The sequence below is a fragment of the Cucumis melo genome, chromosome 9, assembly GCF_025177605.1.
Source record: "Cucumis melo cultivar AY chromosome 9, USDA_Cmelo_AY_1.0, whole genome shotgun sequence".
In the NCBI taxonomy this organism is placed as follows: Eukaryota; Viridiplantae; Streptophyta; class Magnoliopsida; order Cucurbitales; family Cucurbitaceae; genus Cucumis; species Cucumis melo.
Genome location: NC_066865.1, coordinates 20,032,048 through 20,157,411, shown reverse-complemented (window position 1 = coordinate 20,157,411; position 125,364 = coordinate 20,032,048). Strand labels below are relative to the sequence as shown.

Below are 125,364 nucleotides of genomic sequence, written 5' to 3'. Positions count from 1 at the left end.
GAGGGTGAAGTGGGCCAGATAGATGGGGGCGAGAAGACTCGAATAGGGGCCATAAAATACATGTCGTCTCTCCAGAAGAAGTCATGGGAGAGACACGTACCAACAAAAGGGGGCTTATTGTATGTTGATACCTGGATTAACCAAAAACGAACTAAGAGTACTATGGTTGATTCCGGTGCGACTCATAACTTTATAACAGAGGCAGAGGTCCGACGTCTAAAACTTCGTTGGGAGAAGGATTCAGGAAGAATGAAGGCCGTGAATTCCATTGCCCTACCTATCATCGGACTAGTGAAACAAACGATGATAAAGTTGGGAAAATGGAAAGGCCCGGTGGACTTTGTGGTTGTAAAGATTGACGACTTTGATGTAGAGTTGGGAATGGAGTTCCTCCTCCAGTCATACCAATGCCCTCAGCCAAATGCCTAGTGATTACTGGATCTTTTCCCACAGTAGTGCAAGCAGATATTCATCAGCCTAACAGATTTAAAATGATATCGACCATGCAACTAGATAAGAATCGCGCCTAAGAGGAACTACCATCTGTGGAGATCCCGCTTGGGGCGTCGGGAAAAATGAAGGAAACAGTCCCCAAAGACACTCTGTGTGTTCCAGAGAAGTGCCATGGTGTGATGCCAAATAGTTGGCTCAAGTCCTTGTCGATGCAAAGGAGGATCGACCATGGGATAGAGTCACTGTCAGAGGCAAAAGCGCATGCGAAGAAGGCTTATCGCATGATGCCATCGAAGTTAGCTGTACTTCGGAAACAGTCGAAGAAATTATCGAGTTCAGGAGTTAGTAGACCCATACAAGCTCCATGGGAAGCCCCAGTCCTTTCCTTGAAGAAAAAGGACAGAAACCCACAACAATGTATTGACCGTCATATCCAGAGTAAGCTCATAGTTCGTCGTAAATATCCACTCCCCGCACTCACTAGGCTGTTTGACCGCCCATGTGGGGTGGAGTATTTCCCGAAGTCAGACATCCGATCAAGGTACTATCGAGTAAGAACAACGAAGGCAAAGGGACTCGAGACAACTTGTGTCACTGGACATGGAGCATACGAGTTCCCCGTGGTGCCATTTAGTCATACCGATGTCAAGGGAGGAAAGTGTTGTTCTGTACAGAGCCAGATAAACGTGTAGGATCATGTGGTGAAGTGTCACCAAAGTGGGTTGTTGAGAGAAGAAGACACTCAGTGGAGTGGGAACCTCGAGTGTCAGGCCGCCTTCAATGATTTGAAGCAAGCCATGATTGAGGGACCAAGTCTTGGGGTCGTCGATGCGACCAAGCCTCCCAAAGTTGAACCTGAGAAATTCAACTGTATGTTCGAAGAATATCTGCATCATTTTATTGATGGCAGACAAGGGAATTGGGCTCAACTGCTGAATGTAGCCCAGTTCGGTCACAACACCCAGACAGATTCGTTAATCAGAAGAATTCAATTTGAGATTAAGGGTAATAGGCATTTTGTATTGCCGCTGCTCGCTAATGACCCTTATATAGAAGACAGCCCTCAAGCTCATAGAGTTGAAGAGGAATGGGAACAGATGGCCAACATCGCTCGAGTGTGCCTAGAAGAAGCTTCAAGGCCGATGGAGGAGAGAGTAGATTAAAAGCGATGCCCTCTTGAGTTCGAGTGGATGATCAAGCTTCCAATCAACAGTGCAACAACGTCGTACAATTATCTGTCAACCTGGAACTGGAGGAAGACAGAGAAGTCAAGGAAGTCCTTGCTGACAGAGTAAGGACTGGTAGAAGGCCCATGAGAGAGATACATAAATTCCTGGTGAAGTGGAAGAAGCCCTCGTGGAGGTAACAAGCGGAGAACATGTCGAAGACCTTGAAGCGTGGACGCAGAAGATCGAAGAGCTCCAGCTTCGCCAGTTAACGAGGATGTCAACCGTTTAAGTGGGGGAGAATGTCAAGGGCATACTTGTCCAAGGTATTATTTACCTATGGTCGTATGTCCGAATACCCCTAAATCGCTTTATCTTTATGTCTTGAAAGTAGTCTAGGTTAATTCTTTCGTTTTCGTGTCGCCGAGCCACAGTGTGACATTTCGACTTTTCATATGCAAGCCTGCCAATGCCAAAAATCTCAATATGTACTATAGGGGGTACATGAGTAGTCCGACCCCGCCCAAGCCTTGTCGCACTCTTTGAAAGCTAAGCTATTTTCTTTGCAATTGACAGTCTTCAATGCTTCCTTTTATCATGTTTTCAATTATTTACTTTCTCTATCCTGTTTTATAAAAATATTTTCCCGAGAACGTGTAGGGAGGCTACATCATACCGCGAGTTTGTCCGCGGGTTTCGAATATTGAACGGCTGACTTGTTGACCGAGCAGAACAAGTGCCGCACAATCGTGTTTGAAAGTTACGATTGTGACATTGAGCGCACTGTTTTACTCCCCTCTAACTCCACGATATACTTTGATTTTCTACATGAATTTTTAATTATTATTTCTTTTTTTAATATAAGAATCTAAGTTTTGCATGACTTTGAGTTTTAAATTTTTATCTTTACTTGAAGTTGAAAAGTTCGGTTGTCATAGGAAATCCAAAGTTGAACATGCTTAGCTTGGAACAATTCTATGTTGAGTAATCTCTTGGGAATTACCCTAGGATGCATGTAAGTGAGAACGAACCATTTTGGAAGGACACATATTTGTTTTATGAAGACAACTTTCTCTCTAATAAGCATTTAAGATAAGTAAGGATAACATTGTCAGGTTACAGGAGACGCAAGGAAATGCCTAGGCCATCAGTTGCCGAATTCGAATTCTGAACCATGGTCCAAAATCCTAGATCTGAGATGTTATATATGGTAACAAGATCCCCATATTGGATTGTTAGTAGCGTCACATACCGAATTTAAGACATTCCAACACTAACTTATTTCCACAACCTCAAAAGAAATTCTTTAGAGAATTATTTCTTATACGTTGTTGATCAACTTGTTTCTTTTAACAAGAGATTTGCACAATGCCAAGAGTATGAAAAATTTTGTGTTTTGTTTATTCTCACAAGTGCAAGTTTGTTTTCTCATTATGCTTATTTTGAGTATGCTCTTAAAATAATAGAAAATTAGGCATTGGTAAAAGTAAGGGATAGTTACAAATGTAGCAATTATATTCAAAATAATTAAGTATATGGCAACATTTTAAAAAAAATTGCAAATATAGCAAAATCTATCAAAATCTATTAATGATAGCACTGATAGACCATATAACAAATGTTGGTTTATCACTGATAAACCATAAAAATCTATCAACGATAGACTCTATCACTGATAGACTTTACTATATTTGCAATTTTTTTAAAATATTACTACATACTTAATAATTATTCTAAAAATTGCTACCTATTATAGTTACCCTAAAAATAAATTGTATGTGAAGTTGAAGTGGCATTGATAGCTATTGAGTATTATGTAGTGTTGACTATAATAAAAGTTGATGGACGATTTTACTCCAAAGAAAGTTCGGAAAATGATACTTTTCAAAACATATCATTATTATAGAGTTGCATAGTCGGGAGGGAGAAGAAACAGTCGTATAACACCCTAAATTTCGACACCATAAACTTTAATGTTTTCCAATTTTGTCTTTGTTATAAAATACTTTTAAGGTTTCATTTTTGAAAAGAATTAGAAGACCCATCTTGAGATGAGCCTGTTAAGTACCTATATTTTTCTATATAATAGCACTATCACTCAACATTTTAGTAAATATTTCAAAATTACATACAAAAATATTTCAAAATTACATACAAAACGAGTCCGACCATGAACTAGAATAATGTCATAGTGTTCCAATTTTTGTTTCAAGTCACCAAAACTACCCCAGAAACTATTTTAAACTTTGAATGAAAATTGCAACATAAAATGAATATAGCAATAAGCTAGAGAAGCATTATAGTGTTCAAATTCCAACATTTGTTTCGAGTCAACAACTCTGTTTCACTTCTTGATTTTCTTCCAAACATTTAGAATAATTTTGAAACACTTATGACTTATAAAAGGTTAAAAGTACATTAATTTGTATAAAAATATTATTAGGTAGCGGAAAAATGTACAACTCGAAACAACTAAATATTCTCACAAAATTTGTCAACGAAAAAAGAAAAAACATCTATTGAAAACTGATCTCATTGAGAAAAGAAATGGCAAGTTATTGAGATTAAACAGTTATGACATATAAAACCACCGAAGATTGAAGATCACGATCTACCTTGAAGTGAGCATGGAAGAACCTTTTATCCTTCATTTGACAAAACACAAGTATGGCACAATTAGCTTAGGAGTTGTGATTTATTGATTAATGAATAGCAAATACAATAATACAACAAATCTAACCTCCTTGAAAGAATGCGATATCAGAAAGTCCTTCAGTAGTCTCTCCTCTGAATCAAACAATACAATGTGACTTGGGACTGTCCAATTTTTAGCAAATTCTATTGAAAAATCAAGTGGATTCATCAAGAAACGCTCCGACTCAACTAGGCTTCCTTTCTCTACGCTGCAAGATACATGGGCACATATCAAGCATCACAAATGAACAACAATAACTAAAAGTTAGTTGTCGAGTATCACAAGCTTTCTTGGTGGTTCGGGTCATTCTTGTATCAACCAACAACACCTTTGATTATAATATTTCTACTAGAATTAGTGGGCTTGACCCTTAGAGTATTTTTGGAAAGAATATGGAAGATTTTTCCTTTTTCCTAAATCTTTTCCTTTTTTACTTCTTATTGTATTCTATTTATTCTCCCTGTTTGTACCTATTGTATTCATTCATTAGAAAAACAATAAAACTAAAAACATCGTAGTTTTTCACCTAGTTCTCGAGTTTTCATGTAAACTTTGGTTTCGTGTTTATTGCTTTCAATATGGTATCAAAGTAAAGCAACAACAAAACCCTAGAAAAAAATTAACAAGAACCTAGACCAACCCGGCCGCCATCATGGAAATTATTCGAAATGCTTCAAAAACTACCAATCTACACAGTGGGACCACCCTCCCCGTCGTCTACGCAACCCTTCAACCGAAATCTTTCTCACGTGCCGCCTCTACACGTGGGCCCATGCGCCTCCGCCATTTTGTCTCACCGCCCATCCCAATCTCTTCTACTCGTTGTCAGCTATCCAACGGTCATGCCCTTTTGGTCATCCGCAACCCTACGCGCCGCTCATGCCCTCTGATTATGGACAACCACCACAGAAATTGTCAAATATATCCGTTGGCGTGTCGTTGTCTATCGATCTTTTGGAGCAACCCCTTTAACGGGACTGATGGTATTCATAACAGATCGGGGGTTGAAGTGGGCGAGTCTTCGACGCACTCCAAACCATTTGAGTTGCCGATGTATTCCAAGAACCTGATAATTTCGCTTTCTAACGTGCCTTCAAATTATATAACTAACTCTCCTGCCTTTAGTGCTCGATCCTTAACCCATGATAATGATAAGAATAGTGGGAAACCAATTCTCATTTGTGAGCACTACAAGAAACAATGGTATCCCAAGGATTAGTGTTGGAAACTCCACGGTCAGTCTCTAAGAGGTAACAAACATTCCTCCAACGAGCAACAAAACTTAGGGCGTACCGATGTTAGAGAGACTGCCAGCACCTCTCAGCCAATTAGCCCTACTGCTAGCCAGATCAGCTCTCCAACTCTTGACGTCATTGCTCAGTCAAGTTAGCCTCAGTCCCTTGGGCCTTATTAGTGTTGATGGGAAGAATCCTTTGATCTTGGACTTGGGAGCCACAAATTACTTGACAGGTTTTTCGAAGCACTTTGTCTCTAATACCCCCTGTGCCGGTAATGAGAAAATCCGAATAGTCGATGGTTCTTTAGCCTTGATTGCTGGCAAAGTACAAATAGTTCTCTTTTATGGTTTTTCTCTCCAGAATGTTTTGCATGTGTCTAAGCTTTTTTAGACTTTGTTATCGATCAGTAGAAACACCGATGAGCTGCACTGTAAAGCTACTTTCTTACCTGAATCTGTTTGCTTTCAGAAGTTGAGTTCAGGGAGGACGATTAGCACTGCCCGACATAGCAAGAACATTACATCTTTGATGATGATACCTTTGGTAGTAGTATATCTAGGACTAGTTTATTGTCTTCCTATTTTAGCACTTCTGAACATGACTTTATGTTGTGGCCATTTCGGCTAGGTCACCCGAATACTTGTATGAAATATTTGTTTCCCTATCTTCTTTCTAAAATTGATGTCTCCTCGTTATCTTGTGATGCGTGCATTCGGGCAAAACAACATCGAGTTTCTTTTCCCTCACAACCATATAAACCCACACAACTGTTTACCCTTATCCATAGTGACTTTTGGGGTCCCTCCAAGGTCATCACCTTACTTGGGAATTGGTGGTTTGTAACTTTCATTGATGATCATACTCGTCTTACCTGGGTCTACCTTATCACCGATAAATTTGAGGTTTCCTCTATTTTCCAAAACTTCTATCACACTAATGAAACACTATTCCATAAAAAAAAAATTGTTATTCATCAAAGTGATAATGGTCAGGAATTCAAAAACCATAACCTTAGTGAATTTCTAGCCTTCAAGGGCATTGTTCACCAAAACTCATGGGCCTACACTCCCCAACAAAATGGAGAGGCCGAGCAAAAAAACTATCACCTTCTGGGAGTAGCCCGTTCCCTTATGCTATCAAATTCCTTTCCTTCATACCTGTGGGGAGATGTTATTCTTACAATAACTCATTTAATCAATAAAATGTCTTCTTGTATCCTCCACCTTCAAACTCCCTTAGATTGTCTTAAGGAGTCCTACCCCTCTACTCGTTTTGTTTCTGAAGTTCTTCTATCCTAATCAGACCAAATTTACCCCTCGGACTTAAGCTTGTGTGTTTGTTGGGTATCCTCCTTCACCAATGCAGTTATAAATGTTTTCACTTGCCATCTAGGAAATACTTCGTCCCTATGGATGTTACTTTCTGTGAAGACCGAGCCTACTTTTCCATTAGCCATCTTCAAGGGAGAGTGTGAGTGAAGAGTTCTAATAGCACCTTTGAATTTATCGAACCTACTCCTAGTACAGTGTTTGACATTGATCTTCATCCCATAGTCCTACCTACAAACCAAGTTTCCTGGAAAACGTATTACATGAGGAATCTCAGAAAGGAAGTCGGGTTCCTTACTAATCAGCCACCGGCTCCAGTTAGAGACTCTGAAACCTACTCGAGATCAAGGTATGGAAAATCCTATTGAACCTTGTAATAATAATACGATAAGTGAGAATGACAGGTCTAATGTTGTTGTTCGTAAAAACGTGGAAGAAAAGAACAGTGGTGATAAGACTAATGTCAGAACAAAAACCAATAATAATGAAGCTAAACAGGGTCATATAGGGAAACTTGATGAATATGATCCCTCTCTTGACATTCTCATTACTCTGAGAAAAGGTACTAGGTCTTGTACTAAACATCCCATTTGCAACTATGTTTCCTATGATAATCTCTCTCCATGGTTTAGGGTTTTTACAGCAAACCTTAACTCTACCATAATACCGAAAAATATCCACACTGCTTTAGAGTATTCTGAATGGAAGAATGCTATCATGGAAGAGATGAAGGCTCTAGAAAAGAATAGAATTTGGTAGATTTGTGCTCTACCCAAGGTGTACAAAACTGAAGGGATGCAAATGGGTGTTCACTCTCAAATACAAAGCAGATGGTACTCTTGACAGACACAAGGCAAAGTTAATTGCAAAGGAATTTACTCAAACCTATGGTATTGACTATTTAGAAACTTTTTCTCCAGTTGCTAAATTGAATACTATTAGACTCTTGCTATCTGTTGTCGTGAACAAAGATTGGCCTCTATACCAGCTGAATTTTAAGACTTCTTTCCTAGATGGAGACCTTGTGGAGGAAGTCTACATGAGCCCCCTGCCTGGATTTGAAGCTCAGTTTGGTCAGCAGGTGTGTGAACTTCAGACATCCCTATATGGTCTGAAACAATCTCCCAGAGCATGGTTTGACAGATTCACTACCTTTGTTAAGTCCCGATGGTATAGTCAGGGGCACTCTGATCACACTTTATTTACAAAGGTTTCTAAGATAGAGAAGATTGTTGTTCTAATAGTTTGTGTGGATGACATTGTTTTGACTGGAGATGATCAGGCAGAAATCAATCAACTGAGGCAAAGAATGAGTGATGAATTTGAAATCAAGGATTTGGGAAATTTGAAGTATCTTCGTGTCACAGAGAAAATACACCCTTGATTTGCTAACCGAGATAGGCATGTTGGGATTTCGTCCTGCTGACACTCATTGAATTCAACTGTAAACTAGGAAACTTTGATAATCAAGTTCCAGTTGATAAAGAACAATATCAACACCTCGTGGGTAAATTGATTTACTTTTCCCATACCCGTCCTGATATTTCCTTTGCTGTAAGTGTTGTCAGTCAGTTTATGCAGACTCCCTATGAGGTACACATGGAAGTTGTCAACAGAATTCTAAGATACTTGAAAACAAAAACATCTGGTAAAGGACTGATGATTAGAAAGATAGACAAAAAGACCATTGAGGCATATATTGACTCAGATTGGATGGAATTTGTTGTTGAATGAGAAAGTTTACCTCTGATTATTTTACCTTTGTTTGGGGCAATCTTGTAACTTGGAGGAGTAAGAAGCAAAGTGTTGTGGTCAGGAGTAGCGCTGAGGTTGAATACAAAGCTATGAGTTTGGGAATATGTGAGGAAATTTGGCTCCAGAAATTCCGATCAAATTTTCATCAGAAATGTGAGACACCATTGAAGCTTTTTTGTGATAATAAAGCCGCTATAAGTATTTCTAATAATTGATCGGAAGTTCATCAAAGAAAGATTTGATAGTGGGAACATATGCATTCCGTACATTGCTTTGAACCAACAGGTTGATGATATTCTCACCAAAGGGCTTCTCAGACAAAACTTCAACTTTTGCTTTAGCAAGTTAGGCCTCATTGATATTTACGTCCCAACTTGAGAGAGAGTGTTAGAATTAGTGGGTTTGGCCCTTAGAGTATTTTTGGAAAGAATGTGGAAGATTTTCCCTTTTTACTTCTTATTGTATTCTAGTTATTCTCTCTCTTTGTACCTACTGTATTCATACATTAGAAAAACAAAAAAATTAAAATATCGTGGTTTTTCTCCTAGTTCTTAGGCTTCTACGTAAGCCTTGGTTTCGTGTTTATTTTTTTCAATAATCTCATGTGCTTAAACAGTGAAGAATCACAAATCCACCTTTTCAGTAGTTGTGCTTATGTCTCAAGATTTTTTTATACAAAGACACCACCTTTGGATGGAAATTTTCAAGACCCGGTGACATCTTTACTCTTTAATCTCTCTGCTACCTTTAGGTCACACTAGAAAAAGATAAAAGGATACTTTGGACATAATCAAATCATGGATAAGAATTTTGTTGAAACCTTTGATCGAAAAGCAATGCATGCATATAAGAGTTAAAGAGAACCTATATCACGAAAATGCAGTTCTCTTATTGTAATTAGTTTATCTACCTCATAACCAATGGATGTGTGTAATTATTATTATTCGATATGAACTTCTTTCGTATTTCATTTCATCATATCATGAATGATTTCAGTTTCCTATCAGAAAAAGCAAAGAAAAAGAAAACGAAAAAAATGGTTTTATCGACCTCGGTGTGCAGTCTAGAAACTGCATTGGTAAGTTTTGGTGCAGAGTGGAATAGTAAGGGGTCGAATGACATGGCATCAAAAAAAGGATCCTTTTAACTTTCCCATTCGCAGCTTCTCTTGCCAGATGATTCATTACGTCCTCCGTTCCTCTCTGTGCAATAGGCCTTCTGTTTAAATAAGAGAGCAGAAAAACCAAAAAAGACAACCAGCTTTATATATTTCTTTATACTCGTTGGTCAATATAGATAAATACCTGATGAACCAAACTCATGTATAAACCCATTGGGATATTTGTAGCTAGCAAAAATATTGTGGCCAAACTCATTTTCATAGGGCGTTTAGTGTGCAAGTTTCTTGACTTTTCCCTTTTACTATTTGGAGAAGTTTGATATCTAAGAGCGGCCAATGAATAGCCAGAGAACATCAATGCTATCGGAAGAATGGGCAGGACGAATCTGTGACAAAGTAAACAAACAAACACATACTTCAAACCAATGCAACATTATTTAGGTAAGGTGTTTTCAAATTTCAATAGTGAAACAAAAATAAGTACCTGAACTCTTTGTGACCAAGTAGACTGTGAATCCCTAGAACCCAAACGAGAAGACCAGAGAGTTTCCATTTTCTTGAAGCGACGATGCCAGAAATGGAAAATGGAATGAAACTGAAGAGCATGGCACTAAACCCCTGAGTGAAGTACCAGTGCCATTTGTGAGTTCCATAAAAGTCTCCTCCAGAGGAAAAAACGTTGAATCTCAGAAAATTAAGGGGGACTAATGTCCAAGAGCCGTACATTACTCTATCTAACAAAAACGTAATCCCAAGCACCAAAGACCTGATATGAAAAATTATAGGGATAAGAAGAGATGTAATTACTCTAAAATATTAAGAAAGTTTAAGTCAACAAGTGCAAGAAACTCTTAAATAGTTGACGGAGTGGCACGCAAATTATTTGACCAAGAAAATAAATGAGGAGAGCAATCATTTTATCATTTCAGGAAAGCGACAAACAAAGGTTGCAACCGATAAGAACCTACATCATCCATCATTCGCACCAACATCATTCACAATAAATTAGAAACTGACACTTAAAAAGCTTGTGAACTAAATATCTCCCAATAACTACAATGAACCACAATCGAGAGTTTACATGGATTTAGAATTTTGTTTCCTTTGGAGAAGAAACGTAAGCAAAAAATGGCAGAAATAGCAGTAGTAATAGTTGAACTGAGAATCTGAATATTAAGAAACCCACTTTCATTAAAAGAAAAACGTACCTAAACGTAGGCCAAACCCAATAGAAGGGGGGCTGACAAGAATTAAAACAGAGCTTCAACTGTTGTCAATTTTAAAAGGAAAATCACAAAATCTGCATCAATAAATACTCGAAGGGAAAATGATAACATCAACAAAAATGTTGTTGGAGACGGGGTGAAGGTGAGAACTGCTTTACAACCAGGGCCGCCGTGCCCGAAAACAGAATGACCATGGATATTCGGAGACAAGATATTAGAAAGAGACACAATTGTGCATGGTTCAAACTGTGGTTTGACTTGCATTATTGAATTTGTGTTTGTTTTTACTTTTTCCATGATGTTTTCCGAGAGGTGGGAAAAAATGAGGTAAACAATTAGTTTGTCTAAATTTTGTTCATCAGTTCAATAACAAAAAAGCTATCCAGTTTGTGTTTTAAAAAAAATAAATACTCGAAGGGAGCCAATGAACTATGCAACACTCAACCTTCTCCCAATGAACTTTTCTTAATCGTCGTTAGTATTAGATCCATAGATGGGAGAAGGTCAAAAGAAAACTGCATGAGTAAATAAAATGGCAAAAGTATAAGATTGGTCCTAGATTGGTTATAACTTATTACTACCATTCCCAGCTAACTTTGTAGATTTTTAATTTACTCCAGTTTTCAAATTATTCAAGAGCTGAAAGTGATAAACAGGATTCAGTTTCTTCTAAGTTATGAGATTATCAAACTTCAAAGATAATAATTTCGATAAACTGAGCTATGGAAATTACCCTTGATGAATAATAAATAGACACCATAAAGAAAAAGACTTCGTAAAACTTCCATAAAGTGGAATGTGCATCCTTCAAAATTGAAAGTGTAAGAAGAAGCAGAAAGAAATAACTCTCTTTTCCTTTCTAACTTCCAATGATAAGCCATAGAAGGAAAACAAAAGTTTGGCTTTTATCCACATATATCCTAACTTGGTCACCTTTCCTACACGTCCACAGGTTTTTCCTTGATTAATTTCACATCCTCCCCCACACCCACAAAAAAATAAAAAATAAAAAATAAAAAAAATAAATAAAGAAAGAAAGAAAAGATAACACCCAAACGGCTGATAACAACTTTGTCCACAACGACCAACGATAAACTTCTCAACTTGGTTTTTACCTCGCTAATTTTAAAACTGAAGTTCAAAGAAAACTATCATAAAGGAGGGGAAAATGTAAAACCTATTTATGAACCAAAAACAAGAAGTTAAATATGTTATATAGTACATACCCAATAGGAGCAGCCTCTAGAAAAATAAATCTTAGTCGGTCATTTGCTGAAAACAGCTCAAGCAGACCAACATACAGCCACGTAATCGCACTCGTTGGTCGAATACCGCATGATAAAGCTGCCATAAACAAAGCCAACTTCCTTGAAACCTTGGAAATTCTGGTGGGAACAACACTTATACATGGCCAATAATACAAGCTGGCAAGTGTTAGAACGGTCTCTAAGCTGTTTGATAGTGTTCGGTTGAAGCAGAAGAACATAAACCAGTTTGTAAGTTGGGAAAATAGCTGAAGTAGAGTTAAGTATATTAAGACTAAATTAATATGATAGGAATCGAGAGAAGACTTCCTCTTATTGAAATCAAGGAAACCCCTAAGGCAATTACAGACTTTTCTTCCTCCAATCCTCAAGGGAAGAAGCAAAGTCCAACATGAAAAACAAGATAAAACCTCATTACACTACCCTCCTGCTTCATATTAACCTCCCCTTCTCTAACTAACTGTGGGCCTACCTCTCTTGGACATTTCTTCCTTCCTAGTAACCATCTCCTTTTCCGTTTTACACCTATGTTCATATTGAAATATAATTAGTGATCTAACAGAATAATACATTTCTCCTTTTTCATTCAAAAAAAATATGGTTGGATGAGAGTTCAAATATACTGAACATTGAATATATCATATATGTCAATCATCAACTCAAGGATACAGCCCATTTTGCAACATATTCACCAAAGAGGGCACGGGAGAGTCTGTACAAGTAAAAATCACCAACAGCTGAGAATATAGATTGCAACAGCCTCGGAGCTTTTATCTATAAAGCATGGCCAGCAGAATTTCACAATTCAATTTGCCACAGCCAATCAAACAGTTCCACTAGGTTATAGAATATTTTACCATAAGCAATGGAGTATCAACGCCGAGTAAAGCAAGAACTTTGTAAAGAAAAGCAAACAACAGAGGATGCAAGTAGCTACGGATTCCCCTCTTCCACTCCCATGTCAGATGACCATACCTGCTAAACGAAACCCATCACTAAATTACCTGAAGCATTCTGAAGCTTCTTAAAGATAACTCATCAAGAAATTAAATCCCAGAAATCAGAAAAATTAGAAGTGGAAGGGTCATTATAAATGTTACCCGAAGGTGATGTAGTGGGCAACTTCAAGAGCTTGCCAGTGTTCATCTGGGTTAAAATAAGTCTGCAACAAAAATGCATTTGCGAATCGAAATGCCAAGCAAAACAGAAGGACCTTGTTCATCGAAAAGAAAAGGTCATATCTTTTAGATTTGGGTTTCTCAGATCGAAGAAGTTCTGGTGAGTCCTCATTTCTGACTAATTTTGATGTTGTGACCAAAGTCTTGGGTCTCTTCTGAACCATTCTCCAATTCAAGATTTTCAGACTTTAATATTTTTTACAAAATCTAATTGCTCTAACATTTTGTAACTAAAGACGAAGGAACTTGAAGGCCGGCGGATCTTCAAGGCGGAAGACGAAGGATCTTCACGGCGAGGATGAGACCGGCGGTGAGAATGAGAAGATGAAATTGAACAGGGGCGTGTGGGCTGTAGATAGAAATCGAACTACAGAGAGACGAAGAGAGACGAAGAGAGACGAAGGAAGGCTGAAACTTGAAAGTGAAAAACGACGAAGGAAGACGGCATCGCGTGGGTGGGGCGGCTGGGCATGTCTTTTTCTCTTTAGTTTAATCTAGGATTTTATGTTTTTAACTTTATATTTTATTCAAAAAAATAATATAATATATAATATTTATATATATAAAAATTCAATTTTTTCAACCCAATTCAATCCATATTTTAAATCAATCCAATCCATATTTTAAAACCAAAGGCATATTTTAAACCAACCTAACCCCCACCCATATAATATGGTTGGATAGTGTGGGTTTTCTAGTTACCCAGGTTGTTCTTGCATCCCTAGTACTCATTATCTATACATATATATATATATATATAAGCTCGTTATTAATAAAAGATCAAGTTAGATTTATTTACTTAAAGAGAGACATGGTATCATTGTAATATAATTTTCACTTTTTAGAGTTTCTCGCTTCCCTCATTTACTAATGTCCAAAAACGAAAACTCAAACCCTAATGATTTAATCCCACCAGAAACTTCAAACGACTCGTCGACGATCAATCCTCTAAATCTCTCTACGAATATTCTGATTCTTGAATAATATGTGAATCCCTATTATCTTTATCTGTGTATTACTTGGTTCTAATAGAATGAACACAATCAAATTTTATTAACTAGTTATAACCATCGTCATTCATTTTCATAAATTTTTTTGAAATTTTCATAAACATTGATATTTCCATCTATATCGATTATTTCAAGTCTTAATTATAGTTAGATTTACTATTAATGCATGAAAAACTAAATTAAAGTTAGTACTAATCCAACTCTAAAATAAAAAAGATTATCACCTAATACAAGAATGAAGTTAAAAGAAAATTAAAATAAAAAAATTACAATTTTTGTGAAGCTCAAAACCTTCGAGAATGACAAAAGCATTAATATTAAATCAAACTTTAACATTACGAAATATTTGGTTGAGAAAAAACATAACAAATAATGAGAAAAAAAAACGATTTAACGTGAAGAGAAAAAACATTAAGTTTAAAAAAAAACATACAAAGTCAAACTTTTAACCGATTATAGGTCAAATCTTAAAAGGAAAAGTAAAAAAATTATAAACGAAAAAGAAAATGGAGTGTGTACGTTGAAGTGATGCACTCCAATAAAGATTGTTTTTTTACCCATTTTGTGTCACACCTTACTTCGCATGCATCCAAACTCGTCATACGAGATGGTGTGATTTTAAGTATCTTTGACGCGTTAAATGCAAAATAAACTCAACTTGAGGTCCTTAAATTTTGCTTAATCGCCTAGTATTTTACCCTTCAACTTAAAACACAAACTTAAAACGATAAACAACTTAACACAAGAAAGTAACCAAACTCAAACTTTTATTACTCAAGTCCAACGTTTACAATACTTTACAACACTTAGCAAAAATTCATAACACGTTAACTTAAGTTAAAATGCCTTGGCATCCTCTTCTTGCCTAGCAAGCCCCTCACCCTTTTCTTACTTTGGCCTTGTAACCTGAAGAGAAAACTAAAAAAAAAAAAAAAGGTCATGTGTTTGGTAACCACATAAAATATTGAAAAAATGAATTTATAAAATAATGTGGTTTAGGATAAATACCTAAAACCAACTTTAAAAAAAATAAATTTTGTGTGTTTAATGGTTAATCTCCTTGATTTGTATGAAACAATTTGACCAACACCTTCAACTATCCTCGCCAACCGACATTCGACAACCATCTCTGTCATCTGTCAACTTTCTTTCATCGTTTTTCGTGGTGGTTGCCTATCAATTTTTGTTGGTCATTTTTCTGTGACCCTTGTTAGCTTATTTTTGTCAACTTTTATTGGTTAACTTTATTTTTGTCTCTCTCTCTATATATATTTATTTATTTATTACTCTATTACAAATCAAACAATTTTTTACCTAAAACACTTTTAAAGAGCTTCATACCATTTCAGACGAATGCATCTCTGAACAAGATAAAGTTTAATCTGACAATCATTCTGAACGAGCTTCAGCAATTCCATAACCTTACCATGGGTAAGGGAAAGCAAGTGGAAGCAAATATGCTACCACAAAAAGAAAGTTTTCAAGAGGATCGTCCTCTAAAATCAAAGTTAGACCCAACTCAAAACCTAATGCTTAAATAAAACAAAAGGAAAAGGGGAAGACTTCCAAACAGAACAAGGAAAGAAATTTGGGTTTTACCGCCACTACTAATCAAAACATTGTAACGTTAAAAATAAAAATGCTGAATTTTTCGTGACACAAATTGGGTTTTCTTGACACAATTTTCACGTCCTTGATTAACAACATATTTTTTGTGTCGCTAAAAAATTATCCTAATAAAAAATCAATATTTTTCTTAATTCGTAAGCTTTTTGATTTTTTTTTAAATTAATGAGACTCTTTCATCCCTCTCGCTAACGACGATCGAAAAATCCCTTACTTCATCCCACACCATAGCAGTCTTTCTCTCTTACAAACGCTCTTCGATGACGTTTCCCTCTTTCTTGCAAATGCTCATTACAAGTTTCCCCTCTCTCAAAAGCTCTCCGGCCGTCATTTGAAGGAGCTCACCAAACGCCACAGATATTTCTCACGTCGTCGTTGTCAACCTCCAGCCGTCACCGTCTCTTTGCAGGGCACGTCATCTCCGTTCGCCGTCTCTTCCTCTTCACCAAATATCTTCGTTCGTTGTCTAGAGTTTATTTGCAAGCCGTCCGGTGCGCCAACTAGATTTCAGTCTTCAAGAAGAAAAAGAGCTCACCAAATTTCGATCTTAAGAGGAAGATTTGTAAGCTGTCCGATGCTTCTCCTCCTTTGTTCGTCCGGTTCGTTTTGCCTTCATTCCTCTGTTTCTTAGATTGTTGGGTCTTTCTATGTGCAGGAATATTTAGATTTGTGATATTTAAAATAACTCTTATGCATATCTTAAATCAAAATCATCTCATACCATAAAAATCTTTAGAAGCCCTGAAACGCTTAGAGATCCCCGAGGTTTTGTTGTTAAGTTCTACACCATAGGGAAGTAATTAAATTGTTATTGCTTTATGCTTCATTGGTTCTACATTACCTTATAATTACAACACTTAATTACATTTATATATTAAAAAGAAGCATAAGATTGCAATGACAAATATGATTTTGGTAATGAAGTTTTTATCAGTTTATTAGATTATATGCTATCACATTCCATCAGTAGGATTACATAATATTTATATTTGTTTGTGCTTGAAAATTAAATATGGGATTTGATTCTATTATCTTTAGCTCATGAGGTGATTTTGTTGGAATTTGAAGATATCGAGGAGTGTAGAGATTTATCCACAAGAGTTTGAATTTGAGTTTTCTTGGTTTATATTTTGGCTAGAGATTAAGTAGTACTTACGTTGTGATTGCTATTTGATTTTTGGTATTATATACTTATATATCAATGTGAATTATATAACAAAATATTTGAATGTTGTTTGATTTCCAACTTTGGACAGGCTTGGCACAGGTATTATATCAAGCACAAAATTATTGTTTGATTTTCATTAACTATGGAAATATTTGAATATTGCAATCTTCATTCTTTAGGATGAGGAAAAACTTTTACTTATAAACAGCTAGACTACTTGGATCCCTTCTCTTTGACTCTCTTACTAAAGTAGTTCATTTATTAGTTTACCCTTAATCTCTTGCTACACAGACTGGTATATATACCTACGAGTAACAGGAATGGGTGATGGATTAAACATCAAGGAGAGAATTTGTTTTGTAAGTTGACTCTCTTACTAAAGGAGAGAATTTGTTATGTTGTTTGAATCATTAGCTAACATCATTTGCAATATGGGCAATGAAAGAGCAAAAAGAAGGGCGATTTGAGAACTTATACATCAGTATTGCTCTGAAGGAAACTAAACCAATAATATTTCTTATTGCAGGTTTTCTGTATTTGGCATGATGGATAAGGTTTGAATGTATTGATTTATTTTATAATTTGAAGCACATATACATGAGTTATTGATACAATTTTTTCATTCCAGTGTGTGACACCTATTGGTAGACGACTCTTGAGGTATGCATTTTCTGCTAGGAACTTACAAACCCACCATTCCTCTATATATTTCTAATTTACCAAAAACTTAGATAATTGTTGTTTTCATTTAGAAAATGGTTCCTGAGGGCATTACTGGATCTTGTAAATTGTTGGTGTATTGCATATATGTATTCAACTTCGATCTAGCTAGAATACACATCTGTTTCTAATAATTTTTTAGTTCATATCTTTTCAGGAAGAGTTAATATCATTATTGGCCCAAATTATTCTGGTAAAAGTATCTATGTAAAACAGGTAAATAAATGTCATTTTCCTTTTTAGAATGGTGTGCTATCATACAGTGTTTCCCACGTTATTGCATATTTAGTAAATCCATTACATATTTTATGCTCTAGGGAGCAAGCATATGACTACAGAACAATCAACTTTTATGCTTGACTTACTTTTAAGTGTGGATGGTTCTGAGGTACATTATTTGATAAATAAATTCTAGCTACATGACCAGAAAAGCAACAGAGGTTGCAATATATTTGTAGAATAAATCTTGATTGCTGCATATCTAGTGTCAAGTGTGGAAACTTACATTCGAGGGCCTGAGCAATGGCATGACCTTAACAGTTTAACTTAATTTTATAAATTTGGTATCAGTTAGTTTTAGTTCCTGAATTTTTTTTGGAATTAACAATTTAGTCTTGAACTTTAGCTTGTAACTTTTAATTTTGTAACAATTAAGTTTCTAAATGTTAGTTTGTAATAATTTAGTCTGTTTAATTACTTCAGAATTTGGACTTATCATAAAATATTATTTAGATTTAATGAGTTTTTACTTATAATAAACCAATTGGAAACAAATGTGTACGACAAAATTGTTACAAAATTTAAAGTACATTGAATGGTTACATACTAAAGTTTAGAAACTAAATTGTTATATATCTTAAAGTTTAGGGACTTCTACTTGTTTTAATTTTTCTTTTTCATTTAGTGACGTTTTTTGTTCACTTAACTTGAAACTTAAGTGTGTTTCCATCTGTGAGCCATTTGTTTTATTAAAAAAAAAAGAAACTTTTCATTGATAATATGAGAAGTACATATATAGAATAGTTAGCCTAGATGATGTTAGTGTGCTCTAGATGAACTATCAATAGAACGTAAGTAACTTTATTTATATATACATATAGGAAAGAAACCTGCACCAACTGGTTTTAATGAAAGCAAGCTATGATTATTGAAGAGTTGAGACTTAACAGAGGGTACACCAATTGGAAGCTAAGAGAAGCCTAAACTTACTCCCAGTCTTATTGTTAGTGAGCTTGAGCGCCCTTGGATGAGAAAGTCATTGTTTCTTGAAGTTGAGTTTTGTAGTTTTGTAGTTTTATAGTTTATTCAACATGTACACAAACACACATAAGTTGTCTTCTGGTTGATGTTGTGCATTCCTCTGTCTTTTGAGTTTACTGCCTGTCAAAGATGGGTTGTGTTGGTTATCTAGAGTTATTAACATCCTTTACATATTAAGTCTTCATATTAACATATGCACAAAGGATTGCTTTTGCTTCCCTTTTTCAGCATATTAAAGAGCCTTTTATTCAATTTCATTGGTAAATTATAATTAACGTTAAATGTTATCAGGTTAGCATGAATACTGTTCTTGGTTCAGTTGCACCTCCTTAACTGTGAAGATAGTACAAGCTTTTCTATCTGGTTCAAAAGATACTTTCATTATCGGCAGCTAGGTCTGATAGTTAATATTAGGGGTGAGCATCGGGCGGTCGGGGTCGGTTTTCCGACCAAACCGCCCTGAACGGACTACAAGTCGGCACGGAAGTTGGAAAATCGGCCTCGACCGCCGGTTCTAACAAAACCGGCCTGTCCAACCAACGGTCGGGTCGGTCGGTTTTCCTACTCTTCTTTTTTTTTTTTCTCCCTCTCCTTCTTTCTTTCCTGTTTCTTCTCCTCCTCCTTCCTTTTTTATGTTTCTTGCTTTCTTTTTTATAAACAAACGATTTTAAAAACTAAGAATGACGTTATTTTATTTCACTTTTTAATTTCAATGGAAAAGTCTACGATATATATTCTATATTGTCTTAAAATCATATAATTGTGATTAAAAAATAAAATCAAGTTCTATTAATTTTAATGCTTAGTTCATAGGTATTACACAAATTAATAAAATAAACAACATAAAAATAAGAATATAAACATACTACCAAAATGAAATATATATCAAATATTATAGGGTTAGAAACATCCAAGTTCAATTTACTTCACCACATTACTATTAAGAGTCATAAATACAACTAAAGTATGAAACAAAAACACTATGATAATCTAGTCAATAGAAATATTACAAGTCTTGGATCAAAATTAGTTAATAATCGCTTAATCGGTAATTGACAACTTATCAAAATCTGGAAGGTCTTCAAGCTCCTTTTCATTCTCCATAACCACCAGGAATCCTACATATCAATATGAAGAATTTACTAAATAATTTAAGATTTCACTAAAGTTACACATTACAACTACAAAATATATCATGTAAAGATTTGAAAATACCTTCTTCAAATTTTGAAGCCTCTTCCAATTCATGCTGAAATTGAAGATGTATTGGATCAGAATTTAACCAATTTTGAGTACATATGAGAGCCTCCGCTGTTTTAGGAGCCAATGAGCAGCGTGATGAGTCAACAACACGTCTTCTAGTACTAAAAGTCGACTCAGACGCTACAGTAGAAACTGGAATAGCCAAAATAGCTCTAGCCATATGACCAAGAACCTCAAATCGATCACTGTTCATCTTCCACCACTCTAGTATGTCAAAATCACCTTCGGTCCTAACATTGGCCTCCAACAAATAGATATCAATCTCCGATGATCCCTGTTCGAAAGGTGTAGTAGAATCATCTTCAAATTCCTCAACAATCGTGTCGTAGACAAAATCTTCACCCACATTTTCATTTGAATCAAAATCAATATTAACATCCAAGCCTGAAACAGTTTGTGTACTAGTTGTACTAATACTACTACATCCTTGTCTACTCCCACTTCGAGTAGTACTATACTCATGAAAGAGACGTCTACAACATTGTTCCACTACATTTCCCAAGGATTCAACAACCTCAGGACCAAAAACATTTTTCAAACAAAAAGATACAAATCTTAATTTCTTTCGAGGATCCAACACAATAACAACATACAACAACAAATTATTCTTTTCATTGTTTCCCCAGTATTTCTCAAAATTTGCCTTCATGTTATTAGCCATTCCAACTAACAATGCATTTGCACTACTCGCATTCAAACGTATACAATTCTAAACCACTGTAATCTGATGGAAAACCAAGTTCGAAGTAGTATACAAAGAACCCGAAGTCTTTAATATGACATCATAAAATACTTTTAAAAATCGTATTAACATCCTAGCATTTGTCCAATCTTCCTTATTCGGTGACATATCATGTCTATACGAGGTATCTTCATCTTCTAATCTATCAAAAGCTTTTTCAAACTTAACAGCAGCTTCAAGCATCATATATGTGGAGTTCCATCTTGTAGGAACATCAAGACGCGCATAACTCTTACAAGCAATTTTTTCAAGTTCAATGCACTTTTTAAATTTCAAAAAACGAGCAGGAGAAGACCTTATAAATCGCACCGCATATCGAATCCTATCAATACAATCATTATGTTCCTTAAAAGCATCAGTTACTATAAGATTCAATATATGGGCACAACAACGAACATGCAGAAATTCCCCACCAAACAATAATCCTTTATTGAATCTCGTTAAAAGATAAGCAACAGTAGTGTCATTCGAACTTGCATTATCAACCGTCAAAGTCATTACCCTCTCAATGCCCCAATCCTTCAAATTCTTTTCAATGGTTTTACTGATACGATCGTTTAGATTTATGGTTCCAAATCTAAACGATTTTTTTTCAAAATTTAGTATATGATTGTTTAGATTTGGCTACACGACCGTTTAGATTTGGGGTAGCCAAAAACGATTTTTTTTTTCAAAATTTGGAATAAACGATTTTTTTTTCAAAATTTAGGGGGCGCGCATGGTGCATACTGGTGGGCATGAGGGCGTGCATGGTAGGGGCACGAGAGAGTATTAATAACCTTTATAGAGGTTTTTCCCATCCATGGTAGACGTTGGGTAATGGAATGTGCATCGTCAAATGGCAAGCCAAGCACGTGTGTCCCTCAAATGGATGCCCACACTCACACAAGCATGGCACATGCAACATCTTGTGTGCACGCCCCACGATGACGTATAGGTATGGGGCGCGTGGCCCTCACACGTTCGCAGACGCATGGCGCGCGCGCCCCAAACATGCCTGCAAACATATGGGCGCGTGAAACCCTATGCGCACACCCCTTGTAGATGCATGGGTATACGACTCGCACGCCCTATGCAGACATATGGTCGTGCTGCATTGTTGTGCATGCGGCGCGCATGGTGCATGCTAAGTGGGCATAGGGGCATGCATGATGGTGGGCACGAGAGAGTGTCAATAACCTCTAAGTTATTTTTCCATGCTCTATAGGCGTTCGTGTGTAAGCCACGGCCATGGGCCTTATCTTACACACGAGCACCGTATCATGTACTTGAGCATTTGAAGATGGTTTGCTTCAACTTGTTTTCTAGTCTTAGGCTAACCCCTAACTAACACTTATGTTTTCGTACTTTTACATAAGACATAACCTCCATGGCCATTAGAAGAAATAAATGAGTTGTGTGTGGAGAGGGTTGAATCAGAGTGACGAAGGGGTGAATCTCAATGGATCGTGGCAGTAAGGCCACAATGCCACTTACAATACCCTGTCGTAAATTATGTTACAAGACAGCCCCCGCGACTCATTCGTCACGACACGTGCCTTTGGGGTCGGAAGGCCCCTACTATTGGTCAGCAATCGAGCGATAGGCGATGCATCGCTTCTAGCCCAAATTCTGACTTAGAGGCATTCAGTCATAATCCAGCGTATTGTAGCTTTGCACCACGGCTTTTCAACCAAGCACAATGACCAATTGTACTGTTCCTCTCGTACTAGGTTGAAAATTACTATTGCGACACTTTCATCAGTAAAGTAAAACTAGCCTGTCTCACAATGATCTAAACCTAGCTCACGTTCCCTATTGGTGGGTGAACAATCCAACACTCAAACAATGTCCAGGACAAGCATGCTCGTGACATTTTCTCTCACTTAAATACTTGACGTCCCTATTGACTGGCGAAGCTTGAACTCTTTGATCTTTTGCATCTAGGCTTTTAAGTCTTCGACTTGTTCTCAACTGGTTTCTTCCACGAGAAGGTTCTTCCACTTTAATAGGTACTTATGGATCCTTCTTGTGGGTCTTCAGCCATTTTTTACTCCTTCGGTCAGAATTTCTTCAACATCTTTGTCTTCTTTCTGACTGAGGTCGATGGTTGGTCGAACTATGACATTGCGCTGCATGTCTTTGGGATCTTAAAGGCAGGGCTTTTAGGTTATTGGAGCGTTTTGGTATTTATTCACTGCAGAGAGAAACAACTTGCTGGGAAGAAAGCTATGCAAATTGGCCTCTAAACTGCAATTACATAGGCAACTTGAGTGCCAATTTGAGTGTCGACACCTTTTGCTCTCCAAAAGCTGAAAATGCTTCCAATTCTTTTGATTTTGGAATATTCAAAGACGCTCTTTGTATTGTGGGATCAAGAAATATTGTGAAGTAACCGTCTCTCTGTTTTGGTGGGGTCTGCAGAAATTGAGGTTTGTCTTAAAAGATTCTTTACCCTCTGATTCATTTTTTTGTATTCACTTTTACCAGTTTAGCTCATTGTCTATTATAAAATTGTACTTGTGCTTCTTTGGCATTCTTGTTATGTGAGAAACAAGAAAGTACTTACCCTAGTAATGCATATTTTTTTAGCAAGATAAAGACGTTGTTTGACTGAGTTAAGTTATCATTTCACATTTATCCCTTTTTCTCACTTGACATCAATTCTAGAGCTTATAGGAGAACTCCATGACATTTTTCTTTAAGAGTAGTTTTTGTGCTTCTAAAAGAAAAGACAGATGAAGTTTATTGATTTATCATGGATAAAAGATTCTTGTCCGAAAATGAAAGAACTTTACAAGTTAGAACTTGGAAACTCACCTAATGAATATGGATGATTGCATTTCATAAGTACTTTTCGAGTTCTTCACATTTGGATGGATTACACTACACTCTAAGATTGATGGGTTAAATTAGGGAAAGTACGGTTGCACGATCGATCTTAAACAATGCAAAATTTTATTGCTTTCTTTTAAATTATGTAGATTTTTTTTATAAAAAAAATTAGATTAACCTCTAATAAAATTTGATAGAAATTCTTGTTTTCTTTCCGTAGGAATAAAAGGAAGTGAAGTATAATCGAATTTGGAACCTTTGCAAGCAATGGGAGGTTTTCTGTTCACCCTTCTTCTTCTTTTTTTTTTATCCTTAGAATCTTGCTTAAAATTCTTTAAGGACAAAGCAAAATTTTAAGTGGGTGATGGGGTTGTAGCCTTGCATGTTCCCTGTCCTTTGGGAAATTTTCATTTTGCAAAAAATGCCTAAATTTAAAAAAATTTTAAATTCTTTATTCATAGAATAAATACCATGTCTACTTTTCTTTTTAGCTTCGAAAATCATGTCTGTCTAACCTTTGAGCATAGAGCTCGGGTTTGTGATTGTGTTTGTTATTTGAATATTTTAAATATGTTGAAAATGCATACTTTGATAGCTTAGAAATGTTGTAGTGTTATAGTGTTGTAGGCTATAAAAGCCCCATTTCTTGTAGTGTTGCTTAAAAGATTTAGATCAATTGATTTCAATGTTCTTCAAATTTGTTAGATTTAGGTCATTTGAGTTTATTATGCTATTCTTTAAATATTTTTAAGCCAATTGATATAAATTTGTTAGATTTAGGGTTTAATTTGATTGTTATTATTATTATTATTATTATTATTATTATTATTATTATTATTTTTTATTGTTTATTAAATATATTGCATGTTTGAAATTAATTGATTAGAGTTATGAAAGATAGGATAGTTTGTTAGGTCTGATATTTATTTCACAACCTGTATATTACATTTTGTATTTATTTTCCAAATCTGTATTATTTTCTCAACAGGTATATTATTTCCAATATATTATTTTATATTATTTTCGGGATAGTTGCAAATGTAGCAATTATATTCAAAATAATTAAGTATATAACAACATTTTAAGAAAATTGCGAATATAGAAAAATCTGTCAAAATCTATCAATGATAGAAGTCTATCAGTGATAGACCATGTAGCAAATGTTGGTTTATCATTGATAAACCATAAGAGTCTATCAACGATAGAAGTCTATCACTGATAGATTTTGCTATATTTGCAATTTTTTTAAAATATTGCTACATACTTAATAATTATTCTAAAAATTGCTACCTATTATAATTACCCTTTCAACATTTTATTTCCAATATATTATTTTATATTATTTCCAATATATTATTTTATATTATTTTCAATTTATTTTCTTATATAATTTCAAATATATTATTGTATATTATTTCCAATATATTATTCTATATTATTTCCAATATATTATTCTATATTATTTTCAATATATTATTTTATATTATTTCCAATATATTATTTTATATTATTTCCAATATATTATTTTATATTATTTACAATATATTATTTTATATTGTTTTCAATATATTTATTCTCAACCTATATATATTATTTCCAATATATTATTTTAAAAAATATATTATTTTCCAACCATTTACATTATTTCCAATCTGTATTATTTGTCAAATGTATTGTTTAATATATTATTTGCCAAATCATTTACCAACTGTTTTATATGTCAACTTGTATTATTTTTTAACCTGTATTTGTCATATTTCACATTGTTTTGCTAATATTATTATTATTAATATTTATTTTTAATTTTTATAATTATAAAATATATGAAAAATTCATTTGTTTTTTTTTGTCATATGGATATAAAAATTTGAGATGAAAAAGAAGTGACGTTTATTTATGGATTTTATAACATTTAAATTCCATAAATACATGAAATTTCTCATTTTGAAAAATTAATTAATAAATTGTTTAAAAACAAAATATATCAACAATTTTATATTTTAAAATGAGACTGAATAGTGTTTTTTTTAATTTATTAATTCTTTAGATATATGAAATGTCTCACTAAACGTCTATGATGGAGATCATAATATCAAAGTTTGATAATTTAGTATTCTTGAGGTGAGTAAAAAAAATAATCTTTTGAAACAAAAAAATAAATTCCATTATTCTAAGGGCTCTCATGCCACCCATCTAATTATCAATTCATGTTCATCTTTTTTCTTAGATGTGAATTGATAATCATGAGACATTTAAAAAAATCAAATAAAAAATCTTGTTTTGTGAATATCTGTAATTTAGTTTAAAAGATAAATTTTGGTAACCATTTTTATGGGTGTGGTAGGGTGCTAACACCTTCCTTACACACAACTGACATCCGAACTGTAAATCTGAATTTGACCAATATTTTTTTTGTGACCAACCACACCTTAATATGGTTGGTGGTGACTCAGAATCTACTATTTATTAAGATTAAATAATCGAGGATGTTGGTCGTGACGTGGTCACTCCACGTCATGACAGAGGTAATAAGGCAATGAGTATTCAATTTGTTTAAGAGTTTCTTTCATTTATTTATACTTTTTGTTTGGAATTAAATTCGCATATAAAAAACAACTTGTTTTGATTCTTGTTACAAATTCTCTTGATATTCCCTACTTATTATTTTATGTTTTCTTTTTTCTACTAACCACTTTCCTTTTAAAATTATCAATCCAACTCCAATTTTCACCAAAATTCTCTCTAAATTTCATTTTGTCAGAACTCTTCCCTCTCCATTTTACCATTTTCTCCCAAAAATTCTAGTAATCTTCTTTACTCCTGTCTCTCCATTCTGCCATTTTCTCCCAAAAACTCCAGCAATCTTTTTTTATCCAATGGAAAGGTAATCTTCTAAGAGGTAAGAGGGCAATGAATACTAGTATTCAATTTGTTTGAGAGATTCTTCCCTTTTTTTTCTACTTTTTGTTTGCGAATTAAATTTGCATCTAAAAAACAACTTGTTTTGATTCTTGTTACAAATTCTCTTGATATTCTCTACATATTCTTTTATTTTTTCCTTTTTCTACTAACCACTTTCCTCTCAAGCTTTGGTTTCAAGAATTTTTATTATCAATCATTCCCTTGGGCCTGACATCCTAACTTACCACCACTTACCACCAAGCTTTGCTTATGTGTTGTATGTCAATTATGATGTTTTCTTGGGCTATGGTTCCCAGGGAAAAACAATGATTATTTGGATCAATTTATTGTCTACTCAATTTTTTGGGTTGAATTTGATAGAAGAGGAACTACAAGAGATCTTTGATAACAACACTTCTCAATCCTCATGGTAAGAAAGTTTTGAAACATACTTATTTTGTAACTGCATTTTATATATTATTTGGATTTTTTGAGTCACTTTCTGATGTAAATTTTTAGAGTGTTTGTTATTTGTTACATTGTTTGTTTTTTTCTCATAACATTGGTTGCAACTTTTGTTCTTGGAATAACTTTGATAATGATATTAACTTAATTTATCAGAAGCCTTTGTGGAGGGTAATCAAGATATGGAGTGGGGATTTAGTAAGCGTGCTTTATGTTTTACAACCATAACTTAACTATTTTGTTTTAGGAATCATGTTGACGTATACTTAGGAATGTTGCTTTGATTATCTTACAATGGTAGCCATTGAAAAGCTATTTTGTGCAATCCACTTAGACATATGTTTTAGGAATCGTGTTGACATGTACTTAGGAACTTGGTACTTTGTTACGTTGACTATCGTGCAGTTATTGTAGTCATTGAAAAGTTATTTAGTTCGATCCGCTTAAACATATGTTATAGGAATCATGTTGTTTTGTAATGGCTTTGGAGGAAGGGGGCCTAAGGGTAAATTTATGCTGAGTTTCAACTTGATGCAAACTAGAACATTGCTTGGAATCTAAAAATTGAATTGAAACTTACATTTGCAACATTTATATATTATGCCTATGCTTATGTAGTCGATGGTTTTTTTTTTTAATCTTTTGTGTTTCTTATAGGTCTTTTATTAAAAACCTTGGTTGTATGAACTTTGAGTGCTTATTTTGAAAAGTTTATTAGTCTGCTTATTAAGAAGGTGATTTCTGTTTAGCATGTACTCAATGTTTATGCTTATGCTTATGCATTTTCCGTAATGATTTTTGGCTAAGGTTCATTTTTTTTAATTTGCAGATAGTTGAAGAATCCATGGACTATGGTATCAATCAAGTTCATTTATGCGTCAATTTGATTAGATTAGGTCACACATACATGTAACATTACAGTTAATTTATCTTTTGGATTATTGTAAAACCTTTACCGACAATGTAATTTATATTTTTTATTATCAATATAAATATCTTTTCAAACATATGTGAGTAATATTGAAATTTAGTATTTAATTCTTTTGAAAGAAGAAATATATGACAGAAAAATATGTATTGCAAAAATGAAGAATAACGACATCAAACACGTGTCAACATATAAGCCTTTATTAAATAGAAATAGTGTCGTCAAAGCACATTTCTTGACAACAATTGTGTAACGGAACATTTACAATGATAAGATATTAGTGTCGAGTTATATTGAAACATGACACACTTAAAGCGTCGTTATAAGAGTATTAATGACAATATATTTGTGTCGAGTGATAGATAGCGATGACACGTTTAAATTGTCTATGTAACTGTATTAGTGACAATATATTCGGGTCGAGTGATAAGTTACAGTGACACATTTAAAGTGTCAATGTAAGGGTATTAATGACAATATATCCGTGTCAAGATATAAATAACAATTACATATTTAAAGCGTCAATATAAGATTATTAATGACAATAAATTCGTGTCGAGTAATAGATAACGGTGACACATTTAAAGCTTCAATCTAAGAGTATTAATGACAATATATTAGTGTCAAGATATAGATAACGGTAAAACGTGAATTGCGTCAATATAAGGGTATTGATGACAATATATTGGTGTCGAGTTATAGATAACAATGACATATTTATTGCGTCAAGGTAAAGGTATTAATGACACAATTTTGGTGTCATCTAAGCATATTTAATGACACGTTTTCCAAAGTGTCGTTAAATAACCTTTCTTGACAGTTGCTTCAATGACGCAAAAATTGTGTCGTTGAAAGTCTTTATGACGCAAAACTTGTGTCGTTAAAACCTAAATTTGTAGTAGTGATTCTAGCTATGTGTTCGTATTTGCTTATTGAATGTTTGTTTTCTATGTCCATAAACACTATATCATTCCCACGCACTAATTTCCTCGAGACGAATGCTATGTTTCTCAAGTTTGCAGACGATTTAGATAAACTTGCGAGAGGGTCATCCTCCGTGGGCGACAATTTGGGTGAGTCTAATAATAGTATTTTAACTTAGGATTATTTCAAGGTTTTTTCTAACATTATATGTTCTTATAATTTATTAAGCAGGGTCGTCTTCTTAACCATCTGCGACTCCGACTCCTAGGAGACGTGCGTAGTCTCAACTCTTAGAGTTGGAGCGCTACGTTGCAGCCAATGGGTGGATTCCGATGATGATCGTGTTTGTGGCGCGGAGAAGCCTATTTCCCTACACGTCGTTTGCTTCAGCCAGACGATAGGCTTGTGTGTGTGAAAGATAATTCTCATCCGCTACCTTAAGTGAACGGACGTAGGCAGAGAATTCATTGAGGTTGTCAAGGGCAACCTCCAAGTAAGTCCACTACACATTTAAGTTAACCAAACTAATGTGTTATTTTTGTAATGTGTGGCGATTTTTTGTGCTTGATTTCAATGATCAAGCAATGAATAAATTCGTTGAGTATCAGATGCTCACCACCTTTAAAGAGTTTCGGGATGACTGTCATAGACACTTCAAAAAGTATAGCGATCCCGAGGAGGCTCGTGCCAACCCATCAAACCTATTAGTGGGACGTGATGAAGATTGACACTTCCTCTATTGCCACTACATGAGCCGTGCATTCCAGGTGAGCAACTGAACTTTTTGTCATGGTTAATTATGATTTCAACTTTTAATATGTATAAGAAATAAACAATATAATTGTTTTCTGCAGGAGCAATCACGGACGAACAAGGTTGCTAGACAGAAACAACCTTATAATCATAGTAGTGGGTCAAAGTCGTTTCTACAACGATAGCACGAGCTCTCTGAGCAAACATAGGAGTCGGTTGATCGTGTGGAGTTATTTCGACAAACATATGTTCGAGACGAGACGTTCGTGTCCCAAGCTGAAGAGGATGCACATGTAAGTTATCCAACCAACACTTCTGCTTTCATTTGTCCTCTTTTAATATATAATATATTTTTTTACTTACTAAGATAGTTTCTAAATTTGTTGCAGCATCAAATGCTAGAACTCCCGTTCCAGCCTACCCTAGAGGATAGTCAGCTACTTTCTGAGATGAGATATGCGAGACGGTGTTGGGTAGATGACCGGACTACTCAAAAGACCTTGGTTGGGGACCCAAGTCAAAGGCTTGCAAGACGACGAGTGTGAGCAGTTCTACGACGTCATGTCCGCAATCCACAATATAGCTTCAATTACAGGCTAAGTTTGATCAAGTTATGCAACGGATTGAAGAGCATACAAGAAATCATGAAGCGTTGGTTTCAGAAGTGGAACGAATGTAGAAGCTGATAGAAGACATGACTTGAGCACAACAAGGACCACTACATGATAATCCCTACCTTTTGCAGTACATATATATGTTTTCATTATTCTTAAGTTTTTGAAATTACAGTATACAGTGATGATATGCATATATATGTACTAAACTTAGCCACTTTTGTATCATTGTAGGACTCGCAGTATAGAATGGTGTAAGAGGCTCGTTAGGAGACGTACAGTTTTCTTTGTGTTTTTTTGTATTATGAACATTAAAGTTCTTTATTATGAACACTAACTTCTTTGTATTGTGAATTTTTTTTTGTTGAATTTGTGTTTGTATTTCGTAATTTACTAATTTATTTTGAATTTTCTTTAATTTAATCGAAAACGAATGTGATTATTTTAGGAAATAGAGACTCGATTGAAAAACATTACAATAAAATATTAGAAAAAAATAAAAATTACATATTTAATATATATAAAATACATATTAAAAATATTTCCCAATGCACTACAAACGTCAGGAATATGTTGAAAAACGTCGCGTCGGGGATAGTTTTTACTGATGCATGGACGATGTCGGATATATACACGTCGGGAGTAGTTATTCCTGACGCACCAATGACGTCGAAAATGTTGACGTTGGGGATTACTTACTCCCAACGCATCAAGAATGTCGGTGAAGAAAACGTCGGGAAAAGGTTATTCCCGACTCCTTGTTGGTGACACGTCGAGAAAAAGTCTCCCAACGCGTTTCTTCTAACGGTCTTTTCGATGTTCCTTTCCGTGTCGGGAATTTGTCCCGACGTCTTTTCCATTTCTGCCGACGTTTTTGTGCGTTGAGAATCTCTCCACTTCTTGTAGTGAAATATAACATTAAAGTTTTTGGAATCGACTTCTACTTGATAGCTCCTCTATTTTGAATAAACTTTGATTACTTTTGCAAATAAAACTATTTTTTCTTGTGATTGCAACGAGTCTCTTCCATCTTGCCCTCTTTCTTTTCAATTTCCAACTTTTTGGTACTTGGAAAGAGACCAATATTCATTAACAGAACCAAAATTCTATGTCTTCCATTCCAATTACCTTCTTATTTGGAAACTTGTGGCCTAAGTTTAATTCTTTACTTCCTCTACACTTTTGCTTTCTTTAATTACCAAATTAAAAACCCAATTAACAACATATTTCACTATCATTCATTTAAAACTTTTAAGTTTAGGGTTGCTTTTTATAGTTAGCCATTATTCTTAGATTGACAAAAGAAAAAAATTGTGTTTTTAAAACTCATTTTTGTGATTTTTTTAAATAGAAATTGTTTAAAATAAAAATAATTATAAATATTTGGTTACACCGGTGGAAAAGGCAAACACTTATAAAGTTAAACCAAACACACCTTTAGCGATCTACCTAAGATCGTTTAAGGCTTATCGGTAAGTAAATGATATGAGTTTAATAAAAGGCTAAGAGGAAACAAGTTTAGTCAATGATTGTTACTTATATAGGATTTAATATTATTAGAGATTCCTTGATATTCAAATGTTATAAGGTCAGACAAGTTGTTTTAGTTATCTCCACATTTGTGGGACATTGCAAGGTTTGAACACAAAATTTCTCTAGGCCACCTACTTTGGTAACATCTTAAATTATCGATTAACCCAAAAGTTAAGGTAATGGGTAAAGGTAAATTTAATGTCTTATATCATTCAACATAGCTCGGCATTGGCACTCTACAAGTTTGAGGGAACCACCTTGACATTGTCGACGTTACACGTGACCTCAAGCGTGTGTCAGAATAGAGACATTATAAATAGCTCACTAGATGGCCCACAACAATATTTCTTTTTCATGCTTAACTGAAATATTATGATAGGTATCAAAATGTGTTTGACTCACCACCACAACAATATAGGTAAGCTTGAACAAGGAAGTTGGACTAGGGGAGTCGTCCAACAGCGCACCCCAAGGGCTAAGTGCGAGTTTCCCGTGCCAACAACTTGTATGATTTCATCTTAAATTTTCAATTCAATCAAATTCAACAACATTCTGAGTTAAATTTTCCTTTCTTTTCTTTTTACTCTCTTTCCAATTCCCAATAATTCGTCCATTATTTTTTCTTAAAAAAGAGTATGGTAAAAATCTTAATAAAATCATCTAATTTCAATAATATCAAAATGTTAAAAACTAAATAAATGCAATTACGTTCGTATGCAAATTAATGATTTCAATTTTTTTATTTAATAAAAAAAACTAATTAGTCTCTATGCGTAGATGTAGTTATTTTAAGTTTATATTATATGCAATAAATTCTAATTAAACTACAAATATAATTATTAAAGCGTGTATATATACTTCAATTGGACTAGTTTTATAGTATGAATCCTTCTATAGATCTACTATTGTACTAGAAAATGTAACTATAAATTTAGTTATGAAGTATAGTTTAGATATAATATCCATTTAATTCCATAACTTTAAAGAAATTCAATTTCGTTCCAACAATTACACTATATATGCTCATTGTCACTAGAATGTAAAAGTTGATGTTTAGCTAAATATAAAATAACAAATAATATATAATATAAAACATGTAAATTGAATAACATTCTGAACTTTTCAATTAAGAAAAGAAAAACAAAATTATAAAGCATATATAAGTTTTGTTAAATTTTATATGATTTGAAGTAAGAGAAATGAAAGAAGAAAGAACAATCGAAACGGTCCATACAATAGAAAACAATTGGTCATGACATTTTGCAATCGAAAATAATTAAAAGAGAAAGAAAAAGAGTATAGGATCGGAGCAGTATATTATATTGATTGTAGAAGTTAATTTTGTGTAAGTTTCCAATCACATTCCTATGTAATGTGGTGAAAATATTAAACGAAACTAAGTGTACCACTTTCTTCCATCTTAAACGTGTGGAGCCCCCTCTCTATCTCTCTATTTGGGACCCATTTAGAAAAAAGTTTGGAGAGAAAATACAACTAATCAAGGATTCAAGTGTTCAATAATTTCTATGGAAAAGTTAAATTAAAGCTAAATACGAAAGAATAATAATTTTATTAAAAATATCAAAAAAAAAATTAGTTATAATAAGATTAAAGTAAGCTTAGCTCAACGACTATTAATATAGTCTTCATTTTTCAAGGTTAAAAATCCAATCTTTCACCTTGTAATTAAGACCCTAGTTATATAATAATAATACAAGTTTGATTTAAGAGTTAAAAAATTGGAAATTAGAATTTTAATATTATAAAAGTGAGTTGTTGAATTATGTAATAAGAAAAAAAAGAAAAAATAGATTAACATATTATTTGTAATGAAAGTGAGATTAGTGAGGAGAGAGAAGGGCATAAAATAAACTTGGTTTAGAAGTTGGATGACCTAAGTGACTCTTGAGGACTTTGACTAAAAAGTATAGTCTCCTCTTTCTTTAATTATTCTCTATAAATTCCATATTTTTGGACTCATATTTTCCCAAACAGCTTTCAGTGATTAATTTGCTTTTGTTTCACAGTGCTTCCAATATTCTTCAGGTTCGATCGTTCTCTCTCTCTCTCTTAACCTAAACTTTCTCTCTTTCTATTTGCATTGTTGTATTGTTTTGATTTTGTACAAAAAGATTTGTCATCCAACATTCAACACACATTTGAAAACATGTCGTAATTAATTAGTTTTTTCTTTTCTTTTATTTTCTTTTGATATGTGAGAGATAGGCCGAGAAATATTAAATATCTTTTTAACTCGATTAATGTTGATAATGTAAATTTTATATAAATTGAATTATGCTTATTTTAACTATCATCCTAATCTATTGAAAGAGCTATTTTGAAATTGACAATAACAACATATACATTAAAATTGTATTGCAAGGATTAAAATGTTCAATATAATTATTTTTCATCGGCATATCATATGTATACATAACTCCCTCCCCCATTTTTTTTTTTGACGCCATACACATCAATAGTACGTATGAACGGTGATAAGTGTGTCGATCAATATTTTAAGACATATCATACTATATTTTAGCTGGTTAATTTTTTTTAATATTTTTTAGATTTATTTACTTTATTGTCCGGTTATAGTTTTGTCTCATTAGTGAACTTTTTTCTTAAATATTTTTTAAATAGTTTTGTTGTATAGTTACGTTAGATCAGTAGACGAGAAGGGTGGAGCAATTTTTTTAATGTTTATTAAATGGATAGATGAAATGACAATTTTATTCCCGAGTTACTCTAGTGAATATGAGCTCTCGAGATAGTTTTGATGAACGTAACATTACTCAATTTCTTGCATCCGTATGCTCTTAAAAAACAATGCAGTTGAAAAGCAAATTGCTACAATAAACGACATGGGAAGGACGATCGAAATTTACGGATTCCGACCAGAGGTGACCGTCGACGAGGTGAAGGAATTTCTCGAGAATCACACAGGAGATGGAACCGTATCGACGGTGAGGATTTCAAAACCCAAAGACGAGAAAGCCCAGTTCACATCTGTGACGGTCCGGTTCAAGAGCAAACTAGCAGCTGAGTACATAGTGGCGAAGGCGACAACGGAGGAGAAGAAACTGTGGTTCGAAAGTTCATATCTGAAAGCCAGAGAAGTGGAGAAGAAGGCAACGAGTGGTGGCCCCGAAATGGAGAGAATGGAAGACGTGAAGGGGCAGTTGGGAAGCATGATTTCAAAGGACAAAATGAGGGTAATTTGGGAAGGAGAGAAATGGAATGTGGAATTTGGAAATGGAGTTAGGAAATTATGGTTTTATTTGAGTTATGAAGTTGATGACTACAAAATGGAGCTTTGCTTTGAGAATATTTTGAGTGTTGAGTTTCGCTGCCCTCTCAATCAACCTTCCAAGTTTTTTCTCATTCAGGTTTCTTCTTTCTTTCTTTCTTTCTTTCTTTCTTTCTTTCTTTTCTTTCTTTCTTTCTTTTTTTTCATTACTCAAATTACAATGTCGTAAATGAACATATATATTACTTGTTTAGGAATATCAATATTTAATTAGTTTGAAAAAAGAATTGAAATTAACCAGTGAAAAATATTTAATTTATAATAACTTATTCAACTAAAAAATAAAATATATATATATACATATATGCATGATCTCCATGCATGTTAATGCGAGTATTATTAGGTTTGTTATATTATATTGAATTTTGTTTGAATTGTGTGCAGATGCAAGGTGCTCCACGAATTTTCAGGAAAACTCCATCATCTTCCTCCTCCCCATTATATTCCAACAAATCCAACAGTTTTCGTTGGATTAGGGATGTGGATTTCACTCCATCTTCCTGCATTGGACAATCTTTTACTCTATGTTTGCAATTTTCTCCTTCACATCACCTTCCTCCTTTCTTCCAAACATTGGTCGGCTACAAAGTGACCTATGCTCCGTTCATTCTCCGTAAAGGTTCTTCTTTCGTCTCAAATTCAAATTTGGTTCCTATCATTACTCCACCCCAAGCCTTTGATATCTCTTATAAAATTTTGTTCAAAATCAATGCCCTACTTCAACGTGGTTATCTTTCTGGACCGACGCTAGATGATGAATTCTTTCGACTTGTTGATTCGAGTAGATTTCATCCTGACTACATAGAGCATGCCTTAGAAAAACTCTTTAATTTGAAGGAATGTTGTTATAAACCACAAAAGTGGCTCAAAGACCAATATCTTTCATTCTACGTCTCTAATCAGCTTCCATGGAAACCTAATATTTCTCTAGATGATGGCCTAGTGTATGTGCATAGAGTTCAAATTACACCTTTGAAAGTGTACTTCTGTGGTCCGGAGGCCAATCTTTCCAATAGAGTAGTTCGTCGTTTTATTGGTGATATAGATAATTTTCTTCGTGTGTCTTTTGTTGATGAGGAATTGGATAAACTTCATTCTATTGATTTAGCTCCACGTTCATCATCTCCTGAAAATAGTACTAAAAGAACTAGAGTATATGATAGAGTAGTATCTGTGTTAAAAAATGGTATAGTCATTGGTGATAAAAAGTTTGAGTTTTTGGCTTTCTCGGCTAGTCAACTAAGGGAAAATTCTTTTTGGATGTTTGCTTCGAGGGAGGGGCTAAGTGCAGCAGATATCAGAGAGTGGATGGGTGACTTTCGTCAGATAAGGAATGTGGCAAAATATGCTGCTCGACTTGGTCAATCTTTTGGTTCATCTAGAAAAACTTTGTGCGTTGAAGAACATGAAATTGAAGTTATTCCTGATGTAGAAGTTGAAAGGAAGAACGTTATGTATTGTTTCTCTGATGGGATTGGAAAAATATCTAAAACATTAGCTAAGAAAGTAGCTGAAAAATGTGGTTTGATCAGTCATACACCATCTGCCTTCCAGATTCGATATGCTGGATACAAAGGTGTTGTAGCTATTGACCCTACATCAGAAAAGAAATTGTCATTACGAAAGAGTATGTTGAAGTATATGTCGCTCGATACACAACTTGATGTTTTGTTGTGGAGCAAGTATCAACCTTGTTTTCTTAATCGTCAAGTGATAAGCCTTCTATCAACTATTGGAATTGGGGACAACGTTTTTGTGAGAAAACAAAAGGAGGCTATAGACCAACTAGATTCTATTCTAGAAGATCAATCAAGGGCATTAGAGGTGTTGGAGTTGATGTCCCCAGGAGAAATGACTAGTATTTTGAAGGACTTGCTTTCGTTTTACATGCCAAATGAAGAACCTTTTCTAAATATGATGCTACGAACATTTCGAGCAAATAAATTGTTAGATTTGAAGACCAAGTCAAGGATATTTGTTCCAAAGGGAAGGACAATGATGGGTTGCCTGGATGAAACTCGAACACTAGAATATGGACAGGTATTTGTTCATTGCTCTGTCCCAGGAAGATCAAGCGAGGGTAATTTTGTAGTTAAGGGTAAAGTAGTTGTTGCTAAAAATCCATGTTTACATCCGGGGGACGTGCGTTTGTTGGATGCTATTGATGTGAAAGCTCTACATCACATGGTGGATTGTGTTGTTTTTCCACAGAACGGAAAAAGGTAGGAAAGCTTATTGTGTATGAATTACTTATCTATTGAGCGTTTATCACATATTCATATTTGTTGCAAATTCATTTATTTCATGCTTGTATGTAGCTCATTTCCTAAAGATTTGTATTAAGATACATGCATATATTTATTAACTAGTTTATTTTTTGTAGCAATATTTTTTTTTATAATTGTCCTTAAATAATATTTTACTATGTTAATATTAGGCCTCACCCAAACGAGTGTTCTGGGAGTGATTTGGATGGTGACTTATACTTTGTTTGTTGGGATTCAGAGCTAACTTGTATTAAACAAGTTAAACCTATGAGCTACAAGCCTGCACCAACTATACAATTGGATCATGATGTCACAATTGAGGTCTGGTTTTTAGGACGTATTTATTCCTATTTCAAATGTGTGCATCTTTTTTTTTTCTTTTTATATAAGTAATAAATGCCATTTGTTTCAAATTTAAAAGTTTACAAGAAAGTTTTTATCCTACAATAAGTTGAATTAAATACGATTATTTTGATACAGGAAGTTCAGAAATATTTTGCCAATTACATGGTGAATGATGGTCTTGGAGCCATTGCAAATGCTCACACTGTCTTTGCAGATAAGAACCCTAAGAAGGCAATGAGTGCTGAATGTATTAAACTTGCAAAATTGTTTTCCATTGCTGTTGACTTTCCGAAGACCGGTGTGCCAGCAAACTTGCCACGTAACCTTCGTGTCCATGAGTATCCTGATTTCATGGACAAGCCCGATAAACCAACTTATGTATCAAATGGAGTTCTCGGAAAGCTTTTTAGAGGAGTGAAAGATGTTTCATCGGATGTCAACTCCTTTGAAATTTTTACTAGGGAAGTTGCTACCAGGTGCTACGATCCAGACATGGAAGTAGATGGTTTTGAGAAGTATTTGAGAGAAGCTTTTCATTACAAAACTAAGTATGACTTCAAATTGGGGAACCTTATGGATTATTATGGTATTAAAACAGAACCTGAATTAGTTAGTGGCAACATCTTGAAAATGGCAAAGTCTTTTGACAAAAGGAATGACTTGGAACAAATTACATTTGCTATGAAGTCTCTAAGAAAGGAGGTTAGGTCTTGGTTCAATGAGAATGAAAATAAGTCTAGATACGATGACATCAAAGACGAATATGCAAGAGCATCTGCGTGGTACTGTGTCACATATCACCCAGATTATTGGGGTTGTTACAATGAAGGTAAGCATTTTTTGAGTTTTCCATGGTGTGTTGCTGACAAACTTATTGAAATCAAAAGAGAGAAGATGTCGTTGAGGAATTCATCCCCAATGTCATCACTATTACACAATTTTGGAGTGAATTTGTAATAACTTCAATTTTGGAGGCCAAGTTATATTTTGCATTATGATCATCTCTATCGTTTTAGGTTGTGAGATATAATATGTGTTAATATTGTATTTTATGAAGCTTTTTTAATAAGTTTTATGTGCTTACAAGAGATTATGATGAGATGATCAAAACGTTTGATGTGTTTGTATCCTTGAGTTCTATGATGTTGGTAAAGGAGGTTGTAATTTAACTATCCTAATTGATGTGATAAATTTTAGAGTTTTGACTTTGACTTAGTTTCTATCATATGTTCAAACACCAAAAAGGACCCCTAAATTGAATCAAACAAGGTCCCACAAAAACTATCTCTCCTATAAAAGATCACATGATTGCTCAATTTCTAAATGAGCCGCAACACCAAAAGAAAAAACCACCAATTCATCTAGCTTTTTATGCTCATACATCAACTCAAAGCGATTCAACACACTACGTACTCATTTGTTCTCATCACATAAAAATGACACAACATCAACCGAGAAGAAATGATATCAAATAACTTTTAGTTACACAATTGCAAAAATTCCAAATGTGTCACAACAACCCACAAGAAAACCCACCAAATCATCCGGTCTATCATGTTTCTGTATCCACCCAAATTACGTATTCCAATGTTGTCCACATGTTCTCATAAACGACAAAACATTAACCTATAAGAAATTAAGTTAAAAATACTTTAGTCACACAACATTTCCAAAATAGATAGGTTGTCATCTCCTGCTCGCTTTAATAAAGAAATATTGTACACTTTTGAAACAAATTAAAATATTTATTAATTAATGAAATGGAAATTTAATAGCATGATAGGCAGAATATATAATGATCGTGTATTACTTTTGTTATAGCTTTAATGTAACAGCAAAAATTGTATGTTGTACTTGTGGATTTCTTTCCCCCATAACTATAACTAAAAATAAAGTTGTAATATTACATTTAGAATTCATATGAATAAACTTTTAATTAACTATATAATAACAAAATATAAGTAATTAATTCTATTAAAATTGAAATTATCAAGAGTACGACTTATTTAACAACACTAAAATAATAATCTTTCTCCTCAGAACTCAAAGTTTAAAATATTTCTCATAAAATAACAATAAACTAACACATCACTTAAAGTTTATCTATAGTAAAATGGAAAATAAAATACAAACTAATATAAATTATCTCATTGATTTTTTTTTCAGAATTGTTTTAATTTTTGGATTTTAAAAGAGCCATAGTCATACTTTAAAACCTATTATTATCCCATCGTACATGCTGAGCTAAAATTTGATAATCTTAGAGATGATTGGACAAAATTCAACTTTTTTTTTCATTATACCAACGTTTATACACGTATTGGTGAAGATTAAAAAAAATTAATAAACATATACTAAAAAAAGTTTAGATGTTTCAATTTAATATTAAATATCGACGTTAGATATATTCTAAAAGGATTATAAAAATAAAACGTATTAGAAAGTATGTTATGTTTCGATAACTTTCCTGAAAGAAGGGTCTTTGAAAGTGTGTTTTGTATAGATTTAAAATGAAATGTTTTAAATGTTTTGCTTTTAGAAAGCACATGTTCAATTTTGTGTAGTTTGAGTATGATTTGAAGTTTTTTGTATTATTCTTTTATTTCGTTGAATAAAGGTATGTAGTTATTTCTCAATGATAGTTGTACATGGTTGTTTTATGAATAGAATATTTAGAAATCAAGGATGATTATATTTTGCTGTGCTTAACAAAATGGTATCATAATCTTATAAACACAGATTATGTTTGTATTTAATTTATGAAATTAAGTATATTGATTAACTTATTAAACAATAAATATCATCCAAATATACGGATAAAGATTAATTAATTAGGAACCATTAATGTTTTTAATTATAAACATTTTTAAATGGAATAATTTATAAATAAAATTAACCAATTAATACATTTTAACCAAAAGAAATTCTTATCCATAAAAAGAAAAAATTGAAACTATCAATAAAATATAACATAGCTACGAAGAATTTGATGGACTTTTTTATATATTTTATAAATAGTTTTATTATATTTTTTATTATATTTGAAAATATCTCTTTAATAAGGAATATCATATTAATTATAGTCTAATACTTAATTATTAAGTTCTTTTCAAAAACATCAAATTACATTGTATAAAATAATTCTAAAAATGGAAAAAATCCATAGACCTGCCATACAAAATATAAAAAATGCTTCGTCAACGATGTACGTAATATATTTGGTAGACGATCGTTTAATTTGGTTAGACGACGATCGTTTAATTTGACTACCCTCATTCTTTTATGATCGTTTAGATTTGACTATACGTTTAAATTTGACTAGATTTGACTATTAAATCTAAACATACTTTTTTTTTTCCAAAATTTGGTACATGATTTGGCTAAATAATTATTTTAGATACTTTATATACAATCTTTTAGATTTGGTTACCCTAATCTAGCATATTTGGTTATTCAAATCTACCAAATCTAAACCACATAAAAAAGAGAGAAAAACAAAGAAAGATGGAAAGAAATCGCACTGAAAGTAAAGAAAGAAGACAATAAAAAAAAATGGGAGAGAGGCAATAAAGATGGAAGGACAATAGTAAAATATTTTAAAAAAAATGGCTAACAAGTTTTATTGCATCGACTAATATTTTAGTAATTTATTATATTTATGAAAGTTTCTTAAATTGTTATTATATGAATATTTTTTTAAAAAAACAAAAAAGTTTTAAATTTGGAAAAGTAAAAGTGATTCTAGCTTGATCGATAGTTCTAAGAAAATTCAAGAAAAAACCATGTAATTGTTTTATAGATTTCATACTGATTTTAAATTTGAAAAAGAAAAATATTTCTTATTCAAATCACATAATACATCTCTAGTAATCATCAGCCAATCAACTAAAGAGGTAAAAAAAGGAAAATTATTTATTAGTTTCTTGCTTCTGTTTTAGATGGTATAGTTTATTGTGATCCACTCTTTATAAGTTTTCTTTTCTTTTGAAAATTTATTTTGTTTTACCTCCTTTTTAACTTAAATGATTTTGCTATGTAAAAAAGTAAAATTTTATTTTGGCCTGAATCGTAGGTAATATGAAATATTTTTTTCTTTTTATAAATTTCAAAAGTTTTTCCCATTACTAATGTAGATCGATAGGTATAAAATTTTCAAATCTATTTTATTTCAACGTAAATGCTAAAAAGAAATAGGAGATTTTTTTTTAGATTCTATGAATTTTTTATAAAAAAATCCATTATTTATCTTTTAGATAAAATGAGTTTTTTTTTTTTAATTTATCTTTAATATGAATATTATTTTCTGATGGAAAACAATGAGAAAATTGTACTTAATAATTTGATAAAAAACTTAAGTTTATCCATGTGATCGTCAAAGATTCTTCCTCTCTATTTCAGCTTAATTTTTATCCAAATACGTTTCTAAAATATTTTTAAATAATAATAATAATAAATAAATAAAAATAAAAAATGAATTTAAGACGAGAGGTAAAAAATTTTAAAAAAAAGAAAGAAACGTGAGCGGCAGGATTCGAACCTGCGCGGGCAAAGCCCACATGATTTCTAGTCATGCCCGATAACCACTCCGGCACGCCCACATCTTGACTTCTAAAGGTAATTTTTAATTTTCATTAAATATTGGTTTTAGATCAAAACTAAAGATAATGATTTTCGGTGATTTGTGCGTATAGGTAGTAAACATTATTCGTTATCAGTTAGAAAACGTGAAACAATGGAATAAATTTTACTAATAAAATAAGATGTCACCTACCTATTATAAATTTCGGAATATAATACAAAAATAGTTTGAGCCTTTTACTACAAAACCAAAAACAAGACTAATATAAATTAGGTTGGCTATCATAATTTCTATTTAAATGATTTTAAATATTATTAAATTAATCAAAATATTTATAAATATAAATAAAAAAAATGTTATAATCTACTCTACAGTGATAGATGGGAGTAGGTTGTAAATATCTATCGCTATTTTGTTATATTTGAAAATATTTTTCAATAATCTTGTAATTTAGAACAATTATCCATTTTTATTTATTGAAAATTAACAATATACAATTTAGGTTTTAAGTAACATGATTAAAACATTTTGATTGTTGTTACGTACAGAAACACTATGATTATCTTTATTTTCCACTATGTAAGCGATTTAAACTTAGAATATCTTTAATCGAGATATACTCAACTAATTAAACTATGGTTACATTTTAATATATACACTTTATTTATTTATAGCATTAATTTTTAAAAAAAATTGTTTCTTCAAGATTAACATCTAACGAGTCTTAATCATGAACATTTATCTTTTAACCATTTAGTTCTTGTAATTTTAAATTTATGATAATTTAATTTTGGATATTTTTTCGTATATAATAAAATTTAAATCATATTTTGGTCCTTAAACTTTTATAAATGTATATTTTAGTCTATAAACTTTTAAAAAGAACTTACTTTGATCATTGTCGTTGGGATTTCGATAACTGACTTCTATATATAGATGACTAAATATTCTAGGTTTATCATATTAATTAAATTGATTTATTATAAGAATGTTTATATGCCATTTTCTAGAATTTATTTAATAAATGGGTTGTTCTTATTTTACTTTTTTTAGTTTATTTACACGTTGTCATGTGTGTTAACCCTTCAATTCTTTTTTTTTTTTCTACTCAACGTTTTTCTTCAAACTCCAATTTTAAAAAGTAAAAATAAAGGGTGGGGGAGTCGGAGGGATCGTGAGAGAGTTGAGTTTTAAATTAACGTAACATTTAGAGACATTTTTAAATATAGTAAAATAAATTAAAATATTTATAAAACATAATAAAGTTTTAGATTCTATCAATGATAGATACTAATAAAATTCTATTATTGCATATCAATATCTATTGATGTTTATCATGATAGAATTCGAAATTTTGTTATATTTTGTAAATATCTGGTCAAATTTGTCATTTTTAACAATTAATTGATATAATAAATTTAGAGCTTATTCATTCAAATATAGAAGTCACCTCATCATTACGATTAAAAAGTTAATGAAAAGCTAACATTTAGGGACCAAAATAGAATACAATAATCTAGTCCTATAATTTTAAATTTGTAACAATTTATTTCCTCCTTTTGTAAAAAAATCTTATCAAACTTAATTGCCATTTTTATTTTATTGTGTAACAAATTAAAATTTGTAATTCATAAACAATATCAACCTTTAGTTAATTTATCAACCTATACATTGGTACAAATTTTCATTAAATGATCTTAATTTTTCTACACTAGAAACTAGAAACTAAGTCGGTACAAATTCCAAATTACAATTAGCGAATGGATACTTATTAAAGCTGAGAACCTAATTGTTTTATAAAATTTAAAAAAAAAAACTAAAAATTATCCTTTTAGGCAAAATATATTTTAACAAAGTTAATCAAGCTAAAATTAAGAGTTCAAGGATATCTTAACAAAGGTACTAATTAGTAATTTAATTAGAAGTTGCTAATTTAACGAACACGAAAGGTGATGAACTTCATATTCACCATCTTTTCTAAAGCTCCAAAAATTCGAATCTCTTCTCCACTTTTGAATCCTCTTTTTTCAACCATCGAATCCTATTGTATCATCAAGGAGTAAATATCTCTACTCCCAATTTTCCACTAATTCTTTATCCAAGAACACCATCTTGTTATTTGCTCAGAAATTTACTCTCTTCCTCTTGCAAAATCAAAATCAAACAACAGTTGATTTGTGGTAATGGACAAACGGCCATGATTTTTGTTTAAATTTGTGTCCGTAAGTTATTTTTGAATCATTAGTTTAATTTCTTACTCACACATCTCTTAAATTTGATCTCTCAAAGCCTCGACGTTGGTAGGTACTCGCTCTATTTTACCTTCTTCTTCCTTGGTTTCTTAATCCTACTCTCGATGACCCTATCGGCGTCGTTTGAGGGTCTTTTCTTGTGTGGTGTTTGCTTAATTTTTTGGGTTCAAAATCAAGAACAAAGCTATTAGAGTATCCTCCACCACCGACATTATTGGTTGGAGTTCGATTTCGGTTTTGGGTCGTTGTTTTTTCTAACTAGCGCCCAAAGATCCCCCTCTTCTTCAAGGTATGTATGTTTTATTTAAATCGGGGAGATCAAGACCCATTTTGAAGCCACCACGAACTTCTATTTCAATTTTCCTTATTATTTATTAAACAATGAAAGTTAAGTTCGAAATCGAAATATAGTGTAGAATGAATTGAATGGAAGTGAGGTTAAAGATGATTTGTGAGTGTTTATTCATGTGAGTAAGAAAAGTAAAACCTAATAGAAATTTAATTTTATTAAACAGTTACATTCTGTTTTTATCTTGTTAATCAGTTTGATAACTACCCCTATTCTAACTAATTATTTCTCTTTCTCATATGTGTATAAATATCATTGAATACACCATAAATAAAATGAGAAAGTCATTTATACCTTTTTACTCTTCCAATATGGTATCACATGAGATTTAACCCCTCCCTTCTTTTTCCTTTTTTTCCCGCCTTCAAATAATTCTCCCATTAATTTCCTCTTCTTCTTCCCCAACCCATTCCATCTCCCAACCACTTTCCCCTACTACACATTCATGGCCAACCAAAACTCCCAAACTCCCAATTCGAATCCATCCACCGCATCTTAGACCCAAGAAAACCCTTCTCCAACTTCTGATGACCATCAAAACCCAAATCAAGGATACATCAATCCTTATTACCTACACCATAACAAAAACACTAGTTTAATACTAGTTACCGAGCCATTAACAGAAGAAAATTACGTTTCTTGGAGCCGCGCGATGATCATCAGATTATCAGTAAAAACTAAACTCGGCTTTATTGATGGTACCCTTCCCCGACCAAATGAAAATCTCCTCCCTTCGTGGATCAAAAACAACATTTTCATCTCTTGGATCTTGAACTCAGTATCCAAACCAATATCAGACAATATTTTCTTTGCAGATTCAGCAAAAAGTATTTGGCTTGACCTCAAGGAACGTTTCCAACGGAAGAATGCCCCTCAAATTTTTCACCTAAAGAGATCACTTGCAACCCTTTCTCAGAATCAAGAATCGGTAAGCATGTATTTCACCAAGTTTAAAACCTTGATTGATGAATTAAACTCATACGAACCTGTTTGCACCTGTGGAAATTGTCGTTGTGGAGGAAATCAAGAAGTAGCAAATTTTCTTCAAATCGAATATCTCATAGGTATCCTCATGGACTAAATGATTCTTATGCTCAAACCCGCACCCAACCACTCCTTATGAAACTCATTCCATCTATCTCTCAAGCCTTTTCCCTTCTACTTCAAGAAGAACAACAACGAGCTATCGGTTTTTTCTCCCCTACTATCAATACTCTAGCCATTACCCTTGTTGTATCCTCAAATAACCCCAGAAATAATTCTGCACACAAGCAGCGCAAGGACAAACCTATTTGTACTCACTGTAATATCCCAGGGCACACTGTTGACAGATGCTATAAAGTACATGGATATCCCCTTGGATATAAAACAAAACAACAGAGAACCAGCAATAGTAACTTCGGATCTGTATTGAGCAATAACACAAGTTCAGTCACATCGCATACCAATAACGCTTCTACAAACTTGAACAGCATCACAAATCTAACAGAAGCCTTATTACAGTGCCAAAATCTTCTCAACCAACTTCACTCTCAACTTACAGCTCCATCAAATAATCCACCAATCACATAGCAGGTACCCTCTTTAATTCATACTAGATTATTGATTTTGAAGCATCCACTCACATATGTTGTTCTAAAGAATTTCTCACTGACATTCAACCATGCTCTACTTCTATTAGCCTGCCAAATAAAAATACTTATCAAGTCAAGAATATTGGTACTGCAAAGCTGCCTGATACACTTATTTTAAAAAGATGTTCTTTATATGTCTGACTTCACCTTCAACTTACTTTCTATAAGTGCAATTACAAAGGAACCTTCACTCTCTGTTCAATTCTTCACTGACATTTGTATCATTCAGGACAAGTACACTTCGAAGAAGATTGGCAGTGCTAAACTCTTTCAAGGACTATATATCCTTGACCAACCTACATGTTTTCCATCCATCTGTGCTGTCACTGCAAATAAAGCATCCTTATGGCACCAACGAATGGGTCACCCTTCTACTAAGACCTTAAACTCTTTACAAATTCCTTTATTTTTAAAACCATCTACAGTAGATAAAATGTCTCATTGTACTATTTGTCCTCTGGCAAAACAAAGAAAGTTTTCTTTTACTTCTAATAATCATTTTTCTTCAAATGCTTTTGATCTAATTCATGTAGATATTTGAGGACCTTTCTCAATAGAAACATATTCTGAATATTCTTATTTTCTCACCATTGTTGATGATGCCACTCGTTAGACTTGGGTCTTCATGCTCAAACTCAAATCCGATGTCATCTCCATCATACCACAATTCTTCAAACTCATAGAGACCCAATATGTAAAAACAATCGAGCAAGTGAGATCTGACAATGCTCCTGAACTCAAATTCACCACCTTTTTTGAACAAAAAGGAGTGATACATCAATACTCATGTGTTCAATGCCCACAACAAAACTCTGTTGTTGAAAGAAAACATCAACATATTTTAAATATAGCCCGTGCTCTCTACTTTCAGTCTCAAGTTCCCCTGATTTTTGGGGAGACTGCATCCTCACTACTATTTACTTGATTAACAGAACTCCATCCAGGTTACTATAATGGAAATCCCTATTCCAGAAATTAAACAACACCACCCTTGACTACAACTCATTGAAAGTTTTTGGCTCCCTATGATATGCATCATCACTACCCCACAATCGTTCTAAATTCCAACCCAGAGCTATTCCTTTTATCTTCATTGGCTATCCCCAAGGCATGAAAGCCTACAAATTATATGACATCGAACACAAAAAGGTCTTCATCTCTAGAGATGTAATCTTCCATGAAACCACTTTTCCCTTTCATAACATCCCCAAAAACCAAATATCTGTTGATCCCCTACCAGGCTTCTCACTACCCAAACCTTTCCATGAATGTAACTTACATTCACATACCACATTAATCCCAACCTCAACCCTACAAACCAATACCACACCTGCAAAAGATGAAAACCCTAGTAATAGTAATACTTAATCTAATGATTCTGAAAATCAACAGTCGATGAACGATGAAAATATGGCTGGAAACAGTAACATCAATGAAACTACTATATCTCAACAAGATAGACAACCCAATGCCAATGAAGAAACCATCATCAGAAAATCTACACGAATAACCAAACCCCCTTCTACTTACTAGCATATCGTTGCAGTCTACTTACCACACAATCCCCACCTACCCAAAAATCCACCAAATATCCCATAAACCAATATTTGTCATACCAAGCCTTATCCCCCACATATATCTATCCTTCAAGCCTCCACCCAAAAAGAACCAAGTTTTTACCATGAAGCAGTAATATCCCAAGAATGGCGTGAGACCATGAAAGCAGAATTGGAAGCTATGGAATCAAACTAAACATGGAGCATTGTTCCCTTACCTAAAGACAAAAACTCCATTGGTTGTCGTTGGGTCTACAAGATCAAACATAAAGTTGATGGATCCATTAAAAGATATAAAGCACGTCTTGTGGCAAAAGGATATACTCAACAAGAAGGTCTTGATTACTTTGAAACCTTCTCACTTGTTGCCAAGATGATCACTGTTAAAACCTTGCTAACCATAGCTGTCTCAAAAGAATGGTCATTATTCCAACTTGATGTAAACAACGCCTTCTTACATGGAGAACTGTTTGAAGAGGTCTATATGGACCTACCATTAGGCTATAAGCCACAATATGAAATTCAGGGGGAGAAACTAATATGCAAACTCCACCAATCCATCTATGGATTAAAACAAGCCTCAAGGCAATGGTTTACAAAGTTATCAACTTTTCTAGTTTCTCTGGGGTTTCAACAGTCAAAAGTTGACTACTCTCTATTCATCAAAGGTGAAAATGACTCATTCATAGATCTTCTTATTTATGTAGATGATATCATCGTCGGTGCAAATGCACTTCACATACAAGAATTAAAAAGAGCACTTAACCAAAAGTTCATCTTGAAAGACCTAGGGCCCTTAAAAAAATTTTTTGGCCTTGAATTGGCAAGAAACTCATCCGGTCCTTTTCAGCTCTCACAGAGACATTATACTCTACAACTTATTGAAGATGCAGGCCTTCTTGGTGCAAAACCAACGTCCGTCCTTATGGATCCAACAACAAAATTGAATGCTTCTAATAAAGACATTCTCTATGATGCCACTCCATACAAACGTCTTATTGGTCGACTGCTTTACTTAACTATATCACGACTTGACATAACATTTTCAATACACAAACAAAGCCAATTTATGGCTAAACCAACCATAAATCACATGAATGCAACTAACCACCTGATCAAATATCTCAAAGGGTCCCCGGGAAAAGGCATCATGCTACCTAAAGTTCAAGATTTCTCAATAAATGCTTTCGCTGATGTAGATTGGGGCTTCTGCCTAAACACCCGTTGCTCAGTCACAGGATTTTGTGTTTTCCTTGGAAACTCTCTTGTTTCTTGGAAATCAAAGAAGCAACAAACAGTAGCAAGATCATCTACAGAAGCTGAATATCGGGCTCTAGCTGTCACTACTTGTAAAGTCATATGGCTTCACAGCCTTTTCAATGAACTACAAATTAAAGCTCTATCTTCAGCTCTCCTTTTTTGTGACAATCAAGCTACTATCTACATTGTAAATAATCCCATGTTTCATGAAAGAACCAAACATATCGAGCTAGATTGTCATTTTGTTCGAGACAGAATAATAGATGGATCCATCAAACTGTTACCAATTCGGTCTTCCAATCAGCTTGCAGACATGTTTACATAGCCTCTTTCAGTAAGCATCTTGTTTCGATTGATAGGCAAGATGGCGTTCAAGACATATTTGCCCCACCTTGAGGGGGAGTATTAAACTGTTTCTGTTTTTATCTTGTTAATCAGTTTGATAACTGCCCCTATTGTAACTAATTATTTCTCTTTTTCATATGTATATAAATACCATTGAATACACCATAAATAAAATAAGAAAGTCATTTATACCTTTTTACTCCTCCAATAAATTTCTCTTTCGATTCTATTTGTCACTGTTAGGATGAGATGTAATTTAGAAAATATTACAAAATTTATTTAAACATACACATTTGTAGCTAAGGTTTGAACACATCTAAGTTCTAACTTCCTAGTTGACGTTTTATGTAAAAATAAACATTTATGACCTCATTTGAGAACACAACTGAACTATATATATGAATCTTGAGAACATAACCTCAATGGAACAGAATAAATAAATGGAAAATTCATAAAACTATTTGATTTAATAAATAAAACTCCAAACTTTGGCTTTGGCTTAAACAAATTTCAATATATAATTAATCATTAATTAGAAGGGAACAAATGTGCAAAGGTGTTGAGAAATTTTACAAAGTAATTACTCCGCCAGTCGGATTTGTGGAATATCAAATAAATGCAATTATGGCACTAACACACTTTGACTAAGTTTGACCCAATTTGAAGAACGTAAGATTTGAGATTTCCATCCACATTTTCCAAATATTTTCCTTTACTGTTCCAAATTTTCCATTTAATTTTCCTACCCCAACGGTCACCAACAGATTCATAAAAGGAATTAAATTCCTATTGACATCTTCTTTTCACTCCCATAAACAAATTACTCACAAATCATCACTTCATTCAATTCTCTATACTCCGTTTCAATTTCCAATTTCACATTCACTTTCTGTGTTTAGCAAATAATGGTGATGGAGACAACAGTTCATGGGCGCTTAAGAATCTGTCATCATCTTCCTGATTTAAACAATATTTACATACCTCGGAAAAGACGTCGATCTTCCTCCGGCACCGGCAAGAAAGAGCAATCCATTACTGAAACCGAACTCCCCTTGTCTATGGCGGAGGCTGCGTCTATGCTAATACAACTGGCAAACTCTGTTCCTGATGTTCAACGACAAAAATTAAACAAAACCCACAAGAGAAAAAACCCTCCGATTCCGACGGAGGCATCAACGAGTAAGACTGAGAAACAGAGGAAGAAGAATGTAGACCAGAGTGAGATTCCGTCGATGCCGGTGACTATGAGAGATCGGATTCTAGAGATGGGTGGGTATGAAATAAGACTTGTAATTCAAAAACAACTTACTGATACGGATTTAAACAAAATCCATGGCCGTCTGTCGATGAACAAGAAACAACTGTCGTTCGATTTTGCAACAGAGGAAGAGGGTAAGTTACTGAGCGAACAAGAAAATAAGAACAAGAAGGGGATAAACGTAATGATATTGGACGATGTTCTTGAAGAAAGAATGCTTTGTTTGAAGAAGTGGAAAATTGGAAGTGGAGAAGTTTACTGTTTGATGACAAAATGGAATTTGATGGTTGAAAAAAGGGGATTCAAAAGTGGAGAAGAGATTCAATTATGGAGCTTCAGAAAAGATGATGAATATGAAGCTCATCGTCTTTGCTTCGCGTTGGTTAAATTAGGAACTTGCTAATCAAACTTAGTACCTTTATGTGATCTAACAACATAAAAGTGACTAATTTTGGATTGAGGGATGGAATTGGCTAAAGAAATAGGGCTTCTGAGTTGAGGTACGAGGAAGGAAGAAGATGGAAAATTGTGTTTCTTTCTTTTTTTTTTTTATTGTTAAAAATGCAAACTTAGTAAGAAAATGACACGTGGGGTTTTAGAGATTTTGGAGAATGAAATTTAAAGACCCATTGGGCCCTTTTGATGTAAAGAAATGGATTAATGGATTTAGATTTCACATTGGCAAATGTGAAAATTTTCCAAAAGTGCACCAAAATTGTGTCCTTTGAAAACGTGATTTCTAGTCATGCCCGATAACCACTCCGGCACGCCCACTCATTGAGATTTATATAAGTTGTTAATATTTGTTTCAAGTGGTTTTAATATATTCATCTTTCCAATTACCTAATTTTTCCAAAAGTCAAATTTCCCATTTGTATATATTCAAATTTACTTTTCTCCTCATTTTAAAATTGTTGTATCAAACTTTTTTTTAAAAAAAATACTCAAAAGTCAAAGATTGAAATGGAAACATAAAAGATTTTGTAGAAAGAGTAGACAAAGATGAAGAAATTTTTAATGTATTTTTATTAGTTTGTTGGGTCAGAATAACATTCCTTACATAATAACAAAAGGCAAAAAAAAAGAAACACTACAATGTCAGCGAGTTGCTAATTGAGGCATAATGAATTAGGTTAGCTTTACCATTGCAAAACAGAGTCGATGATCACCCTCAGCTTCATCATCTTTTCTGAAGCTCCATATTTGAATATGATCTCCACTTTTCAATCTCCGTTCTTCCACATATGAATTCCAATGTGTCATCAAACAGTACACATCCCCGCTCCCAATCTTCCACTTCTTCAAACATATCGTTCTTTTTTCAACATCATCTATCATCATTACGTTCATCCCTCTTTTGCTCTTGTTTTCTTGTTAGCTAAGCAACCTCCTTTCCTCCTCCGTTGTAAAATCGTACAACAGTTTCTTTGCTGGGAGTGACAAACGCCCTTCATTCTTGTTCAGATCAGTATCTTGAAGCTGTTTCTGAATCACCAGATTAATTTCGTACCCGCCCATCTCCACTATTCGCTCTCTCATAGCCGTCGGTATCTCAGAAACCAACGAAAGATCCATCTGTTTTGCCCTTTTCTTCCTCCGTCGTTTGTTGTTAACGGCGGTAGTTGGAGGGTTCTCTCTCTTGTGGGCTTTGCGATACTTTTGGAGTTCGTGATTGCAGAAACTTTAAATGTCGGAAACAGAGTGTGCAATAGCCATAAGAACAGCGGCAACCTCGATCATGGATATTTGGGTTTTGGAAGTTTCAGTTAAAGAAGATTTTTGTTTCATTTCGGCACCGGAAGAAACCCTTCTTCTCCGAGGAATGTAAATTTGGTTTAAGTCAGGAAAACCAAACTCCATTTCCATTGTTTCGTAATACAGAGATTTGGTTTCACTTTCAGTGCGTAGAGAAATTTGGACAGAGACACGAGAGATAGAACGATGGGGTTTTATTTAATAAGGTTTAACTCCTATTTTGACTTTCAATCTTCAGATGATCTCCCAAATCAAGTTTTAATCTCACTTTGTTGTCCATTTTAGCTGTATTTAAAATATTTTAAAAAAATTACAAATATAGTAAAATTTGTCAAAATCTATCAATGAAAAAAGCGGTGATAGACTTTGCTATATTTGCAACTTTTTAAAAATATTGACACATACTTAATAATTATTCTAAAAATTGCTACCCATTATAATTACTTTAAATTTTAATTTAGGAAAATATTGATCGGAACAATGTTGTTTGAAGTTTTGTTTGTTTGCCATAAATGCTCTGTTTTTAATTCCTTTTTTGTTTAATTTTATTTTCTTTTTTAAAGATTAATGTGTTAATTTATTCGAATTATTATTTATTTAAAATTGTGAGTCTCCCAGGTTAGTTAATCGAAACAAAACAAAATACAGAATCCAAATTGAAAGACTCGTAAAAATTTAAGGTTTGAATTGAAACTACTCTCATTACCGTTTTTTAATTGAAATTTTTTAAAAACACTCCGATAATTTTCGGTATGCATCAATTGCATCAGTAAGCCATTCCTTATGGCAATTGCAAAGAGTCCCGCAATATTCCATTCCTTGAAGATAATGAACAACATCAACAGCATTTCATCTAGTCTTCACTGATTATAAAATGGGTTTCAAACCTTTTTCCTAATAAAGATAATAATATTTAAAGCTACACCTCCAGCTCCAACTTTTTTTTTTTATAGATATCTAACTAAAGATACAGAATATTATCATGATAATTCAATACTAAAAATGCTTTGTCCACTACCCATAAAACGGTATTAAAAGTGTTAAAGCTCTTCATTGTGCAATTGCTTTTCACCTCTAAGAAAAAATAGATTACAATGAAGGCAACTGAACAAGGGTGTAAATGGGGACTTCTTACTGAAACAATCACATCAACCCAGAACAGCAAAAACATCAAAATGTACATTCACCCATTGTATCAAATATATTTAAACTTGTGTAGGAGGAGCCACGGCTGAACCACTTACAAGTGGTTCGATTATCTCGAGCAATTCGTTACGCAAACCTGTGAAGACAACTGAATCTGTTTCAATTGGTCTAAACTTGACCAGAGCTGAGGGGACTAACTCCTCATCATCTAGTGTTTTAGATTTATCTTCTTCTGCGGGAAAATGAGCGATTGTACGTCTTTTAACACCGACAGGATGTATCAACTCAAATTCCAAACAGGGTTCTTTCAGTGCTGTGCTCACAAACTGCCAAAAACAGACATTCCTTCAGTATGCAGCAAGGGAGTTTTAAGACAAATACGTCAAATTTTAAATAAGATTAATTGGTATTATATCTATAACACAGAACAAACAATCGAGACAAAAACGGTTGCTGCCACTTGGCAAGCGAGGGAGAAGGTACATCACATTTCGTTGTTTCACACAGAGTCCATGTCAGGGAGTAATTCTAAAGTTGCTAGAATACTTCCTAATTGCTCTGAAACCGACTTTAAACCACTCAAAATTAACTTAATGTAATATTTATATCATCAAAACTGATATTGAATGATTCAAAACATGTTTTAGAGTATTTTGGAAATGACACTAAAGATTTTAACCATTTCAGAATCACTCCCAAACATGACCAAAGTTCAAGGGTCTAAGTTAAGAATAAAGCTAACCTCATATAGAGCACTTGTTGGTTCCCAAGGAGAAAAAACACCTTGAAGAACCACGCCATCCGGAAATTGAATTCTGATAACCGTTCTTGTGTACTTCCTCCTAGCAGCTTTTGCTTGTTTTTCCTTGTATGATTTCGGAACCAAAAGCTGAGACTCAGCAATCTTTTTCTTCCTCATTATAGCTTCTCTTTTGACCTCTTCAACAGAGAGTGTGTAAAAGGAGTCTGGTAGTTCAATATTGGCTGCAATGTTTTCAGGGACAGCAAAGAATACCCGAATCTGGAAATAATAAATTATCCAAAACATCAGCTATGGGAGTTGTGAACAACAAAAACTAAGTACAGTATATTTCAGAAGTGTTCATTCAGTTCACCACAGTATTCTAACAGATCATCTTAGTACAAATTGATTTCCAGAACATTTTTTGAGAAATCACAAATTGTGACTTCAGCCAGTTAACATGATTGAGGCATATTAAATAGACAACTCAGCCATGCCACTTCCCCAATAAATAGAGATCAAACTTCTCATCAACAGAAGGTGCCCTTTTCTAAGATTCAAATCGTTGTCCATGGATCATGGAGCTACAATTTTAAAATTCCTATTCTGTCTTTTGCATTAGCAAAAAGGAAAAGTTTATCTAATTATTGGCATTTATGGATTTTGAAGTTCAAAATAATCTTGGTTTTAAAAAAGAAAATAAAAAAAGAATACTCCTTTCTAAATAAAATGAAAATCAGTTCCTTATAAATACTTCAAATCAAACACAAGCAACGATGCATCCCTACTGGACCCTTACCCAGGCCTCCTCCCCAATAAAAACAACACAACAAAAGCAAGTGTAGATCGATGTTAACCCAAGCAACTAAACAACCCAGCTTTCAAATATCAAAAGAAGAGATTCATTGTTCTCTTTGGAATGAGAGCAACAACCCTACATTCAATAACAACACCCTGTTAGGACTCCTTTCTTCCTACAACAATATTAACCAAACAGCACACACAGTACACTAATACTCCAGCAGAATTCACAGAGAAATTTATATAACAGGAGAGTAAGCTGTAGTTATATTGATATATGGATAATAGTTCACCAGCCACAAAAGAGTAACAAAAAACCAACAAGATACTCAGCCAAATAAGAGGGCTGTACTCTCCACCATGAACTATGTTCACTCCAAAATGCCTAATGATCAAGATACCTCAACCCTAATACAAAAGCTCCTATATATAGTCCTAATATTCTTGTGCTCCTGCTGCCATGTGTCATGAGGACCACTGGCCATCCTAACTACCAAGCTGTCTGGGTGGAATTCCCCTTTTTACCCCTTCTCTTGTAAACTTGAATGATCGGAGGCCTAGCAATACCCCCACGGAGAAGAGCCACCTTGTCCTCAAGGTGGAAATTAGGAAATTGATGTCGAAGCATCGCGTATGACTCCCACGTTGCCTCATGGCTCGGTTGGTCTTTCCATTGCACCAAATATTCCCAATCACGTTCAGCCTCGTTCCAGCGGCGTTGGAGCAAGTTTTCTGGTTCCAACACTAACTCCATTTGGTCATTTATCATTGTGACGTCCGGATAAACTGGATGTTTGTCTCCTATTGCTTTCTTAAGTTGCGATACATGGAAGACGGGATGTATTTTAGCAGTTTCCGGAAGGTCCAGCAGATAGGCGACCTCTCCTACTCGACCCAACACAGTATAAGGTCCAAAATACCTTGGTGATAGTTTCTCACAGCGTTTTTTCGCTACTGACTGCTGTCTATAAGGCTGTAATTTTAAGTATACCCTGTCCCCAATGTCAAACACCACATCCCGACGATGGATATTGGCAAATTTCTTCATTCGTTCTTGGGCGTGCTGCAAATGTCGCTTCAACACTTTCAACATCTCATCTCGAGATTGCAACTGTTGCTCCACTGAATCATTCAGCGTTGTCCCGGTTTGACCATACGAAATGATGGGAGGAGGAGGCTGACCATAAACTACCGCATAAGGAGTATTTTTGATGGACGATTGGTAATTTGTATTGTACCAATATTCAGCCCATGCCACCTTATCACTCCATGACTTTTGCTTTTCTTGGCACAAACATCTTAAATAGAGTTCCAAGCATTTGTTCACTACTTCCGTTTGTCCATCGGTTTGGGGATGGTATGCCGTGCTCCGCTTAAGTTGAGTCCCTTGTAGGCGGAATAACTCTTGCCAAAAGTGGCTTAAAAAGACTCGGTCACGGTCGGATACTATCGAGCGAGGATATCCATGGAGGCGCACTACCTCTTTGATGAACACCAAAGCCACTACTTTAGCCGAAAATGGGTGACCCAAGGTGATAAAGTGGGCGTATTTGCTTAGGCGATCAACTACCACCAATATCGTGTCAAATCCCTTGGAACGTGGGAGGCCCTCCACAAAGTCCATGGAAATATCTTCCCAAATACGGTTAGGAATAGGGAGAGGTTGTAACAGTCCGGCCGGAGATAACGCTTGGATCTTGTTTTGCTGGCAAACATGGCAGTGATCCACATACTGTTTGATGTCCTTTTTCATCCCGTCCCAAAACAATTCTGCTGCTATCCTTTTGTAAGTGCGTAGCTCTCCGGAATGTCCCCCAAGGACCGAATCATGGAAAGTGTGTAATATGGTCGGGATGAAGCTCGAAGTTCTCGAAATAACTAATCTGCCCTTATAAAACAGCTTACCTTGGCGAATCGTATATCGGGGAACACAGTCCGGATCCGCCACAATTCTATCAAAGATGGCCTTCAATTTTTCATCCGCTTGTACCTCTTTTTCGATCACTGTAATGTCCAGCAAGGAAGGGACAGTAATGGCATTTAACTCAGCCTCAAATGGCATACGGGACAAGGCGTCCGCAGCTTTGTTTTCGGGTCCAGCTCTATAGCGTATTTCAAAGTCAAATCCGATCAGCTTCATCAGCCACTTTTGCACACCGGGTACTATTTCCCTTTGCTCCAGAATAGGTCTCAATGCTTTCTGATCAGTATATACCACGAATCGATGCCCCAAAAGGTAATGCCGCCATTTTTCCACAGCCAATACTATGGCCATCAACTCCCTCTCGTAAACAGATTTTTCTCGGGCCGTTTCTGATAGTTTTTGGCTGAAATAAGCGATGGGCCTTTTGTTCTGCGTTAACACAGCCCCTAACCCGATACCTGATGCGTCGGTTTCCACTTCAAAGGGCAGCGAAAGTCAGGTAATGCTAGCACGGGGAGTGTGACCATGGCTCTTTTAAGTTGTTCAAATGCTTTCGTTGCCTCTTCCGACCAACGAAAATTATTCTTCTTGGTTAGTTTCGTGAGTGGTGTAGCAATGGCGCCATAATTTGCCACAAACCGACGGTAATACCCGGTCAGCCCTAAGAACCCTCGAAGCTCCCGTATATTCTTCGGTATTGGCCACTCTATCATGGCCTTAATCTTCTCCTGATCAGCTTCCACTCCCTTGGCCGACACCCAATGGCCTAAGTACTCGATTCGGTCATTCGCAAAATGACATTTCTGCCGGTTAGCAAAGAGGCAATGCTGTCTCAATAGCTGAAACACCATAGTCAGATGTTCTAGATGTGTTTCCACGTCCCTGCTGTACACAAGAATGTCGTCAAAGAATACCAGCAAAAACTTGCGTAAATAAGGCCGAAAAACCTGATTCATCAATGCTTGGAATGTTGCAGGCGCATTGGTGAGTCCGAAGGGCATGACTAAGAACTCGTAATGACCTTCGTGCGTTCTGAAAGCTGTCTTGCTTATATCTTCATCCCGTACCCGGATTTGATGGTACCCGGATTTCAAGTCTATTTTAGAGAAAATACTCGCTCCACTTAACTCGTCCAACAGCTCATCAATCATGGGAATAGGGAACTTATCCGGTACCGTTGCTCGGTTTAAAGCGCGATAGTCGACGCAGAACCGCCATCCCCCATCCTTCTTTTTTACCAAGATAACCGGGCTGGAAAACGGGCTGGTGCTCAGTCGTATGATTCCTGAAGCCAGCATATCATTCACCAATCTTTCAATCTCGTTTTTCTGGGCATGTGGGTAGCGGTATGGTCTCACGTTAATGGGATCCGTACCTTCTTTCAACTGGATCCTATGGTCGATTCGTCGTATCGGGGGCAGTCCGTCGGGCATTTCAAATACATCGCTGAATTCCTGCTGTAGCTGTGCAAATTCTGATTGATAGTCCTCCACAGCATCTGTCACTACTAATTCCCGATCTGCCTTGGGAATCCCCATGGCTCTGAAGTTAACTAGAAATCCCTGATCATCCGGTTGCCACGTTTTAACTAACACTTTCAAGGATATCTCCATTCGGGTCAGCGAAGGATCCCCTTTTAGGATTACCTTAGTATCTCCGACCACAAAGGTCATGGTGAGGGCTTTCCAATCCACTGTCATTGCTCCCTGTTTCTGCAGCCACTGCATCCCCAGCACCATATCGATGTTACCCAGTTCCAGCGGCAAGAAGTCCTCTACTATGGATATCACTGGCAGACCCACTGTGATACCTTTACATATTCCGCGGCCTTGCACCGCCTTCCCGGACCCCATAATAACTCCGTAATTCGTTGTTTCCGCCATAGGTAATTTTAGATTCTCGACCAGCTTCAGGGAGATGAAATTATGGGTCGCCCCACAATCCACCATGATCACTATTTCTTGGTTTTCCACCATTCCTTTTAGCTTGAACGTACCCGGTGCTGTCAACCCAACAACGGAATTCAGGGACAACTCTACCACCGGACTAACTTCCACCATCTCTCCCTCGTACGCACTATCCACCATTTCAACATCTTCCAAATCGTCCGCGACCACACAGAGGCGAAGTTCTTTGTTTTTGCAGCGATGGCCTTTGCTAAATGGTTCGTCGCATCGATAACACAGCCCCTTGTCACGTCGTGCTTGCAGTTCAGAATCCGTCCACCTTCGAAAACCGGTATCCCGTCGTCCGCCCATCCCTGTCGCACCGTTCTGTGAGTTGTTTGCTTGGTTCAGACTCGCAGGGATTCTCTCGACTAAAGTCACCATTTTCGTCGAAGGGGTTTCAACATTTTTTGGCGCGTGTTTCTGGGCTGATTTAAAATCCTTAGCATATGGGCCATGCGAAGCCCTAGCTATCTCTAATTTCTCTTCAGCTAATCGGGCCGCATCCATCATGTCCTCCAAGCCCACGGCCCGCATTGCAAATACTTCAGTTCTAATAACCGGGTCCAACCCATTCGTGAATGCCCCTACCAGGACGTCCTCCGTCATTTCCGGTAACGGCGCCGATAGCTCTTCAAAGCGCTGCAAGTATTCTCCCACCGATCCCTCCTGTTTTATAGCCAAGAATCGCGCGCAACCCGTTCCATATTCTCTGTTACGAAAACGGTTGTATATTCTCTCTTTTAACTCTTTCCACGATCGAAAGCGTTTCCTATTCTCCGCCCAACGGAACCAGCACAATCCTTTTCCTTCCATGCTGACTATCGCTATCTTTAACTTCTCCTGCTCATTCAGAAGATGCATCTGAAAATAGTGCTCTGCCCTATAAATCCATCCATCCGGGTCTTCTCCATTAAAAACTGGCATCTCCAGTTTTTTAAACTTTATGCGATCTTGCCCTGCCCCCGGTTCTAAACTCAGAGAGGTTTCCCCTTCCTCGTCTCCGTCGACCACATCTTCCGTTCGCATTTTCCGTTTACCCGTACTCACTCCGGTCAGTTCCGAACTGCCAGGCTGTCTTTGGCGATCCTCGTACATTTCGGTTAACATGGCGTGCATTTTCTCCATCGTCTTCTCTAGGACAGGTATGCGTTGAACCTCTTTTTTGATGGCTTCAATCTCCTTTTCCGACGCATCCAATCGTTCTTCGATTAATTTTTGCGTCATCTTCTTCCACCTCCCCAGGATGTCGAATGGCTCTGATACCAATGTTAGGACTCCTTTCTTCCTACAACAATATTAACCAAACAGCACACACAGTACACTAATACTCCAGCAGAATTCACAGAGAAATTTATATAACAGGAGAGTAAGCTGTAGTTATATTGATATATGGATAATAGTTCACCAGCCACAAAAGAGTAACAAAAAACCAACAAGATACTCAGCCAAATAAGAGGGCTGTACTCTCCACCATGAACTATGTTCACTCCAAAATGCCTAATGATCAAGATACCTCAACTCTAATACAAAAGCTCCTATATATAGTCCTAATATTCTTGTGCTCCTGCTGCCATGTGTCATGAGGACCACTGGCCATCCTAACTACCAAGCTGTCTGGGTGGAATTCCCCTTTTTACCCCTTCTCTTGTAAACTTGAATGATCGGAGGCCTAGCACACCCTCTCCTGAAAGATTTCTCAAGTTGTTTTTATTATTGCTCTGGCATGGAGTAGTCGTAAGTGATATCTCTCCTTTGACAAGTCTGAATGACCTTGGAAGGCTTTATGTAACTTCCTTTCAGTCGGGGCCCCCTTTTTGATATTTTATTCACATCAATGAAAGGTCTTACATATTATGTATGTGTGTATGTGTGTGTACATACACACATATATACATATATAAGATGTAGGAGGCAACAATCAAATTATACACCTAGATGTATTCCACAGAAACTTCTTTTGGACTCGTATATTATGTATGTGTGTATGTGTGTGTATATACATACATATATACATATATAAGATGTAGGAGGCAACAATCAAATTATACACCTAGATGTATTCCACAGAAACTTCTTTTGGACTCTTTTGGACTCTTCTCGGCTTTCAGTTTCTTATAGAACAACCATCGTTGTTTCACAATAGGGCCAAATTTGCACTGGCTTGGAAAAGCTACAAAGGGTGACAGGAGACGGGACAAAACTCAAGGTTCCAATTAAATGGGAAATCATGGGAGTAATAGACTAACAGAATCAGCAAGAGAGAGAAGCAATTTGAGGAAAGTATCCATAAAATCTATACTGGTGACTGATGTCTTGAACTAAAATATAGACCTCATAATGTTACTTATAGTCACCAAACTAAACATTTTAAACAAATTACTTCAAGCCAAGTCATGAGCAGAATTCTCTTATCTAGCCATGAAAAGTCTCTAAATGGTCCTTTGGCAAAATTTACATCATAACCAGTAATCACAATGTTAGTTAACATTCCATTTGTGTTCTTTTGAAAACTATATTCACAACAGAGACAAATCAAGAGCTTCATCTTTTGCTGATAAGTCATAGCAACCCTGTTATCAAGTAGCGTGCATCACTGTAAGTGTGACCATCAAAGCATAATGGAACCTTTCCAAGAAAAGAGAAATTGACACAAAATATAAAACCAGTGCGAAGTATGAAATGATAACCAAACCTGTCCGTCCACCTTCTTTGGTTCAATCAGCTCAGGTGCGGTGCTGGCTTTCTCTTGCTGTTCTTCAAGCTTTGGCCGGTCAATCGAATCAATTACCTTATTTAATAGGTGAATTTGTTCCTCCGTTGGAACCTCCATGGTTGCCCACATTTCACCATCTTCCTCTTGCAATTTAAAACCCACGAACTCCAACAATTCCACTCCCCCAACAGCCTCACCAATTGCCTCCTTAATTTTGGGATTACTCAGACGAATCTTCCTAAACTTCGAATTCTCTGGTTCCCGAACTATGTTCCTCAAAAGCTTCAGAACAATATCCAATGAACCTTGTGATGGCTTCCCTGCTAAGAAAGTACCAATACAAGCCTCCAATTCACTCCTAGATTCTGCATCACTCGTAGGCGGATCTTCCGGTCCCTTGGCTGTACTAACGTTGACACAGCTATCTACGTGCACCGAAACCTCTTCTTCAGACCTGTAACTCCGGCCACAAATCGGACATTCAAACACGTTTAAGGAATACCCATTTCCAGATCTTTTCCCAGACGTTATAAACGAGTCAAATGGGTCAAATCCATCGGCCCGTTTACGATCTGGATTCGATTTATTCGACGGGTCCGACCTGTTTTGACCAGTGGCAATCGAATTCGCAACCGGGGGATTAGAATTGGCAGAGGAATTTGAAGGTGGACTAACAAGCTTCGGCTTTGAAATGGGATTCTCCGATGGGCGGGTAGGCAAAGAACTAGTCGACCCAGAAGAAGACGAACCTAAAACTCTTCCCTGTCCCTTGAAACTCGTAGAAGAAGATGAGGACAACGTGTTATTAAACCTTTTCATGAATCCCTTGACCTTGTCCTTCACGTCTCCCATGATAAGCAATACAATCAACAACAAAGAGCTCTAACAATCAAGCAAGAAGAAGAATACAGTTTACAGGAAATTAGCTAAAATTTTCCTCTCGGTCATTAAGAACAGACTTATCCGCAAAAGATTTGACTTTACGGACTTGATTCTCCTCTGGAGATCCCAAAAGTTCACAGAAAGAAAGAAGGCTGTTATTGGCGGTTGATGTTGTTCTTCGTCTCCCAACGCGGTTTCTCAAGGCTTACGACTCGCATTTTCCCATCCAACTCTTTCTCACTTTCTTTCTTAATTAATTGCCTTCCAAGGAAAGATGACGGTCACGTCCTCATGTGTGACACATTCTTTGATGATTAAAGGATAAATTACAATATTGTCCTTAAATTGGACTCATATGCTTCTACTTTTTTTTGAACATGTTATATATATACATATTTTTCACAAAATGTGACAATTAAGTTTGATAAAAAAAAGATTTACCAACTAGTGTTGTTACAAATCTAAAAGTGCACTGAATTATTACATGTTAAAAGATAAAAAAAAATTAAATTATTATAAGTTATTTGGGTGTAGGATAATCATTGTGGGGTTAGGTTATCCCAACTCTAACTCTATTTGAAACAAGAGTTATGGAAACACTTAGTTTTAGTGTTTCCATAATACACATTTTAACCCTAATCCTTCATTCCCACTCTGTCGAATTTCTCTCTCATTTCTTTTCCTTCAACCTGTGTTCAACTCTTCCTGGCCTCAGTCTGTGTTTCCATTTTTCGATCCGTCTTCTTCCACTTTCCATTTCAGTGGTTCTTCTTCTCCCTATTCTCTTCCATTTTCATTTTGCGTCCATTCGTGTGTAAGGTTCAGCCGTTGACGATTTTTGTATCGAAAAATTCATTCCCCCATTTTCATGGAAAAGGGGTTTCCTATAGTGATGCCTAACGTCGACCTACATTTCTCTCATTCGTCTCTCTCACTCCCCGAAAACCGAATGTGAGTTTGTTGAAGGCGGCCCTCCAACGACGTTGCCTCCAAACTCCTTTCAATTTTCTCTTTTTTGGGTGTTCTCCATGAACATGCATGTTCGTTTTTCCCCTAGAATGGTTTCCTTGCCATTCGATAAAACTCCCTTGTCGCTCAGTGTTAAAGTTGCCATTTCAGGTTGCCTTCAATGATGTAGAACAGAAACTTCACAACCTTGTCTGGCAATGGGTCCAAACTGAGCATCGTAGGAAGGTATTCTTCTATTTGAATCCTATTTTTTTTCAAACACAAGTCGATGATGAGTACATAATTTCTTTGTTTTCTATTACATTTGAATCATTTTGTTAAATATATGTAATTTTTTTGTTGTTTTCCATTAACTGATTTTAGTTGTTTTCGATTCATTGATTTATTTTGTAGTTTGGTCTACTAATTTTAGATGTCTTCCATTGACTAATTTCTTTTCTAGTTTGGTTTACTGATTTCGATAGTTTTCCATTGACTGATTTCTTTTGTATTTTGGTCTAATGATTTCGGTAGTTTGGGTATTTCTTGTTATCATTGATCTTTTCTTTATGCACTTCCTTTAATAATTTGTTTGTAATGTTTCTGTTGGGTGATTCGGTCCCTTGTAGAACTACTTTGTTTGCTCTCAAAATTGATTGGCTTGAATTGTCCTGGCTGCTTGTACATGCTCCACTGTCATACAAAAATTTGTTTCCAAGTTTTCTTTACTCACTGATCTCATTGGGAAAAAACCATTTCATATGTGCAGATTGTTTTGTCCCTTTAAGATATTTGGTTATCTTTTCTTACTGTACTTTTTATGTAGCTTCCAATAGACTATGCTTAGACTTATCTCTTCGTTTATCCTGGTATTACAGAGAGGCAGAGATTCCCTCTGCTTTTTTGGTGTGGTCATTAAAGTCATTATTTACTCCCCCATCTTTCCTATATAAACCTCATTTCCTCTTTTCATTTAGCACTTGCATTTGTGATTGGTTGCCTTCTTACTTTGTTTTGGTGTTTTCTCAATAGTTGTTTGTTTTTGCCTTGTTTTCTAAGTACATTCCATATTTCCTTTTTGGCAGTCACGTATGTTGTACTCCATTTCTTCACATTACACCACTTTTCCAAAAATACATGTCCATCTTTCCTTATACGATTCTTCTGTCTTATGTAATTTTTTTCTTTCCTTCTCTTGATCTAATGTACGTTTCTTTCCATATTAGTGTACCTTACCTATTTTCTTCTATCTTATGTAATTTTTTTCTTTCCTTCTCTTCTTATGTATGTTTCTTTCCATATTAGTGTACCTTACCTATTTTGAAATATTTTCAATGATGTTTCGACCACTATGAATCTCGTGTTAATGTTGTTAGATAACTTTACTTTCTGTGATTCATTTTCTTTGTTGTTTTGCATGTCTTCTGTACCTTCTATTTTGTCTCTTCATTTGCTTTGTTGTTTGTTTTTTTACCTCCTAATTGATGTTTCCACTACAATAAAATCTGGTTCAACTTATTGAACCAATTTCATTACTCTAAGACTCCTTAACATGTTTTTCGAAAAATCCTTTTTACGTTTGAATGTTGTTTTTTTAATGTCTTACATTTTGAAATCTTCATTTTTGGTCCTTTCATATACGTACAAGGTATGTAATCGTTCTTTTTCTGTTTTTTATTTCTTCATTTCGACTGCATTTAAAATACTTCTCGTGTTTTCAACGTTTGTCATTTCCTAACTTTTTTATTTTTATGCAGAACGTCTACAGCCATCCCATCCTTCTAAAAGGTACTATGGATTAGTCGTTTGTAGATTCAAAGTTCGATTTGTAGTGCTTTTGTTCAATTAGAATTAAAACTATGTAATTTTATTTTATTTATAGGGGACAAACTTTCGGTTTTGTAATTTTGTAATTTTTTGTTTTCTATGGACATTTGACCCATTTAATAAAGTTTGTATTATTTTTTTTTATTCTATGCTTACAAAGTTTGAAATTTTTGTTTTTTTTACATGCACGGGCCTTACATTTTCTTTCAAAAATTATCATCCCAATGTAAAGAATTTCACTAGTACGACTCACATTAGTGTAACAAATATATTTGACTATAAATTTTTTCAAAAAAATTCCCTGATACCTTATCATACCAATCATAGGCGTCAAACGTGAATTTCGTTAATTGAAACGGAGTAGATATTAGAACTTCACATTTTTTTAAAAAGTTAAAAAAAATTCAAATGCCGTTTTTAAAAGATGTCCCTAAGTTGTCCAAAAAATTAAATTAACAACATTTAAGACGTACTATACCTTCAATTTCACCGCATTCTAAAAATTGTTTAACTCAGGGTCCTAAGTTGTGAACAAAATCGAACTTTGACGATTAGAAACATACTAAAGTTGTAATTGTACCACATTCTATTTTTAAAATATTTCATTCATTATGACACATACTTGTACAACTATAGTAACATTTTTTTAAATTTCACCACTAAACCCTTTTAAAACAAGTTTTAGTATAACTTTTTATCTTATGTTAAAAAAAATTACTAACTAAAAGTAAACCGTTTTCATTTGTTTTTACAAATTTTAATTTCGATAATTACTCACTAAAAGTAAACATTTTTCACAAGAAAAAAAATTATGTTTCTTCACATTTCATTTCATCACATTTAAAAATGTCTCTCCGATTTTTCATGACATGTAACACAAGTGGGCATCGTTTTTTAAAAAGAAATTAAATAGTTGTAGGTAGCTTCCATATATAACTTTATGTTGAACAGGGTTTTTTTCACCCTGCATATGGATATTGTAATAACACAATTACCTAATCATTTTTTAGGAAATTTTCATACTTTGAAATTGATCCACAAACCCTTGTTTGGAGTCGTAACTGCATTCACAGTGTCCCAACGTCAGATGTTGCTAATGTTGGAGGCACTTATGAACGGCAATAAGCGACTCCCATAATCATCGTATAATACTAGGCATAGAATTAGATAGCTTGCATACTTTCGCATGATACACAAGTCTGATCTAGTGTGTCGACAAAGCACGTGAATGGATAGACGAACATTTACTATTCTATGTCATTTACTATGGACTGTCACTGGCCTTTCGTCGACAGAGATTGTTGATGTTAAAGAAATGGTTGTCATGTTCTTGCATGTCCTTGCCCATGATGTGAAGAACCGCATTATTCAAAGGAAATTTATACGATCTAGTGAGACTGTATTGCGACATTTCAACCTCGTCTTGTTGGCTGTGGTATGACTGTACAACAAGTTAATAAAGAAACTGGTTCCAATAACAAACAACTGTACGGATCCACAGTGGAAGCTTTTCGAGGTGCGCCTAGTCGAAGTCATCTGTATGTCATATATAAGTACATCCCACTAATGTATGCCCATTTGTTTAAACCTACAAAATTATCTTGCGATGTTGGACGAGGCATACATAAAGGCGGACGGGACATACATAAATGCGAACGTGTCCACAACCAATCGCCCTACGTTTAGAACGCTTAAGGGGAAAATTGCCACTAATGTACTCGTCGTCTATGACACAAAAGGGAATTTCGTATACGTATTGGCCAGTTGGGAAGGATCCACAGTGGACTCGTGCATTCTCTAGGATGTGCTTGCACGACCAAACGGATTGCAAGTGTCAATGGGTATTTACAATTTTTAATCCCACAACGCAATTTTGAAATTCCAAATTGAATATGCATAAACCATTGGTTTATGTAACAGGATATTACTATCTGCGTGATTCGGGTTATCCAAATGCGGAGGGATTTCTCACCCCATACAGAGGTCAGAGGTACCACTTGCAAGAGTGGCGTGACACTCGAAATGCACTAACCACTGGAAAGGAATACTTCAACATGAAACACTCATCCGAAAGAAATGTCATTAAGCGTGTGTTCAATCTGCTAAAGGGTCGATAGGCAATACTTCGTGGGAAGTCGTACTATCCCCTCTAAGTGCAGTGTCGCACTATCATAGCATGTTGCCTACTGCACAATTTGATTAGCAGATAAATGACAAATTGCGAAGACATAGATGACGTTGACAAGGGAGACTCCGCGTACGCGATGACCACCGCAGAAGACGACATTCAGTACATTGAGACCACGAACAAATGGTCTCAATGGCGGGATGAATTAGCTGAAGTGATGTTCATAGAATGGCAGTTGCGTAACACATAGCTAAAACCATTTTAAATTAGAACCCTTGAGTTGTATGGCAATTTAAATTACCTATACTCTTTAATTTGAATATCGAAAGTATGTGTGTATGTTTTACAACAATGGGAAAATAGAAATTATAATGATATGTCATAATATTTTTTGGCATTTATTGTCTCTTCAATGTGGAAATTCGAAATTGCTAACGTATTTCATGTATTTGTTATTATTTGTCATTGTCAGTATGACACCCTCGTTTCGTGCCCCCAAACATGTATGGACGAAGAAGAAGGATGGCACTGTAGTTGAGTGTTTAGTGGAGTTGGTATTCGTCGACGGATGGAAGTTGGACAATGGTACGTTCCGACCAGGTTGTTTGGTCTAACTTGTTCGCATGATGCATGAATGTCATGTCCGAGCCACCATTGTAATAAACTGCAGAATTAAGACACTAAAGCGGACCTTTCAGGCTGTCGCAGAAATGCGTGGGCCAGCATGCAACAGGTTCAGATGGAACAATGAGGTAAAGTGCATCATTGTCGAGAAGGAACTGTTCGACAACTGGTTTAGGGTAAGGAAACTGATAAAAACGTGACAATAATTTCGTAGTGTACTTTGATTGATGATTTTTTGTAACGATAGTTTGAAGTGCTCTTATTTTTTATGCAGTCACATCCTGCAGCGAAGGGTCTCCTTAACAAACCTTTTTCCTATTATGACAAAGTTACATATGTGGTCAGGAGGGATAGGGCGAGGGGTCGCTTTGCAGACATGTTCACCCGACGTCGGGTCTAATGAGCCCACCGGATATGAGGGGTTTGACATGTCGGGTGAAAATGATATGGAGTTTCCATCCATGTACAACCAAGAGATTGACATGTTTCAAGATGATGTATGCACATCACAACCTACTCACGCATCAGACGATAGTTCTGATCGAGCGGATCCAAGTGAAAGAAGGGAAGCTAGCGCGAGGGTAAGATTGAGATGATACATATGGCCCTGGAGCGTGCGAATGACCAACTCAAGACCATTGTCGAGTGGCCTGTCTGTGCTCTTGCCAATGACACATTTGTTTGCCAATAATTATTACGCTTATTATGTGAGATGCCCGACCTAAGCAGCTTAGATAGGGCAGTGTGCCAAAGGCTACTCATGCGCAGTATGGACAACATGCGTGGTTTCGTAGAGATGACTAACGAAGAGAGGAAGAACTACTGTATAATCCTCCTACAAGACGCCTCGAGATATTTTATGTACTTCCTAGCCTGGCTTACTTGATGTTTTCTTACTTCACTTTGACTATGATTTGTACTGTTGTTCGTAATTTTATTTTATCAAACTTTTTTCGTATGTACGATAGTTCGATGTGTATATGATTTCTTTGTATGCACCTGTTTTTTTAAATGTTCTAGTATCGAAATTCAGTTTGAGAAGTGTTGGTTGAATTAAGGTAATTTGTACTGTGTATGTGTAACAATTCTAAAAATATGACGTTTAAGTGCTATGTAATAAGTAATTGAATGCACCAATATAAATATGGGCATATGTGTTAGAGCACGTAATCAAATATGTTAAAAACAAATGTAGGACACGATCGATAATTACAAATACACAATAACTAGTTTTTATTTGTTCAAAATGACTTGGAATAAAATTAGTAGAATTTGTAAAGAAATTATTTGGAAATTGGTCAAGTGTATTTACTAATTTAATAAAATTGGAGATGGACGTCGCTGTTGGAGAAAGTAAGTCAAATTATTACAACAAATTTTTGACGTTTTTGTAATAAAACAATATGCAATAAATTTTTTTTGTTTACATGTACAATGTGAATTGGACAAAAAAAATAATAATTAACCCTACCCACATAACCCTTCCCCCAATCACCTATTTATCTTAAAACTACATTTCTAAATTTTTCCCTCAAATAAGGGTTATGATAAAACTAGGTTTATCATAACACTAACATTTCCATAACTCAATTGTTAAAAACCGTAAGAGCTAAATTGTTAAAAATCAATATTGAAAGGTTAAAAGTTTTAAATGATAATATTTGACTAACATTAGAAGTTTAGATCACTGACTCAAGACGGTGGAAAATAGTAAAAACGTTTTAATCATATTTCTTGAAACTTAAATTATATATTGACAAACTACCAATTAAAAGACATTGACAGTCAACCTAAATTTAGATTAAGCATGTGCCTTAATTTATAGATAGAAGCTCAAACTACCAATTTTTCTGCGATTATAATTTGGAGTCGTCTAGTATCGATTGTTGTATGGGTAAAAAAGTTCAAGTGGTAGCTTGTATTTCAATATATTTAGCAGGAGTATTATTTTAAGTAATAATGCATTTTGATAGTTATTTACTATATTTTGTTGTTGAATAGCATTATAATTAAAAGTTAATATCATATGAATCAGTGTTATAATAAATAGTTAATTAGAGAATTAGTAGAACTTCAAGATACAAAAGTAACAACATAGGTAAAAACAAACATTTGATAATATAATACAACAGAAGTGAAACTAAAAAAACATATAAACACACAATAGGAAAAAAAGAGGAGGAAAATGGAACAATGAATATACCAAAAACACACAAAAGATGATCATAATATTAAAAAAAAAATGTGAAACAAACAAAACTCATCTAACACAAAATTGCCAGAATAATATTTTAACTAAATTAAAACATAGACAACACAAAAGAGAAAATGGTGAAAATATTTAAAACCACCCAAAAATAAATTACACATCCAATCTCAAAAAAATGGAATATATGATCCAAATTTTCGAAAAATAATATAACAACAAATGCATAAATAACAGTGAAAATTTTAGCAATAGCAGTAGAACAACAGAAAGGAAAAAAAATAGTTCATTTGAGTGTACTAAAGTTTGAAAAACAAGAAATGTTAAATAAAAAGAGGAGACAAAACAAAGGAGAAAATTAAGGAAAAGCGTACTAATACAGAGTTATTATTAGTAGTGTTATTATAATATGTATTTGGGAGAAGAAATATGAAATGCAGTGTTATAATAGTACGTGTTTGGGAAAGAAATTATTATAGTAGTGTTATAATAATATGTGTTTGGAAGAAGAATTGTTATTGTAGTATTATTATAATATGTGTTTGGGAGAAAGATTATTATTATAGTATTATTATAAAATGTGTTTGGAGGAAGAGTTATGAGTGTAGTATTATTATAAAACTTGTTTGGGGCAAATATTAGGTTAATTAGATTTAGGTTTTTTTTTTAATAAGGAATGTTAATATAAGAATAAAAATATATAATTTTTTTTTTATTCATGATCAATATTCAATTATGTAATTGGAATAACCTAAACATAATTATGTAAATAGGTTTTCAAAAAAAAAATTTACGTACCCTGTGAGTAACAAATATGCATTTTATAAAATAATTATATTGAGTCACATTTAATAATTTTGTTTCTTCTCTTATGTTATGTCGTGCAAAATTAATTCGTAAATTCGTAAAATGATTAGCGCATTTAAACCAAATTATTTCCACGTATACGCAACTTATAAATATTGTAAAAAAAAAACTTCAACGAAAACACTACATTAATAGGATAAAATAAACAATTGATACCATTATATTTGAAAGCGAAATGAAAATACAAACTAATTAACTTCAACAGAATTTCAAGTTCGTTATATATAAGACATAACAAGTTAGAAGAAGAACATATAGTCCAAGTAAGAAAAGTTTCATTAATACAAATACAACAAACAAACTAGTCATCGGTTTTCTTGAAGAATGATGCTGCAGTACGGGTACTTTATGTTGTCGGGAACTTCAAGGAAAGCTTTTATGTCATCGACGTTACGCATAAGTATACGCATTAAGCGACACCTATCCATCAATGTGAGCTCAGGGATGGCCTCCAACTGTCGAACAATCTCTTGACGTGTTTGGGTTGCGTCTTGACGTTGTAGGATAGGCCATTCAGCAATGCGATGAAGTTGTTCATTTCCGTACTCGATGGCAGTACAAACTATGTCCCCACTATCTGTGGCATGTCCTATACGTTTCCGCTTAGACCCGCTTGAAACATTCCTACGTTCACTGACCCTAGCGGTTCTGGTTTCCATCAAATCATCAGGCGACATGTTCAATCCCGGACTGTACATTGGGAGAAGTTCGTATCTGCCGCAGCGTCAGCAGCAAATGGTCATACCCAGCAAGATCGTTTGACCCAATGTCCGCAAAACTCTCAGCCCGGCCTCCTGTTGCACGATCTTTGCCAAACACGTAAGACAGTTCGTCATAGTGGACAAACGACTTATTAAGGAGGCCTTTCGCCGCCGGATGACTCTGTATAAGTGCAATAATAAATTATTAGTCCATGTATTGAAATAATAGTACAAGTGTTCAAATGACTACTAACGCACCTTTACCCAATCGTCAAAGACTTGTTTCTCAGCGACGATGCATTGTTTTTCATCATTCCACCCAAAACCACTACAGTTTGGGCCACGCATCTCCGCAAGTGCATGGAACATTCTCTTCATCAATTTGATTCGGCTATTGATGGTTGAAGCATGGATATTACAACCTAGGATCTTGAAGGCCATCATTCTCGCCAGCTAATTTAAGTACCCGGGGCGAAAGGTCCCATTGTCGGACCTCCACCCACCAGCATTGACCAACTCCACAAGGCTTGCCTCTTCCTCTTTAGTCCAAGTATGTTTAGGTAGTCTCGATGAACTTGTCATGCTAGAAGTCAAACGCAAACATATTAGTTTCATTAAGTTTCGTATGATTAGATTAGATACATACGATTAGTTTCATAGTACAGTGAACTCCTACTGAAAAACAGTTTGGCAGTAAGTTACTTCCGTCACCAATACATTCAAAATAATCATATTCCAAAAACTATGAAAAAATAGGACCTATTGCAATCACTACTTAAGTATGAAAATGAACGGGGAACGTTTAATTTTTCTATTGGTTACGCAACTCCCATTAGTAAACATTTCTTCTGCAAGGTCGTCCCTCCATTGACTCCACTCATTCGACGTTTCTATGTAATGTATGTCATCGGCGGCAATAGTCGCGTGGGTGAAATCAACTTCATCTATGTTGTCTTCTATATCAAAGTTTGACATCTCCCTATTGATAAGGTTGTGGAGGAGACAACATGCGAGTATTGTGCGACATTGAACTCCTACAAGGTAGTATGACTTTCCCTGCAGTATCGCTCATCGACCCTTCAAGACACCAAATGCTCTTTCGATTACATTACAAGCAGACGAATGCTTCATATTGAAGAACTCTTTCGACGTTGAAGGTGCATTTTCAGGGCCACGCCATTCTTGCAAGTGATAGCGTTGGCCTCTGTATGGTGCCAGGAAACCCTCCGCATTTGGGTACCCGACATCAACCAGGTAGTAATACCCTGTGACCACAATGCACGATTAAAATGTCGCAACTGTTGCTTGCAAAATTGCATTCATAGGTACAATGTCGTTGTTACTTACCCTTGGGCACCTTCAGCCCATTAGGTCTTGAAAGGGCATCACGGAGGATGCATGAGTCCGCAGCTGATCCTTCCCAACTGGCAAGTACGTAAACGAAATCTCCTTTCGTGTCACACACGCCAAGTACATTTGTGGCCACCTCCCCCTTGTGTGTTCTACACCTAGCCCGGTCACTTGCTGGAAAGTTCACTTTTATGTACGTTCCATCTAATGCACCTAGGCAATTCTGCAACGCATAACTCAAAATTATTGAGAAGAACTAACGTCGTTGTGTTGGAAGTACGTAGTTCGAGATAAATGTGTACCTCAAACCACCTCCATCTTTGATCTGTGCAATCATTAGGCACTGGTTGTGGTTTTTTCAAAAGCTCCTGATGAAGTCGAATGACGGCCAACAAGACCATGTTGAAATGGCGGGAAATTGTCTCACCCGACCGCATGAACTCTCGTTGAATGACACGATTTTTCACGTCGTGCGCAAGAATGTGGAGGAACATTGCTACCATCTCCTCAACATCGACGACTTCCGTCGACGTTAGTCCAGCAATGGTCCTCAGTAGGTGACACAAAATGGTGAAACATCTTCGGTCCATTCTCGTACTTTGGCGACAGACAAGGTCTGAGCCATGAATCATGCGAAAGTAAGCTAACTGTCTAATCCTATGCCTAGTTTCATACGGGATGTGCGTTATCCTCTTCGTATCGTTCTTCAAGAGCTCCAACATTAGTAACAACTGTCGTTGGGATGCTATGAACGCATTTACAATAGACGCCAACTCATGTTCATCCATTATAAATTATAGATTCACACCCTGTTGGAAAATAATCCTAAGAACGTGTTAATTTCGAATGTTGTTAACGTAATCACCTACTACCAATCTAGGTTTTGAAATTTTGGAAATATCTTCAAAGATAAACTAAGTTAATATGTTTACAAATTAAGTAATTGACTTGTACTACTTTTTTGAAAATACGTCCGTGCAAACTTCATTACGTATATTTGGAAACACATTTTTTTAAACTAATTACGTGTTCGTCCATTAGAAACGCATTTAGAAGCGACACAAATGCGAAAATATGTTTTGAAAATTTATTTAATTTCAAATTAATTGGAATAGTTTGTAAAATTATGTTTATAAATATACATTTTTTTTACATTAATTATGGGAGTTTAAAAAATATGTTTAGAAATACAAATATTTTATAAATTAATTGAGAGAGTTTGTAAAATTGGTTTATAAATGGAATTTGTTTCTAAAATTTTTGGAGGAGTTTGTAAAATATATTTGCCATTAATTTGTTCTAAAGTAATTGAAGGAGTTTCTAAATTAATTTTTTGTAAAGTAAAATGTTTGTAAATTAACTAGGGAAGCTAGTAATTTTCTAACCCATTACATCTTACATAAAATAAAGTTAGTTAAAAAATATTATTATGAATTCTATTTCCATTTAACATTACTTAATACCACCCAAATTACATACATCAATATCTTAATAATATTGTTGAAATAATAATGTCAATTTTATTATGTATAGCTCACTGTGTTATTATTATTCATCTACATATAAAATCAACTTTTCTTAAATAATAATGTTAATTAAGTTTGATGTAATGAATATCAAATTCATCCATACTAAGAAAAATTCATACATACGGGCAGTGGCAACTTTTCTTAATTTCAAAACAGTAGCTAACATACCTACGGGCGGTGGCAAATATAGTATGGAAAGAAATGAATAAAGAATAATATCACTTAACATACTAAGAAAAATACGATTTATAACATATAATGCGAAGCGTTTGATACAAGAAACAGAAATGAATAATAAAGAAAGAAAAGAATTCATTACAAAAATAATTAAGTACACGACATATACATAAACTTCATAAATGAATGAGGTTTAAAGCCGTTGTACCTCAATTACGAATTCTTTAAGTACGACAACCTGAAGATTTACACAACAAACGACATTGTCATTACATATGCGTGGCCGTAAAGATTATGTATTGTAAAAAATAAACGAAAAAACGCATATGAAACATACCTTAAAAAAAAAACGAAAGCTTACAAATCCATGGGACCGTACCAAAAAATAAATGTGTTAGTACATAATGTATGGGAAAGGAAGTTGCCTCAGAGTTAATAAATACCATCAAAGACGTTCAAGAGAACGCATTTGCGGTATAATTTAGTGCGGTGGACTTGATAACATCACATGTAAAACACAAGCAACTAACAAGAGACATAAAATAGAGATCAACATGTTCATAAAACAGTCTGGCTAAAGTGGCAAATGTAATGAAAAGAAATTAGAGCAAACAAATGTTATGAACATACCAAAGGGGACTGCAAGTATAAGAAAACGGGAAGAGAATGGGGCATGTAATGCTGTGAGAACATCCAAATATATACTAATAAATAGGTCAACAACAGTTAATTTAGTCCAACAAGAATCCCATAAAATAGGGGATTTGAGAAAAGCAGTCAAACCCTATACACAGTAGGCAGACATTTTTTTCAACACAAGTACACAGACAACAAAATTGAAATTGAATGGAACAAATGAAATTTAACAAGTTGTAAAAGAAATCCAGAGTTCCAACATAAATGATGACAGAGGAAGGAAAAAGAAAATTTGATCACATATGGATGTCAAGAATAGAGATTCATGATCATTAAACAAGTTCAGAAACAAATATGAAGAACAAAGAGGGATGTTCCACAATTGATCACATTTGAACATCAAGAACACAATTGATCACAAAGATCAACAACAAAGAAATCCACAATTGATCACATATGAACATCAACAACAAAAGTCGGATGATGGTTAACGAAGTTGACAAACGAAGATTTAAAACAAAATGAACAGAATCAGTAATATATAATTGAACTCATCACTGGCAATATGAAGAACAAAGGAATGCATAATTGACCGAAAATAAGAACAAACATGAAAAGATCAAATCAGAACCACCACCACAATCCTCATCATAGGCACGTCATACCTTTGGTGCACACCGATAACCCCTGCCATGCTCTCATGCCCCTACTCGAGTTCCTTTCTTCGATTTAGTGTAGAATCAATGACAACATACCCGTTCGGTTAAACAAAAAAAGTGCAGTAAACTGGTTATACGATCGGCAAAAGTAGGGAGCGGCAAGGGTTGTTCAATGGACGAAATGGTATGAAAAAATGGAGAGAGGATGAGAAGCGTTTCGGAGGTCACGCACTTTCGTGGCAACCGATCAACGAAATGGAAAATAGAGAGGATGAGAAGCGTTTCGGAGGTCACGGACGTTCGTCGCAACCGATCAACGAAACGCAAAATAGAGAGGGTGAGAGGCGTTTCGGGGAGATTAGGGCAAAATAATGGAACACGAACAGATCATTTCGGGGAGAGGATGAGAGGATCAAAGGCGTTTCGGAGGTCACAAACAGATCGGTGAAATAGTATAAATATGAACAAAATGTAAATCAACTTGAAGAGGAAGGGAGAAGAGATACGTAAAATGGAGATAATCGAAGATAATGCGACGAAAAGGGAACGGAAAACACAGGAAAATCGAAGGAAATCGGTCGGAAAAGAGTAGGGTTAAAAGAGGCAGTCGGCGGCTGAAGTGTAGGATAAAATAGGGGATATGGGGATTAGGGTTTTCCTAATCCCATTTTGGCATAATACTTGGGCCAAACAAGGTTTGGCTCAAATTTCTTTTCCTTTTCCCCCATACCCGAGGCCCAAACACACCCTAAATGTTAAATAAAAGAGGAGACAAAACAAAAAAAGGCAGTACTCTAAAGGCAATAATGAAACAAAGAAAAGTAAATCTTTAAAAAAATTAGAAAATAAAATGAAGAATCAACAAAAAAAAAAAAAAAAAAAAAAAGAACAAACATATACCACCAAACACGAAGGGAGTATTCTTCAAGAAGAAATGTGTTAATATTTTATACCAAACAAAATTTAAGAAGAATACATAGAGAAAGGGTGAAAAAAATTTGAACTATCTAAGAAAAATAAATTACACATTGGATGTCTAAAAAATGAAATAAACAAGAAGTGCCAAAAGAAAGTCAAATAAAAGAGAGCGACAATAAAAAGCAAAAGGTGAAAAAAACATAAACTTGATATGATCTCGATAGATGAATAAAAAAATCTACTTAAAAAAAAAAGTAATTAACAAAAGAAAAATGTACGAAGAAGATTCCGATAACAAAGAGAGAAAAAAAAAACAATGCACCATATGCACAAAATACAATTCACAATTGTTAAGAGACGAACAAAAATGACTCTAAAAGCCATAAGGAAACAGACAAAAATAAATCTTTACAAGAGAAGAGAAGAAGAGAACACAAAATATTTTTTAAGAAAATATTTTGAATATATAATAATATCTATACACGACTAACAAATTAATATATAATAATAATAATAATAATAATAATAATAATAATAGGAACAGAACCAAAGAAAATAATAATATATTATAAACAACAAATAACTAATAGAAGAACCCAGCCAAATAAAACTAGAACGACACAAGGTAAGAAAATTTCGATAGAAAATGTATTTGGAATTTTCTTTTTTGAAAATTTCATGAAAAAGTAAATAAATTGAAAAACAAAACATTTGAGAAAATATTTTGAGAAAGAAAATGGTTTGAGAAAATATTTTGCAAAAGAGAATTTTTACACAACCAAAATTGAAGAGAAGAAAGTTTGACAATATGCTTAGGAAAGAGATTTTTTAGAAAAAAAGAAGGAAAAAAAGGAAATTTGAGACTATTATTTTGTTAAGAGCTTTTTAAGATTTGGTGGACGTTTTGTGCGGTGCAGGTATAACCAAAGATCAAATATATTGAAATAATAAATTGGAAATGTTTGGATTTAAGTGAATTAGGGGAACATATACTTATTGTATTAGATAAATTATGTTCTAAATATTATTTTGGCCCTAAATTTTATATTGTAAATCTTTTATGTAAACAAAATAATAATAATAATAATAATAATAATCAACACCCTTCAATTAAATAACTCAAATTAAAAACTAATTTTGTTATATCTTTTTTCTAACTTAAATTCCACCCTTTATTTTCTTTCTATATTAAAAGTTAATTTCGTGGGATGCAAAGCTTAATTTTTGTTCAAATAAATCAGTGAACGTAATGATAATAAATATTTTTAGAAAGTAATAAATAAATCAGTGAATTTAAGCCGAGGCATAGAAAAAGGAATAGAGAAAAGAAACGTAAGCGACAGGATTCGAACCCTGCGCGGGCAGAGCCCACGTGAGTTCTAGTCATGCCCGATAACCACTCCGACACGCCCACTCAATGAGATTTAAGTCCCTAATATTGATTTCTCAAGCTCTCATATGCTTTTAATATTCAATAATCTAATTTTTCCAAAAATCAAATTTACTTTTTTCCATTTCTATATCTTCAAATTCACTTTTCTGCTAATCTAAAATTGTTGTGTGAGGCTTCTTTTTTTTCTTTTGTTTTTAATAAATACTCAAAAGTCAAAGATGAAGATAGAAAAGACTCAGAGTTAAAATAAAGAAATTTTTAGTGCATTTTGTTAGTTGTTACATCAAAAGAACATTCCTTATATAATAACAAAAGAAAAAAAAAGAGAGAGAGAGAATTCGTGGAAATGGCAAATATAAGAATAGAAAATAGAAAAATAGAAAATTGTTATTTTAATTTGATTTATGGCAAAACTAACTGTCTTAACTATTTTTCTACTTTTTTGGCCCGAAATTATCCATCCACGGATAACAATTGTCCATATACAAATACAGTGTATTTTGTGAGATCGAAAAATCAAATAAAATATTACTGTATTTGTAAACACACCCACTTATGATAATTATTAACTAAATCAAAAAAATTATTATATTCTTTGAGAGATCCCTACACATATTCAATTGGTTTCAATATCCCCTAATTATCCCAATTTTTACCTTCAAATTAATCAAAAATAACTTCAAGTATTTAATATTTTATCCAAAGTATTATAGATTCAAAATTATATAATGCAATAATTAATTATTATGATAAAAAATAAGAAATTAACGAAAAAGAGTTTCAAATATTCATTTTTTCCTTTTTGGAATTATACATTCAAAAGTGAATCCCTCCTTAAAATCTTGCAAAAATAATACAACAATTAATTATTAACAAAAATATTAAAAAATTAACGAAAAAGAATTTAAAAGATTCAATTTTTTACGCACCACATACCAATTCTTACCTAAAATCATGACAAATATAATGCAAATAATTATCTTTGGTAAATTAGTTAAGTTTAAATTCAAAATTCAACCACTCCCTAAAATTATACCAAAATTCAACCTCTCACTCTCATCATTTTTTATTTTCTAAATTATTTACCAAAAAAACACACATAATAAATTAAGTTTACATTCTCTTAATTTTAACATCTTTTTTCTAAATTATTTATGAAAAAATCATTAATTTTGCATCGCTAACATTAGATTCCTAAGATTCTACCATGTCCGTGTATTTGTTAAGATAAAAAAAATCAAACAAAATATCACATATCACAAATACAGTGTATTTGTAAACAATAATTCTTAACTAAATAAAAAAAATATTATATTGTTTGAACAATCCCTAAATATATGTCATTGGTTGTAACATTCCCTAATTATTAGGGTACAAAATATACTGTATTAATTTTAGATTCTTAAGTTGAATTCCTAAAATTATGCCAAAGATAATGTAGAATCCATTAATTTTAGATAATTTATTTTGTTGTCTGTTTATTTAAGTTTGGAAAGGAAAAGAAAAAAAAAAGATATAAATTTTATAATATTATAATATAATGTAATATATATAATAAGAATTATATTATTATTATTATTATATTTTTTTTAAAACCCTAAATTCATCATCATCTTCTTCATCTCAGCCACAGCCCCCCCACTCTCATCTTCTTCTTCTAAATCACACCGCCGCCCCCGCCTCTCTTCTCTCCATTGAGATCTCTGGCGACAATCTCCCTCCGTCCGTCAAAGTCGCCACCGTCACCTTAGTTCGCCGTCAAGCTTCTGTTCGTCGTTAGCCCAAGCCGCCACATCTCGAGCTACTTCCCTTTCCGTCAGTCATCTCCTCTGCGTTGCGACATCCGAATCTGAAGTGAGTGGATTGTGTTTGCTTCAATCGATATTTGTCCACGAAGCTCCGACCGCCGTTGTCGCATATCCACGAACCCAGTCGCCGTCACAATCTCCCATTCGCATGAAGCTTATTGCACCATCCATCTTTCTCTGTAGCACGCTACTGCATCAGGGCGTGCTCTCCTCGCATTTGAAGAAGCCTCCATCCTCGAGCAGTCAATTATAGGGTATTTGTGGATGTGGGTGCATAGTTCCTATTAATTATAGGATATTTGTGGATTCTGTTACAAATGTATTTAGAAATCACATCTATCAATTAGGTAGGGGCATTTAAGGCATTGTTCTCCTATTTATTATTTAAAAATTTTATGTTTTGCTATTTTGTCAATTTAAAAATAAAATTGTTATTTATCCAAAAAAAAACACTATGGGCTACAGTTACTTATGGGCTAATCAGCCTGAGAACAAAATTTAGGCTAAATTTATTGGGCTTATGGGCCTAGTAGGCAAATTAAAAGAAGGTTGTGGAGATTATGCAAACGCAAATCCACAATTAAACTACAAACTTTCAATTGGGCTCTCAATTGGTGGGTCTGTATTGAGGACTATCCGGCCTCAGCCCAAGACCACATGGAAATCATGTTGTGCTCGGTCGGGAATGCCATGCCATCTCCGACAACATCATGGAAATAATGTTGCATTTGATGTCAAACATCTCATGGTTGAGTACAATATTTCTGTGTTACAAATGAATGAAACAAATTCCAATTTATAGCTTAGTAACTTAGTATTTCTTCTAAATACAAAATAAAATCAAATTACTGTAAAAATTAAAACATTAGTTAAAATTAACTAAATTAAATTTAGTTGCTAGAAACTACAAATTTAACTTTCATATATGTCAAAATTTGTAAATACAACGTCATCTAATTTTAAGTTTCAATCCAACTTGAAGATTTCTAGGTATGAATTTAATTCACATAATTAATTTTTTTTTTACGAGAATTGTTGAGAATGACAAATTTGACAAAATATTTGCAATATACTGCAAAATTTCAGATCCTATTAATGATAAACATTGATATGCTTTTATCAAATATCATATTGATAGACAGTAATAAAATTCTTTCGATGTCTATCATTTAGAATCTAAAACTTTGCTATATGTCGTAAATATTTTAGTTTATTTTTTATATTTCAAATTTTTATTATTATAAATATGCAACAACTTTACTAGGTGAAATTTTAATTATTTAGGTAAATTGAAGCTTTAATAATGATAGTAAATTTTAATTATTTAGGTAAATTGAAGCTTTAATAATGATAGTATGATCACTCAATAGCTATACTTTTTCTTGTTGAGCGTATGGCATAAAATAAAAACTCAAGGGGTACAATTTTTTTTTTCTTTTAGAAAAAAAAGGTTACAATTGCAAGTTTGAATGATATGCTCCATATTTTTTACTCAAAAAAATAAAAGAGTATTATATTATTTTTCTTATTGTTTCTATTATTTGTCAAAACAATGAGGGAAAAATAAAACCAAGTTTGACTTTTGATAGTATTTATCATCTTCAATATTATATATGACATCAGGCATTTCACCACTAATTGAGAAACATGCATAAACATCATTTGAACATAATATTAACAAAAAAAAAAAAAAAATTGTAATATCCTTGAAACCCTTGAAAAGCTTATGTGTTAGTAAATATGTGGTTAAAAATCAATGTAATTTTAAAAAACTTTCAAATGATTATAATTTAACTAACATAGGATGATGGTTGAGAGATAAGTTTAACTATGTCTGCTATGACAAAAGTTTAGCAATTAATAGATTAAAATTGAAACTTTGAAGTGATAATAGATTTAAATAAAAATTTTACAAAAATATCATGGTCTTTTGTCTTTTGAAAAATGTTGTCATTGAGTTTAGCAAATACATATTCGACATACAATTATTATAGTTTGTCAAAAATATTTTCGAATTTTTAAAAGTTTCAATAGTAACTTTAAGCTTAAAAAAAAAAAAAACTTCTAAAATACACTTAAAACTATTAATTAGTATTTTGTTTTCAAAATATCTTTAAAAATTTTCAATAGTTTCAATCCTGACTTCATACTTTAGAAAAAAAATAAAAAAATACCCATAAATTAGTACTTAACACATATATGAAATACAAATACAACATTTTTTTTCGTTGGTTCTTTTTTTTTCTTAGTATTCAAATTTTTATTTTCATGTCATGTAGGAATAAAGAAACTCTTGATAATTAGATTATATTATCTTGAACTTGAAATATAAGTTGAGTTTATAATTTTTTTTTGTTTTTTTAAAAAGTGAGTTTTATAATATGGTTGTAAATGATTAGAGAAATTGGGTCACAACACTAATAAAATCATGGGAAATAAAATAGTTGATGTATCATCTATCTCCCAAGTTTGAGAATCCTTTTCAAAGATTGGGACAGAAAGGAAAGGATAGCCAAAAAGTGACAGTTTTTCTAAGTTTTAAAAAGCAAAACCTAAACACACACACACGCACACATGTATATATATATATGAATAATAATAGATGAGAGAGAGAGATATGAGATGAGATTATAATTTAATTTGTATGGTTCTCACATAATTACTTCCCTACCACTATTTTTATCATTGTCATGATAGTGATAAGAGAGATAATGACACTTTTTATTTTTTATTTTTTATTTATTCTAATTTTATTGCCTTAGTTCATAATTTGTAAGGAAGGAGGTAATCTACCTACTTTATCTCAACATTTTAACATACTTTACTATCATATATCCATTGTGTTTATATAAGATATAGATGGATAGAAGATGAAAAGATCGGTTGTTACAAGAAATTAAGAAAAAGATGATAAGATAAGAAGTAGTATAGGCATTGAATTGTTGGGCAAAATTGGTAAGTGAATAGAATAGGGTATCTTTTTCAATACAACCCTTTTCAAGAGCAATTACCAAACCCACTTTTTTTGGTTATGGATTAAGTAAAAGACATCTTTGGTCAATTCATAGGTTGGCAGATGTGATAGACCAATTATTCCTACTTTTATTTACCCTTTTTTCTTTTCTTTTTCTTTTTCTTTTTCTTTTTCCTTTTAAATTAAAATTGGAATAACTCATGAAAAAAATGTTTTTCTTTTCCTATAAACAAAATCTAATTTTCTATGAAGTAATAACTTAAAAAGGATTTATCAAACCCTCTGAAATGATTTTCGATAATCACTAGTATTTTTATTATTTATTAATAACCCTTATTTCAAAAAGTTGAATTAAATAATTTATATTTAAAAAAAACTTTCAATCATTTAACATCGGTTGTACTAATACATGATCAAACATCTTTTCACTAAACCAATGATTTGTTAAATATATAAATATAAGTTTTATATTCAATGAAAATATAAACTTACAATTTTGTATTAGAGACAAATTTCAGTTAAAAATTAAAAAAATATATATATATATATATAGAAACTAAAGCGTTCTCTCGATGACCATATTCTTTCAAATGGATAAAAATAAAATAAAAAAATTTCACTCTTATAAATAATTAAACATTTTTCGACCTCATAAAATGCACATTTTTTTAATTTGTAAGAATTTTTGTCGAAGACCTAAGTTATATATGTATATATATATATATATAGTATATATATACAACATTAATATTACATAACAGAAAAACAGATATAGAAAATAGAGGCTGAAAATATCAAAAGTGGGAAAATGTTTGTAGCTTTTTTTCTTCTTTCTTTCTTATTGTAATTCAGTGTTGAATCTTCTCTTCTCTTTGCTTCTCTGTTGAGTCCCCTTGCTTCTTCTTGTTGCATAATTAAACTCTTTTTATTCTTTCGAGACCCACAAAAGTTCTGAAAATTACAGCTTTGCCCATACAAACTATCTTTACCTAATTAATTACTTACAACCTGCATTATATAAAATTGGGTTTTAATTCTAACAAAATTAAACAATATATAAACAAAATGACTAAAAAAGTTTATAAATTTTAATTATTTTCAGAGCAATCTTTCATTCAAATACCTGACAAATAAAATAAGGAATGACCATTTTGTTTGTTTCTTTCTATTATACCTTTAAAATAATGTTGAGTTTGATTTTAAAAAGATTAAAGACTAAATACTTATTGAGCAGAACTAAAAAAACTAAGGTTCAAATAATAAAATCAACCTTCTTTTTTATAAAATTTAAATGAAGTGTGTATCATATTAGGTCATTTATATACGTATATAATTTTGTTTGAATTTTGTTTCCAATGCTTTGAAATGTATAATAGAAACTAGGAGTATAAACAAACTGTTTTCGTTAGTAAAAAATTAAGAATTTATGAACGAATTTGGAAATTTTAAAAAATTTAGTGGGAAAAACAAAACCAATAAACATAGATAGATAATGGTATTTAGTATATAATTTTAACTCATAAAACCTTGTTCTTAATTTAAAGTAAATAAAAGGGAAAAAAAAGCATAAAATAGGAAAATTGATTTGAAATATATAGGGCCACTAGCAAACTTAACTCAAAACACAAAAGTAGAATCATAATCTATCAAAACATTAAACATTTTCATTGCAAAATAATTCAAAGTATTTACAAAATATAACAAAATTTTATATTCTATTAATAATAGATATTAACATACACGATAAAAGTCTATAAGTATTTCATAAATGAAATTAATATAAAATTTTGTTACACATTATAAATATTTGAGAAGAAAACTATTTTCACAATAAATAAATAAAGTAGAAGATAAATAAATTTAGAAAAGAGAGAGAGTTAAATTTACCTTTTCCCTTCTCACATTTTTTGTTGAGGTAAGTGATGAATAAGATGAGCAAGGCAACCGCTGCAATGAGTCCAATAATTATTGCTAATGTCTTGTTCGTCTCATTGTCATTGCCTTTTGACTCTTCTGCCAATCCAATATATTACTCCAACTAATCACTTTCTTTTTCTTCTTTTTCTAATGAACAATTATATTATTTTCATCCATGGCAACCGAATATTTTCTTCTTCTTCTTTTTTTTAATATTCGTAATTTGTTTTATTACAAATAAATAAAAACAAGTTGTCCAAAACACCAAGTACATTTCAACTAAATTTTCCTCTAATAAAATAAGGGCCAATTAGATAATAACTATTAATTATTTTTAAATGTGGAATAATAGTTTTTTTTTTTTTTTTTTAAAAAAAAGTACATGTATTGGGAAAGAGTTTCCAAAATGTGGTTGAAGTAAGAGATGGGTTGGAAGACAAATATATAAGTCTCTTGATTTAAATGCATTATCTTTTCTTATTAGTTAAATTTTAAGACAATCCTACCTCATTTACAAGAAGAGACTTCGTTTTTATTGTTTTATTATTAAATTGTTGGTAGTTATCCATAAAAGACTATAAATTTAAAAAAAAAAAAACAAAAAAAAATCAACCACGAAGCTCTTCAATAAAAGAATAGTATAAATCAAATATAAAAACAAAATTTTCAAGAAAGAAAATATTGCCCATTTAATTTTTTACATTAAAGATCTTTTAATTTATTTTAGATAAACGCTACGGAAATTCGAAAACTTATTTTCATCTTTAATATTTAATAGACACTAAAATTTTTCACAATTATAAAATGAAAACTTTTGTAATTAGTAAATTTATGAGTTAAAAAATTAAAATAAATAATTTATTTTAAAATAATTAAAAAAGAATCTTTATAGTTCAATAATAGACATGGAAAAAAGTTCCTAGAAAATTTGAAGGAATTATAAGAATAAAATTTAAAGTTTTGAACAATGAAATAGAGTAATTTGTAATTAGATTTTAAAAAATTGACTTACTATTTCCATTAGCATTTGCATTTGCATAACCAAAGCCATTTCCATTATCTTGGGCGTGATCAGCACCTCTAGTAAAGCGCGCGTAGCATTTAGCCAAGAACAAATCACCCCAAGAGTAAGGGCCACAAGCAGATTTCAGCCGTCCGATGGCATCAGAAACACAATCCTGACACTCGCTCGCACTCAAATCCCCAACGCACTGCGCCACGCTCCGTACATCCCCGGATCCACCTGTTTTGTAGGTCCCACCACTGCTAACCAAATACTCCAGCGCGGCATCAACCCCAGTCAACGCGTCCACGTCAGACCCAATCGACGCCCCACATTTCTTCACCACAACCGTCTTGTCCTCTACTCCAAAGAAGCTTTTGTTGTCGTACTTCACGAAACACCCCTCCAGTTGCAACGCGCCGCCGCACGCGTCGCTACAGATGGTTCCGAGACGGCTGACCGCTCCAGCGACGCACTGAGAGCAGTCCCCGGAGTTGAGGTCGCCCCGGCATTGGTAGAGGCCGTAGATGGTGTTTTGTGAGGCGGAGCCGAGGACGGTGAAGTTGCCGTAAGTGGCGGAAGCAGCGGAGGCGACGAGGCGGGTGAGGAGTAAGTTGAGATTGGAATCGTAAGGGGAATTGGGAATGTATTTTTGGATTGTGCAGCCGACGAAGACGAAGGTGTCTAAGGAAGCGGAGGACGAAGGAGGTGTCAGAATTACGATGGCTCCGTACAGAAATGTCAGAAATGAAGAGAAAGAAAATCGTCTTTCAGTTGCCGACATGTCGAATGAGAGAGAAGGGATTTTGCAGAGAGAATTTAGGTGGAGAAGACGATGATCGGGAAAAGAAGATTGGTAATTAATTTACTTTCCCAAGCCGAGTTAGACACTAACTTTACAAATATATATAATGATTATATTATATCATATTATAAAGTTTACGTAAAAAGCAAAAAAAAAAAAAAAAAACGAAATTATATTATATATATAAGAAGAAAAAAGATCAATGTTGACCCCTCTTATACGTCTGAATTTTTCATTTTCTTTTTCTTTTTCTTTTAAGCCCACCTACTAGCAAGTCACTCAAAATTAAAAACCTAATGGAGAAAGTCGAGAGTCTAACCCCAACCAATATGTTTCGTAATGGAAGAAGTACAAAACTATACACCATTTGCTAAACCGACATCAGATAAGGCCACACAATGAGTAGTACTATTAGACAAATATAGAGAAAACGAACTCGTTAATTTTGACAATTGAATCATTTATCTACGTAAAAAGAATCATTTGATCGATGTTATTTTGTTTATATAAAGTTTGCAATTATTTTAAGTTTTTGAGTATTACAAAAATTTTAACGTGCTCCAAAGTAAAAAAAAAAAAGAAGAAGAAGAAGATCTACCGTACAATCAAATGATTTATAAATGATATGGATTATACAAATTGATTTTATTCAGAGGGAAAAAGAATAGACAACGTTCCTATCTTTTTGGTTAAGTTTAGGAAATTTGCAAATTTATTCTATTTTTAATTTGTACATTATTAGTCAAACTTACTAGAGGGTGTAGGTAGATTCTTAATTATACACTTTTCTTGTTTGTTGAAATTAGTGGAAAAATTAGCACAATATTTCAAATTTGATGAAATTCAAAGTGATACAATCTGATATTTTCCTTTTTTTTTTTTTTTTTTTTACAAAAATATATATTAGATTTATTTCCCAAGTTTTAAAATGGTGTTCATTAGCTTCAATGGTTTAAAATATTCTAATTATCAAAGTAACTAACCTGTGATACAATCTAAAATTTTGATCCTTTTTTAGAAAAATATATATTAGATTTAATCTACCAACTAATGGTGTTCATTAAGCTTCAATAATTTAAAATAATCTAATTACTAAAAGTAACTGATCTTCAATTAATTACCGAATAAGTTACAACATTATATGTAATGAATTTTTATAATAATTTAGAGAGTTGTTAAAAGCTTTGTTTTTAACTTTTCTAATAGAGTATAATTCAACAAATTATAACATTTTAGCCATCCACCAAATCTTTAATTTTTACTTCAAATAATAAATTTAACAACATGTGAGGTTAAGACATTTAAATATTGACTTCTTTATTCTATGCTTTCCATACATTAATCAGGAAAGTGTTTTTTACTGACAAACGTACAAATTCTTGGAAAAGTTCATAAAACTCAATTTCATGATTATCCTAATTCACTATACATAATAATCAAAATAAAAGATCTACACATGGATACGATGTGAACCACGATCTATGAGGTGATAGCTAGAATTACGTAGAACTTAAATTATTAATAACTTATAAAGAGGTCGATATGAGACTATATAAAGGCATAGTATTTGACTATCTTTGGTACTATAATTTTGTATCGATATATAAGTTGATTTTGAAAGTATTCTGATTAATAGATTGGCTTCTATTATGCACGATCAAGTTCTCATGTCAAAAATTATGATCACATGGTATATCAATTAGATAATCCAACATTTAAACTAACAATTAAATTAGTTCCAACACAAATCCCCATTACTTCGTGTTGGTTGCAATAAAAAAATATATACATATTTGAAATTATGTGCATCACCCACTTGAATTTAATATAATGTATGCTTCACATTTCATTAAAGTCGTCTATTATTTTACGTAGTACTATATTAAAATAATCAATTAAGGAAATTACATATCAACACATGTATGCATGTAATCAAATTTTCCAAAAGAAAATTAAAAGATAATCATGATCATATACTTACCAACTTATTTGTTTGCTATTTAATTCACAATATACTCTTGAATGTGACCAACTCTTGAACTAAACCAATAGTTAAATTGCTATAAAGTTTTGAAACTTAAAGTTGTTATCATAATTAAAGCATTATTTATAACTAGTAATTTTTTTTTTTTTTTGATTTAAGTATTATATTTGTCCTAAGGTGGAATCTTGATATAATTACATATATTTTTTTATGTAAAAGAAAATAGATAATAATGTGTGAACATTATTCTGGGGGCAAAAGGGTCAAATTTAGGGTCCAAAAGTGGTTATCCAGGTCAGCATAGAAGATAACAAAAGAGAAATGGTTTGGTTCTAGAATTAACCCTATTATTGAAACAGAAATGACATAGATTCCCTTGTTGCTTAATTACTATTTTACTCATTTGGCCACATCCATCATTATCTTACAATTCTATCTAATTAAATTCTTTTCTTCACTTTAACATAATAAAAATTAAATTATATTTTGAAAAGTTTAAGATTGCATGATACAAATATCCATTATAGGTAAGTCATCAGTGTTGTATAATAATCCTAATTTATCGTCACATTTACCTTAGTGAAAACGTAATAAATCAATAGAAGCAAAGAAAAGTGGACTCCATTTGAATTTGCGTGCTATTTATCTCTATTTTTCATTTTTTCTAACTCGTTGCACACAATTCTATAATGAAAAAACACACATGTCCAAGAGCTACATCATAGCATTAACTTTATTGTTATAGTAATTTTTATAGTATAGTTAAAAAAATTACTAATTTTGACATATTTATTGTTACCATTGCTCTTAGAAGTAAAAATAGAGATAATAAATTTGACAAAATCTATAGGTTTTTAGTAAATTCGATTAAAAAAATCTAATACTTTTATGATTTAACTGGTTACAATTAATCAATAAAAAAAAAATCCACTACGATGAGTAATTTTTTTATAGTCCGATAAATGTGTCCTTAATATTTGTCCATGTCAGGCTTAAAAAAAAAAATAAAGAAGCAAAATTTATAGGTAGGTTTGTTATTATTTAATTAGAATGAAATGTTGGGAAGAAATTAAATTAAATTAAATAGTGATATATTTGATAGGTGTTGGAGGGTTGTATAAGAATATATGTTAGGGTGAGTTGAAAACCAAAAAGAGAATAATTGGAAAAAGGGACAAATTACAAACTCCAAATTTGATAACTTTAAAGGGATGGTTAGTTAAGTGGTCACAAACCCTAATAATTGTAATCACATATGGTTCTAATCCTAAAACATCACCCCAATTTCTTTAACCTATATATATGTGCTTTTAATATAAACAACACAAATTGTAACATATTAAGAATTTTTCTTACTTTATGAACTGAATGGTGGGTGATGAGAAATTAAGTTTAATTTAAAGGTCTTTAGAGTGTGTTTTAGTTTTTACTTTTTAATTAATATTGTTAAAATTTGAAAATAAGTCATTTTAAACATCATTACTTTTTTACCTAGTAATTTTTTTCTTAGTTAATTTGAATAGATAATAACTGGTTGGTAAATTGTATTCATATATTTATATATGAAACATCGTTTATAAATTTGTACTAGTACTTTTATAAACCCATAGATTACAATACATTTACAATCTAAATACATTCTATTTACACAACTTTAAATTCTTGAAGCTCTGAAAATTAAACAAAAAACTTATCTAAAAGTTTGTTTGATTGTTAGTTGTATCAGGATGTTGAAATTTTATTAAATATAAATTTATTAGCTGGATTGGTGTTTGAATGCTTTCATAGTTATTAAAATAGATATAATGCCGTCTTAGCTCAGTGGTAGAGCGCGTGGCTTTTAACCACGTGGTCGTGGGTTCGATCCCCACAGACGGCGGCGTTTCAAATTGTTGGTTGTTATTTCATGTTTTTATTTCTTTATCGGTATATATAGCTTAAAATAATAATTTATAACTTATTTTCTATAATATAAACAACAACAATGATTTTAATATAGATATTATTTCTATTGAGGTGCCTCAGTAAAAGAGCACTAAAGTAAAAATAATACTACACTAAAGTGAAATTTTTTAATATAAAACAAATATATATAGAATAATATAATTGAATATGTGATACATCAGTTAGGCTCCAAAACGACTTGTCAATCTACTTTGATAAAAACTTAATGGTTTTGTGCCCACGTGAATGTCTCTTGCCTTTGGTTCAAACTAATAAATTATTAGATTAAACTGAAAAAACAAATAATAAAAAATACGAGAGAAACGGATAAAATGTATTTGGTACGAAAAGAAAGTATATACTCTAAATTTGTAGTTTGGGAAAAAATAGTTCAAGTTAAGATAAAATAAATTAAGCACTAGCATGATGTCAAGTTACATATACTTTGAACCTCAAACCAATCTTAGGTTATCAATTATCCATTCAAAGCATTAGGGTTGAGTCAAGTTAGTTTTGTTGTTGAGTTGGGTTGGGAAACATTATCTATTTTTGTAGAGTCAAATTTCACTATAGGTTGGTTGACCAAACTCAATCCAAATTATATATATATTAATTTGTATGAAATGTTGACCGCACGGAATCTCTATAGCCAATTTTCCATTTTTTTTCTTATGAAATAATAAGGTGCCTTTCGTACTACCTTATTTTACACAATCCAGAAACTTCCATAACCTTGGTGTGATTCTTCGATTTGAGCAAGAGAACCTGACGTGATACATCTTTGTAATGAAAATGGAGTGAAAACATGAGTTTACAAGTATCTAATCTATAGAATAAGCACCGTGAACTATCTGCTCCACAAGTTAATATTTTATCTTATCAATGATCTTTGGTCCTCCCTAACTTAATTGGTTCCATTAGTCAGTCTTCCGCTTTTTGAAACAAATATGAATTCAGTCTCCTTCTACATGCTCCTATTTACTGAATATGGATAAACAAGTCACTTGGACCTACAATATACCTGTCTTATCGAGCCTCTTGATTGATTAATTTCACTAGAAATGGAATGCTTCCGAAGGAGGTTGAAATTCATATTATATATATGGACTAATTTGTCTATTTTTTATGCACAAAGGTTGTTTACTTTTATTGATTAATTTATCGATATTGAATGCTTTTCTTCAAAATTTTTATTTTGTTTAAACTTTGTATGAAATAAGTTAGAGTTGGATAGGAGAATTATCTCAAAACAACCTACTCGAATTTTTTAATAATCCAAAAAAATACCCTAAAATCAATCCAACCCATTCCTGGGTACACTCATAATTTGCGAAGTCATATATAGTTTGGAAATATTTATGAAATGGATCGGTAAAATTACTTGTTTCATCTTAACTAATTTGTCATTAATAATTAATATATACACACCTTTCCATGCACTTTCCCTTTTCCTTTCCCTTTCCCTTTCCCATTTGTTGGAAAAGGAAAAAGTAAATAAAATAAAATAAAAGGAAAGGAAATTAAAAGCAGAGCTTCCTTTTCTTAATTAATTAAGATTAGTTTGCTTTATATCACACCACACCATTACAAGGGCAGATATATCTTTTTTCATTCTCATTCTTTGACATGATTTTGAATTGAGATTGATTTTATCATATAACTAAAAGTTCAATGTCTTTATATTTATTTTCAAATGCAACAATTATGAAGATTCCTTATTTTTTAAAACTTTTGGGGAAAATTCATTTAGAGTAATCTCACACCCTAATTTATTTATTTTAAAAAGAAAGTATTCTAAAAAAAATGATAGAGAGAGAAATAATTGAGAGCAAAAGGGCATGGGGTTTAATAATCAATATTTCTTATTTTGGTGATGTTTGGACAAAGCATGCCCATCTTCACCTGCTTCCATTTACTATCTTTTTTTTTTTTTTTTTTTTTTTATCTAAATTATATATATATTATTCAATTATTATTTTTGGGTTGTTTAATTTCAGAGCAATTTCTAAAATTACTTTTCTCTACATTCAAAACAAATACAAAAGTACATCAAATCAAATGAGTACCAAAGTATAAAATTGAAAAGTAGGCTATCAATTCTATTTCAATATATTTTACATGCAATTGATTTGTTATATAGTTGAAACAAGTCTTTCTATTCAATTTAAATATACATAAATTAAAAAAAAAAAAAACAAACAAAAAATACATCTTACTAAATTTTTCCATCAAGTTAAGGCTCCAATATTTATCTTTATCTTTGATATATATATCGAAAAAATATGTAAAAATATCAAATTTAATCCTAAATGTGAAGTTGATCCTATTGATTTGGACTATGAACTTTTTATAATTTCATTAACTTTAAACCTCAAAGTTATATTGTTGCGACTTAAATTTCGATCAATTTTTGCTAGTTTACCTATTAATTTTAACAAATAAAATAAACTAAAACTCAATGATTTCAATGAAATAAAGTTTTTCATAAAAACACGTTTAACCAAAGTACAAATTAACCATTGAAACCTTTGGAAACTTTATAAACTACAATGGAAAAGAAAAGATGCCAATTTATTAATTTACATGTTTTATAATTCATTAAATCCAAAGGAGTAGATTTTTCTTAAAAGTGAACACTGATTATTGTTGGTCTTAATTGTGCATACAACAGTTGGGTCTTCAATTGGTGTGAAGGTTGAAATTGCAAACACTTCTAAATCATACAATTATAATTGCTACACTTTTATAAGTTTATTAACAAATTTTAATGAAATTGATAATTTTAAGGTAGTCAAAATTTCTATTTTTAACAAAAAAAAAAAAAATTTTACTAAAATCTATTTTAAATACGTTATTCTTGAAAATTTTAATGAAAAATTCATTTTATATCTAACGTTTCCAATAAATTGTTTGACGCATATAAAATTTTCTAACTTTTAAAATAGATAGGGTTTAAATCTATTTATAAGGAAATCATAAACATTTTTTTTTTTTTTAAATTTTGTGGATAGCATAGCATGAATGAAAATAATGTGAATAAGTAGATTTTTTATTTAATTACTTTTTTTTAGCTTATTGACTTATAATTAGTGAGAAGAGTCAATAAGGAACCCATCTTGACCAAAAGACAAAATTTACACACTAAGTTGACAATTTAAAACCAATTCTAGTCCTTTTCAGACATTTATATATATAAACTATTTTTTTTTAATAATATTTGTAAATGTAGTTGGAAATTGATTGATTGAAGACGTAGTCAACTTAAAATGACATATATTATACTAAACCTATTGGCAGTATCAAATGGGTTAAATAACTAAATTATACCAAAAATTTGACCATTTCTTACTAAAATAAATAAGCTTTCAAATTTGTGAGGTGTGGATTCAAACTTTATATTATTGCTACCTGCTCTCTATTTGATAAGAAGAATATCATTTTCAAATTCAAATTCAACAATTTCACTTGCATAGGTCAATTAAGGTCAAAGTAAATTAATTTTTATAAAAAAAAAACCTAATTGGAATAGGTTTAGGGTTTAAAACAATAACTTAAAGATTTTAAAGGACAAATGAGACCATAATAATTTAAACAACTACATTAATCATAAAGAGAAAGCAAAAGAAACAATCATAATTTAAACATCTACGTCAACCGAATTTATAAGAAAACACAGTTAATTTTGATTTTGAAGTACTAAAATTGGAATAGGTGATGTCAATAATTGTTGAGGTTCATTATTATTGCTTATCCTTTGGGTTTCTTGAGACCAAAGACCAAAAACCTATATGTCATTTAGTGAAGATAAGATTTGTATGTCTTAGAAATCAATGTAATAAATTCTTGGGTAGCAATGAACCATTACATGGGGGATGCCTAAATCTATATGTATAGATCCCATGTGACATGGTTATCTAACATTTGTCTAAAGGCATCTACTTTTTTCACCAAATAAATATATAAATATATAAATATATATATATATATATATATATATATATATATATATATATTGATTGAAAGAGACTATGCTTTTAAAAAATAATTACATTCTTATTAAATGAAGTGCAAATAAACTATTAGATAAAATAAAGAGGATTATTTTGGAGGATGTTAAATCATTTCTATACCCAGCTTGTGTTAAGGTAATGAATTTAAAGATAATTTATCTTTTTGATACATTCTTCCATGTGGGGTCACCACTAGAATTTTTAGAAAGTTCTCTTCAAATAAAAAAAAGTTGCATGATATTTCTGTCAAAAGAGAATCAAATAATTGAAGAGTTAAAAACGATTTATTTTGTCATTTGTTTAAACCTCACTTTTGGACAACAATGACAACAAATAATAGTATCTATTTTCAACAAACTAAACTCCATGCTAATCCATCTCTTTCAGATTGAAGGTTCAAACTCCTACCAACATTGTTCTTCTACCCAACACAAATAATAATACATATTTTCAAAATGTATCATTACATGGTTCTTAACCATCCTAACTTTTCTCTTTAATGGTCTGTTTGATAAAGAATTTAAAAAAAAAAAAACAAAATAAATAAAAGATGAAATAAAAACATAATTATATTTCATGTTTTTAGATATTTTTAATCGTATGGATATTTTAACTAATCTCATAAAATAACCTAAATAGGTGACCACCATAAATTAAACTTACGACCTCTAGTTTAATTATTAAAACTATCTCTCTTTCTACAATTAGGTCAACCAACGATAGTTAACAGTTGCAAACTAATTATAGTTATTAGTAAGTAGTACTTTATAATAAATTATAGTTATTTTATTTATGAACATATTTGTGTTAAAAATCATGATTATTGTTTTACAATATTATATAATGGATAGAAAAAGTTGAATTTTGATCACTCGTTAAAACTTAAATTTTATGGTTTATAATTAAAATTAACCAATATAAATTGATAAAAGTTTCATAGTAAACAGTCGCGGTGGTAGGGTAGGGGATATCTATGAGGATTTAGCAAACCAAGATATGAAATTAACCTTTAAGTTTTAACTTTGTCTAAATCATAGTGCAAAACTTAAAAGTTTAACCTAGTTTATTATATAATATATAATACATTTTAATCTATAATATATATAAAAGAATGTAATTGAGCCTCATTTTACCCTTTTTATTGTAACTTTCTTTTAATCTTGTTTTAGCGACAATTTTATCAATCACATAGATTTAATGTTTGTAGTCATTTTTATTATAATTTTTAATGTTTGTTTCAGTGGAAATGTTTTTTTTAACTTTCCATCTTATTATAACTTTTCTTAAAATTTAAAAATTTTCTCTCTAATTAATTATGTCATTTAAATTTATCCAAATCCATTCATATTCCTCTCTCCCTTAATCTCCAATCTCACAACTATTCACATTTCCATTCTCTTATATTAATTCTTTTGTATCTCTTGCAACCTTTTAAATTCTTCTTTTTCAAATCTTTAAGTATAAATATCTCATTTTTTTTTCATTCATGTTCACAACTTACAACAAAATGCTAAAGATGAAGAAAAAAACAAATCATGTTTTCCTATTCTCTTCTAATTTTTTTTTTAATTTTGATTTGTATTTTTTTTATATAGAAATATGCTTGTGTATATTCCTTTATTCATGAATTTCTTTTTAGTACACAACTAAAGTTGGAGAGACTTAAACCACCAACTTTTAACATATATATATATATTTATATTTATGCTTTGTTTAAATTATGTAATATTGATAATCTTTTTTTAATGTAACTATGGAAATTTTGCTCATGTTTTTCTTTCTCGTTTAATTTTTTTTATTAAAACTATTTTATTAATAAAATAGTTGAGTGACTTGTATTTTGATTTTGTTTAAATAATATAAATATTGTTGGAACTTATTAAGTATACATAAAGATAATAAAATGTGTAAAGCAAGAAAATATTAAAATCTTTTCTTTAGTTTTTACCTACAAAATCATTAAAAAAAATTATGATATGACAAGGATTAAGTTGTTCAAGTACTAATTAATAATTTACCTGATTACATTTCTTAGCAAAAGAATTATAATATGATTATGATATTTATTTTATTAAATCATTTCTTTTGACAGTAACAATGCATGCCCATATGATTAAAATTGTTCACATTTGCATTAAAAAGTACAATTTAAAATATATGTTTTAATAGTATATTATAATATTTCTAAATTTACTATTCAAATTTTCACGTATTTCAATGTAAATATAAAAAATATTAAAATGACAGTTTCAATTTTATAAAGTTGAGATAAAACTATAATTTTTGTGTTTGTGAGGGCACGTTGTTTACTTGTTTCTTAAAATTTTGAATTAGATTTATAGGTATAGTATATTTTTTGTTTAATATAATTTTGCATTTTAAATTATAAATTCAAATTTTGGATAAAAATAAAATAAAATAAAATATTGTTTTTATTTAGAACTTGCACTTCTAAAAACACAAAACAAAATCAGAATTTCCATTCATATTCCATTTTTTTGAGTTCAATTTTTAAATATTTCATTTCAACTTTTGAACTTTAAACATATATACACACGCACATTTTTAAATCAAAAGTTTGACATAACCCCATCTTTAATCTTGTTAATTCACCACCCAAAAATAGATATCTAAATGAAAAGCTACTGAAACCACATAGAATAAGGTAGATTGCAAATTTCCAAATGGATTAGTATTATGGTTTAACGAGGGGAAAAAACGAAAAACCCCCATAATAACTAAAATATACTTCAATGCAAAACTTTGAAACTTAAAAACGATTTCAAAAGGAAACAATTAAAACAAATCACTTGAAAATTTGAAGGCCAAAGAAAACTAAAAAGTTCAAAGAGAAGTGATTTTGAATTCTACGTAGCTAGATACAACAATCTGCAATCTCAAGATAACAATGGCAATGATAGAATAAACAAAGGTAGAAAGTTCTCAATTTTGTTCACAACTGTCAGTCAAATAGAGGAAGGGTTAGTGGGGAACAGAATCTACAAAGATTTTGATTGACTTCTATTTAACATAACTTGTATTTGTCTTGTTTCACTTTTATCTCTTTTGCTGATCATTTTATTAGAACAGCTGAAAGGAACACATCTCATCAAAGATGAGCTGTTGGAAAAGGGAAGGGCTAGGCAAATAGCATAGAAGAAAATTGACATTCTGACAAACAAACACGTCACTTTAATGGAAAACAACTCAACTTCATTCATATGCGTGTAGACATAAGCATGTTGCTTAAATAGTAACATCAAATGTCTGTGTTTATTTACATTATCATATTTGGCCTTTTTACCTTAAAGAATGCAACATTTCAACACTAACCCCTTTTGGTCCATTCTTCCATCTTCATTACCTGCAACAAGTATGTCCTTTCAAACTTCAATTCCCTACCCTCTTACCGAAAGAAAGCAAAAAGACAAGCAACTGAAAGGGCCTTTAAAAATATTTGAGAATCATGAACAACTTATTAGCACAACCATCTAGCTTGCCTACAAAAGGAAACCATATCTATCAGCAAGTGAGGAGGGGCAATGTTTCTTCAAGAATTTCCGTATGATCTCTAACCAACTAGGTTTCTGGGATAGTTAGTTATGGCTTCAGACTTCAGCACGGGAAAGCAACTTATGTTTTCTTGTAATTTGCAGTTGCAGAGATGATGGATCAAAATTGGAAAGAATAAAAAGGAAAGGTTTGAGGAACATAGAAGGGGCATGGCTCAATGGAGCAATTTCTTCTTTGATCTGCACGGTAAGTATGGGTGAAAAGTACAACTCCTACTTGAATTTATTAAAGGACATGGCCCGAAAGAGATGTTTTACTAACTGGCCCAAGCGAACCACTAACTCCAAAAGTAACAACTGTGGGGACATTTCTCTCAAATTCAACCACATGATGTCACCATCAACAGATGAAGCTCCGTCAAGGACAAATGGTTGATGAGATTGTAAGAATCCTTTATCCTTCCAGATACGGAACCACAGGAGAGCATCTCATGAACCCACCTGATGGATGACACTGAAGTGTCACCAGTGTCACCCCTGATATGCCAGCACGGCAGCACCACTAAAAGCCCCATAAATATCCTCTAATTTAAACAGTTTTTGGTAAGAAGTTTGGAGTTTTAAGTTTGGTTAGCGTATATGTGTTCAAAACTGTATGAACATATCTTACACTTGTTAATGCAATAAATGTTTTAGATATCGGTAGAGATGGCTGATGTGGATCAAGAGGAGATAGTAAGGGTGTGAAAAAAATGGAAAACCAATAATCAAGGACTAACCAGATGGTTCAGCAAGGTTTCATGAGGCATTTGGTTTTTTTCCATCTATTACATTAATCCTTCTTTTTTATCCAGCCTTTTCTTCGGTTTGGGTAACCAAGCTGTTTCAATTTTCAATTTTAATATAGGCATTCAGTTTTATATTGTATTGCAGCACTAAACCAATTTGTCAGTTCGATTCTCGAGGTTGTTATAAATTTATAATGCAGTGTGGTATCCGGTCCCATCCCACCACTCCAAAGAAAAATAATAATAACAAGGCCTCTCGATGTCATGGCAGCTCAAGCAGGAGATAATGGAAGCATTTTCTTAATAACATTTCATCTAGACGCTTAGAAAATCTGGATTTTGGACTAGGCTGCCACTCATAGCTCCAAGCCTATACGCCAGAGCTCCCAAGGGCGAATAATTCTCTATTACACAAATTAAATAGGAAGGAAATTAATTAAGCAGGATTATCATGCATAAAATATGCCAACTTTGAACATTCCTCTCACATGCACTAGTTCCCTTTCGATAATTAGAACTTAGAAGTCCTCTGTCTTTACTTGGGTGTGCTACTGGGAGCCTGGAGAATCCATAAATTTTCAGAAGAAAGACTGATGCACGAGTGCTATGCTTCAAGGCAGCATATTACTGTTGAAATCTCGGTCTTGCAAGAACATCCCATACCTCCTATCTAGATTCAATATGCCTTGGCAACTTGTTACGAGTTGATGAAAAAAAAAAAGAAGAAAAAGAAGACATCTTCTGAAAAGAGACGGCAGTGAAAAAGGTTATCGTCAGGTTGGATGGGAGATCATTATTTTTTAAAGCTGGTCTTGGTAGAGGTGGCCTGAAGCACAGAATTGCTTTTGTAATCGAGATGGAGATGACGGTCAGATTCAAAGGCAATGTAACCCTTACGGGTTAGATTTTTATTAGTATATAGGGGTTGATGAAGTGGCTGGAAACTGTAAGTTCCTATAATGCCCCAAGTAATTGGGTGTATATTTCCATATGCATTCTGGAAGTAGGCTTGTGCTTAAAATGGTCAGAGAAGATAGAATTAAGTTTTGGGAAGCTTATTGTTGGAAGAACTATATCCAATTATTTTCCCTGGACTCCATGGTTTCACATAACCCAAAGAACGATTCATATGCCAACAGGATAGCTTGTGATGAGGGTTACCAGAAGTTCAATTTCAAAAGAACCCCTTTCTCTTTGAAGCACAGGCCCATGGATGGGCCACTCTTTATAACTTAACCCAACACCAGTTATGTGGAGTTGAACCTTGGACATGTCAATCCAATTCACTCGTACGTCTTTCCAATCAGCTTTTACATTTGTACCTGGCAATATAGATGAACCCGACCCTCTCAATTGCAAACCAAATGGCAAACCCCCAAAAAAGTTGAGTTTTTCCTTTGCACTCAGGTGCCCGGGCATATTTACACTAGAAACAGAATAAGGATGGAGTTCCCAAGCTTTGCTTTATATCTTAACTGATGCATTATGCATATCGTTTTGAAGACCAAGACCATAATTCATTTTCTTTCACTTCCAATTCATCCTACTCCAGTAGACTGCTCAATAGCTCTGGATTTGAAATTGTGTTTCCTCAAGATAGCAAACAAGCTGTTTGCCAACTCCTTTGAAGCCATACTTTCAATGATTAAGCTGATGGTTAAAAGATTAATGCCATGAATTTGATCGTGTAGGAGATGCGAGCAAAAAATAGTCAAACAGTTTTGAGGACAATATGCAGGAACCTAGATGTTTTGGGATATACCTAGATTTCTAGAACCAAATTGGAGTACTGGCTCCAATCATTTTTGCATACAGATCTTTTTTGTTTTAAACAATTGAAGAGTCATCTTGGAACCTCCTTGACTGGATAGCCTTATTGGTTGTAATCTTCTTGACTGGACATAGTATATCCATCTTTCCTCAAATACAGTTTTTTTTTTTATGATAATTAAAGAAGCATGCAAATAATAATTATATTAAATATGCTTTATATTCGAAAGAGAGGGATGTGCTCTCCATGATGAGAGGTGAATAACTCACCTTCAGAAGGCTGACTTAGTCTCCTGTTCTGGGGAGAAGTCATTTCTTTCTTCAATTGCATTAATATGTCCTCCATTGTATGCTCCCTTTGCCAATTAGCAAGCATGGGGAAAAGGCTTGGTTCCACCTAGTCATACAGATGGGCCATCAATTTATCTTCAGTCACATCATAAAAAAAGTGCTTCACAAAATTATCACATACCACCCCAGTTTCTGGATTGACACAGGTCATATTAACCCGTGTTTGAAATCTAACATTTGGAGGATTATCGGGATAATCCTGTCCGCAGAATAACTTGAGTTGATAGATGCGTCCTTCATGAACAGTCTGCAAAGTAAGAAGGCAGTGCTTCAATTTACAATTTTGTTAGAATGTAACCTAACAAGAGATACTCAACAACACACAAACAACCCAAGAAAAATCAAATATGGAAATATATTGAAATATATTCTATAATATCACAAGAACAAGTAACAAGTAACAATCCAAGAAAAATCAAATATGGAAATATATTGAAATATATTCTATAATATCACAAGAACAAGTAACAAGTAACTCTACCCTTTCGAGAGGGATAGACTCTCCCGAATCCCCATACAACGAAATTCTACTATAAAATACTTCACACCTTTCCCTAATCCCCTCACCTCCTATTTACAGCAAAATAACCTAACCTACTTCCTATCTATTTACTAATATGCCCCAACTAACAACCACAGTAATATTCTCCTAATAACTCTACTATTTCTATCACTAGGGGTCTTACAAATTTCTTTCATCCCCTCCCAATAATAACAATAAAGAAGAATACATCAATTTCCACCGTTGCAATGGCACTGTGATGCTGAAGACGACTGTTTTATCAACAAGAGAGCAGAAATCAGAAACACCAGTTTCCTTTAATTGTGAATTTTTAGGTAAAGACAGTCAGGATATTAATAACGTAACTACATTACTAATCAAAACTGAGCACTTTTTGGGAGTTTTAGGAGGTAGAAACTGAAGATAGAATTTACCCAGTAAAAGAACAGAGGAAACACAAAGACCAGAGAATAATGTACTCAGAAGAAAATCAATTCAGATCGTTTAAAAATCCCAGGGACATATATAAGGTCAGATGAGATCCCGTATACTCAACTCCAAAATTTTACTCCTTCAGCATGGTAATAGCAAGAATGCAGGCTAACTACATGCTAAAACCTTCCTGTGGTGAATTAATAATCCTATTTAAAATTTAAAATGTTAAGAATGGCATGAAGCTTTTCTTAATCTGCAGACCTCCAGTGGTCCAGTCACACATAACCAAGATTAACTCACAGTTTGCTTATGCTCTAACAAATAAAAGAATACAGGGAAAAACAAAAAGTGACATAAAGAAAAAGAAGTCCTCAACCAAAGGGAACTAAAAGAACAACAGAAAACAAAAAAAACACAAGAAAATTAGAAAAGGGAACTAAAAAGGGAAAAATATTTTAAAAACAACCAGCATTTTTCATTTTTCAAAATTTTTGTGAACATTTCTGTGAAATGCTACTTGAAGCTGTGAAGATGTTCATATTTCCATCATTGTTTGTCACTATCCATATCAACGTATATAAAGGCTGATTCAAATGCCATATGAGACCAAAAAAAAAGAAGTAAAAGGGATGAAAAATGAAATTACGTTAGGTGGCCCAATAATAGTTCCTGTCCAAGACGCCATATAGATATCATCAGCATCATCCATTCCATAACTCACAGTTCCATCTCCAATTCCTTTTTCACCTCTTTCAAGTTCTTCCAGTAATCTGAAGTTTCGAGGAACTGCACAAAATGAAAATATTGTTAACATTGGAGTTTTTTTAGAAACAACTTTCATTGAGATAAAATAAAAGAATACAAAGGGTGTTATATTTAGAGTTCATAGTGCAACAAGTACAAACTTTTCATTAAGATAGTACCAATAAGTCAATAACTAAAGAGTAAGTCATGGTTTGTCTGAGTCTTATTTTATTTTATTCTATTCTATTTTATTGATTTATTTTTGGAACATAAGAAAACAACATTTTGAGTAGTGTTCTTAAACATAAAACCAAGTCCGGAAAGAAAGAGGATAAACTTCTGAAAACAAAGAGGATAAAGGGCTCATAATTCACAAATAATTGTTTAAGCCCTTACTTCTGAGCTTAAAGTGGAAAAGGCAAGCATTTTCTATATGCTTCACATGCCAGCATCATCAGAATAATAAATACAGGCAGTTTCATTTTGTGATTATAGTCAACAACAAGGCCGTTATAACAAAAAGTATAATATATTGACACCCACTTGATTTGATTATAAAAAAAAGTAAAATATATTAACACCCTCTTGATTTAATTATTTCCTGACAGATCAAACCAAGCCACTCTGCTAAATGAATCTAACTTATTAATATAACGACATATACCCTCCATCCGGCTTCTAATGAGACTACTTCAGAAACTACATCTTATCTAACAAGTAAGAAATCCATAACAAAATTAGATTGAAAAAAAATCGTAAGAGTCAGTGAAAAACTCCAGCAAGTGAATGAACCCAAGGAATTTCATACATTGTAACTATAGTTGAATACAATCACTCGAAGAAGTAAAGCTATACGATTAAACCCATAAGCAGAAGTCCAATGTCACATATAATTCCACAAGTCTCTGCTGCTCAAACAGCAATCCTCATATACACCTTCATTTACTGTCCTCCAACCATGACAATCTTTCATAGGGTAATTGGCATCTTGTCAATAAATTACAGATTGTCAAAAAAAAAAACATTAAATATCAATTTTTAATGAGAAACCAGGAATAAGATAGTAAAGGAAATTAAACAATCAGATGCTCCTTCAAATTATCTATCTATTATAAGTTATAACCCATACAACATAATACAAAGCAAAAAGTAAAACGTCAAGGATTAAGAAAACAGTGAGTATACCCCAACCTACAGAACCAAAATCACCACACTATCTTCAATTCGGAGTAAACCACCAAACAAAGATATACCCAAACATTCCTAACCACAACATTAGCAACCCAGCTAAATAAAACAAAATCTGAACTAACGAACGTAGTTTCCACTTCCATCACACTTACTTATAGGAGGAAAAACCAAAATAGAAGTTGATTAATGATTACCAAACAGAAAAATAAGTCCAACATCCCGGAGAAGAAGAAGAAATAATTGTCAGAAGCACAATTGACATTAAAAAAACAAAAAAAAACCTAACAAGAGAGAAAATGTGGGATTGTGCAATTGAAATTAGAAGCGTTTGAAAGACTTACCAACAACTTTCGCGGCTTCATCACCCATTTTTTGAAGCTCGGGGTACTGAGTTAGGGTTCCGAAAGTTAAAGAAGCAAGTGTAGAGAGAGAAAGCGTGTCATAAAAGATAGATGGGAGAGATAAAACAGTCAACCGCTGTTCATAAGCAAAAGGTTGGAGAAAAGAGGCCAAAAAGTTGAGTAATAATCAATCACGTGCTTTGCAGCCTATGATAGTTTCTTTCGCCTGTAGATCACAGCCGTTCAATTGATCTTAACCATTGACTGTGGCTGAAGCGGTGGCGCGGATTTGATCGTAGCCTTTCATTCATAATTCCGTAAAGTCATAAATTAAATTCATTTTTTTATATTTTTAAAAAATATATTAAATTCGATTTTGACTTTAATCTCGTTTTTAAAGCTTATTATTATTATTATTTTTAATAAAAAGAACCATTATTTTATTTTGTCTGTATGTATGTAATTGATTGATTTAGTTTAAATGCATTCTTTTCTTTTTTTAGCATTAATTTAATCTGCTTCTTTTTCTAAATAATAAGGATCATGATCAAAAGACAAATGGATCAATAGATGATTTAGAATAGCATATGAAGCTTAGGTTAAAAGACTTTAAATAAATAAGAAAGTTAAGATACTAGACCACGGTTTAAATACCATTTATAATTAAAAGATGAATTACTTTAATTAAAAATTAGTATACTCCATTGAATAAACTAAAAGTTAAAACGAGAAGAAAATTGGTTAAAATATTAAATTGTTTTCAACTATAATAAAATGAATCAAAATATTTATAAAATATAGTAAAATTTTAAAAACTCCTTATCAATTTTATATAATTGTTTATCAAACGTTCAATGATATACTTCTATCAATATTTATCATTGATATATTATAAAATTTTGTGATATTTATAAATATTTTCAACAATTTTATCATTTACTATAATTTTTAAAAAATATTAATAGTGATTTAGGATCAAGATTGTTTTCCATTTTATCTTATTTTATTTTTTTATTGGAAGGCTTCCAAGTTGAATGATAAATTAAAATTAAAAATTATTCAACAAAACGGTCCCCAATTTGATTATATAATTAAATCATTTTTTTTTAGAATAATAATAATAAATAATGTGTAAGTTGCAATGTTGCATTTTAAATTTTCCAACTAAAAACAAAATAAGGATCGCAACATCACAGAAGGAAAGAAAAAGACAGATAGGGTGATTTCGTGATGAATTGTTGTTATTATTATTATTGTTTTGCCTGTATAAAGCGATGATGTTTAGCATAAGTTAAAATTGATTTTATACAAATTTAAAATAATTTAAAATTGATTTTAGTTAAATTTAAAATCACTGTAAATTGATTTCGAAAGGATTAATTGGTATAGAGTTGAGTAATAGTTATCTAATTAAGTTTTGTTAAATATTGTCGTTAAGTTATTTGTGAAAATATCTTTTTAATCTTTGACTAAAAGATGATAATGGATCATATTTTGAATTTTCTTTTCATACTTATAATACATCATTTTTTCTAAAAAAAAAAATCAACCATGCATATAAATTTAACAATAAAAACAGATATTTATCATAATTATGTAGTTAAATAATTCTCAAAATAGAAAAGAAATTCTACCTGTCACTTTTGAAACCAACCATAATTATTCACAATCACTTCTAAATATATGAAAATCATTTTAAAAGTTTAGAATCGAACATAAATAAACCAATTATACAAAAAATAAGGATACTTAAATATCCTTTTCTAAAATCACAACTTCAACAATCTCTCACACAGCTAAAAGGAATATGATGGTTTTCTATTCAGCAAAGAGAAAATTGATTTGGATGAACTTCTGGTCCACGAGTATGCAACCTATTTGCTTGATTCTGGCTTGTGTCCAAACCATTCCATTATGTCTTCATCATCAGAAGATTCAACAAACTCAAATCTTCTTTCAATATTGTTAGATCTCAAGATTAGATCTTCTTCTTTCTCTACTGCATTTTCCATGATTTTTCTCTTCTCTAACATCTCCACTTTCCTTCTTTCTTGTCTTTCTGAACTACCAGAAGAGCGAGCGATAGGAAAATCTAGAAATCCAGAATCATCTTCACTCTCATTTTCACCAAATCTCCACATCCAACCATCATTTTTTCTACCTGCATTATTTCCAACTTCGCCAAAAGAGAGTTTAGGCTTACTGAAACTGTAGTTTTCATTCTCAGCTGCAGGTCCAGCAGAAACGCTTTGCGTATTTAGTGCTTTCCGCCGTTGGTGATCACACCTCAAGCATTGCGTGTTCTTTCGAAAATTGATATAATTGCACCTATGAAGTTAGGTAACTAAAGTTTGATTCAAACATTCAAGGATACCATAGATAGGTCGTGAAAGTGAGAAAAGGACTCACGATTCGCATTCCCATTCCCCTTGATTCAGCCGTCGGTTCAAAGGCTTCTCTTTGCATTGCAAACATGTAGAATTCTTAGCAAAGTTCAAGAAATTACACCTGCAGATATGTTGTCTCTATAAGAAAAAGAATCACACTTCAAAATCTTAAGGAAATCCACGTGGAGTTTATTACGTCTCACAAATCCAGTCGCCCTTCTTCAATGGAAGATTGACTTGATCCTCATTAAGTTTCCGAAGTCTCTCGAGGAATATATAGCCACAGCGTAAGCACTTGACGTTTCTAGAAAAGTTGAAAAAGTTGCATCTACCAAACGAAGAATGGAAAGAAAATCCATTATGCACATTTGAGACATATGAAGTGGATGAATGTAACTTATGACAAATAGTTAGTTATGTATACTTTGGACAATGCCAGTCGCCTCGTGTCACCGGAGCACTTGTGTCATGATTTTCTGCTGAAGTAGCCTCCTTAGACTTTAGAAGATCAGATTCACGTTCTCCTGTACTATGTTCAACAATATCTTTCAACAGCTTTCTAACAGAGTCATTGGCCTTTTTGTCCAGACATGGTCTGTTCTCCACTATAGCAGAGATGTGATCAAGCCCATAAAATAACAAAACGCGCATGACATCCAAGGTCCGACCTCCTTCATCTCCACATGCCTTTGCATATGCCCTCTCACATTCTCTTTGCAGGTCACAATAACTGCAGACCTACTAAGAAGCCTAATCATATTAAAGATGATATAAAGTTCCAGAAATCGTAAAAACTGTTGTGCTTGAAGAAAGATGAATTGGAGTTCATAAATACAACGAAAACTATTTTATTCATATTCCAGCGTAAGGGAGAAATTATAAATATAATCCCTTATGTTAAGCATTGGATCCATTTAGTCTTCAATCCCTAAACAGAATGTTTATATGGCATATCCATTACACTAATGTTGGCTAAGTTGTGATTTTATAGATAGGTGATAGATTTGCAGACAGTAACAAAATAGTAGTACTCAACGTTAAAGGTAGTAATTGCATGTGGCATAAACGGTAGGAAATTCAATACATACATTTCCCTCATCAATGCCCAAATGTGCTCTGAGACGCTTTCCTGAGTTCACAACTTTCCTATCTGTGCTTGGGCATCCACATCCTGCAATCACCTGTAAGTCTTTCCTGGACAAGCACCTGGAAGAAAAGATATTGCACTTTCTCAGACATGTGACAAAAGGAAACTGCAACAAAAGATGAGAAATTAAATAGATACTTATTCTTCTTGGTACTTAAACCCAACTTAGTAGGCTGTTTTTACACATCAGGAAAGATGATACCAAAAAAGAACTCAATTCTTTTTAAAAGAATGGTAAGCTTTACTTCAGAGAGTACTAATATTGCACAAACATTCTAGCAAGACAAGAGATCATGGATATAGCATTTTTTATGAAAATAAAAAGATGCAATAAGAAGAAAGAACAGTAAAGAAAGTCACGGTAACATTCAAAGTTCGGGTTAGTCTCTAACTTGGCATTGCAGCAATAAACCTGTTTGATTAACGACACTCTTCAAAACCAAGGAGTTCGTAGACATATTTGGAGCCCAAAAAGAAACGAGATATAACACCCTTTTTTTTTTGTTCAAAAAACATGATTTTGACAATAGCGTTGGACTCTCAGGCAATTTATCAAACAGATAGAGTGCATTATTCAAAATACCATATTACCGTATCAGGTCAGACCGATCCCTCGCGAAATCAAGAGACGCAGTCCGAATATGGTTGAAATCTTTTGCACCCAATTCGGCATTCAGAAACGGGATCCTGTCTCCTTCAAAGTACCCTTTCTTTGACAAACATTCCATGAAGTCCACCCATTCCGGCCATGGGTCTATCTGAACTTTAAACTCCCTTGCTTTTGAAACCTCTCTAATATCAACCTGTTCTTCAGAAATCCAGCGTCTTCGAGATCTGGGTGGCCGATAACCGAGCTTGTCGGAATCGAGTTCCAGCTCCGAATCTGAGGCCAGATTTTTGTCAGAACCATGAAAGAGTACAAACGGAGTGAGAAGTTTAGGAGTTCTGAGAGTGAAATTGATTAATTTGTGAGTTGAAATATTGATATTCATAATCCGGAAGATTTTTTCCATTTGAAATTCGAGATTTGCGAAGAACCCTTTGGAATTTTGGCGGGGAACTTCAAAGGTTCTAACTGTCGATCTGGAAAAACGATTACAAACAATTTTTAGTGTGAATTTACAGGCGTGTTTGGTAACACCAATACCTTATTCCTGCCCCGAGTTTCGAATGTTTGGATACTTGGAAAAGAAAAACACCACTGTTATTTTACATATTCAACCACACTCTATGCTTTTTAACTTGCAGTTATATCATAGTATTGTCTGATGTCTTTTATACAATCACATAGTTTGTATTCACAACTATCTTCTTTCAACGGTAGATTGATACGTCTTTTGCACAACCTATAGTACTACTAATTATAAAGGCCGACATTCTACCGTGACTTGTCAACATCATTCGGAAAAAATACAGGAGGTCACCCAACATAGAATTAGTCCAAGCCAAGCACACTTAACTTTGGAGTTTATAATCAAACCACCGAAAAGGAATGTCACCTTGTTGGTATAAGTAGTAACTTTTAAATTTTTTTAAGTCTTCCTTAACTTTAATTTTCATGTCCTCAGATCCCTTTCATTTAGATATGATATTAGTTTATTCATGTCTTCTTCCTAAACTCAGGCGTTACAACAAATTTCGAGAAACGTGTGCTTTTTCCAACCAATAAAACATACACATGCTTGAGACAAATCTATGTCAATAATAAGAAACAAAGCCCTCGAGACAAATTTACTTTAAAAGAGATAGAAGTATATAACAAATATCAGAGAGGTTGAAATAGAGTCGTAAATAATTTAATACAATTTAAATTTGTTAAATGTGAATAACAACACAATAATCAAGTTAAAGAAAGAGAAAGGAAAACATAATACTCATAAATGTGAGAAAGAAAGACATTATCTACGCTTCTGTCTAAAAAATAAAACAAATAAAAAAGTAGTCTCTAAACGAAAATCCATCCTTTCATCAATATTGGATAGAATTAATTAAGTAAACAACAAAGAAAATGAAGAGAATGATTCTCATTTAATTTCTTTCAAACAAATGTGACTCAGCTTGTAATAAAAATCTAACCCATAACTATTTCAATTGAACTAACTTCCCAAGAAAACAATTATATACAACTCTCCAAACTTTTCAATATCTCTTTTTTAATCTGTATAGGGAAGATATAGTTGCCAACTTTGGCAAAACTAAAAGAAATATGATAATTAAAAGTAAGCAATAGTAGGGCAAAGGAAGCAAACATATTATTCCCCACATTCTATTTTTGACCAACAAAAACCAAAGCCAACAACCTTTAGGGCATCCTCCTCCTCCTCCTCCTCTTCCTCTTCCTCTTCCTCTTCCTCTTCCTCTTCCTCTTCCAAAGATTAAACAAAAAGGAAAAATATCAAACAACTTGGGAAGCCCATCTCCTAAGCTTCTCCTCACCCTCACCAATGGTTGTCTTTCAAATTGCCCTACACTACACATATTAGGTAAGGGCAGAAATGTCTTTTGGGACCCACTTCTATGCTTCCTTCCTTTTTTTTCTTTTGACCTTTTGGCCCATTTTGTATCGACAAACAATAGGTACATCTTCAGTTGCATCTATTTTACCAACTATTTCTTGAAAACATTTAAATTTATATATATGAATTTCATTTTCTTTGTTTTTGTTTTTGAAAATTAAGTCTTATTTCTTCTCTATGTTTTACATTGATTTGAATCTTTCTTAAATACAATTATTAAATTCTTAATCGAGTTCCAAAAACAAAAACAACTTTTCGAAAGTTACTTTTTTTTTTAGTTTTTAAAATTTGGCCTGCTTTTAAAATCATCATAGAATACAGATAATAAAGGAAAAAAGTTGGAGTGAAAGTAGTATCTAGAAATTTAATTTTAAAAAGAATATTAAAAAAAAAAAAAAAAAAAAAAAAGAAGATGTTTACGAAATGGAGTTTCAATTATTCAATCAAATTTTCTTACCAACAAATCTTCCTTTTGGTAATCTACCAATCTTTTTCTTCTTTTGATACTGAGATGCACTCAGACTCAACTATTTAGTTTTTTATTCATCCATATTACAGAAAAATAAATACAAATATCATCTTTTGATATTTATGACTAATATTGTAGCTAAAATGTCAATCTAAATATTATAGCTCAAATAAGATAGATAAATTTGTTTTTTTAAAAAATAAAAAAGACTAACATAAATTTTATAAAGGTTTGATCTTCCAAATGTTTAATATAATATATAATGAATTAGAAAGAGTAAGAAACAAATATAAACACGTAATGACAATTGTGAAGGTCTTTTTCATTTTACCTTTGTTATTGCTTTTTTATAATTTCCAAGAGAGAGAAAAGGAGAAAGGGTTTTGTTTAATAATGACCTATTCCCTCTTTCTTAAAAATAATATCCCTGAAATGCTTCGGAAATTTAACAAACAACAAACTATGTTTTCAAATCTATAATACATCATTAGCCCGGGTTTAGGACTAAATAGAGAAAGCTTAACTAAAACAAACTTAACCGACTTAATTTATTGTTACTCAATGGAAACAACTATATATAGCACTACAAACAATTACTTTGTGAATTATAGAAGATAACTACTCCACAGCTAACTAAACTCCCTCCACAATAATTTGCATCCAAGTGATTGATACTTTATTTATAATACTTCCTCTTAGTATTTCTCAATTTCTCAAAATAAGCATAGTTATTTATCCATCCTTTTACCAAAATTTATAGCATGAAATTCGATGTACGTAGGTAGGTCTTTTATGTTTTTAAGAGTTCATAGAACGGTTTCCTATATGAAGCTTGTTAAATAGAATTTTGAAGTTAATAAGTTGTCAATTGGTTTAGACATATATCTTGGACCAATAATTCAAATGTTCAATTCTTTTTAATTCACAATAATCTTATACTATACATGGACTCGTTTAATTACTTATGGATAAACACAAATTTTCAAATTGTTCCTTCGAAGCATGTTACACTCTGCTTTAGATTGGAACGAATTTGACGAGTCACACAATTAATCAAATAAGTTATGGCAAACAATCATAGGGTTTGGATAACTTCAATTTATGGCAAGAAAGGTCTTTAAAAAGGAATGGGAAGTCTGATTTTAGGCAAGAAAGAAGTGTATGGGAAAAGTGAAAGTATTGATTTGATAAGAACTCAGACAATTACCAAAAAGTTGCAAGTGGATTAGATCAGATGATATCTTTCAATAATATCTATTTTGTATTTTCTTTCAAAATTGATGATACATAAAACAAAAAGAAAAAGAAACTATGGCACAATTAGTCATGAACAGCCCCAACCATGTACAAGTTGATTTTCTGCTATAGTTTTTCCCTTTATCCCATTGTCCTTTCCCTTTCACTTTTCTTTCCCATGTCTCTGTCTTCTTTTATTTTCTAACAGCTTGTGCCAGATCAAGTTTTCGGTGATATCATGAACATGGCTTCCTTCTTTCTATGAGTTGATGGCACATCAGATTTCAGAAAAGGAAAGATCCAACCAAACCATTAACTTTTATTCACATGACTCCCCCACCCTGCAGAATCATTTTTTCTCTCCATATTTACAAGGAGAAAAAACAAGACTGAGCTTTCAATCACAGATCATCAGTTGCTAGAAGATCATTATCATTTTGCTCTCCAATGGTTAGTCTTTTAACTAAGATGTCTAAAGCTTCCTTCATCCACCAGTGTCTACACACTTCTCTAGCTTCAGCTACAGGCATCTGATTAAAAGAAAATAGTTCAAACTATATATTAGTACTGATTATACTTTTTGAATTACAAATCAGTTGATTTTTTGTTTAAGAATTGAGAATTTGGATGGGATCAGCAAGCCAAGTTATTGTACAAGACTAGTGATCTCAATTCTTGTGTTTATGATGAAATCTAATGAGGTTTATGTGTATATGAGCTTTAAGACATACCCATATTCTTTCTCTAACATGTTTTTCTGGCCAGAGGTCAAGTTGTTCTTCAACAAATAAAGGGAACATATAGCCTTCATAATATGTGCCTTGGCTTTTACTGATGAATCTCCATTTTCCAAGTTGAGACTGTAAAATAAACAAAGAACCAAATCCAATTCAAAACTCAGCTTGAAGAAAGTTACATGATAACAGACATCAACATTGACATTTTTCTTTCCATAGATTCAGAAACAGTGTTGTTCATCCAAAACAGATATACAATTGAAAAAGATTTGCAAAACCAAACAACCTACCTCAACTTTGCCAAGAACCCCAGCTTCTTCAAGTGACTCTCTAGAAGCAGCTTGTTCCAAGGATTCATCAAGTTCCCAACCACCCTATAAAACCAAATGGATCAAAATCAACAACCCAATTGATAAAAATAAGAAATTATTCATGTGAAATTGTTTAATTTGAAGTACCTTAGGGAACATCAGGCCTTGACCCTTTTGAGAACTTATCACAAGCACCTCATATTCATTACAAATCTTCATCCCATCTTCATTATATTTAAATCTGTAAGGTATACAACTGCAAGAATCCAACATTTTCCCATGTCAATCAATGAAATCCCACTAAAAGAACAACAACAAAATAAAAGAAACAAAACAACACCCACCCCACAACTTGACGAAAACCCATATGATTATATCTCTGCAATTCTCTTCCGGTACGAGAAACCAAGCAAGCCATAATTTTTTCTGAAACGAAATAGAATCTTGAAACAAACCCCAGAAAGCAGAGAGAGAGATGTAGATCGAAACTATCCAAGAATATCAGTTATTAGGATTGAAAAGGAGGTGAAAGAAGAGAGGTATATATAGAAAATGGTGGTTGGTGATGGAAATTGGAAGGGATAACCGCGGGGGCCAAAAGTACGCGTAAAAAGGGGGGCGGAAAATTGGAGAAAGGTCTTTGAGTGCGTGCGATGAGCGTGGAGACAGCGTACAGCCCACAAACCCAAATGAGCCCACGCTCCCAAGTGGTGACATCGCAATCAACCCTTTCCTTGTATTGAGTTTCCATGCCGCTTCCTTGGGTTTCAACAACGAATCCTAGCTCATGAAATGCGAATCCCATCCTCATCCTATTAGATTAGCCAACTCCTTTGTTTTTATGACACACGTTGACTATTTTGGGATTTCTAGACCCCTTGCCTTGCCCATTTTTCATTTCACCTCAAATCTCTCTTTCTTTTTTTGGGATTTGGGATGTAATAAATGCATTTTTTATTTTTAAATATTATATTTTAATATTCTAGATCGTCACCGACATGTTGGTCGGTGTGACCTTGTTGAATAAGATAGATAGAAATTAAGGAGACTTACGAATTACACTAAACCACAACTTCACCTCATTTCTAAAAGCTAATGTAAATACTAGAAAACATATCACATACCCAACATAAAAAAAGACATCGACCATATGTGAACAATTTATTGAAACCGATTCATATATGAGGCTTGAAGTTATTGAGTCTAAAATGAAAATAATTCAAATTACAAGAACCAAAATTATAATATAATTCAGTAAGAAGAGTGATGCAATAAAACCATACCAAACTGCTAATAAAATTGCACTTATCTTTTCACAAACTAATCAAATTTTTTTAAAAGAATTAAAAATTATGACAACCACCTGACAAATCGTGGTTAGATATGTGTATATATAAAACGATAAAAATATTAAAATACTTTTTGTAATAAAAAGAGATGTTATTGTCAACTCCTAATTCCGCGTGAAAATAATGAATATGTCCAAATTACTGTAACAGTGAATAAGTTGGGAAGACTAATTAGATATAATGAAAGTTTAATAATGTTTGTAAAATGAAAAGTGAATGTAGAGTTTTAGGGTAAAAATGAGTCAACACATAAAAACAATAATGATGATGTCCCCATTTAATGCCAAAGTCAAATAAAACAAACCTTGAGCAATTTTATGATTTGCAAGTGTTTGAAAATGACATTTATGTTATTATTTTATATTAATTAATATGTGTCTCAAGATAATATTTTTTTTAGTTGTCCCACGTCGGTGTCCTTTTTTGTGTGGCTTTTTTCATTTGTTTTTCTTTTAAAACATTAATTAAAATAACTAAACCTCTTTTAGAAATATCTACTAATATAATAAAAATTATATAACCACGTATTTATTGATAAACCAAGTTAGACTACTATTTGTATCTATCATAAAATAGATTGACAATGATGATAATATATCTCATTGATCTATTATACTTCATCAAGACTTTGATATTTTACTATATTTTGGTCCATTTTTATATATTTGATGTTATGAAATCAACAATTAAACAATACAAAAACGTATAGAAATTGACAGAGATATACGTGATTCACTAACAATATTTTAGCTACGTCCACAAGGCAAAGGAAAAACAATTTTATTAGAGAAAAATTTTCATAATACAATATGGTATCATTAGGTCAGAGAGTTTATACATTGCACTTTTCTAAACTTTAGAGTAAAAAATGTAAATAATTCATTAATAAGTATCCGTGCTTAATTACAAAAATAGAATTACAGCTTTTCAACATTTGAAAATAGCCATTTTTTAAATTGTATTCAAGTAGGAATCTAACAATTTGACTTCAAAATACATGAAACAAGATACCTTTTAATCGAATTACGTTCATTTTTACATTTTTTATTTGTTTTTTTAAATACTCATAATGTTAATCTTTTATTTCAAAAGTCTTTTAAGCAGTCAAAAAGTAATTTATACTTACTTTTCGTAAATCTTTTACAGCTATTAAATATTTTGAACACAAATCGGAGAACGAAATGATGAATGGCAATAACTTCGAATATAATTTCTACTTCAAAAATAATTTTGAAACATTTATGTATAATGTCAAATATTAGCATCGCATCTTTAACTTTGTTGGGTTTTAAATAACTAAATATACTAGTAAACTGATTACATCTCAACTAGGATACAATACACAAATCGTATGCCATTCAAAAGCAAACCATATCGTATGATAATGCTTTTCAATCGTAAAACTAAATTAAAACAACTCAAAAGATTTTTTGAAATTCAAAAAGTAATCAAAACACACCTAATCATTGTCCGGAGAAGAAAATTATTCATTAGCCGCAAGCAAACTCTAGTGATTTTGTCTCCACAGACATATATACTACAACTAATACAAGTACAACTACAAACTAAAAGTACTTGGATTTGACACAATTTTTTGATTTGCTCTAAAGTGAACTCAATATCAAAAGAAATTGTGCATGCTACGCTATTATACGATCTCAATCACATGCATGCTACGCTATCTTAATTTTGCATGTGCTTCATTTTATTCTAGTCAGATATCTTCTTCAAAACAAATTTTGTTTCCATTTGTTGTCATTCTTTGTTGTGTACATATCTTACCAACCATCCTTGTTGAATGAGGAAAATGTTAAAGTATTATATAAGCTAAAAAGACATACATACATACATACATATATATATATATATATATATATATATATATATATATATATTTGTTTTAACACAAACACCCATTGAAAAGGCATGCTCTAAGAATGGAATGAGAAAGTAGTCATTTGAAAAGAATAAAGAATAAAAGAAAAAGAAAAAGAAATATAAAAATTCTCCATGCTTTGGTCTATTTAATACAGTAAACATATTAGTAGCAATTAAAATTTCAAATGATGTTGATTTGGTCTGACATCCAACAGCTAACGCACAATAGAGATGATTTAATATTAAGAGTAGAAAAAAAATATGGGAATGTTGTGTAAATTTTACGTCCAATTTAGTGAAATGCGAGAATTTAAGGGCTAAAAATATCGAAAATAGAAATTCAAAATATGCAAAATTTATAAAGTAAAGGAAATTACCATTTGCAAAATTTGAAGTATAAAGAAATAAATGTGAAAAAGGAACGAAGTAGGATTTTACCTCAACACTTGGTATATATGTTTATTTGAAAATTAGACTAATAAACATGCATGCATCTATTTATTTATTTAGAGTAAAACATGCATGCATCTTGTAAGAAAGAAGAAACAATTGTTTCCAAAAAGGAAAAAAAAGCAATAATATGCAAGACTTTTCACCTTCGTATAAAAGGAATAGTCATCCAAAAATTAAATAACACCCTTTTATTATTATTATTATTATTATTATTATTATTATTATTATTATTATTATTATTATTATTATTATTATTATTATTATTATTATTATTATTATTATTATTATTATTATTATTATTATTATTATTATTATTATTATTATTATTATTATTATTATTATTATTATTATTATTATTATTATTATTATTAGGGTTTAATTTTCAATAGTCTTAAGAAAGACGAACCACATCCACAGTTTTCCTAAACCACTAATTACTGTTTTATTATACTTATCCTTTTGACATTATTGCTTCAAACTCAAACAATAACACTATTTTATTCTAATTCAAACTGGTTTTGTTCCACGTTCTAATTTGGAACTCATTTAAACAACAATCCTTCATTTTCCCTTTTTAAATTTAAATAAAGTTTTACTTTTTTTTTACTTATTTCTAAACTCGATTTCCTTTTTCTTTTTCTTTTTCTTTTTTAAAGGGTTTTTTTTTTAAAAAATCAAACACGGCAAAAGAGAGAGAGAGAGAATTCATATATATATATATATATGAGAGAGAGAATGAATTCATACCCAACACACTTATGCTCAAATGATCATATGAAAATTTGGATATGAAATAACTAATTATTACATAATCACGAAGGTTTATGTATGAAATAGATAGTATCACATCATTGTAGAAATATTTAGAGGTTTACGGTCTCCAACATCAATTTTTTTCTATTATTATTTTTTAGTTTAGCAAATGTGAGGGTCAAAATTAAACTTTTAACTAGTAGGTGTTTTATCCATATTCAAACTATGCTCTCGGATGTATATATATATTTATGATATTTGTTGTGTCTATTTAAGTCTTAATCATTAACAATTTTCAATATTTATTGATAATCTTATAGGGGAAGATCAAGGGACCTCACACCTTTTAAAGATATATAGATGTGTTATTATTCTCATTATCAATTGGTTTTGAGATAAAATATCATATTATTTAATATGTGATATCAGAGCTCATGATCATTCTAAACAAGTATTGGTTCCATTAAATTAAAAAGAAATTGATATTTTTTTTTATCAACAATAATGAACCCAAAAAAGGCACCATCTTAAAAACAAGTTGAAAATCCAACATTTAGAAAACGAAAAACATGTCAAACTTTTTATAAGATACGTATATGATTGAGCTAGTTAAACTTCCCCACGGTTAATTAGTATTAAGATGTATTGGAAACCTCATATTTTTTAATAATATTCCTCTAAAATATTTGAAACCCCAGTGTCAATATCCTTTTTATTACTTAAATATTGAAACAACATATATTGAAATGAACAATCATTTAGCACAATAAAAAAAAAAAAAAAAAAAAAAAACAGAAAGAGGAATATATTTCTAAACCGAAGTTGTGTTGATGCAATTTGGGAGAGAATTAAATGAATGACTCTATCCTTTATGCAACTCATCAATGTAACTCGCTCATGTTTAGTCATATATGATATTATGCTGTGTGGCTTCAAAACCACCCTCAATTGGTAGATTTTGCCCATTGCTCTTATTTACTTTGCCTTGATTTCTCTATGTTAGTTTGCTAGTCTAGTAAATCTACTCTCTTATACCACTAATTAGTATGCCATGCCAAATCTTCACTTATCTATGAAACTGCAGTGTCATCACAATCTTTAAATTAAATAGTGATGCATGATAAACATAAAATACCTAATAAAATTATATTAAATAGTTCGTTTAAGATATAAAAGGGTGTAAAACTTATGTTATGAAATAATTAATTCCGAATCCAAATAAAAATAAAGCAAGAAGCAATCACATTTTCAATGCAGGAAAATGAGTAAAATCATTAAAAGAAGAATTATATATATATAAAAAAAGAAAGAAGACAATTGAGGTTGTCGCACTCAAAGGAAGACTAAGCAATAGTGTTTTCATTTGAAAACCTTTGACTTGGTCGCATGCTCTTCCCCACGTGCCACATGCTTTGTAATTTGAAATTATATATATATCCATATAATAATCATAAATAATAATAATTAACCCACACATAATTAATTATGGACCCGCCCACTTTTTCAGAACATTTTATCATTATAAACTATTTATTGTTATTGTTATTTTATTTGGGGTTTTTCTTATTTATTTAAATACCAAAATAGAATTGACTTGTAAAAGACTCTTCATTCAAAACCAAATTAATGGAGTAGCTGAGAACTCACCTCCAGACAAGTTAATTTGAAACTTTGCTATGTGGTTGGTCTTCTCCTACATCTCAACAACTATGCTCGCTTCTGTTAATGGACAAACATCATTTAGAAGTCGCCATTCATCTATAATTTATATCAATTGATTTTTCATTATCGTTGAACTTTATATGTACTATTTATTGTTCAAATTTTGTCGTCACATCATGTATAAATTTTAGAGTTTTTTTTAATTATTACAACAGTGTAGATAAAGTTAAGTATAATGAATCTATCCGGCTCTCAACCACCCAACAAAAACAATAGCATGTGAGATGAGAGTTTGATAAAAGTAGGGTATCGGAAAAAGTTAGCTAGCATATTAATTCTAGAAATAAAATAAAACAAATGGATAGAGTTGGTTGTGAATATCAGAAAAGAGAGGTTTACCAAAATAATAATAATAAAAAGAGGAAATATATTGGTGAAATAAAAGAAGGATATGAAATTGACACAAAATTTCCAATTTTGCGGCGGAGAAGAACAAAAGAGATGGATGAAATTTCACGATGGAGTTTTCATCTCTTCATACACACCTATATATAAAGTAAGCATGCATACGTATTGTATTTATCAATTTCGTTTTTCTACTTTTAAAATTTTTAATTTGCCTTTCCCAAAGAAGAATAAAACCTATAAAAAAATATGTTGTGTTCCTCGAGAAAAAACGGTAATTTAAATTTAACCTTTTTAAATTTAACATCCGTCACCTTAAAATAATTATACGTGATCAAATCAAATAGTTTGAAAAAAATATTTATTTTTTCAACTTTCTTATGGAATATTAAAAGGGTTTTCTCAAAAACACAAAGAAAACAAAATGAAAACAAAAAAATTGCAAAAATAATAAAATTCACTACAAATTATTTTTATATGAAGTATAAATATTTTATTAATTTTTTTTTTGATAACTTTCTATAAAACGACTTATAAAATTTATTTTTACGTTTTCATAAAATTGATTACAAAGAAAACATCAACGTGGCATTCTTCAAAACCACATAAGGATAGTGAGTATTGGGATTGATAAACTAAATTACGTGGATGATAATTGACAAAAAGAAAAAATAAAAGAAAAATAGACAAAGACACATCACATGAAGGACGAAAGCTATAATTTAAGTTTATAAAATTAAATTTGCAATTTGTGTGGAATGAAAAAGACTTAAGATTTTAAATATTGATATGATTAGTATTATATAGGAAAATAAAGTATAATAAATTGACTTTCAATTAAAATTTAATATTCTATTCAGTGTCCTTAATTATATGGGTTAGTATGATCAAAACAATAATTTACAACGCCTATCAACTTCATGTTTGCATAAAAATTTGAATATATAAGCTTTATTTGGATTAGACTTAAAACTTTATAATTAATATACATTTAATTAAATTAGATAGAAAAACCTAATTTAATTAGAATTATTGACAATTTGGGCTCTGAAGAAAAAGCTAAATACAAGTGACGAAATTTGTGTGTTTAAAATAATTGAACTTGAAGATAAATTTGTGGTTGCTTTCCATCTTGGGTCAGATGATTAGATAATGAGGAGGAAATTATTGGAACTTTTTTACACTATTTAATTTTTTAATTATATTTGTATTTCCAATTGTCTCACGTGGCATAACACTTTAACCTAATTTAATTTTGGATTTTTTTAGTTCCATGCAAAATCCATTCTTTTCTATTTCTAAATTATTTTCTTTTAGTTTCTTTTAAGATTAAATTAGACAAAAGAGTCTTCCAGTGTTAAAAAGAAGATGAAAATTAAGGCAAGGGATGGTGTAAAAATTGAAAACAATGTGTTATTGCATAAATTGAATATGATGTGATTAATGTAAATTCAATTGATGTGCAAATTAGACTGTAGATATGAATAGTTTTTCTACTATATATTTGACATGAAATAATAATGGGTAAAATGTGATCTAAACTTTCAATAATAGAATAGCAAATATAATACTATATACTTCTTCTTGAGTATACGATTGTTTTTATATAATTTATTCTAGAATTTTAATATGAAAGTCTTATGTTATTCATGTTTTTTAATAAAGACATCAGAATTTTAGGATAATATTTTTATCTTAAAATGATATTGTCCAATTCGAATATAAACAATCTAATTTTACTTTTAGTGGCACTCTATAAAGATATTTGGTTTTACTTACATATCCTTGACATATCTTACTTACATGTAGCTTTCCCTAATGTTTTCTTAAGTTATTCTTTTTCAGTTAGACTTTTTAATAATTCACAAATTAGTAGTATTTAAAATACACTTCTGAATTCCTAGAAAGAAAAAAGTATGTATATATATATATATATATATATATATATATATATATATATATATATATATATATATATATATATATATATATATATAAAAGATAAATTTTGTAATTACTTTTAAATTGTGTAAATTTTGGCTAAATCTGTTTTTCATAAATACTTCGGCCAGCTTAAAGAAAACTCAAGGGAAAAAAGGAGTTCCAAAGATATAGAAATCTATTTTAGCTTTAGAAAGTTCAGAATACTATAATGCCTTCAATCTTTCCCAAATATATTTTCAATAATATAATATTATCTATTTTAGACCTACATTTTCATAATTTTACTTTTAATTTTGATTCCAAAAAATCATAGACTAATAAATATGACGATGTCCTTACTTACCATAGATGTAGAATCATAATTTATTTATTCTTATCGTGTAAAAGTTAGGATTGTATCTTATTGACTAGTTCACCATCAAACGTATTTGAATGAACTATTCAAAATTAAAAATTTTAAATAATTATTATTATTAGAAAAATGCAAAATAGATGAACAAAGAAACATAAAATTTAGGAGAAAAGGAAGTATTTAATCTTTCCTTTCCTTCTAATTTCTTCAAAAGGTAGGCAGACAATAAGATGACAAAAATGAATCAAACAGTTGGAATAAAATGCCACAAAAAATTAAATTAACATTGATTTACGCTATTTAAAAGATAAAAAAGACTTTTTCCCTTTTTATTTTAGTCATTTATTATTATTATTTATTTATTTATTTTAAAATAAAGTTCTCTAGAAATTACAGTAAATTGATGAAAGATGTGGGTCCCTCGTATGAAAATATAATAATACAAAGTTTCAAAATTTTCCACAATCTTATATATTAAATATCATAATAAAAAATATGTGCTCATTAAAATCTATTATGCTAAGTGACGATATGTCAGGTTTATTACGAAGATACTAATTATTATAGATCGTTTGACTCAAAGGTTATCGCTATTAGGCTAGATTAGGATAACCTAATCCTTTTTTAAGATAGAGTTAACCCTTGTATTAAGATTATCATAACACTTCTTCATCTTCATTCATTCTTTTTAAATCCTCCTCGATTCCACATAACACTCCATCTTCGACTTCTAATAATTTTATTATTTTATTTAATTTTTAGATTTTACTCTTTTATTTATAAATGTCATTTTTTTAATTAATTTAATGATCTTAAAAATAATATTCTTTAATTTATTTTTATTATGAAATTAATTTTAGTTAAATATTAGTTTTGATTAGTTTACGTTGTTTAGTTTTCGTATTTAACTTTTTTTTTCAATTTTATTATTTCATGTCTTTTATTTATTTTTATTTTTTATCTTAAATATTTTATTTTAAAACTAATCTATCTATATTTAGACTGTTTTTATAAATTTAAGTTAATGAATTTCTAAAAGAAAATGAATTTTATTAAATTTATAAAAAAATCAAAACAAAATGATGGTTTAACATTAAAATAATTTTTGAATCCGTAAATAACCCAAAACAAATTTATATAAATATTTTAAAATTATTTAAACTTTAAATTTGTAAGAAATTTCTTTTAAAAAAATTCAGTTTAATGGCGAGATTTGATTTATGATTTGTTTCAATTAAATTTTGAATCTAAAATTTTTATCAAATTATGTTTGTACTTTTTTTTTTCTTTTTTCTTATTTTTATACCTTCATTAATTCATTGTAATTTTTATTTTAAAAGGAAAAACAATAATCTATTGAACCATAATAATGACGACAAAAAAGTTGAAAATTTCAGATTGTATTTAAAAAAATTAAATTAAATTATTTTATGAAAACTAGGACGATTTGTTAAATTAAATATATGAAATTCATGTACTGGATTTAAAATATAATTTTTTAAAAAAGAATTATTCTCACATTACTTAAGAAAATATTTGACAAATTGTTTTACAAAGACTAGGATGATTTCGTAACTTAAATATACAAAATTTGTGTATTAATGTTAAAATATGAATTTTAAAAAATCAATAATTTATTCGCATGTAACAATCACATAAAAAATGTTAAAGTGAAGTCACATTTAAAGAAATTTTTGAAATTTTTTTTACAGAAATATGACAATTTGGTAAATTAAAATACGAAATTTGTGTATTGAATTTAAAATACGAATTTTTAAAAAATATATAAAAAAAGTAAATTTCAAAACACTGTTTGCATAACCCTCTCCTAAACACATCTTATCATAATCGCTCTATAACCCTTCCCCTAATAATAGATTCAAGATAGTTGTACCTAACTAAATAGCTATAAATTGAAAGATATAATAAAAACTGATCGAGAAGAATATAAATCTAGACTGAACGACCTATCAAATAACTTTCTTTTGAATTGTTTTCATAATTTCTAGTAATAATAAACATTAAAAGACAAACAAATGCATGTTCTTGATAATGTAAAACATAAAAACCAAACTTTTCCAACAAAAGTTCTAACACAAGAAATTTAATGGAACTTTCATATAACTATACAAAAATTCTAAAGCAAAACTCTTTTCTAGAAAGTACTAAAAAGTAAAATCCAAAATCTTTCAACAAATATACATTTGTTTCCTTTACCATTGCATTCTCAAATTTTCAAAAAGATAGTTAGATTCATAATTAAAAGTGCATATATATCCCACATTCTCAAATAATATATAATTAAGGTTTCTAGAAGAAATTAAAATGGTTTTTTTTCAAGAGAAACTCTACAAAGTTGGTATGACATATTTTAAATTTATATTATTAGAATTGTCAAATATCTATTAAATTTACTATTTCGATGTTGTGACGTATTTTCTAAAAATAAAAATTATGAAGAGTGAAACGTGAACAATCCACTAATATAAATGATAATTTCAAAGTATTTCT

At 32.3% G+C, this 125,364-nt stretch overlaps 6 protein-coding genes, 2 long non-coding RNA genes and 2 other non-coding genes across 18 annotated transcripts; 3 read left to right on the top strand and 7 right to left on the bottom strand.

Annotated features, from left to right (window-relative positions):
- Nucleotides 1–4,016: 4,016 nt before the first annotated feature.
- On the bottom strand, nucleotides 4,017–13,907 carry LOC103504543 (mannosyltransferase APTG1). Of its 5 annotated transcripts, none has more exons than XM_008468886.3 (9): nucleotides 13,347–13,902; nucleotides 13,104–13,224; nucleotides 12,916–13,020; nucleotides 12,208–12,494; nucleotides 10,240–10,521; nucleotides 9,940–10,141; nucleotides 9,686–9,837; nucleotides 4,360–4,522; nucleotides 4,017–4,264 (listed from the first exon to the last, which is right to left on the bottom strand). In XM_008468886.3, the coding sequence occupies exons 1-9, from the start codon at nucleotides 13,586–13,588 to the stop codon at nucleotides 4,184–4,186; spliced, it is 1,635 nt and encodes a 544-aa protein (XP_008467108.2). In that variant the 5' UTR covers nucleotides 13,589–13,902; the 3' UTR covers nucleotides 4,017–4,183. The 5 variants fall into 5 exon arrangements, 2 of the variants coding, with proteins under 2 accessions (XP_008467108.2, XP_008467109.2); XM_008468887.3 differs by having other exon boundaries at nucleotides 13,104–13,221; nucleotides 13,347–13,901; XR_007823772.1 differs by lacking the exon at nucleotides 4,017–4,264 and having other exon boundaries at nucleotides 4,374–4,522; nucleotides 9,686–9,895; nucleotides 13,347–13,907.
- A 2,313-nt stretch (nucleotides 13,908–16,220) lies between these two features.
- Nucleotides 16,221–28,400, top strand: LOC103504542 (uncharacterized). Of its 5 annotated transcripts, none has more exons than XR_007823806.1 (6): nucleotides 16,221–16,659; nucleotides 17,520–17,587; nucleotides 17,755–17,782; nucleotides 17,857–17,888; nucleotides 18,106–18,164; nucleotides 28,223–28,400. It is a non-coding gene; the product is annotated as an uncharacterized LOC103504542 (long non-coding RNA). The 5 variants fall into 5 exon arrangements; XR_007823807.1 differs by lacking the exon at nucleotides 28,223–28,400 and adding an exon at nucleotides 24,248–24,517; XR_541104.3 differs by lacking the exon at nucleotides 28,223–28,400 and adding an exon at nucleotides 19,500–19,945.
- Nucleotides 28,401–34,143: 5,743 nt separating this feature from the next.
- LOC103483036 (probable RNA-dependent RNA polymerase 1) lies at nucleotides 34,144–39,240 on the top strand. Its single transcript, XM_051090444.1, has 5 exons — nucleotides 34,144–34,191; nucleotides 34,981–35,534; nucleotides 35,840–37,677; nucleotides 37,893–38,043; nucleotides 38,203–39,240. Exons 2-5 carry the CDS (start codon nucleotides 35,010–35,012, stop codon nucleotides 39,022–39,024), a joined length of 3,336 nt encoding a protein of 1,111 aa, XP_050946401.1. The 5' UTR covers nucleotides 34,144–34,191; nucleotides 34,981–35,009; the 3' UTR covers nucleotides 39,025–39,240.
- A 3,343-nt stretch (nucleotides 39,241–42,583) lies between these two features.
- TRNAS-AGA (transfer RNA serine (anticodon AGA)) lies at nucleotides 42,584–42,665 on the bottom strand. Its single transcript has one exon. It is a non-coding gene; the product is annotated as a tRNA-Ser (tRNA).
- A 7,876-nt stretch (nucleotides 42,666–50,541) lies between these two features.
- Nucleotides 50,542–51,839, bottom strand: LOC127151063 (uncharacterized). Its single transcript, XR_007823805.1, has 2 exons — nucleotides 51,352–51,839; nucleotides 50,542–51,146 (listed from the first exon to the last, which is right to left on the bottom strand). It is a non-coding gene; the product is annotated as an uncharacterized LOC127151063 (long non-coding RNA).
- Nucleotides 51,840–54,044: 2,205 nt separating this feature from the next.
- Nucleotides 54,045–63,449, bottom strand: LOC103504539 (plant UBX domain-containing protein 2). Its single transcript, XM_008468884.3, has 3 exons — nucleotides 62,310–63,449; nucleotides 54,944–55,222; nucleotides 54,045–54,527 (listed from the first exon to the last, which is right to left on the bottom strand). The coding sequence occupies exons 1-3, from the start codon at nucleotides 63,180–63,182 to the stop codon at nucleotides 54,261–54,263; spliced, it is 1,419 nt and encodes a 472-aa protein (XP_008467106.2). The 5' UTR covers nucleotides 63,183–63,449; the 3' UTR covers nucleotides 54,045–54,260.
- Nucleotides 63,450–84,648: 21,199 nt separating this feature from the next.
- Nucleotides 84,649–87,760, bottom strand: LOC103504537 (plasmodesmata-located protein 6-like). The gene is made up of 3 exons (XM_008468881.3): nucleotides 86,887–87,760; nucleotides 85,845–85,970; nucleotides 84,649–84,965 (listed from the first exon to the last, which is right to left on the bottom strand). The coding sequence occupies exons 1-3, from the start codon at nucleotides 87,659–87,661 to the stop codon at nucleotides 84,955–84,957; spliced, it is 912 nt and encodes a 303-aa protein (XP_008467103.1). The 5' UTR covers nucleotides 87,662–87,760; the 3' UTR covers nucleotides 84,649–84,954.
- A 3,713-nt stretch (nucleotides 87,761–91,473) lies between these two features.
- TRNAK-UUU (transfer RNA lysine (anticodon UUU)) lies at nucleotides 91,474–91,545 on the top strand. Its single transcript has one exon. It is a non-coding gene; the product is annotated as a tRNA-Lys (tRNA).
- A 7,266-nt stretch (nucleotides 91,546–98,811) lies between these two features.
- On the bottom strand, nucleotides 98,812–110,018 carry LOC103483035 (uncharacterized). Its single transcript, XM_017048228.2, has 11 exons — nucleotides 109,380–110,018; nucleotides 108,730–108,847; nucleotides 108,066–108,379; nucleotides 107,838–107,969; nucleotides 107,664–107,762; nucleotides 107,132–107,582; nucleotides 105,255–105,438; nucleotides 103,625–103,764; nucleotides 102,163–102,288; nucleotides 101,961–102,087; nucleotides 98,812–98,984 (listed from the first exon to the last, which is right to left on the bottom strand). Exons 1-11 carry the CDS (start codon nucleotides 109,799–109,801, stop codon nucleotides 98,926–98,928), a joined length of 2,172 nt encoding a protein of 723 aa, XP_016903717.1. The 5' UTR covers nucleotides 109,802–110,018; the 3' UTR covers nucleotides 98,812–98,925.
- A 2,993-nt stretch (nucleotides 110,019–113,011) lies between these two features.
- LOC103504536 (nudix hydrolase 18, mitochondrial) lies at nucleotides 113,012–114,851 on the bottom strand. Its single transcript, XM_008468880.3, has 5 exons — nucleotides 114,402–114,851; nucleotides 114,205–114,313; nucleotides 114,037–114,120; nucleotides 113,741–113,869; nucleotides 113,012–113,539 (listed from the first exon to the last, which is right to left on the bottom strand). Exons 1-5 carry the CDS (start codon nucleotides 114,473–114,475, stop codon nucleotides 113,411–113,413), a joined length of 525 nt encoding a protein of 174 aa, XP_008467102.1. The 5' UTR covers nucleotides 114,476–114,851; the 3' UTR covers nucleotides 113,012–113,410.
- Between the last annotated feature and the right edge of the window lie 10,513 nt (nucleotides 114,852–125,364).

What these genes read in the sequence shown, in the direction of transcription:
- LOC103504537 (XM_008468881.3), bottom strand. Translation starts at nt 87,661, where the DNA reads ATGTCGGCAACTGAAAGACGATTTTCTTTCTCTTCATTTCTGACATTT. An exon ending in TGCAAATGCTAATGGAAATA is followed by an intron (nt 85,971 to 86,886) that starts GTAAGTCAATTT and finishes TTGGATTGGCAG; the next exon opens with AAGAGTCAAAAGGCAATGAC.
- LOC103483035 (XM_017048228.2), bottom strand. Translation starts at nt 109,801, where the DNA reads ATGGAAAAAATCTTCCGGATTATGAATATCAATATTTCAACTCACAAA. An exon ending in ACAAGCCAGAATCAAGCAAA is followed by an intron (nt 105,439 to 107,131) that starts TAGGTTGCATAC and finishes CGTGATTGATTA; the next exon opens with TTACTCAACTTTTTGGCCTC. An exon ending in CTATTATTGGGCCACCTAAC is followed by an intron (nt 102,289 to 103,624) that starts GTAATTTCATTT and finishes CTTACTTTGCAG; the next exon opens with ACTGTTCATGAAGGACGCAT.
- LOC103504543 (XM_008468886.3), bottom strand. Translation starts at nt 13,588, where the DNA reads ATGGTTCAGAAGAGACCCAAGACTTTGGTCACAACATCAAAATTAGTC. An exon ending in CTTGGTCACAAAGAGTTCAG is followed by an intron (nt 10,142 to 10,239) that starts GTACTTATTTTT and finishes ACTTTGTCACAG; the next exon opens with ATTCGTCCTGCCCATTCTTC. An exon ending in TTTCTAGACTGCACACCGAG is followed by an intron (nt 4,523 to 9,685) that starts GTCGATAAAACC and finishes TGTATCTTGCAG; the next exon opens with CGTAGAGAAAGGAAGCCTAG.
- LOC103504536 (XM_008468880.3), bottom strand. Translation starts at nt 114,475, where the DNA reads ATGGCTTGCTTGGTTTCTCGTACCGGAAGAGAATTGCAGAGATATAAT. An exon ending in GGTTTTCGTCAAGTTGTGGG is followed by an intron (nt 114,314 to 114,401) that starts GTGGGTGTTGTT and finishes GGATTCTTGCAG; the next exon opens with TTGTATACCTTACAGATTTA. An exon ending in AAGGCCTGATGTTCCCTAAG is followed by an intron (nt 114,121 to 114,204) that starts GTACTTCAAATT and finishes TTGGTTTTATAG; the next exon opens with GGTGGTTGGGAACTTGATGA.
- LOC103504539 (XM_008468884.3), bottom strand. Translation starts at nt 63,182, where the DNA reads ATGGGAGACGTGAAGGACAAGGTCAAGGGATTCATGAAAAGGTTTAAT. An exon ending in CAAAGAAGGTGGACGGACAG is followed by an intron (nt 55,223 to 62,309) that starts GTTTGGTTATCA and finishes TATTATTTCCAG; the next exon opens with ATTCGGGTATTCTTTGCTGT. An exon ending in CAACAAGTGCTCTATATGAG is followed by an intron (nt 54,528 to 54,943) that starts GTTAGCTTTATT and finishes TGTTTTTGGCAG; the next exon opens with TTTGTGAGCACAGCACTGAA.
- LOC103483036 (XM_051090444.1), top strand. Translation starts at nt 35,010, where the DNA reads ATGGGAAGGACGATCGAAATTTACGGATTCCGACCAGAGGTGACCGTC. An exon ending in TTTCCACAGAACGGAAAAAG is followed by an intron (nt 37,678 to 37,892) that starts GTAGGAAAGCTT and finishes TGTTAATATTAG; the next exon opens with GCCTCACCCAAACGAGTGTT. An exon ending in ATCATGATGTCACAATTGAG is followed by an intron (nt 38,044 to 38,202) that starts GTCTGGTTTTTA and finishes ATTTTGATACAG; the next exon opens with GAAGTTCAGAAATATTTTGC.